This window comes from Odontesthes bonariensis, chromosome 2 (assembly GCF_027942865.1).
Source record: "Odontesthes bonariensis isolate fOdoBon6 chromosome 2, fOdoBon6.hap1, whole genome shotgun sequence".
Lineage (NCBI taxonomy): Eukaryota > Metazoa > Chordata > Actinopteri > Atheriniformes > Atherinopsidae > Odontesthes > Odontesthes bonariensis.
Genome location: NC_134507.1, coordinates 32,033,937 through 32,157,060, shown reverse-complemented (window position 1 = coordinate 32,157,060; position 123,124 = coordinate 32,033,937). Strand labels below are relative to the sequence as shown.

General features: G+C 42.6%; 3 protein-coding genes and 1 pseudogene across 8 annotated transcripts; 3 read left to right on the top strand and 1 right to left on the bottom strand.

Annotated features, from left to right (window-relative positions):
* The first annotated feature begins 6,506 nt into the window (after positions 1-6,506).
* Positions 6,507-110,868, top strand: LOC142397757 (protein NLRC3-like). Of its 6 annotated transcripts, XM_075481462.1 has the most exons (13): positions 85,214-85,310; positions 90,937-91,056; positions 92,152-92,271; positions 93,664-93,783; positions 94,986-95,105; positions 96,313-96,432; positions 97,595-97,863; positions 99,044-100,323; positions 100,366-100,868; positions 103,349-103,522; positions 108,219-108,395; positions 109,545-109,718; positions 109,877-110,868. In XM_075481462.1, exons 2-13 carry the CDS (start codon positions 90,956-90,958, stop codon positions 109,899-109,901), a joined length of 3,183 nt encoding a protein of 1,060 aa, XP_075337577.1. In that variant the 5' UTR covers positions 85,214-85,310; positions 90,937-90,955; the 3' UTR covers positions 109,902-110,868. The 6 variants fall into 6 exon arrangements, with proteins under 6 accessions (XP_075337586.1, XP_075337559.1, XP_075337577.1 ...); XM_075481444.1 differs by lacking the exon at positions 85,214-85,310 and adding an exon at positions 83,280-83,432 and having other exon boundaries at positions 99,044-100,868; XM_075481452.1 differs by having other exon boundaries at positions 99,047-100,868.
* On the top strand, positions 10,363-12,981 carry LOC142387563 (zinc finger protein 862-like). The gene is made up of 2 exons (XM_075472647.1): positions 10,363-11,428; positions 12,539-12,981. The coding sequence occupies exons 1-2, from the start codon at positions 10,363-10,365 to the stop codon at positions 12,979-12,981; spliced, it is 1,509 nt and encodes a 502-aa protein (XP_075328762.1).
* LOC142387547 (uncharacterized) lies at positions 19,919-51,595 on the top strand. Its single transcript, XM_075472646.1, has 5 exons — positions 19,919-20,031; positions 39,935-41,097; positions 48,805-50,718; positions 51,110-51,175; positions 51,581-51,595. The coding sequence occupies exons 2-5, from the start codon at positions 39,958-39,960 to the stop codon at positions 51,593-51,595; spliced, it is 3,135 nt and encodes a 1,044-aa protein (XP_075328761.1). The 5' UTR covers positions 19,919-20,031; positions 39,935-39,957.
* Positions 78,433-78,541, bottom strand: LOC142401346 (5S ribosomal RNA; annotated as a pseudogene).
* Positions 110,869-123,124: the final 12,256 nt, after the last annotated feature.

Sequence of the window (123,124 nt, the reverse complement as noted above, 5' to 3'; positions counted from 1 at the left end):
TGCAATCCACAGAACAATCTATCTACGGGAGAAGTCCAGAGGCGTGAGTCTCGAACAGCCGGTTGAGAGACCAGTGGTGCCGGGCGACCAGGTGTACATCAAAGTGTTCCGAAGGAAGTGGCACGAGCCAAGACGAGAAGGACCGTACGCAGTGGTGCGAGCAACGCCAACAGCAGTTCAAGTGGAAGGTAGCAACACATGGTACCATTTGAATCACTGCACTAAGGTTCGGGTTAAAGGCACAGACGGAGTTCAGTCCGAGGGGGAGAATGAACGAAAGGAAGATGTTAAGATTTCTGACACTGATGAGCATCCAGGTGTGGGTGTGGGCCGACGGTATGGGCTCAGGGGAGCAAGGCCTGGAGGTGTGGGACGGGATCCCACATCCAAATGAGGGGGGAAGGGATCCAGTGAGGAAGACACCGAGCAGGGGAAGTAGCCAGCCTGGGTCGGATGAGTATGATGCAACAACAAACACCCACTCAGGCCATGCCACGCCACAAACTTTGCCAGCATTACACACCAGAGCTACTCATGAAAAGGCAGATGTTAAGCTTGAATTTAAGTATGTTGGAATAAAGGATGGTGAGGAAGTGTGGATCATGGGTCCGGTGGAGGAGACGACCAAATCACCGCCTCCGGACGCTACAACGAAGGGACAATCTGGGAAGAGCAGGGTGTCCTCCGGCCAGAGAGGAGTTGTTCACTATGGTGGTAAGAACAAAAAGATTTCACGGGAAAATCTAGGGGGACTTGATACCATTAGCACTACAGGACGGAAGAATCATGTTAATCCAAGAACATATGGAGGGTACATGCACAGGAAGAGACAGGAAAACAGTGTAAGTGTGGAAGATGGTTTGTGGGGGAAGGCAGCACAGAATATGTGGTATAGATGGGCATGGTACACTACAAGAGAACTAACGGCGACGGAGTGCCTCATATGCGCAGACGCTCCGGGAGCATTGCCTGTTGTTGTTCCAGAGCCACACACCTTCAGGGACTGTGCAGTGGTCCAGCAACGGGAATGCAGAGAAGGTAGGTTTACACCGCAGAAGGATAAATGGTTATTGTTTGAACTTCCTATGTGTGGGATTAAGTGCAGATTGATGTTTGGGGCAAATAAATTACAGGACTTTTTCAAAAAAGGTAGGGGCCACAAATTGGAGTCGTCCTGTGCTGAATTTAATCTTAGTACAACACAGGATGGGCCTCCGACTGATTATAGGGTAGATTACGATGGTGAGTTTGAATGCTTTACGAGTGGTGGATTTACTAATGACAGTGGAACTCACGTAGGTAACACTACCGTTAGATGCAACGTCACATGGGTTTTATCTTGGTTTCCACACGCAAATATGAAACCGATATTTATCAGGAAACCTGTGTGGTTTGAAAATCCAGTTCCTTTGGATCAAAAATGTGAGGATATAGAAATGACAATTCCGACTCTCTACCTGTTTGGGGATCAGACACACCCAATAGCGGATAGTTATTGGATGTGCGGAGAGGACGTTTTGTTAAACGTGTTACCCAACAGGTGGATAGGCCTGTGTGCACTTGTGAGGATGAAAACTTCGGTTGTGTTAGTGTACGACAAGGTAAACGAGTTACTGGGGTTGGATGTGGAAAATGGGAGAATTAAAAGATCTAGTGGTGACTACATCATGGATAAGCACGTTTACTTGGATGCAATAGGGCAGCCGAGAGGGATTCCGTTCGAGTTCAAAGCACGCAGTGAGGTTGCAGCTGGGTTTGAGTCTATTTTGCCGTGGATCACGATTAACAAAAATGTGGAGTGGATTAATTACATATACTACAACCAACAGAGAATTCTTAACTACACGAGTGAAGGGCTTGCAGCCTTTGGAGAACAACTACATGAGACGAGTAGGATGGCTTGGCAGAACAGACAGGCTTTGGATTGGATATTAGCGGAGAAAGGTGGCGTTTGCCAGATGGTTGGGGAAAAATGTTGTACATTTATACCCGGGAACACTGCAGCTGATGGTACGTTTACAACGGCCATGAAGAAGATCAGGGAGCTGAAAGAGGAGCTGAAGAGTAATGCTGGTGGTAGTGAAGGGTGGTGGACTGGTCTGGATGGGATTTTGGGAGAGTGGGGAGCGATGGCAGTTCATAATGGTTGCCCTATTGGTGTGTTGCATTATACCCATTCTGAGAAGGTGGTTGCTGCAAGTGATGTTCAAACGAAGTATGGAACAAACCAGGAGGCAGATGACCATGCGGGACCAGGTCTGAGGACCAGCGCATGGGAGAGCGGGCCAACGAATGAAGGTTATCAACGGACGGTTCACATGATTCTTTCCTCGAGGGTGGAACCACGGTTAGTAGGATAGGGAGAAGAGATGCTGAAGATCTCTTTGATTGGGAGTGATGTACTGGTGACCTCTCCTCCCAGAGTTAGCTTAGCAGTTCCAGACCCAGCCGGACGGATGTTCGGCCAGAAGCAGATGACACCAGAGCACAGGAGATGGGACGGGACTGAAAGAGCTGCATTACATTGCTTTTTATTACCGTTGTTGTGTGATAATCCATAATTTTATGTATTGTACTCTAGACGAAACTGTGATTAATCGGTTTGATGGTCGTGTATTCATTCTATGTTTATTATCAATCAAAACTGATCACTGATATGTCCATTGCCAACTGTGTCAGTCAACTGTTCGGAGTGCGACCTTGGTAAAGTGGTCGGTCGCCAGGTGGGGTGGGGCCGTAGGTGAGTTTTCCCAAGATAAGAACATGACTTACGGAAGTAGCAGTCGGTGGGTTTTTCGCACCTATGCACTGCGAACAGTGGACAATTATGTTGGCAATGTAAAACTTGTAGTGTTGTTGAATGCAATATCGTGTAAATTAATTTAATCATTTGATGTGATTAGAGTACGCATATATATATTCCTTTTCAGTTCTTCAAATTGGTCCCGTTGATTGATATTGTAGAATTATTAGAATAATTTAGTGTGATTATGTCAATTGATTCTTAATTAACTATGTGGGATGATTTTCTTTCATTTTAGATTATTTCTTTATTAAATCACTGATAAGTGATTTCAGGGGGGACTATGTGGGAGAAGGATGTCATGACATGTTCATGACTTCTGGCCTAGTTACATCCTGGGCCTTGTTGACTGGTTCATATGAATATTGTTGATAGTTAGAATGAGCGTGTTTATGATAAACTGCGAAAGCTAGGCGCCTCCAGAGAGGGCCACGTACACTTGTTATGATAAAACGGTATAAAAGGGTGTCCCAGAATGAAGACGGTGGACATTTTGTACATTCTGTATGCACGTTTTGCTGTGACAGTTTGTTCAATAAATTCCCCAATGGACTGCTAACCGACGGTGTACTCGGCCCTATTTTCTCCACAACATAAACAGTGTGCGCTTTTCTTGAGATTGAAAAGTGCTATAGACAGCCCCGTGGTGCTAGTAGTCATGGTATACTGCTAGCTGCCACATGAAATGGCTTCAAACAGAGTCAAAATTATGATTAATCCTATATTTGTCACGGCGGACATATGGTAAGGAATCCCATTTTTCCTACCTCTTTGTGGGCATGCTATCCTTTTTGCCTAATTGCTCCTTGCTATCCTTGCTTCTTGCTTGGTGGAGTCACACTTTCCATTTGCCTTCTTTTTACTTAGTTAAAGGATATTATTCCATTTGTGCTTTAAACACATGATAAGCCTTGTACTTTATTTTCTGACATCAAGTATGTTGGTTGGTGTATTCTGGATTAGAGCAGTCTGCCTCTGTCTTTGAACTGAGACTACTTGTGCATGTTGACTCGATGGAATTCCTCTGATGTAGTCCTAGGCTAACTTTTTTCTCATGGGAGAAAGGGAAGGGCGGTCACCTGTCTTGAGTGTTTGTAAGTTCAGTGCTTTAAAGTTGAAATAACATTGGTCTGATTTGTTAGTTTCATTTAACAAATCACGGGAAACCTCCACCTTGACAGCTTAAATCCACGCGCTCGCATCTCAAACATCATTTTAACGGGCATCAAAACCCTGCGTCTCAGTGCTGCCGATGTTTTGGACTATGCGCGAGCTGCCTGCGAACATGCGAAACGCCCGCTGGTGGTACAGTCCATTGAAGGGGTGTTCCAAAACGCATTTTATTTGGTTATTCATAGTACACATTGAAAAATACTAAGTAACAAGACATTTTCAACACCTGATTTTAATAATAGATCCATTTTTTCAGTACCCCCCAAAAGTGTAATTTAGTCCCATTTGGGGGGTATCAAGTCTCAATCGGGGGGGTCAGACCCCCCCGGTACCCCCCGTAATTCGAACACTGATTACAATACTTACCCTCCTCCAAAACAGGATCCTCGTCAAGCCCCTCCCCACCCCTACCCAAACCAGAATTCTTGGCATCAGGCCTCTGGCTCCCATCGAATGCTACAATAGGGCGTCCCAGGACATAATAAAATCTTGTGCTTACAGGTGTGTTAATACTTCATTGGTTAGAATTTACAGAGCTGTGATGTGCATTGTTGTCTATGAATAGATCCGATTGGGAGCATCTGGTTAGGGCAAAAGTTGGGGCAACACCTTTAGCTGGAGTCACATCAAAACAGGTTGAGCATTAACCTAGCTCTAAATTAACAATAAAATAGCATTTATGGTATTAGCAATAACACTAATATCAATCTAACTCCAAACTAACAATCACAAGAGCAACAAGCCAAATTAACCTAGGATCAAAGTAACATTTTTTTTACCCAAAGGTTCATTGACAGAAATTAATTTTTTTTCCAGCATCAACTTTGAAGTCACTAATAAGAGACCTAAATAAGAGAAAAAGAAAAAAAAAAATCAACAGGGTCGGAGGCTTGGCCTGAGGTTTCTAACTAAAGATAAGCTGTGCAGCAGCATCACAGTAAATAATGAATCACACAGATTAAAAGCTCCAAACACTTTTTCAGATAACTGATAACCTCCAAGCTGCTCCATAATGTTATTAGTTGTTCTCTTTGTCATAAAATACTATCACCCTAAGAGTGCCTCATCTCAATCCTGCTTCTTCTTCTCTCATTCAACCTGAGAGCGAGGACAGTCCAAACAATACGTTTATCTACAGACTCTAAGTGATCATTGGCCGGTACTTTAAGAGTACAAGAACTACATCTAGTTATTTTAACATGAATATGATTAGGAGAGATACCAAAGTACTTAGGTAAACTGAAAACAGCTTTTCAATGCAAGAATCACAGTGAAGAGATAAGAAGCAATAAAATGTCCAAAATAAATCCAGGAAAACCAGACATTCATACAAGTTGTTGCTGAAATAAGGTTTACACAAGCAGAGCGTTCAGAATATTTCCCCCTTTGATTGAAAAGCTTTTGGAACAAAAACAAAACGTTCTACAAAGTGAGACTTTATGATTTCCACCTGAAGCAGGACTGAGATCAGACAGTCAGACCATGTGACATAGGTTGAACAATCAGGATTTAACAGCAAGGCCAGACAGTCAGGTGTCAAACAGCCGGGTATCATCTTAAAGCAGTAAAGGTTAGCCGTTATTATTTTAGAGATCATATTAACATAACTCCAAAAATTTAGCTGATCTAAATAGGCCTCCTCTGCCTCTCTTCACCAATTCTGAGTGAATAGTGATCAATATCCATATACCATTTAACTATTTAACTGCAGCAGATCTATGAAACAATTAAAATGCTTTCTTAACAAAGCAGCAAAGTGCTTTATAAAGAGGTTTAAAATAGGTTCGATTATTAGGATATTAACAAAAACACAACAAAAGGCGCTACAGGAGTCAGATATCACCAATAGCTTTCTTAAAGAGGAACACTCTGAAAGACATTTAAAGACAGCTGCAGGGAGACTGATTCATAACAAGACAAGATAAGGTTTGTTTTTATGACGCATTCAAAAACAGCCACAGTGACCAGAGGGCCATACAAGAGAAACAATATATCAACACGATTAGCAGTTTCTAACCCTGCAGATAAATGATAATTGAATTAAACAGTATAGCATTGGATAGAATGGATGAAATAGAAATAAAATTCTGTTTGCAGTTAAAGAGATGCCACTCAACCATAGTAACAAACTGAGAATTTTAGAACATTTTAAATAATTAGAGGTCTGAACCGCTCTGATTGGAAAAGGAAGATTAATCCGTTTATAAGAAAAGTTTTTGTGAGCTCAGCCGGCGCCCTGTTAAACACCTACATCAACTCAAGAAGCAGCCGCTCCAACTGGAAGGCAAGACAATGAAAAAGAGAAATAAGTCATTAAATGGCTTACAAGAGAAATTATTCCAATATTTGGGTTACCAGAAGTGATAAGATCAGACAATGGTGCTCACTTCTCTTATGAAGAACTAAGAGAAGTGGAACAGATGTTTGGAACTGGACATAAGCTCGGTGAAGTCTATCACCCAGCTTCACAAGGACGAGTGGAAAGAGCAAATAAGAACCATCAAAAAGGCCCAACAAACTCTGTGCAGACACAAAGTTAAGCTGGGCTGAAGCTCTCTCTATGATGTTAATTAACTTAAGATTTACTCCAGAATCCACCATGAATGTTGTCAGGTTGTCCCACATGAGGCCTGGGCAGGGAGAAAAGACTCTGTCCATTTACTACTGCACCAACAGGCTCACCCCCTGTTCTACGACAGTATGAAAACTTGTGTGAATATGTGAAACAACTGCATAACACGGTGATGAGTATATCTCAACAGGTTACAGAAATGCTCACTAAGGAACAGGACCGCCATACTTCACCTGTTGAAGTAGGAAACTGGGTCCTAAAGAAAGTCAACAAACGTGACTGGTCCTCTCCTCTGTGGACGGGACCAAACAAGGTAGCTGCATACATCGGATTGTGTAAAGGTATTGTTGACAGGAGACAAATTGAGTAACTGGAGCCACAAGACTCACTGTACTCATGCTCCAGATCCCACCGAAAGAACACTGACTGAGGAACCTCACCTACTGACAAAGACTGCATCACTGGGACTAAAACTCTGAACAGACCACTGACGATGAAAACAGTAAGAAAACACTGCGTTGGAGATTAGACTGTAGTACCACAGTGGCAGTAACATCAATGGTTACAATCACTGCAATGCTCATTTTCATTCTCCGCCTGGGGAGGGAGAGTCGAACATGAAAAGCTCAATAGGCAAAGTTTCTGATTCAACTGGAGCCGGAAAAAACTTAATGCTAACCACAAACATTTCTGTCCTGCAGCAGAGAGCAACACAGGAGCAGAAACTGCAGTGGAGATGTTCGGCAATTAATTACTTCTCAAGTTTTCCCAACAAAATTCTGTGTGTGTTTTTGTCTTCTTTTGTCTTTGTTTTGTGTTGTTTTGTGTTGTGTCTCTGTGGTGATGTATTCTCTAAATGATTTGAAGTTTTTTTCTACAGCAAAAGGAAATTGATGGGACTGAATTCTGCAGTAATGCTGCACAGCATTGAGTCATATGAGCACACAAGGGTTATATAAACTGGCCAGTTGTTTTGTTTTGTTTTATTTTATTTTACTTTATTTTATTTTATTTGGTTGTTTTGGTTTTGGTTTGGGGGACATAAGAAAAATGATGAATTGGGCACTAGGACCGAACCTGTACCCACTAGTGAGGACAAGAAAGAAAAATGTCCTGAGTATAAGATACAGGGCAAATGAAAATTGCTCTGGTGTGCTGCATGATTTGTTCTCCGACTAATTATTAATCCACAGATTCAGAACCACTACAGGACTCACAGCCAAGCAACGGACAAGGAGTCCATCTGAAATTCAGGAAGGCCGTGCCCATCATGCCAAGATGATGGTTGAACAAGCACACAATCTTCAAGCACTGTCAACATAACGGAAATTCTCTCTTGAAATTGTCCTAAAAACAAGATTAGTCAGGGAAAAGGGATGCTGAAGATCCCTCAGGAAGTGACGTACTGGTGACCTCTCCTTCCAAGATTAGGTCCGGATCAGAATGCTGAACAGACGTTCAGCCATAAGGAGAACCGAGCCAAGGTTCACGTTAGCCGGCTGTGGCCGGACATTGGCCGTTTCGCAAGCTGAATGACCGGCATATTAAAATGTGACCGGACAAAATGTCCGATAAAAAAATTAACAATAATATTAGCTATTTGGAAATATTAAACTTTACAAAACAACACTGATATGAAACTGAATAAAGCTGAAAATAATAAGTTAAAAATAATTTATCCGATAGAACTAAGCGGCCCAGTTGAAATTCTACCGCGAAACAACTGTTTAGAGTCCCTAGCAACCAAATATTTTTGCCTGGTAACCAGACAGTAACAGCGGCTACAGTATAGCAATTACAGAACAGATAAGGCCAACAATGGCAAAGCAGATATCTCTCGGGAGGTTTCTCAAAAAAAGAAGCCAAGGCGTGCCCGACACAAATGACTTGACTGCAGCATCACCAATATCATCGGCTGAAAAAGAGGCTGATAAAGAGGACCCAGCCGGGGAGCCCGCAAAAAAAATAAAACGGAGCTTCAAAGGAGAATGGACAGAACAATTCCGGTGGCTCAGACACGAAAGAGTGGATGGAGGTACAGAGACAATGTTTTGTACAATTTGTGAGAGAGCAGGAAAAACCAATGGGTTCACCAAAGGCTCGATCAATTTTAAAAAATCTGCCTTGGTCGAGCACAGCGAGTCCTCTGACCATAGATCAGCCATGTCACTAACGCCTCAGCAAAGTGCTATTAAGCATCACTGTGACATAGCCACGAAGTCTAGAAGAGATTCGCTCGTGTCACAGACAGTGGCGGTTCTAGGATTTTTCTGAAACAGGGGCCACCATGGGGCCAAATGTAACCTTCAGGGGCCAACAGTGTCACCACCATCTGATATCCAGTGATGACGCTGCTTAAATAAACATCAATTGGCGACAAGGCAATACACACATTATCCAGCAGGCGGTGAGAAAACATAATAGTCTTACTAAATTAATTTACCAATCATAGCCTCATGGTAAATAGGCTACCAACCTGATTTGGATATTTTGTTTAGTGTATTGCATACTGTAATACATCATACCTACATATTGCATTTTTTTTTTAACTTACTCTTCTACAGTATACTGACAGTAAAGAACATCTACTTCTAGTCTACTATCCAAAAACAAAAAGGAATAATTCAGTATCCCTTTTGAAACTGAAATAAAAAAATCATGAATCAGTAACGTTTGTAATAATAATTTTTTTTAATTCAGTGTGCATTAAGGGCACATAAAACACACAAAACATAAAACATAACAGCTTTTAACTGTATATACAACAACATATTCAATCTCATTCTCCCTCCCTCCCTCCCTCCCTCCCTCCCACACACACACACACACACACACACACACACACACACACACACACACACCTTACTATATTTGTGAGCACCTTCCATTGACTCCAATGCATTTTACTAGCATTCAAAATTAGTGAATGCTGAACTGTGCCCTGACCAAAACAATCCCTAACCCTAACCTGTCAGTAAACAAATGTTTTTGCACTTTTAGTACTTTCATCAACAACAAAACATATTTATAGCAGCTTTTCCTTCTTAGGTTTGTTTATAGTCGCTAGTCCTAACAAGGTAGCAAAAACCATGTATACAACTGCTCAATTCCCTTTCTTTTCATGCTGTCTGCTGCTATCTCTGCCAAAATCTTAATATTACACAAAACACAAAATCACATATCTTAATGTTAAGCGTTGAACAAGCAGGTCAAAGCTATTGCTATCCTACCAACAAAATAGCAACTTATGACACAAGTGCAGTGGATAACAAGTTTAGAAGCCAACCGTTTTATGTAGTCACAGTTTAATTTAATATAAACCTAAACTTAACAACAAACAAGAAGATTTGACTCACCAAATAACAAAATCACCTTCTTAAGCTTCCAGCTCGAATTCAAGTAATTAATATGCCATGCACACTAAAACATGAACACTGAAGTAAAGTGCACCATTTGAGATTTAGTACTTTTCTTCTTCTATTCAGTTGTATTGACACAACCAGCGCACTGCCACCCACAGTTAGGGGGTGGAACTGCAGCAGTGATCATTTAATTCTCCACTTGTTTTTCTCGCCTGGTGATTGACAGGACAGGGGCACTTCAGGGGCCAATCAAATTAGAGGCGGGGCCGAGGCCCCTCTGGCCCCGCCTCTAGATCCGCCCGTGGTCACAGATGAAAGTGATCTACCACATGGCTAAAAGTGACATCCCAACTCATCAGTTTCGTGGACTGACAGAATTACTGCAGTCTTTGGAAGCCCCTGATTTTCAGTGCAGTGCGAACGTATACCAGCACAACGAGTCTCTAAACGACATGGAAGTTGCGATTGAGAGAACGCTAATAGAACAACTTGACGAGAAACTGAAACAGAGTGAATTCCTTGGGTTGATAATTGATGAAACTGTTAACATCACAGTGAACAAGAAGCTGATCGTCTACCTGAAGTTTGAGAACAGGGGCAAGGCAGAGACAGTTTTCCTGGGGAACTACACAATTCAATCAGGAATGGCCCGGAGCATCTATAGCAATGTGGTGGATGCGCTGAAGGAGAGGGGTTTGGACATTCGCAGAGTCATAGGTCTGGGGTCTGACGGGGCCAGTGTCATGATGGGTTGCCATTCTGGTGTTGGTGCTCTGTTAAAACAAGAGAGTGCGTTTGCTGTTCAGGTGCACTGCATTGCTCATCGTGTAGCATTGGCGGCGTCAGATGCATCCAAGGCTGTCCAAATGGTTGCACATTACAAACGCACGGTCAATTCGGTATATTCATTTTACAAACATTCTGCAACCAGAACGAATCGGCTACGAGAGCTCAGTGCTACCCTCACTGACGAAGACATGACCAGCTTGAAACAGCAGTGCGCCGTGCGCTGGCTCTCCCTCGGCAAAGCTGTGAGTGCTGTCAAAAAGAATTGGCCTGCGCTGATAATGGAGCTCAGCGAAGAAGCAGCCAATGGCAATGCCCAAAGCCAAGGGCTTCTTAACCAAATTCGATCATACAAATTCATTGCCCTGACGCACACCCTCTCTGATGTCCTGCCCGTGATGGATAAGCTCAACCTGTGTTTCCAGAGGGAGGACGTCAATTTGGGCTGTATCTCACCCATGGTACAAGCTTCATTGGCTGCACTAGCCCAATTGAAAGACACCCCGGGCCCAGAAGAACAGGGCTTTCACTGTGCTTTCGTGGACTGCAAGTTCAAGGACTTAACAGTGACGGAGAGCACCGAGAAACATGTGCGCACGTTTGACAACAGGAGAAGGCAGTACATCGAAGAGCTCATCGAATCGCTGGAGAGGAGATTCCCCCGTGATGACGTGGATATCCTGAAAGGCTTTGACCTGGTCTTCAATCCTGACAGATACCCTGTATCCTGTGGTGAGTTTCAAAGTATTAATTTAAAGACGGCATCACTCGTTATTATTTATTGCCAAATAAAATGTTATTAGTGGTGGTCTAATTATTTAATATTTTATTATTATTATTATTATTTTATAGCCTGGCTGACGCGTCCACAATCTCGATGAGATGGTGGTCTGGGAACTAGGTGTGCATTTTCTCGTATTTGAGGCGTGGTTTACGAATGCCTGGAGCCGTTTATTGGGCGCTACGAATGTCTATCAAATGACGTCAGGTTCTTCCCATGCTGCTTTGTGCGCGATTAATAGCCAATTGTATCACTTATACCAGATGACGACAGAAATTCGACGAGGAAGAAGAAAAAAAAGTAAAATAAAAGTAAACCTGCGCTCTAAGCTACTTAAATTAACAACAAAGTAGGCCTATATGCTATATTCTACATGAATTTTTATGTTGTAGAGTTGTGAATTTATTTTATCAATGGAGAAATTGAGCAGCCTTGCTTTGTTGTCTACAGTAGTAGATCAACCCTCATCTTACTTTGAAGCTCCCAGCTCTCTGAAGTGACGTCGACGCAGCTTTAGCTGCAGAGAAGCTATCAGGCTTGTGTTGATGATAATAATAAACTCCTGGACTATTTTCAAACTTCCAAATGCATCCTTTTGTGAGTACAGACCATATTTGTACTACTGTAGAAGTTTGGTGTCATGACATGTGATTTTAGTGTGGTAATTTTGGAGATACTGCCAGGGTCCGTTAGCGCTTGTACGAAGCTATTCGGGATAACTCAGTAACTCGGCTGATGTTCAGCCAATATCGGAAAAACTTCGGGTGGGCTACTTGGCTGGATGTCACGGTTCAAATGACCCCAGGGTGAATCTACTCCGAAACACTTTCTAAGGCTGCATTGAACAGTAACGTTGTGTCCGCTGTCATGTTGGATTAACACTCTACAAGCTTCGGTGTAGCCATAGACGTCGTCATCGTCTTGCTGCGCGCCCCCCCTGTTCTGTGATTGGTTCCCAAACTCTGGCAAAAATAAGGGCGGTGGTTTCCAGGCTGACTTTGCAGTGAGAATGAAATCGAGCGCAAAGCAGCATGGGATTTCCCAGGCTAATTATTTTACAGAAATGCAACAATATGCTCAGCATGCAGTCAAGCCTTTGATAGAGCACTATGAGACACCAAAGGAGACGGAGACTGGCGCAGTGGAACCCTTAATTTCCCCTGAGAATGCCCAGCGAGACGTGGTGCCATTGATGACGGCTCTTCGTGGATACGGCGGTCTAAACTTCCTCACTGCGTGTGAGACGGTTGTTCGAGAATTGGGTGACATCTTTCCCGAGTGGGCCAAGCTTGCCAAGATAGCGTGTACAATCCCGGTGTCCAGTGTGCCAGCGGAAAGGGGCTTTTCGCTCCAAAACCGCATAAAAACCTCAATCAGAAACCGCATATCTGAGGAAAAGGTGACGAGGCTGATGCGGATATCTTGCAGCGGGCCGGGGTTGAAAGACTTTGATTTCCCTCGAGCAGCGGAGAACTTTCATGCAATGAAGTTGCGCAGGAAATGAATGTTATTTGTGATGTGTTTGTATTTAATTCCTGTTCTGTTTTTGTTCTCCAATGTTCGTCATGCCCATTTTTTTATGGGCGATGCCTAAGATAACGCGACATGTGCAGATGCCAATTATTTGTTCTTGTTATTTGTTAAATCAGTTAGACATGTCAGTGACTGTTACTGTTCTTTGCTATGGTTATTAGCCAGACCTAATTGTTTTTAAGGATTAGACCACTTGGCCTAAATAAATTAATTTTGTTGAAAAGACGTTATCGTTTCTGGACATTAGGTTATTGATGGGGTAGACTACGACCAGTGTTGGGTAAGGCCTACTTAAAAAAAAGATGAGAAGTCCCAGTGAAAGTAGACATTGCATGCACGGAGAGCAAAGGTAGCCAGCGCGCTCTCTTACACACACCAGAAAAGCTCGAACAGGGCAACAAAAGAAAAAAAAAAACCCCAGCCCAGCCAGCGCGCTGCGCGCATATCTACGCTAGCCTACTTAATTATCCATAACAGACAACTCATTTTGTTTTATCAGCAAACCCGAAGAAGATTTCCCTGCTCAAATTGGGTAAAGATGTGATGAATGTAATGGTACAGTAACTGTAACGACGTTACTGAAACTTAAACTGTAGCCTAATGCGTAATTCCTGCCAAAAGTAATGAAACTACAGTAACACATTCCGTACGACGCATCTATGTGGGCTTGTGAGTTAGCGAAAAGGGGGAGGTCCGTTAGATATTCCAAATGTCCGGTATTCTACAACACAGCCGGCCACTTGTCCGGCCAGTAAAAAATCTAGCGAGAACCCTGAACCGAGCACCAAGCAGTGACAGGATTGGACCAGAAGAGACTACACGACTCGCCACGTGGACATTAAAAAAAAAAAAAAAAAAAATTGTATTTGTTCATCTGTTGTATTTCATGTAATTATTAAGCTGATTAATCATTTTTTGGGTATAAGTCAACCAATCATTAGTATAACCATTGCCAGTGGGGTGACTCGGCTGTTTGGAGCGGGACCTTAGACTTTGAAAGGTAATGAGGTGGTCGGTCACAAAGTGGAACTGGGGCCATAGGAGAATTTTTCCCAGTTCAGCCATCGGGTTTTCGCTCCTATTCGCTGCAAACGGTGGACGAGCCTGCTGGTAATGTTAATTGCCTCATGCACTGTTTGAGTTCCAAGATGTTAGAAATTTTTTGTAGCTTCGTCATTTATTATTATGTGTTATGATGGTGCTTATGGGTGAGCAGGGCCTTGACACTGCTCAAACCACATATAGTTTTCCACACAGAAGATGGGTTCGGGGCCACATACACACAGAATAATATAAATATTTATCCTTGCATACACATAGAGGCGTGACACTTATAGTTTTTAAGAAATGTGCTCATTTGCAGAGTTATAATCAGTGAGTTATGAAGGTCTTAACCCTCTCGGAAAGAGGTTCTGTTCCGAGCAAAATGATGGAATACTCCTGATAGAAAAGTTTTTGCTAACGCATTAGAATTGTTTATTATTTTCCACATGCCTGTGCAATGAAGACTTGCTTGCTGCTGATAACGCAATGAAGAACAGCTTACACATTGATGCTTACATAATGATGACAAAAAATCTCCTCTGGTTGTGCTGCACCTTAAAGTGGCCGCGGACTTGCAGTTTGGGGCCCTGCCAGGTTGGCTGCCGCTAACAGGGGTGACAAAATACAGAATATGACACTCCAACCTCATTTTAAGGTTGACATGATGAAATCATGCCAAGAGGGGGAATGTTATAAATTGGCTTTATTCTTAGACTTTATGTATAAATATTCTGTAGTTCTCTAGATAATCTATGTTCCTAGTTTGTACGGTACACTCTGCTCATACAACGCAAATGTATGTCCAACACTTTAAGATGACGTAGTGGGATAAAATAACTGGGTCAGATAAAGCGTCTCTTAGGACAGATAGGTCTGGTGCAGTAGATGCACGCCTGAAACAACACTCACACACACACATCGCTTATCACATCCAAAGAACATGACAAAGACGGTGGATGGCCTGCTCACAGCATGAGTAAGTATTCAATGATGCGTCGTCAAATGTAGGTACAACCTCTGAGATAAGGGTGAACATAAATATGAAATGTTTCCAGATCTCGGGACTTGGTCGGACGGATTTCATGCGAGAACTCTGTCTCTCCGAGTCCAGCGCTGATACTTGACCTGTGACCTCCAATAAATACTTTGTTTAACTTAAAGTGATACTCCGGAGTAGATTCAACCTGGGGTCATTTGAACCGTGATATACAGCCAAGTAGCCCACCCGCAGTTTTTTCGATATTGGCTGAACATAAGCTGAGTTACTGAGTTATCCCGAATAGCTTCGTACAAGGGTTAATGGATCCTGGTCCGTATCTCCAAAATTACCACACTAAAATCACATGCCATGACACCAAACTTCTACAGTAGTACAAATATGGTCTGTACTCACAAAACAATGCATTTGGAAGTTTGAAAATAGTCCAGGAGTTTATTATTATCAACACAAGCCTGATAGCTTCTCTGCAGCTAAAGCTGCGTCGACGTCACTTCTGGGAGCTGGGAGCTTCAAAGTAAGATGAGGGTTGATCTACTACTGTAGACAACAAAGCAAGGCTGCTCAGTTTCTCCATTGATAAAATAACTTCACAACTCTACAACATAAAAATTCATAAAAAAACATGTAGAATATAGCATATACTTTGTTGTCTACAGTAGTAGATCAACCCTCATCTTACTTTGAAGCTCCCAGCTCCCCGAAGTGACGCCGAAGCGTCCGTGTCAAACGGGGAAAAAAGAAAAAAGATGGTTGTTGTGACATAAAAGACTCATACACAGAATAACATGTTGATTATGCGGTTCATTATGCGGTTGCTTTGCGCCGACCTTATCGGCAGCAAGTCTGTGTAGCTCTCAATTTTTCTCATCGTTTATATGATTATTGGTCATTTTTCATTTTTTGTTTCTATCTAAACATTTTTAGTTAGTTTTTATTGATCTGCTTTTTTGTTTTAATTAATTTTTTTGACAATGTGCACTACTACTAAAGCAGTGTACACAAGAACTGTTGGCACTGTCAAGGATTGGACGCGGAATTAAACATCCAATTCCGACCGAGCTTAAAAAGCTGTACCGTGGATGCAGAGCTGGAGCGAAACTAAAGACAAAGAGGCACAACAGGAGGTGGAGGTACAAAACTTTTCTGCCCTCTGTGATTATGGGAAACGCTAACTCGCTACCAAACAAGTGTGATGAGTTAGAGGCGCTTGTGGGGAACCAACGGCTGTATAAGGAGAGCAGTTTGATCTGTCTGTCTGAGTCCTGGCTGAACAACAACACACCGGACTCATGTGTGGACATACCCGGCTTCACAGCCGTACGAGCGGATCATGACCCGAGTACGAGCGGCGGTAAGCGGAAAGGCGGGGGTGTTATACTGTTCTTTAATCAGAGATGGGTAAACCCCCGCAATGTGACCGTTAAGGAGAGGGTTTGTTGTCCAGACATCGAACTGCTGTCAGTTGGTTTCCGTGCATTCTATGGGCCCAGAGAGTTCCCATACACAGTCGTCATCATTGTTTACATTCCACCGAGGGCGGCACCTACAACAGAGTGTGACGTCATCCATGCTAGGATACAGACCCAACATCCTGAGGCATTCATTGCAATCACAGGAGATTTCAACCACGTCTCTCTATCCTCCTGCCTGACTGGCTTTGTACAGTATGTGGACTGTCCAACACGTGGAGAAAAGACATTAGATCTGTTCTATGCTAACGTGAAGGAGGCTTACAGGGCAGTGTCTCTTCCACCACTGGGTAGATCTGATCACAGCATGGTCTATCTACAACCCACATACAGACCGTGTGTACAAAGACTTCCTGTTACTACCAGATCTTTCAGGAAGTGGTCACCAGAGGCGAGTGATGCATTGAGAGACTGCTTTGATGTCACAGACTGGGCTGTACTGCTGGAGGAAGATGAAATGGACATTGACATGGACAGGAGGGTCAGCACCATCACAGACTACATTAACTTCTGTAGGGACACCGTGATTCCAGTCAGGACTGTAAGGTGCTATCCAAAAAACAAACCATGGATCACCAGTGACATCAAAGACCTCCTGAACCAGAAAAAGAGGGCGTTCCAGAATGGGGATAGAAAAAGGCGGAGGAGTGTAAAACAGGAGCTTAAAAAGACATTACGTCGAGCTAAGGTGGAGTACAAGAAAAAGGTGGAGAGACAGCTGGAGAACAATAACACCAAGGAGGTGTGGAGGGGCATGAGGACCATCACTGGATACAGACTGAAGAACTCTGTCTGTAGAAGGTGATGTGGACAGAGCCAACACTTTCAACCATTATTACAACAGGTTTGACAGTGTGGCTTTTCCTTCCTCTGCTGCTGCTCCCTCCACCCCCACCACTACAGCTGCTTCCTCTATACTGCTTCCACTGCCCTGCTGTACTTCCACCTCAATGGCAACCTGCATCGCCAAGCCTCCGCCTGACTGCACCTCTACCTCTGCTGTCACCAACAAGCTTCTTCTGTCCAGCTGTACCTCCACCTCTGCAGCAACTTCCACCGCCTGGTCTCCTGAGCCAAGCTACACCTCCACCTCTGCGGCAGCTTCCACCACCAGGCATCCTGCGCCCAGCTGCACCTCCACCTCTACGGCAGCTTCCACTGCCAGGCCTTCTGAACCCAGCCACACCTCCATCTGTGCGGCAGCTCCCACCGCCTGGCCTCCTCGGTCCAGCTGCACCTCCACCTCTGCGGCAGCTTCCACCACCAGGCATCCAGAGTCCAGCTGCACATCCACATCTGTGGCTGCTCCCACCGCCTGGCCTCCTCGGTCCAGCTGCTCCTCCACCTCTGCAGCAACTCCCACCACTAGCCCTCCTCTGTCCAGCTGCACCCCCACCCCCATCTCTATGGTTGATAGCAACATCACTCCTGTCGCCATCCCTCCGCTACAACCTCTGTGTCTAACTATAGAGGAGGTTGGAGCTGAGCTCAGGAGACTTAAGCCAGGGAGGGCTTCAGGCCCAGATGGAGTCTGTCCAAGGGTTCTGAGGGACTGTGCTGGTCAACTAGCAGTCCCTCTTCAGAGGCTCTTCAATATGAGCATTCAGATGGAAAAAGTCCCAGTACCGTGGAAAACTTCTTGTCTCATACCGGTGCCCAAATTAGGGCAACCGGTGGAGCTGAATGACTACAGACCGGTGGCTCTGACATCTCATATCATGAAGACTTTGGAGAGACTTCTTGTTCATCGCATGAGATTGCAGGTTGCTGAGGCTCTTGATCCCCTCCAGTTTGCCTACCAGAAACACATAGGAGTGGAAGACGCGATTCTGTACATGTTGCATCGGGCATATGCTTATCTGGATGTGCCTGGTTCATATGTGAAAGTCATGTTCTTTGACTTCTCCAGTACCTTCAACACCATACGGCCTCCCATACTGAAAGACAAGCTGCTCAGTATGGGTGGCCCCCTCCCTGACATCATGGATTATAGACTATTTGTCTGCCAGACCACAGTATGTCAGGATGGGGAAATGTGTTTCTGGAACACTGGAATGCAGTACTGGAGCTCCGCAGGGTACTGTTTTGGCTCCTTTTCTTTTCACCCTGTACACATCAGACTTCAGGTACAACTCAGAGTTATGCCACATTCAGAAGTATTCTGATGATACGGCTGTTGTGGCATGTGTGCGCGGTGGACAGGAGAAGGAGTACAGGGACCTTGTGGAGGCCTTTACTGACTGGAGCAAAAATAACTGTTTGCTCCTGAACACCACCAAGACCAAAGAGCTGGTGGTGGACTTCAGGAGATCTAAAACCCCATACCAGTCAGTCTGCATTGATGGAGGGGAGATAGAGACTGTTCAGACCTGCAAATACCTGGGGGTGGTGCTGGATAATAAACTGGAGTGGTCTGCCAACATAGACGCAGTGTACAGGAGGGGCCAGAGCCGTCTCTTTTTCCTGAGACGGCTCAGGTCCTTCAATGTCTGCAGTGATATGATGTGCATGTTTTATCACACTATCATTGAGAGTGCACTGTTCTATGCTGCTGTCTACTGGGGGAGTTGCACTACAGACAGAAACTGTAGGCGCCTGGACAAACTGGTGAAAAAGGCTGGTTCTGTTGTAGGCAGAAGGCTGGACCCTCTCGGTGCTGTGGTGGAGACACGGATGAGGAGGAAGTTAGATTCTGTGATGGAGAATAATAAACATCCTCTCCACAGCATCCTGACAGGACAGAGGAGCAGCTGCAGTGAGAGGCTCATCTCTCTGTGCTGCAGGACTGAGAGGTTCAGAAGGTCCTTTGTTCCCACAGCCATAAGGCTTTATAACAGTGACTGCTGAGTTCTTCTCAAATTGATTGATTGATTTTTATTTATTTGTTTATTTTTGCTATTTAGTCATTTATTATTATTATTTAGTTCGTAGTAGATTTATTATTGTTGTTTTATTGTTGTTAATTCAATCATTGTAAATACTTTAAAAAATGTTGAGCTACTTGACGAATTTGAATTTCCCCCATTAGATAGATAGATAGATAAATACTTTATTAATCCCAATTTGGGAAATTGTTTTGTTGCAGCAGCATACAGTAGATATATAGAATAGAATAAAATAAATATAAAATAAAATACAATAAATAAATAAAAATAGTGAATAAACATAAACATTGGGGGATAAATAAAGTATTATTCTATTCTATTCTATTTCTTCTATTATGTTGATATTTCTACAGTCAGCTCAACACTACAAATATCTGTACAATGTTTTGTATGCCATGCTTTTTGTACATTTACATAGAACAATAAAGTTTATTGAGAAAAAAACACTTCCTAAACCGGTCACATGGTACGGCCGGTTGGAAAGGCCTCTGACGTCATCGACACGCGCCTGTACAAGATTCACAAAATACATCCGAAGTTACCGCACACACACTACGAAGCCTGGGCTCATCTCGGTACATCTTGGAACATCTGGTAACATAGCAACAGAAAGCTGCATGCAGGTGAGTCCAGAAAAGAATGAATTTAGCGGTCAGACGTTAGCAGAAATGTCTTCAAAGTGCTCTGTGTCATTGGTTTGATTCCTGCGCCTGCACACAGGCAGAACCATAGACATATTAGCCGCTTTCGGACAGAGTAGTTATAGGAACGATTAACCCTAACCCCGAGTTCTGTATGTCCGAACACGGGAGAAAACGGCCCCGCGGATTAAAAGGTTATTAGAACTGCCAAAGGTTCCTCCAGTCCGAAAGCGGCTAGACGCCCCATTGACTGCTTCAGCCCGTTGCCGTGACGTAAAACGTCGCCGCCATTTTGCTAGCGGAGTCGTTTGGACCAGAGGTCTGTCAAACAAGGGCAAGTTGCCGGGAGCATCGGTTTTTCTGGATAAAAATCACGATTGTCTTACATTTTGCAACCGATTTCACTGAGTCGTTTTTACATTCAACGGCGTATGATCTACGTGAAGTACCCCCCAAAAGATTTGTCTCAATGTTTGAATGTTTGAATCTCGCTAATTAGGCTCTAATCTCCATAGTAGACACTTGTGCATATGTCTATGATAATCGCTGATAGACGCTCACTTTTCTTGTACTCACACAGCTCGTGCACAAATCTAAACTATCGAAATGGTGCTTCTTTAGCTACTACGTATTGACCATCATTAAGACTATTTCTCTTAATGATTTGTATTTCCCTCCAAATCAAATAGTGAGACACTTGCAGTCAGTCTGTTTTTTATAGCTGCGTTTCAAATATGTGCATTGAGAAACCACCTTGAACAGTGCAATTGACAATAAACAGTAATTTGACAAGGGCAAGGCATCTTTATTTATATAGCGCTGTTCATACCACAGGCAACTCAATGTGCTTTGTGTAATGTGTACAAATCAACATTACAAAAAAGACAATGGTGAACAAACATCAAAACAGCTGCAGCTTTCTATATTTCTATAGCAGTAAAGTATACATATCTCAAAATATTTAAATAGTCTAATATAAATACCATAATATAATATAATGACTCAGTATTATGTGTGATGGAATAACATATATATATATATATATATATATACAATCATGCTTATAAGATTTTCACATCTAAGCAACAGTGCAATTGACAATAAAAAGTCATTTCACAAACAAAAACTTCTGATACAGAAGACAAATGTAAACAAACATCAAAACACCTGCTGCTATTATAAATACCATGATATTTCAATAGTTTAATTCTAATACACATATAGTAATATAAAATATAATATAATAATTTAATATTTAAATATGTATGTATATATAAGCTTGTGTCTAGGCTTGTATCTTGGAGCTAGGACCCTTTAAAAAGTATAGTTTTGCTAAGCCTTTTTCGGCTGTTGCCACTCTGTAATTTCAGTGTACTGAGTTTGGCGATGTGGTGCAGCCTGAGTTTGTGAAATGTGGACACAACCAATGACAACAGTGAAAAGTGGTGGTTGTCTATACCAAACTGTTTGTCCTGAATGTGCTCCTTGAGCAGAAACACATCATCCGAGCCAATTTCAGCCCGGACAAACTGCTCTCTAACCGACACCCTGACAGCTTGCCCCGATACAGACCGGCGAATGAACCTCTCTGCTGACCTCACCACCTTCACTGTTCCTTCTGAAGGAATCATCAGCCCTCCTCTGTTTTTCAAAGTCAGCAAGTGGTAGCTCTGGTCAAATGATGCCCGCGCAGCATCTGTCACCAGGCTAGCACGGCACACACCACAGGACAGCTTTCTTACAATCTGCCGCACCACAAACCCTGTGATGTAAACCAGTGCGTTTTCCACCAGGCCACCAAAGCGGGCTGGGAGGTAGCTGTGGTCACATATCAGAGCAGATACATTCACGAAAGGCGATTGAAGCTCTTCCGTCTCAGAGGCAGAGGACATCTCAACCGCCGACAGGGACACGGTCTCATCCTGAGGTGCCACGTTCCCTGAAGCGTTCGGAGAGACACCGCATCGGACCATGAGGCGGCGGAAGGTGCCCTGCAATTGGCCTGCGGTGGGATTGTTGTTCCAGCCCCCTAAAAAACAAACGCACACGACACTTAATACAGATATTTGCTCTTTTCAGACATCACAGACTTTTTTGGAAAGGCAATTTAATCTAGAAACTTCTGAGATCCTTACCTGATGCCCTGATGGAATTGAAAAGGAGCTCCAAGTGATCCTGGCTGAACCGGTACGTGCAGATGTATTGCTGACATTGCAGCAGCTCCGGACACATCAACATTAGGGTGTCAATGTTAATGACGAACCCCATGACAGACAGGTACCTTCAAAAGAAAATGTTTTGTTAGTATGATCATGGCAAACCAAGATACCTCCCAGGGCTCCAGACTAACTTTTGCACTGGTTGCACTGGTGCGCCTAACTTTCTTTCTTAGGTGCACCAGCACAAAAGTCAGGTGCACCCAAATTTTCAAACGCATTGCATTTAACACTGCAGTTTTACAGGTTCACTTTATTTATTTTACAATCGCTGTCCATATATGTCTATTAACTAGCAATGTGGTCAAAATAAAGTTCTTTATTTGAAGTACAATTCTACAAACTTACTGAACTTAACTTACTAACTACTTACTGAAAAATTGTTGGTGCTTAAAGTGCTTCACTGACCTGAAATTTAAACTTAAAACATCTCAAGATAAATTAAATAAAAAGAAAATCTAAATTAAAATAGCAAGTGTTTTAAGGGCTTCAAACTGAACATCTCATGGCTCAATGTCTTATGGACTATCCTCCATTGCAGTCACATCCCCCTCGGATGGCCAACTCCTGTAGTTGGGTTAAATATATATATCAGTCTTCCTCTCCTCAAGATACGGCCGCACACAATGACGCATTCCTGAACGATCAGGTGCTTTCAGCTGCTGCCTGCCGCTGAAAGGCAGCGGGGAGAGGGGACACTGAGCAGGTAATGTGTTTCATAGATGCGTTGTGCTTTTTCAGCGTTTCAATTCGAAATGTATTAGAACCAGTCACAAATGCACTATTGCCACACTTTACAGTAAATGCAGTGCATTATATTGTCGGCTTTACTGCATCTTCGCCAGGTAAACTGGTCAAGCCACTCTCTTAGAAATTTTATCCCTTTTAATTTCAGTTGGTTCTGGCTCTGAGTCGATCGTATGTGGCTCATTATCTGATGTTAGCTCCGGATGCTAGCTCATTATCTGATGCTAGCTCCGGAGCAGGGCATGACATAACGTGGGAGGTTGATGCCTCCGTGTCAGAGCATTAGTTGTGGTTATTTTCGGATGAATCAGGCCTTAACTTAACCTAAAAGTTGTCAATCGTTCTTTTCATCTTATTACCCGCGGCTACATCCACTGTTTATCTGACGAGCCGAGGTTCATCACCTCTCTGTCTGACTACAGCAAGCACGTGTTCAAACGTACACGGGCCAATCAGAGCGGGGTCCTGCCCTTCACTATCTCTGATTGGTTTAGACCACGATATGGGTCTAACGTGTGTCTGTTGTTGAACCACAGGGAGACTTTCAGAGTCGCGTAGACTTTTTTTTTTTTTTTTTCCTCGAACGGGTGGTTGCACCGGTGCACCCAGAGATTTTTTTTTTTTAGGCGCACCATTGAGAAAATTGGTCGCACTCTGGAGCCCTGCCTCCAAAGAGCACCCGGTAATTTTGCTCATTGAAGGTTGTAAATGGACATTTCAAGTTCCTTTTCCACTTTCATCTGTATGAACTGAAAAACACTGAACATAAAGGATTTTCAACAGCAGACAGCAAAAAGATTAAACAAGAGAACAAAGCATCATATGCATGCATATGCAGAGCATGCACACGTGGAAGAGTCACTATTTAAGGGCGTATTCACACCTACCTCGTTTGGTCCGGACCAAACGACCAAACGGACCAGATTTTCGTTGGTTCGGACCTTTTGGGATGGTCTGAATACAAACCACCGAACTCTGGTCCGGACCAAACAAGCGGACCGAGACCGAGCTGAAAGGTCGGACTTGGTCCGGATCAAACGAACCCTGGTGCGGATCTTTTGGAGGTGTGAAAGCAGACCGGACCTAATCCCAGACTTTTTGCTTTTTTTGTACCTCGGGAGCATCCGTCGTTTGTCTGCTGCTAGGTAACAGAACAGAGTGTCGTTCTTCTAATTACTAGACCGGCTGTGGTAAAGCTAAGAGCCCGAATTATCTCAGCTTGATGAGCACACATCAGCGTTATCCTCCGTAGCCGCCTTGCCCTTTGTCGTCGTTGTTGATAAATTACTTGTACAGCAGCATAGTAATTACACAGTTGTGAAAATAGCAAAACGTTGAAAAAACATATAGTTTTGATTATATTAAAAGCAATAACGGCACGGAAAGCGTCCATGAATACATTCACTTTTGAACTTAGCACTTTGTGTTGCGCGTGTCGATTCTGACCAATAGCCAAACGACTTCAGGGCGCGTGGCTTTGTTGACATATTTTGGTCCGTTTACTGAAATGTACAGTCTGAAAGCGAACCGCACCAAAATGGAAAAAAAAAAGGTTCGGACCAAAGCAAGTGAACTATCGGACTTTCCTGGTCTGAATACGCCCTAAAAGACCTCTTTGATCGATGAAGGGGTGTTCCATCCTTCATCACCAAACTGATTAAGTACTCCCGGCCTCTGGACAACAGTTCTACACTCTTGGTCCAATTCAAAACTCTGGCTGAAAGTGTTGACTACAGAGCATGGACCTTTCAGTGGCGGAAAAGTTTTCCCTTTTCACAGCAACTTCCCACTGCCTCCTCATCAGCTTCTCTTTGGGAAACCTTAAAAGGGTGAGAAAGGGTAGCTAGCCAGTCAGTCAGATTCATAATACAGGTGCATCTAAAAAACGCAAATACTTGCTTTTCTGCCGAGTGACTGACATGCAGGTGCATCTCAAAAGAGATGCATTTTTTTCGTAGTTTCATTCATTAAGTGACACCTTCAGATATAGTAGAACCATTACACAAACAGTGGCATGTTTCAAGCCTTTTTTGTTTTAATCTGGTCACTTTTTGAGACAAATAACAGAACAAATTAACCTGACTAGGATACTCTATTCTGAGATGCACTTGTCGCTCAGCCTAAACACGTTTTTCCATCGCAACCATAAATGCTATATAAATACATTATATACATTGTAATTACTGACAAACAAGCAACGGTAGATTAAACATATACCCTATATTTCTCGCCAATATTATCCTCTGTTGACGAACGATATAATAACGTTAGGCTTTGCTCTCTATGTCCATTTCACGTTTCACGTTAGTCTGATTCTAGTGGCACCTAACTGTTATTAGCTCTCAACATAATACATACTTTATGAAACATAACATACTTCTATAATGGCAAAATAGGAATACAAACAATTTTTCAGTCTTACTTGTGAAAGGTAATTCCTCGCGATCTTGATTCTAGCGTTCTGATGGTAGAGCATCCCCATGCTGAGCAGGAAGTAGGCATCTTGATGCAAATGACCGCAAATGACTCCGCTAGCAAGATGGCGGCGACATTTAACGCGACCCAGAGGCGAAAGGGGCGTCAACCTATAGCCTATTATGTCTATGGCGTCTACCTATATTATGTCTATGGCTGCGCTTGCCACGGTGGGGGGCTCGCTTCCGTCGGAAAGGTAGAGTCCAGAAAAATAATGAATAGGAGGGTTTCAAACTTGACGTCACTTCCGTATTTTCTAAGTGCGCGAACCTAAGTGGTGGGCAACCTGAGCTGGAGCCCATTGAAAACGCTGTGTTTTGTCTGCCACTTTTTTGCCCAAAATGCTTCAATTTTGTGGATGTAGCAATCGGTCTAACCGAGAGAAGGGAAAGGGTTACTATCGAGTACCTAAGGTAATCGCCCATAGAGGTGAGAAATGGAAAAAAACTCACAGAACAACGCCACAAAAAGTGGATAGCTAAGCTACGTTTACAGACTGGAGGGGCTGAATCTGCAAATGCTCGTGTCTGCGGTGACCACTTCGTCAAAGATATGTGCGAAATGTAATACGGGCTACGTTTGGGCTTTGTTTTGAAGGCTGTCCCAGCGCGGTGTTAGCTACTGAGTCAGTGGACTGGGCTCCGACGGTCAAGCTGGTTTACCAAAACACAGAGCTAAGACACCGCCATCGCTGTTTCATGCGATCTCTGAGAGTGGTTGATCTAAACCAGGGGTGTCAAACATACGGCCCGCGGGCCGGAGAGGGTTTCATCCGGCCCAGACGTAGAGAGAAAAAAATTATGAGTGTCTGGGAAAAAAAATCAAATCTCTAGCCCATTCCTGTGGCGAGCTATGCTCTTTAGAAGAAATAACCGAAATGCTCAATTCCGCCACTGGGGGCAGCAAAGCAAAAGCAAGACCTGGCATGACAAGAGATCAAGAAATAAACAGCATGTTTTTGCGAGCGCTCCCAGCCCTGGCAAAGATGCTGCTTTCCCACGAGCATCGCCGCTGTTAAAGTTGCTTGCTATCGAAATTGTCAGGGGTGACACAGCAAAATGTCGCTATCTAAAAGAAGAAAGGTTGATGTAGAGTGCCGAGCTTTCCAGGAGAAGTGGACAGAGTATTATTTATTCACAGAGGTGAATGCAAAGCCAGTGTGCCTGGTATATCAACAGGTTGCAGTGCTCAAAGAATATAACATTCGGCGCCACTATGAGACTCAACACAAGGAAAAGTTTCATCATTTGCAGGGACAATTAAGAAAAGAGAAGATAAACAAATTATTAGCAGGACTGAAAAAACAGCAGTCTGCATTTACTCGCAGCCGTGATATCAGTGAAGGAGCAGTGAAAGCTAGCTACCTTATTGCAAACGAGTTGGTGCAAGCATCCAAACCATTTTCGGATGGTGAACTGGTGAAAAAATGCATACTGCATGCTGCAGAAGTCGTATGCCCCGAAAAGAAATCTGCCTTTGCCAACATTAGTCTGTCCAGGAATACAGTTGCAGATAGGGTTGAAGATCTCTCACGAGACTTAGGCAGTCAAATGGCGGACAAAATACGGTCCTTTATTGCATTTTCGGTCGCAATTGATGAGAGCACCGATATCACAGATGTTGCACAACTTTGCATTTTTATTCGAGGTGTTGATGCGACTTTGACCGTCACCGAGGAGTTTCTTCAGTTAGTGCCTATGACGGACACAACAACAGCTGATGACATATTCAGCTCTGTCGTTGCAGCACTGGATAAAGTCGGGGTGGACTGGTCCCGTGCTGTCAGTCTGGCCACTGATGGCGCCCCTTCAATGGTCGGGAGAAAGGCAGGTGTTGCCACAAAATTCAGGGAGAAGGTGCAGGCAGCCAACGGAGGGCGGGACTTTTGGACATTTCATTGTATTTTGCACCAAGAAGCACTGTGTTGTAAAACACTAAAAATGGATCATGTCATGAGTGTGGTTGTCAAAACTGTGAATTTCATCCGAGCGCGAGGTCTAAATCACCGTCAGTTTGACTGTTTTCTCAGTGATAATGTTATTACAGCTGGTTTACCATACCACACTGAAGTGTGGTGGTTAAGCCGAGGTGCCGTACTCAAACGTTTCTTTGAATTACGGGGGGAAATTGGGCAGTTCATGGAGAAGAAGGGCAGGCCAGTAGGAGAATTGAAATGTCCAGAATGGGTGAGGGCTCTGGCGTTCATGGTTGATATTACACAGCACCTGAGTAATCTTAACAAAACGTTGCAGGGTCGCCATAGAGTCGTCACACAGTTTTGCGATAGCATATGTGCCTTCAAGTTGAAGCTGTCACTGTGGGAGACGCAGCTCTCCAAAGGTGACGTCTCTCATTTCCCACTTCTCGCAGCAATGCGCGCAAGCCAACCTGATTTGGGTGAATACAAAAATAAAATCACAGAACTGCTGCAGGAGTTCGAGCGCAGATTTCAGGTCTTCGGGGAGCTGGAGAAGGAATTTGCGTTTTTTCGCTCGCCATTTACAGTCAGCGCATCTGATATGCCCGCTGACATTCAACTTGAGTTATTTGATTTGCAATGTGATTCCGATTTAAAGCAGAAATTTGCGTCGGTGGGCTTAGGTACGTTTTACCAATATCTCTTGCCAGGGTACCCAAGATTAACAACCTTGGCTGCAAAGGTTTTGTCCATGTTTGGAACTACCTATGTGTGTGAACAAGCGTTCTCTATTATGAACGTCAACAAAACAAAGCACAGGTCAAGATTATCAAACGCACACTTGAATGACATCGTGAAATGTGTTGCTACACAGGATTTGAAACCTGATATTGATGCTCTGGTGAAGGCCAAAAAATGCCAAGTGTCAGGAGCCAGCAGTGGGGGAGCGCGGGGCGCAACCTAAGTGGGTGCACTGAGTTATTATCCAGTTTTTCTTTAAACGCAGTTTTACGCACGACTCAATTTATCTTCAAACCCCACCTACTGCACCGTTTGAATAAGATGACGTGTTTGGAGTATTTTCAGATGTTATTACAGTTATTGAGAAGATATTACAAGAATTGTGTTTTGGCACCATAAGTAAACGTTCCCATGTTGTTACAAGTTTAAAAAGGAAAAATGGGCCATTAGTGTTCATATGATTATATTCTTCTCTCTTTTTCTTTCTGTCATCTGCCTGTTGATGTTTTAGTGGGCGACAAACACGTAGTGAGCCAAAGACAGTTCAGAACAAAAAAAACTCTTGTTTAAATTAAGTGGTACTGAATACATTGTGTAACAAATCTTTGCAGCATGCATTACAACTCCCCAGCATTTAACATCCTTCAATTCTGGTGTAAATTAAGGTTTAAGTTTTTTTTGTGATGTTACTAGTGCGGCCCACTTGCGATCACATGGGTTGTATGCGGCCCCTGAACCAAAATGAGTTTGACACCCCTGATCTAAACAAATCAAATTTATCACGTCGTCACAATCTTCACGTTTCAGTAGTATCCACAAAGTGCTTAAGTGCTAACAGGGCACATTAGCTCCCAAGTTCTTAACAACAGAATCGCTCGCTCTCTCTCTGCCTTTGTTGTGGAGAAAATGAGTCGAATCACGCGTTGGTCAGCCGTCCATTGGGGAGTTTATTGAACAAACTGTCACAGCAAATATGCCTACAGGATGTTACAAAATGTCCGCTGTCTTCCTTCTGTGATACCTCTTTATGCTTGTCTTTATCAAAACAACCGTACGTGGCACTCTCTGGAGGCGCCTAATGTTAAACAACTCATTCTAACTATCAACAATATTCATCTGAACCAGTCAGCAAGGCACACGATGTAACTAGGCCAGATGTCATGAGAATGTCATGACATCCTTCTCCCACATAGTCCCCCCTGAAATCACTTATCAGTGATTTAATAAAGAAATAATCTAAAATGAAAGAAAATCATCCCGCATAGTTAATTAAGAATTAATTAACATAATCAACACTAAATTATCCTAATAATTCTACAATATCAATCAACGGGACCATTTTGAATAAATGAAAAGGAATATATATATGTGTACCCGAATCACATTAAATGATTAAATTAAATTAAACGATATCGAATTCAACAACACTACAAGTTTTACATTGCCATCTCACTCGTCCACTGTTCGCAGTGCATAGGTGCGAAAAACCCACCGGCTGCTACTTTCGTAACTCATGTTCTTATCTTGGGAAAACTCACCTACGGCCCCACTTCACTTGGCGACCGACCACTTTACCAAGGTCGCACTCCGAACAGTTGACTTACACAACTGGCAATGCACATATTAGTGATCAATTTTGATTGATAATACACATAGAATGAATATATCACCTTAAAATCAATTAATCACAGTTTTGTACCAAGTACAATACATAAAATTATGGATTATCACACAACAAATAGTAATAAAATGCAATGTAATGCAGCTCTTCCAGTCCCGTCCCATCTCCCGTACTCTGGTGTCGTCTGCTTCTGGCCGAACATCCGTCCGGCTGGGTCTGGAACTGCTAAGCTAACTCTGGGAGGAGAGGTCACCAGTACGTCACTCCCAATCAAAGAGATCTTCAGCATCTCTTCTCCCTGTCAGACTATACTTGGTTCCACGCTCAAGGAAAGAATCTTGTGAACCGTCCGTTGATAACCTTCATTCGTTGACCCGCTCTCCCATGCGTTGGTCCTCAGACCTGGTCTCGCATGGTCATCTGCTTCCAGATTCCTTCCACTGTTTGTTTGAACATCACTTGCAGCAAACACCTTCTCAGCATGGGTATGATGCAACACACCAATAGGGAAACCATTCTCACTATCAACAATATTGCTATTCCAGCTTTAACCGTAATCGCTCCCCCTTCTCCCAAAATCCCAAACAGACCAGTCCACCACCGTTCACCTCCACCAGCATCACACGTCGGCTCCTCTCTCCATTCTCTGAACTTCTTCACGGCCGTTGTAAACGTTCCACCAGCTGCAGTGTTCCCGGGTATAAATGTACAACATTTTACCCAACCATTCGGCGAACACCAATCTTCCCTTTTAATATCCATTCTAAAACTTGTCTGTTCTACCAAGCCATCATACTCGTCTCATGTAGTTGTTCTCCAAAGCCTGCAAACCCTTCACTCGTGTAGTTAAGAATTCTCTGTTGATTGTAGTATATGTAATTAATCCACTCCACATTTTGTTAATTATGATCCACGGCAAAATAGACTCAAATCCAGCTGCAATCTCCCTGCGTGCTTTGAGCTCAAAAGGAACCCCTCTCGGCTGCTCTATTGCATCCAAGTAAACGTGCTTATCCCTGATGTAGCCATCACTAGATCTTTTAACTCTCCCTTTTTCCACATCCAAACCTCGCATCTCGTTTACCTTGTCATACATTAACACAACCGATGTCTTCCTCCTCACCAGTGCCCAAAGACCTATCCACCTGTTGGGTAACACATTTAACAAAACATCATCTCCACACATCCAGTAACTCTCAGCTACCGGGTGTGTCTGATCCCCAAAAAGATATAGAGTTAAAATGATCATTTCTATATTTTCGCATTACTGGTCCAAATAAATAAATCCTAATAAATATTGGTTTCATTCAACAGTAGTATTACCTACGTGAGTTCCAAAAGCATTCAAACTCACCATCGTAATCTACTCTATAATCAGTCGGAGGCCCATCCTGTGATGTATTATGATTAAATTCAGCACAAGAAGACTCCAATTAGTGGCCCTCCCTTATTTTGAAAACAACTCCGTAATTTATTTGGCCCAAACATCAATCTGCACTTAATACCACACATAGGAAACAATAACCATTTATCCTCTGCCGATGTGAACCTACCTTTCCTGCATTCCCGTTGCTGGACCACTGCACCGTCCCTGAAGGTGTGTGGCTCTGGAACAACAACAGGCAATGCTCCTGGAGCGTCTGCACATATGAGACACTCCGTCGCTGTCAGTTCTCTCGTAGTGTACCATGCCCATCTATACCACATATCCTTAACCCATCTTCCACAGTTACACTGTTTCCCTGACTCTACCTGTGCATGTACACACCGTCTGTTCTTGGATTAACATGATTATTCTGTCCTGTAGTGCTAATGGTATCAAGTCCCCCTAGACTTTCACGAGAAATCTTTCTATTCTTACAACCATTGCGAACAACTATTTCTGACCCGATCTGACATGATCTTACCAGATTGCCCCTTTCTTGTGGCGTATGGAGGCGGTGATCTGGTCGTCTCCTCCTCCAGACCCATGATCCACACCTCCTCACCATCCTTTATTCCCATGTACTTAAATTCAAGCTTAACATCTGCCTTTTCACAACTAGCTCTTGTGTGTATTGCTGGCAAAGTTTGTGGCGTGGCATGGTCTGAGTGGGTGTGTATTGTTGCATCATACTCATCCGACCCAGGCTGGCTACTTCCCTGCGGGGTGGCTTCATCACGGGACCCTTCCAGCCTCTCCTGGATGCGGGATCCCGTCCCACATCTCCAGGCTTCGTTCTCCTGAGCCCATGCTGTCGGCCAGCATCCACACCTGGATGCTCATAAGTGTCAGAAATCTTAACCTCTTCCTTTTGTTCATCCTTTCCCTCGGACTCAACTCCGTCTGTGTCTTTAGTCCGAACCTTAGTGCAGTGATTCAAATGGTACCATGTGTTGCTACCTTCCACTTGAACTGCTGTTGACGTTACTCGCACCATTGTGTACGGTCCTTCTCGTCTTGGCTCAAGCCACTCCCCTCGGAACACTTTGATGTGCACCTGGTCGCCTGGCACCACTGGCCTCTCAACCAGCTGTTCGAGACCTGAGTCTCTGGACTCCTCCTGTAGATAGATTGTTCTGTGGATTGCAGTTAGTTGCTTCATGTAAGCTGTCCACTCTGTTCGCAACTACTCAAGTGGGGCCCTTTAAAGGGACCTCTCCCTGAGGTGCCGGCATGGGTCGACCCGTTAGCATTTTATGCGGTGTTAGTGCGTGACTCTATGAGTCTGCATACGATAGCTCATTAGTGCAAGCAGCAAAGCATCTAGTTAGTTTAGTTGACGCACAGATTCAATTCAATTTCACTTTCCAGGTTCCATTGATCCTCTCAACCATCCCTTGACTTTGTGGATGATAAACGGCCCCACAGCGCTGCTTGATTCGCAGCTGCTGCAGAATACCTCTTGCACTTTTCTATACAAACACTTAACCATTATTTGAGCTAATCTCTGATGGAATGACAGACAGATGAATCAATTCTCTTACCCAAAACATTTTTTGTACGACTATTTATCCAATATGTATGACCAATATCCATGTGGTGGTGTGACATCTGGCTCCAGTGACACCATTGGTGCCAAAACAGCAAGCTGGCACTTTGATACTACTTCCGCTGCTTCATCAGCCGCGTTATTACCTTTACCGACCGTTTCGTTACCTTTACGATTCTTTGACACTTTATCACTGCCAATTTTCAATTTTCATGACTGCAATCCGCTCCTTCATTTGGACATCATGTCGCACTGGACTTCCGTCTGACCTCCTGAACCCTCTCTGCTTCAAAACTGCTTCAAACAAATAGCAAATATCATGAGCATATGCAGAATCTGTGTACACATTCGTAACCTTACCTTTCACCAGTCAACATGCTTCCGTTAGTGCCTTCAGTTCAGCCAACTCTGCCGAACATGGCTGTTCACACTTCTGAGCTTTCACCGTCACAAAGTTCTCCGCCTTCCTGTTTCACAACTGCAAAAACTGCATGATTACCCAAATGATCTCACAACATGAACCATACACAACATAAGTGACATCAGCCTGCACAAGTGAAGTTGCTTCTAAGTCAGGTCTCAGTTTAATGCATCTCACAGCTTCTGACACACGCTCATGTGGTTCTCCTTCAAACTCACATGGAATGACATGTGCAGGATCCGATGTAGTACACTTCTGTATTCACATCTGGACGTGTCAAAAGATGCACAACCTGCAAACATCCTGTCCGAGTCACAACACACCTACTCTGATTTATTAGTTCTGAAATCTTATGGTGTCTATTGGAGACATATAAGAAAAATGGCTTCTCATAGACTAGTGTTGGCGGTTTTGGATGACTTTTGCTAATTTTGTTTCAAACTTTCAAAGGCTAACTTAGCCTCGGTTGTCCTCTCCAGTTGTGCTTTCAACCTTTGATCTTTGGATTTTTCATGATTCCTTCCAGAGGAAGCAAATTTTATTGCATAATCTTCCCCAAAAGAAGATCATACTTGTGTCCATTTCTGCAATTGTTGTGCAATGTACACAGCCGGACTCTCTGTTCCTGACAGTGGCTCCCCCTTAAATGCTTCGAGGTCCACTCTTAAAGGAAACTCAGCTCGTAATGCTCTCCAGAGTGCAGCTCGATATGCATTAAAGTCAGTTCCATCAGCTCGGTGGCTTAACATCCAGTCATTCTCACTGTGTCTCAAAATGCCCTCCATGGTAGAAGTTCCAAAACACAGTGCCCACACTGCCTTAATGTGTCCCACAGTCAACAGTTTATGCACAGTCTCTTGTTCAAAAGCTCTTATCCATCTACTTGCACCTGTGTGAATGTCCGGCAGTCTGGCAACCAGCCTCGCTAGGACGAGCGTCTGCCACGGCACATACTGTCTCTGCGTCATTTCTATCGAACTCGGTGCTGACGCTGTTGGACTCTTATGTTCTTCAGAAGATGCCTTTTGAACTGGTGGTGCCAGTTCTGGTGATTTTTGGTATTGTGGGAGCTGTCCCCTTGCCTGATCTGAATTACAGACGGCGTCTGGCTCAGGAGCTCCATGACTGCTTGATGTCGCTATTTGTAGTTCTGGACGTTCATGAGATATTTTGTGATCTTTTATTTCAGAATCTCCTTGTATGTTTATTGCTCCTGGCAGTGTTGGATATAGCTCTGCATTTTCAAAGAAATGTAAAACTGTTAATTCAAGCTCTCTTTTTTCCTGTCTCTTTTTGCTTTTGTCCTTTGGTTTGTAAGCTTTAATCCTTTGTTCCCTAATCTTACAGGTAGTTACATTGAAAGTGCCACCTTTTGGCCAGGGTGAGATGTTATTTTTTGTTAGTTTTTCCCATTTTAGAGATATCTTTTTAATATCTTTGGAATGTTCAGGATGTTTGGCGCTGATGGTTATTGTTGGTGTTACACCCATTGTTTCACCTAGTTAGTTCCCTTCTTTTGACTTTTTCTTTTTTATTTACTTATTTATTGTCCCTAATTTTCCTATTATTATTATTATTATTATTATTCTTCCCCTTTTTTTTTTTGAAAGTCAATTTAAATTAAACTAACTCTAATCAATGCTAATTTAATGCTCGGCTAAATTTAGCTTAGATGCAGCTAATTATTGGATTGGATATTGTCAATGCTAATGTTAAGGTTAGCCTATGTTAGCTTTGAAAGCTTATGCTCTAGGTTGTTTTTTTGGTTAAATTAAACCAATGTTAATTCAATGTTAGGCTAATTTATTTTTTGACTTCTAGTTTCGGAGTTAGGTTACTATTATTGCTAATGTTGATGTTTGCTAACCAATGCCAATTGCTGTTAGCTTCCTAGCTGTTGCTAATAAATGCTAACCTAATGCTAATTAAGATTTAAACCAATATTTGCCTTATTGCTATTGCTAATCAATGCTAATTGTGTTCCTGATCAATGCTAATTATGGCTAACGAAATGCTAACAATGCTAACCAATGCTAACTATTGCCAATCAATGCTACTTATTGCTAATCAATACTAGCTTCCTTGTTGACCAATGCTAATCGAATGCTAATTATGCTAATTGAATGCTATTCAATGCTAATTATTGCTAATCAATGCTAGTTATTGCTAATCAATACTAGCTTCCTTGTTGACCAATGCTAATCTAATGCTAATTATCGCTAATCAATGCTAGTTATTGCTAATCAATACTAGCTGTATTACTAATGCTACCCAATGTTAATTTATTGCTAATTGAAAGCTCAGTTAATGCTTACTCTGTTTGAAGTGACTCAGGCTAAAGGCGTTGCCCCCCCCTTTTGCTCACATAACTCCCGAGCCACAAATTTATCCATGTTGCTCACAGTTACGCTACCTGCTACCTTGCTGTCCAGCCGCAATTAAAACCCGACGTCAATCATTGTTTTTGCACTTTAGTTCCAGGTTACGTTTTTCTCCCAATGCTCTCTCATAATTTTAGCTATTCATTATTACTTTGTTTGTGTGTGGGTGTTTTGTTTAGTGAATTATCTTTATTGTCAATAAAGAAAAGCATTTAAGATAGGCATAAAATTGAAAATTTCCTGCCGTTTGTCGCGCCCCATTTGCCATGTCTCCGTTCCCCACCAGTGGGGCGCGCCCCACACTTTGAGAAGCACTGGTTCAGTCCAATCTCCCGTCCTGAGCGTGCCTGAGGCGACTGTGGAGAGGAACAACTCCCTTTGAACAGGAAGAAAGCTCTGGCAGAACCAGAACCAGAGCCAGGAAGGGTGGCCATCAGAACCAGAACCAGGAAGGGTGGCCATCAGAACCAGAACCAGGAAGGGTGGCCATCAGAACCAGAGCCAGGAAGGGTGGCCTTCAGAACCAGAGCCAGGAAGGGTGGCCATCAGAACCAGAGCCAGGAAGGGTGGCCATCAGAACCAGAACCAGGAAGGGTGGCCATCAGAACCAGAGCCAGGAAGGGTGGCCATCAGAACCAGAACCAGGAAGGGTGGCCATCAGAACCAGAGCCAGGAAGGGTAGCCATCAGAACCAGAACCAGGAAGGGTGGCCATCAGAACCAGAACCAGGAAGGGTGGCCATCAGAACCTGAACCAGGAAGGGTGGCCATCAGAACCTGAACCAGGAAGGGTGGCCATCCGCCTCCACCAGCTGGGGGTTGAGAAGAAAGAAAGGGGGGGGTTACTGTAACACCATTCAAAGGATACTTGTTTGAACAGTGAAACACGAGTTAATGACCACAATAATGTCACATGTACATAATATCATTTGAGAAATTAAACAGGGGAAAAAGAGAGTAAAGTGAGGAAAGGTGTGACAGATGAGGCCCCCCAGCAGTCTGGGCCTATAGCAGCTTAACTATGGGATGTTTCAGGATCACCTGAGCCATCCGTAACTATAAGCTTTATCAGAAAGGAAAGTTTTAAGCCTGGTCTTAAAAGTGGAAAGGGTGTCTGCTTCCCGGACATTTACTGGCAGCTGATTCCACACAGAGGGGCCTGATAACTGACACAATTATCAAGAATTGTGATACAATCGAATCGTGACCAAAGCATATCGTCCCACCCCAATTTGTGTCAAATTGTACTCATCCATCAGTTAACTTGATCACAAATCTGAACTCATTCACTAACTGAGACTTGGAAAGGAGAGATCTGATATTCAGCAAAGCACATTTAATAGTTTGTTTTTGTTCAGTTAAAGTTTTTGTTTTAATTTTTTTTGGCACAAGAGGATTTGCTCCTTTTGTGTTAATTGATTGGGTGGGTAGCAGCAGGTGGGAAGCTGCAGAGAAGTGTGTAAGACTACAACTCTGCATCCTGGTCTGAACCCTGGGTTGTCATGTTTTAGGGTGACAAATAAATTTGTCCATATTTCTAGAAATGAGAGCTGTTCCTTCCAAAGTGGGATGGATGCCGTCTCTCCAGGTTTTCTCTAGAAAGATTGCCAATTATCTATGTAGCCCACGTTGTTTGCTGGACACCATCTGGACAACCAACGATTGAAGGAGGACATACGACTAAACATGTCATCACTGGTCAGATTTGGCAGGGGTCCAGAGAAAACTACGGAGTCCCACATTGTTTGGGCAAAATCACACACCGATGCAACATTCATTTTAGTGACCTCCGATTGGCGTAACCGGTTGTCATTAATGCCGATGTGAATAACTATTTTACCGTATTTACGTTTATCCTTAGCCAGCAGTTTTAAATAGGATTCTATGTCGCCTGCTCTGGCCCCTGGAATGCATTTGACTATGGCTGCTGGTGTCTCTAATACCACGTTTCTGACTATAGAGCTGCCAGTTACCAGGGTTTTGTCCTCAGCGGGTGTGTCGCTGAGTGGGGAAAATCTATTTGAAGCGTGGACAGGTCAATGGTGAACAACGGGCTTGACTTTAGAGCTATGCCTCTTCCTGACAGTCACCCAGCCACGTTGTAATCCCGGCTGCTCAGGTTCTGCTAGGGGGAGGCTAATTGAGCTAGCTACGCTAGGTGGCTCCACACTGGCTAAAGGGACCTGGCTCGCTATCGGTTGATTTTCAACAGTGCAGAGCCGAGCTTCCAATTCAGATAACCTCGCCTCCAAAACTACAAAAAGACTATATTTGTTACATGTAGCATTATCGCTAAAGGAGGCAGAGGAGTAACTAAACATCTGACACACGGAGCAGGTGAAAGCAGGAGATGGAGGGAGAGAACTGGTAGCCATGCTACGCTAGAGAACCAGACACACCGCTAAAAAGTGAGATTAAAGATTAAAGATCTGTAGGAGTGTGTTAGAAAAGAATGGTAAGCTATAGAGTTAACTATGCAAAATTGTGTAAGTTATAGGTAGAAATAAAGTGATTATCAGTAGTCCAAGAGGAGCAAGAAATTCCACAGTACACAAGCAAGGTAACAGGAAGTGATGCAATACGTCTTACCGCAAAGCCTTACACTGACTCAGATGAGATTTACGGGATATTGCACATAGTAGGTGTTGGTCTACAGAGTATATTATTACATTTTTTTCTGAATTTGATAAAAAAGCTACAAATATTTTGAACCTTGACCTTAGTGGGCCTTTAAAGAAGCATTTTAAAGTTCACAGGGATTTAAATAAGAACCAAAACTAGAAAGCTGCAAGCAGCTGTGAGCGGGACCGAGGTGTGCGTACGTTGGATGTGCGCACGTTGTGGCATGCGCTGGACTCCGTAGTCGCGCAGCTCTGCCCACACACACGATACCCTCTGCGTACGTACGAGCACATAATAACCCCAATGCGGAGGGGTTTTTGGAAATTTTTAGGGGGCGCCACTGAGCCATTTTTCTCCGCCCACACACGATACCCTTTACATACGTACAAGGTTGTCAAGATGGACGTGTGTGCCAAGTTTCATGACCTTGAGATGATGATAAGGCTTTCAAATCACAAACGCCATCACACGATATTCACCGCCTGGCCACGCCCACATTGTTCAGGGTTTGAAAAAGTTTCTCCATGATTTTTTTCCCCCCATGTCGTAAGAGTAACCTGGCCAAGTTTGAAGCTTGTAGTATTAAATCTGTAGGAGGAGTTTGATAAAATGTGAGGTGTGGAAAAAAAAGACGTTTCCGACCACCAGCAGGTGGCGCTGTAGGTGGATATCACTATTTTATATGTGCGCATTCAGGCTGGGTCCAGATATCACCGTATGAAGTTTGTGACAGATTGGATAATGTATGTGGAAGTTATAAACGACTTAATTTTTCATGGCGAGTCATAAATTTGAGGCGTCACCACGGCCACGCCCTTTGAGGTTTGAAAAAGTTTCTCCATGATTTTTTTCCCCAATGTCTTAAGAGTAACCTGGCCAAGTTTGAAGGTTTCTGCATTAAATATGTAGGAGAAGTTCGATCAAATGCGAGGTGTGGAAATGAAAATATGTTTCCAACCACCAGCTGGTGGCGCTATAGGTGGATATCACTATGATAATATGTGCGCGTTCAGGCTGGGTCCAGCATTCACCGTATGGAGTTTGGGACAGATTGGATAATGTATGTGGGAGTTATAAGCAACTTAATTTTTTGAGGCAAGTGATGGCGAGTCATCAAACTTTGAGGCGTCGCCACGGCCACGCCCTTTAAGTTTTGAAAAAGTTTCCCCATGAATTTTACCCCCCATGTCTTAAGAGTAACCTGGCCAAGTTTGAAGTCTGTAGCATTAAATCTGTAGGACGAGTTCGATCTTATGCAAGGCGTGGAATCGGTCAAAAATGGCACGAAAACGCACTTTCCATCCAAAATGGCCGCCTTCCTGTGGACGTGGGACCATGGCGACCTGAGAGTTTTTTGTGCGTCTGAGCATGATGAATTAGTGAATTTCGTTGTCCCACGCGAAACTAATCCTATTGCGGGGACCATTTTTAAGCACCGTAGGGGGCGCTACAGAGTCAATGAGCGACTCCCAAAAATATAATGTTTAGATTCTTTCATGTCGTCGACTGGCAGGTGGTGCTCGCAAAATTTCATGAGTTTTCGAGCACCTTTTGCAAAGAATAAGAAGAATAACGGAGAAAAATAATAAACCTTACAGATACAATAGGGTCCTTGCAGTTTCACTGCTCGGTCCCTAATAATGAGTTTAATGGAATATGACTGGATGGTTAAAAACTGTGCAGAAAGGTTATCAAGAGAAGAAGAAAAGTGGGTGTGGTTTAACACGCTGCACGCCACAGCTGGATCTTATCATATGTGCTGACTGTTGCAGAGTCCATCAGTCGGAGAACCAGAATGGAGCAGCAGGAGCAGAAGCAGGAGCTGAAGCAGGAGCTGAAGCAGGAGCTGGAGCAGAACCAGGAGCAGAACCAGGAGCAGAACCAGGAGCAGAACCAGGAGCTGAAGCAGGAGCTGAAGCAGGAGCTGGAGCAGGAGCTGGAACTGAACCAGGAGCTGAACCAGGAGCTGAACCAGGAGCTGAAGCAGAACCAGGAGCAGGAGCTGAAGCAGGAGCAGTACCAGGAACTGAACCGGGAACTGAAGCAGGAGCAGAACCAGGAATTGAACCAGGAATTGAACCAGGAATTGAACCAGGAGCAGAGCCAGGAGCAGAGCCAGGAGCAGAGCCAGGAGCAGAGCCAGGAGCAGAGCCAGGAGCAGAGCCAGGAGCAGAACCAGGAGCAGAACCAGGAGCAGGAGCTGAAGCAGGAGCAGTACCAGGAACTGAACCGGGAACTGAAGCAGGAGCAGAACCAGGAATTGAACCAGGAATTGAACCAGGAGCAGAGCCAGGAGCAGAGCCAGGAGCAGAGCCAGGAGCAGAGCCAGGAGCAGAGCCAGGAGCAGAACCAGGAGCAGAACCAGGAGCAGGAGCTGAAGCAGGAGCAGTACCAGGAACTGAAGCAGGAGCAGAGCCAGGAGCAGAGCCAGGAGCAGAGCCAGGAGCAGAGCCAGGAGCAGAGCCAGGAGCAGGAGCAGTACCAGGAACTGAACCGGGAACTGAAGCAGGAGCAGAACCAGGAATTGAACCAGGAGCAGAGCCAGGAGCAGAGCCAGGAGCAGAACCAGGAGCAGAACCAGGAGCAGGAGCTGAAGCAGGAGCTGAACCAGGAGCAGAACCAGGAGCAGAACCAGGAGCAGGAGCTGAAGCAGGAGCTGAACCAGGAGCAGAACCAGGAGCAGAACCAGGAGCAGAACCAGGGGCTGAACCAGGAGCTGAAGCAGGAGCTGAAGCAAGAGCAGAACCAGGAGCAGAACCAGGAGCAGAACCAGGAGCAGAACCAGGAGCAGAACCAGGAGCAGGAGCTGAACCAGGAGCTGAACCAGGAGCTGAACCAGGAGCTGAACCAGGAGCTGAACCAGGAGCTGAACCAGGAGCAGAACCCCTCCACCAGGAAACGAGCCCGCTCATCCTCTGGGTCCCCCGGGCCACAGGTCAGTGTGGAGGACGTTTTTATTTTATTTCTTATTTATTTGGTTAGGACACTGCACATTAATCAACATATCAGCAAAGCATCCATGTAAATATGCTGGAGTTGGCACAGTTGCTAAATTTCATCCGTTGTCCTCAGGCAGGTATCATAAAAACATATAGACAATACACCATGACAAAAACTAAAAAACAAACAAACAGAAAATATTTAGAAAGATTCACATCAAAGTTAAGAGTCCGTACACAAAAGGGAAAAGACGCAGAGGTGACCCATGAGAGCAGCTCTGGCTGTTTTCAACCACTGTTTAAGGGTCTTTTTAAAGGTGGTGGAATTGTCTCAGTTTCTAACACGAGTTGGCAGTGTGTTCCAAAACTGTTCCTCTGATGGACTCCACCATTTGGCCAAACTTAGTCCTGCATCATTGCACATCAGTCTCCTCTAGTGCTCTGGTGTTTACTCTAGAGGATTCTGTCTTTATGAAATCCTGTAATAGTGGAGGGGCTAATCCTTTGGAAACCTTAAAGATGAGACAGACATCCAAAAACAGCTGATGGCTATCAAAGTCCAAGATTTTGCAGTCTGATGTATTTGACCATGTTAAATAACAGTAGGAAATACGAGGAAGTATCACTGCATGCGTAGAAGTCTTCGCTGACTCCATAGTCAGGAAGGGTCTCGCATGTTTGAAATTTGATAAGTTCAATTTAATTGTATTTGTGACTTTTTTTAACGTGTTGCTTAAGATTGAGATTAGAATCAAAGATTACCCCGAGGTACTTAAAGTGTTGAACCACATCAAGTGTCTCTGCATCCACCATGACTGATGGTTGCTGTCCCTCTGTTGGCTGCCGGGAGTAAAACATACAGGCTGTTTATTTTTTTTATTCAAATGTTAACAACAGTTTTGGAGCCAATGAGACACTGGCACCGTGGCTCCTGAGAGAATTGCAGCAGCTTCTTGAATTGAATTGGCATGACAGTATAATGCAATGTCGTCAGCATATGGTTGCATCTTTATATTTCTACTAGAGGTGCACCGAATATTCGGCAACCGAAAATATTCGGCCGAAAATGCAAAAAAAACCACATTCGGCTTTCGGCCGAAAGCCAAATGAGTGGCCGAATTGGAGGCCGAATAGTGGTTACGCAAAATTATCCACTTCCAGACGGCGGAGTCGACAGAACCAAAGTGATCTGTAAACTCTGCCAATATGCCGCCCATTGATTCAATGAGAGACTCCGGTTCTTTTCACAGATGTTTATTAACGCCACATCAACACCGTATAACTAAATGTTCAAGTAAACAAGTAAACAAAATAAAATACAACATTAGTTGTTGTAATCATTAAAGAAATAGCATTCTTAGCATTGTCGCTGGTACCAATAAAGAATCAAAGTAATACTGGCCACTTTAGTCTGCTTCTCAACCAACGGCAGAGTCATTCCCCAGGGGCAATCTTCACGGTCAGAACTAGGATTCTTTAACTTACACTTCTCCTCTGAATCACATTCACACAGTTACAGCAAACACCATGAAGCATGGAGTAATAAAATAAAAATAAACTAGCAGGTAACATCACGCTACAGGTGCTCCTCGGTGTCTGTGTGAAGCTCACGGAGCTAACCGGCGCTACTTCCTGTTTTACTTGTTTCAACGTAAAAGCATGTATTTCAAAATAAATTTAAAAAAAAACTCCTGCATTTACAGCCAAGTTGAATGGTCTTCTCACCGTAGTAGTTTCAGTCTAAAATATCACTTAAAGGCAAAACACACAAACTACAAAAAATGCTGCCACTGTTCCTGAAGGAGCAGGCTACCTAGACTCTATGCCAAAAAGGACACTCAGATAATTTGTTATATTGCATGTTTTTATATTTTTGTGTTGGAACGCTTTTATAATATGTTGTATTTTTTGTTGTATGAAATGAATGAAAAAAACCCCAAAATGAATTGAAAATGGGAATTAATGAAACTTATCTCTAGTTATTAGTTATAGTTATTAGTAATAACTTTTGAAGATTTCAAATAAACATTTATTTTCTTTGAAAAACATGTCTAAACATTTATTGTAAGGTGTAGATTTAAGCAATATTTAAAAATGGTGAAAAATCTAACTTTTGATAACTGAACTGTAATATTCGGTTTCGGCCACAAATTTTCATTTCGGTGCACCTCTAATTTCTACAGACATGTGGTAAGTTATGGACATTTAGGCTGAATAAAACAGGACCCAATATTGAGCCCTGTGGTACTCCAGCCGAAGAAGTGAGGTATGAAGATTGCAAATCACCAATTTGAACTGCCTGTTTCCTGTGCGAGAGGTATGATTTCATCCAGCAGAGGGCACTATTTGAAAAGTTGAAATAGGAGCAGAACCAGAGAGGGCAGGGACACGAATAAACATGTTGTTATTTACAATTTGTTATACAAGATATACATCACGTTACAAAATATGTAAAACTACATTAGGTACACCTGAGAAGAGCAGGAATAGCAGAGGCAGCTGTGAAAAAGAAACTAAATTCAAAATAAAATCCAAAATAAAACTTAATTGCAGTGAGAAAGGTATGCGTGGGGTTACTACACTATTGTATTGAAGCACTTGACACGGCAATTGCAACAGTCTCAGGATTAAACGACTATTGTTTGGATAGGAACCAAAGTTTACACGTCTGTTTCCGCGAACCCCGCATATTGTCGGACCCCTACAATCTGTGGATTGTCATTGGTTTTCGCCGAACCGCGTCATAGCTCATTACCATAATATTAGCTTGAGTTTAATCGCTGGAATCCGCTCTGGTCGCTCAGTTCTCTTCGCCCCTGGCGAATCCACTCTGGTCGCCCAGTTCGCTGACCCTCCATAGAGAAATAATGATTTCCGGCGCTCAGGTAGCGTAGGTCACTCTTGGTATACATGCAGCATGTGGCAACACGTACAGTGCTGGGAAGGGGGCGGAGCCTAGTAGACCAGAAGGAGCGAATGTTTGTATTGCTGTTGTGTTGAGTGTAGTGAAAGTTCCGTCCAGAGCCTCGGTGGATGTATCTTGGTCGTTTGAGAATGTAGTGATGGGATACAAGCTGGGGTGGGGGGGTCGGAGATGCGCTCGCCAGAGCCAAACACAGCGCAATCCAGAGGAACAGATTAAAAATCCACATGGTGTGAGATCGGCAGCAACGTAATCCAATGGTGGATGGTGAAGCCACAGAGCCAGCGCAGCGGAGGCAGAGGAGTGGGGCGTGCTGGTTGTAGCTTCGCTGGAAACGGGGGGCGGCGTTGGGGATTAGCAGCAGGCTAGGCGGCCGGCAGGTGGACACTGTCGGTGTTACAGGGAGGCGGCGTCCCCCGCACTGACAGCAATCCACAGGAGCAGGCGGGCTCCCAGGAGAGCCGGCTGGCAACGGACCGGCCCAAACCGGTGTGCTTCGAGGGGCGCACCAGTACAGACTTATCCAGCCACAGGAGTCCCGTACAGGTGAGCCCTGTACGGGACTAGCTAGCTGCTGGCTAACGAGTGGCGAGGCAGTGGCAGCAAACGGGTAGAGACTGTTGGCTACTGATTCGGTGTCGCAGAGTGCTGGGTCCCACATTCTGGACCTTCTCAAGCAAGCCGATTCTAGCAGATGGGTTTAAAATCCAACGTTAAAACTAGACTTAAAATAAAGCAGCAGCTTGCCAGCGGTCCCTCCCACGTCTACCAATAAGTACATCATGATCAATGGTGTCAAAAGCACGCTTTAAATGAAGAAATACAGCAGCTACAAAGCCACCCTGATCCAACAAGCTCTTTAAGTTTTCTAGGAAATAACAGGGAGCTGTCTCTGATTAATGAAATTTCAGTCAGTTCTGTGGTAACCCATTTCTCCGCTACTTTGGAAATTCTAGGTAAAATACTTATGGGTCGATAGATTTTGTCAGCCTTAAAGACGGGGCTGACCCGAGCAATCTTCCATGTCGATGGTACCGTTCCTTGTTTTATGAATAGATTTACAAGATGTGCAACTGGGCCAGCAAGAGCCTGTTTATTGGTCTTTAAAAGGTCACTAGTAAGTCCATATTAGCTTTTAATTACCATTTGCCCCATTCATGGCCTCAATATAGAATCTGCTTTCACCTTACGGGTCATCCTTAAGACTTTATCTCTATTTTTCATTTATTTTATAATTTCATTGTTCAACCAGAACAGATTATTTCTATGTTGCTTGGATTTACCTTTTTTTTTTTTTTTGTGAAGTGCGTTATAATATCATTGACTTTTTTAATAAAGTTATCTGAGCTAGCCTCAATGTCGTTATTTTCCAGAATATTAGACCTTCTAGATTTTGGATATCCTTATTCAGGAAGTGTTGCTGGCTTTTGGGTATGAACCAGATGCCTTTGGAACAAAGAAAAAACAAAACAAAATTCCCACCCCTACTGATTATATCGAATCGCAATACTTGTAGAATCACAATTATCAAGAATCGTGATACAATCGAATCGTGACCAAAGCATATCGTCCCACCCCAATTAGTCAAATTGTACTCATCCATCAGCTGTTTAAGTTTTTTTTCCTGACTTGATGTTCCAGTTGATGTTAAAATCAGCGAGTAGGATGATTTCCTTATTCGAGTTGCAGTGATTTAAGATTGTCTGAAGATGATCATAAAACACATCCTTTGCTGAGGTGGATCCACACAAATCACAGTAAAAGACATTGCAGAGCAGAGTGATGCATTTAGACCAATACACTCAGCATTAATGTCTTTAGGCCACCTTATTAGTTCATGTTGAAACTTCTCTCTGACAATAGCCGCTTTCGGACTGTAGGAACCTTTGGCAGTTCTAATAACCTTTTAATCCGCGGGGCCGTTTTCTCCCGTGTTCGGACATACAGGAACTCGGGGCTATCTCCCTTAGTTCCTATAACTATTTAGCTCCTTCTCCGAGGTCGGGTCTTTTCATAGTTCTTATAGAACTAATCTAACGGAGGTGTGTGGGGGTCGGTAGCTACGCCCCATGTCATGCTATCACGGCTGAAATGTTTCCTCATAGACACAGACACAACAAGTTAAACTTACACTGGTCTCATTTGTCTGCAGCGCTCTGCTCTCCTTTCTTCCTTCATGAAATGAAAAAGTATCGTCTCCTGACTCTCTCTGTGAGCTTTTCCAGCCTCGATATTAGACGCCTGATGTGATTGTCCATGATTAATATCACCATCATGCAGACCATAAACACAGTGGCCTCCCCGCTCTCCATATTAGCTTCTTGGTGGTGTTTTTTCTACTCTCCTTACTTTTACCGTTTTGTTTTGTGTTTGAATGTAGCGCTAAACGGCTAACGGCTAACACGTCACTGAAGCAGACGGCTGCGCGCGGCGCATCAGTCCCTATCAGGTCCCGACTCATGTGCGAATGCAGACTGAAACAGTTCCGCTGGGGAAGGATAGTTATCAGAACGAAAATCGAGGAGGGTAGTTCTGATAACTACTTTCTTAGAACGGTCTGTCCGAAAGCGGCTATAGATTAATACTCCCCCACCTCGCCCTGCTTCTCGAGCCTTTCTAAATACATTATATCCTGGAATGCTGGTAGCTGCTGTAGATGATGATGAATGTGTCAACCAACTTTCAGATATTCCAAGTATATCAATATTAGAGTCACTTAATAAATGTTCCATCAGCTCAGTTTGTGTTTTTCCTGGTTTAAAAACAGCAAAGTGTTTCCTGGTTTCATCTCCTCTCTCTGAGCTGCAGATCCAGATGTGCTCAGACTCAACATGTGCTGCAGGCTGAATGATCTGCTGGAAGAAAATCAGCGGGTAGATTGTTGTGGTGGGACGTTTTCTGGCTCTCAGTCTGCAGATTTGAGAAGTTCAGGAGCTAATCTTCATTATTTGTCTTTTAAAGTCTCTGGGTTACATGAATTGAACGTGGTGGTGGTAATATTCTGGGTCTTTAAAGGGGATATGAAGCAGTGGCACATGGCAGCATTTTCAGAGGCTTATTTGTTTTAAAAAATGAGAGGCCATTCAGTAAATCACAAATTCATATAGTTTCGCTAGAAAAATTATATTTTAATACTGACTTTGGCCACAAGGGCGCAGCCATGTTCTTTGCTTACGTCACGAGCATGGTTTAGCTCACAGCTTGCTATTAGCTTACCGTTAGCTTGTATTGTGTATCGCGGCAACCAACAAATAAATATGACAGGTGTTTCTCGTAAGGTGGGGGGGTCTTTTTGTATCGCCCCCGGATGCTCCAATGAATATTACAGGGCTAAAGCCAGTGGGAATGAAATTCATTTTCACGTCATTCCTAAGAAATCTGAGGTGATGAAGAGATGGCTGGCAGCACTGAAACGCCTGCACCCACCTAAAGGAACTGTACAGCGGGTCTGCAGTGAGCATTTCTTAGAAAGTGATTACATAAAAGAGGGATCCTTTACGGATGATGGGCAGTTTGTTTGGCGTCCCACCAGTCGTCTAAAACCAGATGCTGTGCCATCAGTTTTCGACTTCAGTGGATACAGTGTTGGAGAGACGGACATACCCACAACATCTGAGCTGTCAGACTCTGCCCTTGGGCGCAGAGACCGAGCACAGAAACGCGCTGGCCAGGCAGAGGAAAGAGAGGTAAGCTATTCTACCGACTTGAAAAACGATATGAAACAATACACATTTGTTATTCGGCCAAGTTTCCGAGTCAAACCAAACGCGTTTCACTGTCGCGCATCTGAGAGATGGGTGAATTCGGGGAATTGTGTTGTTTACGTCATACAGTTAGCTATAAGGGATAAAGGCTATACATGAGTTGATTGTTTGGATTGCAAATATTTACCTTAGAATCGGCCCGTCATCATAGTGCATTCAGAAGAAAGAGATGGAGAAGAGCTCTTCATTTAGCCATGTAGCGGCTTAGTTATTGAGATAACAAACAAGTGTAGATGCTCATCACAACCGCTGGGCTCGCACTGGTGATGAATAGTTACGCACGCACCAAGATAACACTCCAATATCCAAACTCCCGTACTTGACTTTCGCTTACGCACTCGTGCACCCCGCCTCCGTGGAGAAAACAATTAAGTTTCCACGTTGTCAGCCTAGCCACAATAACTGTTGGGGTGTATTTTTTCATTCAACACCGCGATTGCAAATAAGAAATTGACCTTTGAATCGTACTTGTGTGAGATATTGAATTAAACTTATATCGTCAATGGCGTCATCACAAGGGCACAAGCACAAGGGAAGACAGGAGTTTGGATAATGGACTGGAGCCCAAATACCAGGCTACGGCAAGTCAAATCGATCAAAAGGCAATATACCTGTCATTCTGTGTGCTCTTGTGCCCTCTTGTGACATGAACAGAAATCTAGAAAAATAAAAAACATTGCCAACTCAGGACACACACTATTTCATAGAAGCCTGGTGGTACAACCACAGCTATTGCCACACCTGTGTTAATGAAGTGATCACCAACAATGGAAAATTAATGTACAAGCAAGGCTTTTTAAATGTATAATCCAGAAAAACAAAGTCATTTAATTTATACAATAGTTGCAAGAGTTTTATTACCATTGTCATAGAAGGCAACACAATTGTGTGTATAGTATTATATATAATGTAGTGTGTGTATATATGTATATGTATATTACCTTTACCTGGTTCAAATCTATTCTGTTTGTGTGTGTGTGTGTGTGTGTGTGTGTGTGTTTTTTTTTTTTTTTAAGATGATGGCAACATTGGTGGAGGGACCAAGAAGTCAGGGCAACGGCGGCAGCAGCAGCATCAGCAGAAAAGTGGACGCCAGCACCCAGACTGATCTAGTGCTAGTGGAATACAGAAGTGAGGGAACCATGACGGATGACATTTACAACATGCAAAGTGTCATTAATGACCACTCCTACAGCACATTCCTGGAAGATTTCAGCCTGGAGAAGATCGCAACGCCAAGGGCGTCATCTCCACAACAAAGTGCAGCATCATTCTTGTCTTCAATGAGTGAGGAGTCAGTCCATGAAGATAGTGCTGAAGACATGAGTGTAGATGACTTTGAGTTTCCACTGAGTGAAGAAGAGACAGAAGTGAGTTTTGTCGATGAAGAGGATGAGGAGGTCAATGTTTCCAGTGGCCGAAAGAGCATCGTTTCAACTGAACATCTTTTGAAGCTGTTTAATGTGTGCCACTGGGAGAATTGTGGGAAGTGTTTAGTGCAACCACCAGTAGTTCGCAAAAGTGGGTTTGGAATGCGAATAGAAACAGAGTGCATTGATGGCCACACATACAACTGGACTTCCCAACCACTTGTGAGAGGTGGTATGCAATGCAATGTCGCCATCCCCACAGCTGTATTTGTCACTGGGAACGAATGCACTCCATTCACGGAGGTCTGCGAGGCACTTGAGTTGGATAGCCTCTCAAAGAGGCAGTGGTTTAATATCCAAAAAGCCTATGTCATCCCAGTTGTCAATGATGCATGGTGCTTACACAACGAGGCAGTGATGAGCACAGTGAGTGAGGAGCCCTTGGTGGTGTCAGGAGATTCGCGCTACGACAGCCCAGGTCATAATGCATCGTATGGCACATACTCCCTCATTGACACAAAGTCTGGGGTAGTCGTGGCTCAGGAGACTGTAAATGTCACTGAAGTAAAAAACAGTTACTGGCTTGAGGTGGAGGGACTACACCGATGCCTTACCAAGCTCATGGAGCATGGCATTTCGATCTCAGTCTTGGCAACAGATTGCCATCCATCAGTCCAAAAAGTGATGCGGGAGGAGTATGGTGGCATCAAACACCAATTCGACTTGTGGCACATTGCAAAAAACTTGAAAAAGAGACTGCTTAAGTGCCAGGACGAGCAGCTTCTCCAGTGGGCGAAGATGATTACGAATCACTTGTGGTACTGTGCCATGACATGCAACGGAAGTGCCACCAATCTCAAGGAAAAGTGGATGTCTGTGCTGCACCACATCACCAATGTCCACTGCTGGACATCAGGGGAGACAATGAGGAGATGTGACCACCCACCGTACACTGCAGAAGATGAGAGGAAACGGCCATGGCTCAACCCCCGCTCTGCTGCATTTGAACGCCTCCAGAGTGTAGTGCTGGACAAATATCTGCTGAAAAAGCTCGAGCACGTCACAGAGGGCATCCATACAGGAAGACTCGAGTGCCTACACTCCGTCTACACGAAGTACGCAACAAAGCGGAAAAAGTTTTTGAAAGATAGCTTTCAGGCCCGACTCCGTGTGGCTGCACTGGACCATAACAACAACGTGGTCCGGGAGAATGCTACTAAAAGTGATGGAGAAAAGCAAATGAAGCACTACTTCTCAAAGGCTGCAAATCGGCATGTGGTGGCTCCTGTGAAGGTGGTGAAAGACCACAGCTTTCGAATGGACATCGTGGCAGGAGATCTGAGAAGATGTGAGGCTGTCTCTATCCGTCAAGCACTGAGGGAATGTCCAAAAGGGAAAATGAAGACCATTGCTGAACACAGAGGGATTGACAGACCAGAAAAGGAAGTGTCTGTGTCAGCACACCAGATTTCCCAAAAACCTAAATCCAGAGGTGTAGGAGAGGCTTGTAAGAAAGAGTCATGTAGAGTGTATTATTGTAATAGTGTATGGCCATTTAGGGTGATTTTTTTTTTTTTTTTTTTTTTTTTTTTTTTTTTTTTTTTTTTAAAGAATTGTTCATAGTATCTTGTGCTGATAAAAAGAAATTACAAATATGAGACAGATAAATACTGTATATATACAAATATATAAATATGAATTACTAATACATGTAAACTGTTAAAACAATGAATTGATTGGTTGGCAATTAATAAAATACTTGTTGTTATTCACAGCATTACATTTGTATGCATATTTTTATTTATTTGTTTATTGTAGTTTTTAATTTGTAATGGACATGTGTTTTCTACAAGTTGCAATACTCAAATCCACAGTATTGAGGAGATGGGTAGACAGTCCTGATGGAATTCACGACACAGGCTGGTAATGGAACCCTGTTCCTCCGTCCCAGGTAACCCCTGGACCAAAGGCTGAATTGTCTGTATGCTGTAAGCCTGTAAAGACTGGGGGGAAGAAGGTACAATTAGTATATTGTCGCTGTACAGCAGAAACCTTGTATCTCCACTATTTTTTTAATTATTTTATATTCATTCTCTATTTATCATAAAATATTTATCAGTACTACTGGTCAGTCTCCATGAGTATATGTATGATACATTCTTTAATAGCCTAACTAACTTTAATGTTGACATTATTATGTATTTAGAAAATAGTGATTTATAAATGAATATGTAAAAAACAATGACAAGTGGAGATACCAGATTGCTGTTGGACAGCGACGATATCAGCATAAGGTAGGCTATGTGGAAATACACATAATAGAAGATGCCATCGTGGTTATTATTATTGTTGCGGGGGCTACAATGCAGACTGTTAGAGGAGTGGGTGTGTCAAGCACTTGCGTTGCGCCACATCTTTTCAGCGCTTCGCTATATGAGGTGACGGCTTCTGCAGTTCCTATATGCCAAGAATGGATGAGGAAATGTATATCTCGGGCATTCCCATCCAAATGCAACGCTATCAGCAAATGATTGATTCTCAACTCAACATACTACGTGAAAATGCATTGTTGACAGGTATGTTTGCCCGAAAGATTAGCCGATTATTGCAGTTACCGGTATGCGCAAAGTGTTAGCAGAGGGTAGTAACTAGCTGCTTTGAGATGTCCGACTGCTAAGCTGGCTTATTGGTTGAGGGGAACTTCGTGTAGGTTGTTTTTGTAGCTGTAGTGTAGACGATGTGTCGGTATGCTGATCAGTTGTGAAAAATGGATTATAAGGCCTACCTGCTGTTTATTGGTCGCTCCAGCGTGTCAGCTCTGATGTCTTTGAGTAATAGGATCGAGACATCCAACACCTCTCTCTCCAGACACAACATCTTGAAGTGTTGGTTTTGGGAGATGCACTGGCCTTGGGTTAAATGATTAAGCCTCAACTCCTGGCAGCAGACACTTTCTGCATTCGTGTCCATTGGTATGCAAGCCCCACACATAGGCTGACACCACGCTATGTTTCCAACCCGATCTTGGTGGTCCCACGGTTCGTCTTCCTCATCATCATACTCCTCTGACTCGGCGTAGGTTGCCACCACAGCTCCCTCTTCTCTCACAGGCTCGAAAGCATAGGCTATAGGATGTTTATCGCCATTTGTTGGCCTGTCGCATTCATCACACTCCCATTCTCCATTCATTTTGGCGGTATATTATGGTTCCTTCCTATGTGTATTTAATGTTGACAGTATTAGAATGTTTTCGCAACCATTCTCGTGACGTCATAGCAACAATGGTGGCGCACAGGTTGAAAGCACATACAGTACTAAAAATTGTTAGTGCTTTATTCTGAATAACGGCTTTTATTTCGGAGTTTTTGTAATTCGTTAATTTGACGTTTTAGTTCACTGATTATTTTGTCATCTGTGTTATGTCACTGCTTCATTTCCACTTTAATGGTTAGATGACAGGTTTGTAGAGTTGTTTTAACAAAGAGAAACAAAGGTTGAGTTAAAACGGACTGTGTTTCCCTGATGGCTGTTGAGCTGAATGGCTGCAGACCTCTGAGTTGTAAGCTGGAACAGAAGGTTAGTGTAAAGAATGTCATGTATTACCACCGCTATCACTTTTATTCCTTTAAACCAGTAGTCATCAACCTTTTTCAGCCCAACCTCAACATGGTGTTTAAGTGAACAACTTGGACAAGACTCTGGTTCCTTCCATCATTTAGAAATATTGTAGCTCAAGTTCTTTTTCAGAGTTTCATTATGACAAAAAGAATTAGTAAAAGAGCAAAAAGCTGAATGTGTGCAGAACACATCAGAGCACAGTGCTGATAGCTGAGGGCACTTATAAACGCACCCTCAGCGTTCACATTTGATCTGAGATATTGAGACCTGTGTGGCTCGGTCTGTCCAGGTCCAGTTAGAATATGTTGGTTAGCGTAGGTTAGCTTAGATAAATCTTTTGTGTGAACTTCAAAAGGATCTAAGTCTTCTTCCTCTCTGTCATTGCAGAAACATGGAGCCCAAGAGGGATCCAGATGGCACTGCTGTAAGGACTGTGGGAAAGTTATCAAACGATCAAATCTGAGGTATCATCAGAAGCTTCATACTGGAGAGAAGCCATACAGCTGTGACCAGTGTGGGGCAGCTTTCACTGCATTAGCTAATCTAAAGACACACCAACGTAGTCACACAGGAGAGAAGCCGTTCAGCTGTGGTCAGTGTGGGGCAGCTTTCACTACATTAGGTAGTCTAAAGACGCACCAACATATTCATACAGGAGAGAAGCCATACAGCTGTGACCAGTGTGGGGCAGCTTTCACTGCATTAGCTAATCTAAAGACACACCAACTTAGTCACACAGGAGAGAAGCCGTTCAGCTGTGGTCAGTGTGAGGCAGCTTTCACTACATTAGGTAGTCTAAAGACACACCAACGTATTCACTCAGGAGAGAAACCTTTCAGCTGTGGTCAGTGTGGGGCAGCTTTTACTAGATTAGGTAGTCTAAAGAGACACCAACGTAGTCACACAGGAGAGAAACCTTTCATCTGTGGTCAGTGTGGGGCAGCTTTCACTCAATTAGATAGTCTAAAGACGCACCAACGTATTCACACAGGAGAGAAGCCTTTCAGCTGTGGTCAGTGTGGGGCCGCTTTCACTCAATTAGGTAGTCTAAAGACGCACCAACGTAGTCACACAGGAGAGAAACCTTTCAGCTGTGGTCAGTGTGGGGCAGCTTTCACTACATTATCTTATCTAAAGACACACCAACGTATTCACTCAGGAGAGAAACCTTTCAGCTGTGGTGAGTGTGGGGCAGCTTTCACTACATTAGGTAGTCTAAAGACGCACCAACGTATTCACACAGGAGAGAAGCCTTATAGCTGTGGCCAGTGTGGGGCAGCTTTCACTACATTATCTTATCGAAAGACACACCAACGTATTCACACAGGAGAGAAGCCTTACAGCTGTGGTCAGTGTGGGGCAGCTTTCACTACATTAAGTAGTCTAAAGAAACACCAACGTAGTCACACAGGAGATAAATGATTGGCTTAAATCAACAACAATTTTTACGGCAGATAAGCAAACATTCACCTGAGAGCAGCAACAGGAATCAGAATCACCAATCAGAAGCCTTGCATTTGTTCAGATTAAAAATCTTCTTTGTGGATTACCACCTTCTCTTTTTAGGACTTTAGTACTGAATGTTCTGTGGGGAGCACATGTTTGAAGAACCATTGAAAGTGCTTTATAATTTGTTGGGATTGCTTTAACTGGCGACGGATCTCCCGACGTTCAAGACAAACATGGCATCAATTGTGATTTGATGGACAGAACAAAATGCAGTCTGTTTGAAAGTAGAAACGTGTTTATTCTGTTATACTGAACATATTTGTTTTGTTTAAAGTTAAGATCCACAAAGTAGCTTTGCACCAGCTGTGGGTATTTATGTAAACATCTGAAGAAGCAATATTTCATTTCAGTTTGATGTGAAGTCGAGCTTTACACTCGTCTGTATTTCATTGTTCTGCATTTCATTAAAGGTCAGATGTTAACTTTTCTCATGCTTTTCCTGTTCTTGCTACACTGATATTTTTGAAGAAAATGTGTGTTTGGTTACGAGGGAAAGTTGACTCTTATCATCTTCCCCAAAGACCCGGAAATCTTTTAACGCAGTCTGAAAAAGGTTTGGAGTTGTTCCCTGTACTTCCCAGACAGTTGTATGATGCTCATGACTGAAGCTGAAAGTTAAGGCTGTTCCAACACTAAAAGGGCACGAGGCTCAACTTCAAGCTGTGAAACTCTTTCAAATGTCTGTTGTGTTGGAATCAGATGTGTGAATGGATTTTAGTCCAAACGTCATGGCTGCACTGAGGGAAAAATGTACCTTTTTTTTCTACATGCTGGGGTACAATAGACAGTCTGTGTTAAGCTACTTCAGTATAAGGGTACAAAACTATACCTTCTGAGGGTACTGCCCCAGTGACAAGCCATCATACCCCTAAATGTACAATTCTGTATTTTATTTTCTGAGAGTGTATTTTTAAACTGTTTTTTTTTAAGTCTTAGATTGTTTTTAAAGTGTTTAGAATTGTGTAAACATTTGTATTGCTTTATTATGTCTTGCTACTGGATGCTTGAATTTCCTTCGGGATCAATAAAGTATCCATCCATCCATCTATCCATCCATGCAGCCATTGCGCTCATATGCTCGATACAAGATGGCGGATCTTCAACTAATGTAGTGGGTAGGGACTCGACAGGTAAATGCAAATTCCCCTGTTGTGACGTCACAATAGGGGAACCATCCAAATGGCTCACAGCAGCATTTTTTTCTTGACACAAGTCTTTCTACTGACCTACAGAAAATGGATGGATGGGTTTTTTCAAATATGAACACAAACACTTAGCCTGGGAATTCCCATGCTGCTTTGCGCTCGATTTCATTCTCACTGCAAAGTCAGCCTGGAAACCACCGCCCTTATTTTTGTCAGAGTTTGGGAACCAATCACAGAACGGGGAGGGGCAGCAAGACGATGACGACGTTTATGCGCTACACCGAAACTTGTAGAGTGTTAATCCAACATGACAGTGGACACAACGTTACCGTTCGATGCAGCCTTAGAAAGTGTTTCGGAGTAGATTCACCCTAGGGTCATTTGAACCGTGACATCCAGCCAAGTAGCCCACCCGAAGTTTTTCCGATATTGGCTGAACATCAGCCGAGTTACTGAGTTATCCCGAATAGCTTAGTACAAGGTATCTCTGGCAGTATCTCCAAAATTACCACACTAAAATCACATGCCATGACACCAAACTTCTACAGTAAGACAAATATGGTCTGTACTCACAAAACGATGCATTTGGAAGTTTGTACATAGTCCAGGAGTTTATTATTATCAACACAAGCCTGATAGCTTCTCTGCTGCTAAAGCTGCGTCAACGTCACTTCCTTGATCTGGGAGCTTCAATGTAAGATGAGGGTTGATCTACTACTGTAGACAACAAAACAAGGCTGCTCAATTTCTCCATTATTAAAATAAATTCACAACTCTACAACATAAAAATTAATGCAGAATATAGCATATAGGCCTACTTTGTTGTCAATTTAAGTAGCTTAGAGCGCAAGTTTACTTTTATTTTACTTTTTTTTTTCTTCTTCCTCGTCGAATTTCTGTCGTCATCTGGTATAAGTGATACAATTGGCTATGAATCGCGCGCAAAGCAGCATGGGAAGAACCAGACGTCATTTGATAGACATTCGTAGCGCCCAATAAACGGCTCTAGGCATTCGTAAACCACGCCTCAAATTCGAGAAAATGTACACCTATTTCCCAGACCACCATCTCATCGAGATTGTGGACGCGTCAGCCAGGCGAACAAACACCCGCTAAAAGTGAGTTTTGCATAATATGTCCCCTTTAAGGCTTGTTTTACATTTTCCATGATGATATTTTATAATGAAATGTTTGGTTTAAATCTGGTTTTTTTTGCACAACTGACACATTTATTTTGTAATTTACTTTGGTTTTAACCAGAAAAAAAGTGATCAAATTCATATTTTAATCAATTTATTCATATTTTACAATAGTTTTCTTGCTGGAAGCCCAATAAACAGGGTTACAGATGTTTGTTTCACATGTATTCAGTTCACATAAGATATACAGAATAATTAGGTCTTCTACAGAAAAGAAGAATTGATCCTGGCTCATCAGTCAAAGCATCTACAGCCACATATTTCCCTCCAAGTCATTTAAAGCTTCTTTAAAATAATTTATTCAGCCCAGCTTTGCCATTCAGCTCATTTTCCATCTGACACCAGAGAGAACAGACAGACTGAAGGACATCTTCTACAGATGGAGTGTTTGGGACAACAGGAGGAACAGACAGTGACATCATGCTCTGTTGGAGGATGTAGATCTGAAGTAAACTGGACCACTGGCATGATTCAGTATGAAGGAGGACGAGGTAAGGGCACCCTCTACCATTTAAAACGCTGATAAATGTGTCTCTGCCGCTCCAAAAAAGAAAAAGGTTGATAAAACACATCCTCAGTGAAGTGATCAATGCACATTATTGGTCAATATTTACCGAAAATTGCATGGTAAAAGTTAAAGTTGTAGTTTTTGTGCTCCGTCCCGCTGAGACCCGTTCAAACTGACTGACAGCGCTGTGACATTTGGAACTACGGAGGCTCACATGGACCACCTGACAGCCCTTGCGGCGACATCAAACCGTGTCGCAACTCTGTATTACTCTATAGGCAATTTTACGCGACAAACCCTGGGCGGCGCCATTACCCTCCACAAATGCACTTCATTTCCGCCGGAAGTAGTTTGCGCAGCGTTTGCCAATGTAAACAGATGATGCTAGCTTTGACAGCCCACTCGCAGATCATATAGCTAATAATGTCCTTACAATGGGAACAGAGTTTAAATACGTTAACTGGAGATGGAGTTACTATCCCCCACCCGAATTTGGTGCAGGATGGGGAGGATAACGTGACGACGTGGCCCAACATAACATACAAAACTGAGCACCTAGAAATAGAAGTACCCTACGACCAAGGCTTTGTTCAGGAGCATATCACAAGGCTGCGTACATTTTACTTTTCCCACATGCTCCCGAAAATCGTTGATGATTTTGTTGAGGGAAGGTTACAGTTCTGCAGTAAATATCTCAGCATTTTAAAACCAAAATAAACTGCCCTTTGTAGGTGCCCAAGGGTGCCAACAGATGTCTGTTGTTTACATAATGTAATATAATGTTGAATATATTGTTGTACAAAATTGAAAATAAAGGTTGATGTGATTTCATTTCATTATTGCACTGAACTACGATCATGAGTGCCCTATCTTCCTTAGAGTGTTACAATTTCTTTTAACACAGTTCATTCACAGTAAACTCATACTTTACATTAATAACACTGGATTAATTCATTGTTTTGAGGAAATGAAACAAATGGCTTCAACTAGAAAGATCATGTATTTAATCCTAACAGGTATTAAAAAGTGAAATACAAAACAACCCCACACAATTACTTCACTATAATAATAATTTACAATATTAACTGTTAAACATATACTAACAGGGACACAAGGCAAGATTCTAAACCTCATGAGGCATTCTGATCAGTGGACTTCTCAGGTTAAGCTAGCAAAACGAACCGGAGCCCGCCAGAACGGAAGTGGAAAGCATCGACGGGAGGAGTTTAGGAAGTAGAGCGGAAACCGGTCAAAAATTTGCCTATAGCTACATCAATTATTCTGATATATTTGCTCTCTGGATCTTCTAACAAAGCAAACTTTGAATATTTGGCACTGAAAATGCTCCTATCTGTGTATTTAAACAGCGTGTTTCAATGTGATAAAGATTATTCCCATAAGAAGAGAACTGCTTTTCTACATGACTGAGAACAGGCTAATGTGTCTTTAACATCTGAAATAAAACTGTAGAAAAAGGAGACACCTGATAGAGGACATTTAGAGGCATTCCTTTTTAAATGTTTGGTGAGCTTGTTAGATATGGTTCTTTTAGTTGAAAGCTCAAGAACGGACCGGAGTAATTCAAATGAAAATTAAGTCTTTATTGGTATGGCAACAAGTGCAGTATTTCAGCGCTGGTTTCAGTATGACAAAACTCTCACAGGAATCTGTCAGACAGAGCTCCTTATTTCCAGTTACAATTTGTATATATGTCTCCTAGTTTCACACGGTGGATCCCTTGTTGATCAAATGTGATTGGATATGCATACTAACCCAAATAATGTCTCTGAGTAATCCAAATAATGTGTGTGTGTGAATCTGCCCTTGCTTTCCCAGGCTTTCCTAATTGTTTTGTCTTTCTACTCCTACTCCTGGATCACTTTAGGTCATAATGGAATAGTACTGAGCATAATGTCTAAGTACAAAGCCAATTTTAACAAGCTGATCTGTCAGTGTTAAAGAAGCAGAAATGAGAAACTCCTCTGAAGTTGATCAGAAATTGAGGTTTTACGGAGCACCAAAGAAAAATGTTTCATCGATATCAAACGTCAAACTTAAAGGTTGGGTAGGGGTTCTTTTTCTGGAGCATTTTTTTACATATTGCTTGAAATACTCTTCACACCCCCATTGCAACCAATTAATTAAAAGTTTTGACACAAAAATGAAAAGTTTTAGTGGCCTCTAGAACGAACAATCTAGGAAAAACACTATCCAATCATACTGAACGGACCGTTAACAATGATTGGATTCTGATGCCGTCTATCAAACTGCAATCTGCTCCTCCCTCCCCCTCCCCCTCCTTCCCCCTGTGCGCGTACCCTGCTCCGTGAACGAATTACGCGCCCAGAAGCTTGGCAGGAAGCTAAACTAAAGCCGGCTTGGCTAGCACCTAGCATTATTAAACGTATAGTTAGCATATACTAAATACTAAATACGGCAACGAGTGAACGCTCGTGAACAAGCATTGCGCGTTCATGTACTCTAGAGCCGTGGCTTCGGGGGAAAGTCTGAAGAAAGGGGTTGGGACTTTTGACCTGTGTATTTTCAAAATGCCTTTAACAAGTCAGTCACATTTGGTCAAAATGTTTCATCACTGATCAGCCTTTAACATTTAAAAGATGCTTTATTTGGTTCTTCAAATTAGCTCGCTGATGACGTCAGGATCAAAAAGCCCAAAACCTGCTTGAATGAGAGCACCTGTCACCGGGAGCGGTGGCGCGCGCCTGTAATCCAAGCTACCGGGAGACTGAGGCTGCTGGATCGCTTGAACTCAGGAGTTCTGAGATGCAGAGGACTATGTCGATCTGGTGTCCGCACTAAGTTGGGTATAGATATGGTGCGCCTGGGGTAGCCCGGGAACACCAGGTTGTCTAAGGAGGGGTGCAACGGCCCAGGTGGGAAACGGAGCAGGGCAAAGCCCCCGTGCTGCTCAGTACTGGGATCGCACCTGTGAATAGATGCTGTAGTGCAGCCTGAGTAATACAGCAGGACTCAGTCTTTTTACACTCTTTCTGCTCTTCCACACACACAACACACTGCACGCGCGCTACAACGACACGCTTTGACACCTTTTAGCAGCTTCCTCGCTGCTTCTCTGGCTTCTCTTTCCCTTACAAAGCACAGCTGTTTCTTGCTCCTGCAGCGCCTCCACCTGGACAACACGACCAATGACCATCACTCACTGCAGCTTCACAGACTCATTCTAAGAAGCTGCTCCAGAGGACACGTGCCAATGAGTTTAATGGGGTGCCATGTTTTTCCACATGGCCAAACATATTTAAGGGAAAGTAAAGGAATTGATTGTCCCACTCCATCAGCAGCTCCATCATCAATGAAGATAAGTGAGCCGGTACCTGTGGCAGCCATACATGCCCACACCATAACAACCCCACCACTGTGTTTAACAGTGAAGCTGCTATGCTTTGGATCTTGGGCTCTTCCTGTTGGTCTCCACGCTTTCTTCCTGCCATCACTCTGGTACAGGTTCATCTGGGTCTGGTCTTTCCAGAACACCTTTTTCCAGAACTCTGCAGCTCCTTTAAGGACTTTTTGGCAAACTGTAATGTGTCCATCCTGTTTCTGTGGCTAACTAGCGGTTAGCATGTAGTAGCGTAGCCTCTGTGTTTGTGTTCATGAAGTCTTCTGTGGATAGTCTTCTCTTACAAAGACACACCTGCCTCCTAAAGATGGTTCTGATCTGTTGGACGGGGTTTGGCTCAGCTTCTGTCCTCATGTTGAACAGCTACAGAAACAAGCCGAGGTATCTTCTCCCTGCACTGATTGACCCCCCACTCTCCCAATCACCACCTCACTGTTTTATCAGTCTGAGCTATCTGCCCTTTAATATTACATGACCTCAGTCTTGGATCTGAAGCTGCATATTTCTGACCAAACAAAGTATCATCTTACAAGTGAGCTAGTAATTATTTCTCTCAGATTAACAGAGCTGCTGCAGTCAGAGCAGGAAGGAAAACTGGTAAAAAGAAAATTGTGTAAATCAATAAGAGGATCGATATCAGTGATAGATCATTAAAACACGAGGAGATCTGATCAGTTCGGACTGGGTTTTATTCATGTGCTGCTGCTGGTTTATTCTGCTGAGAAAGTTCCATTCTGCTCGGTTCCATGGATGGAAGAACAAGGATCTGACAAAGAGGGAAACAGAAGCTGAAACACTGTGGAGCCCTGATGAGAGATGGGTGACAGCTGAGACAATTAGAGATGATGAGCGTGTTGGCTCATCTCCAGATGCCTTCTGTGACCACCTGTTTCAGTCTCCAATCAGATTGCAGCTTTCAGTCTTCCTGCTTTTTATACATGACAGTACAAACAGAAGATTCACATGTTCAAGGCAAGGCAAGGCAAGGCATCTTTATTTATACAGCGCATTTCATACCACAGGCAACTCAATGTGCTTTACATAAAGACAAGGCATTTAAAAGAACAGCATAAAGCAGCAATTTAAAGAGGAAAAAAAATAGAATAAAAATTAAAAACACAGTTAAAAGCAATCAAAGAAGAGGGGAAAAAGAAAGATATAAACTCAACCATAAGCACACTGAAAGAGAAATGTTTTTAACCTGGATTTAAAAGTGCTTACAGTTGTGGCTGATTTCAGTTCTGCTGGTAGTTTGTTCCAGTTGTGTGCAGCATAACAGCTAAAAGCTGCTTCACCGTGTCTAGTTTGAACTCTGGGCTCCACTATCTGACCTGAGTCAGTAGATCTCAGAGCTCTACTGGGTTTATACTCAGCTAGCATGTCATTCATGTATTCTGGACCTAAACCATACTGCAGACATCCCAAGTTCCAAAAACTCATTTCAGGGAGATGCTTATCGACCCCCCCCACCGCGCCCCGTACAGACACACTTAAGGCCAGCAACTTTTCACCAACTGTTTATTCACTAACGGTAATTAATATAATATAATAATTAGGCCTATCATTTCTACATATTTTCTTTAATTAATTTACGCTTAATTTATTTTGCATATTTATCTATCCTTTTTATTATCAACATATTAAATTGGGGATTTTTTAAAAGGCTTAGACAGGCTGGATATAGATAGTTAGATACTGTAGTTGACTAGTTAGCTATAGAACTACACAATTTAGTAACTAAATGTGCATTGATACTTCAAATAAGTCTTTGATACGTTTTGCTTTATTTTATAACAGCATTTAACCTACAGAAATAAAATGCAGATGATGGTGCGTTCAACTTAGCCTACCTCCACATGTCTTTTACAGTCATTAAGTCCGCCGTGGTCAATACTGAAGTCACTGCTGCATACAGTGCACCTCGCACGGTGTCATCATTCTTCACCTTCACTAGACATGGATACACTTTAGTATATTCTGCTGTAAAATGAGTCTTATATTTTCGTTTTTTACTCGAGGATTCACCCTCTGCTATTTGGCAGGATGCACAGTTTTGAGTGGTAACTTAGGTGACTGTCAGAGAGTAAATCGAAGCCCTCCCACACCGAACGTTATTGGCTTATTTTGCTGATTAAACCAATCAGCGCCCTCTGACAAGCAGTCGCCTTGAACGCTCGTTGAACAGAGCATCGCTTTGGACAGATACGCACAGGTTTCACAAGCAACCTCTCACACCCCTCTCTCTCTCTCTCTCTCTCGTGCCTGCGCAGTCCAAACTCGCGGGCATCCGTGATTAACTATCAATATCAGGGAGACTCCCGGAACTTCCGGGAGACTTGGGATGTCTGATACTGTGATTTGTAGACGAGTAGCAGGACTTTAAAATCTATTCTGTATCTGACCGGGAGCCAATGTAAAGACTTGAGAACTGGGGTGATGTGATCTGATCTCTTTGTTCTGGTTAAAACTCGGGCTGCAGCGTTCTGAATGAGCTGCAGCTGTTTGAGACTCTTTTGGGGGAGTCCAGTCAGAAGACCGTTACAGTAGTCAAGTCTGCTGGAGATGAAAGCATGAATCGGCTTCTCCTGATTTGTTTGGGACATGAAACCCTTAATTCTGGATATATTCTTAAGTTGATAAAAGGCTGATTTGGTGACTGATTTGATATGATAGTTGAAGGTCAGATCTGAGTCTATCAGCACGCCGAGGTTCCGGACTTGGTCTTTGGTTTCTAGAGACAGTGACTCAAGATGTTTACTGACAGCAAACCTCTTCTCTTTGTTGCCAAACACAATGACCTCAGTTTTTTCTTGATTTAACTGAAGGAAATTTTGGTTCATCCACTTTTTGACTTGCTCTAAGCAGTCGCACAATGACTCTATAGGACTGCAGTCATCTGGAGACAGTGCGAGATATATCTGTGTGTCATCTGCATAGCTGTGGTAGTTGACTTTAGAGTTCTTCAGAATTTGACCCAGAGGCAGCATGTATAGAGTGAACAGAAGGGGTCCAAGAACTGACCCCTGAGGAACTCCACATGTCATAGCCACTCGATCAGATTGATTACTTCCAACAGTCACAAAATAACTCCGATCCTCCAAGTAGGACCTGAACCATTCTAGGACTGTCCCGCTGAGTCCTGCCCAGGTTTCCAACCTGTTCAGCAGTATACTGTGATCCACAGTGTCAAATGCAGCACTGAGATCCAACAATACCAGAACTGACACCTTGCCTGAGTCAGTGTTCAACCTTATGTCATTTAACAAGTTAATAAGAGCCGTTTCTGTACTGTGGTGAGGTCGGAAGCCTGACTGAAATTTGTCAAGGAGTCCACTGGAGTTCAAGAAGTTACTGAGTTGATTAAAAACCACTTTGTCAACAATCTTGGCTATAAAAGGAAGATTTGAGATGGGTCTGTAGTTGGTTAAAATGGAACCATCCAATGTTCTCTTTTTTAGGAGTGGCTTGATGGCAGCTACTTTTAAGGGTTTAGGAAACGTGCCTGATTGAAGTCAGCAGTTTATTATTTGCTGCAAATCTGTTTGGACAGAGCTTACAATAGTTTTAAAGAAGTCAGATGGCATTGTGTCAAGACAGGATGTCGATGGTTTAAGATGCTGGACTGTTCCTTCTATGGTTTTTTGGTCAACTGTATTGAATTCTGACATCATAGTTGATTGATTCCTAGGTGGTTTTAAGGATTGCGTCATTTTATTATTTTGCTGATTTATGTTGATATTTAGCCTTATGGATTTGATTTTTTCATTGAAAAAACAAGCAAATTCATTGCATTTTTCTGTGGAACAGAGTTCTGAAACTATCTGTTTTGGGGGGGTTGTCAGCTTATTAACCATAGCAAACAGAGCACGAGTGTTGTTGATGTTCTTATTAATCATTTCAGATAAGTGTTGCTGTCTAGCCCGGAGTAACCCGTGGTTAAAATTACAAAGACTTTGTTTGTAGAGGTCATGGTGAATTTGAAGTTTAGTTTTTCTCCATTTACGCTCTGCTTTCCTGCATTCTGTTTTCAAGGCCTTTACCATCATAGTGTTCCTCCACGGTGTTCGCTTTCTGCTCAAGATCATCTTATTTTTAACAGGTGCAACACTATCCATGACATTTGAGATTTTCAAGTTAAAGTTATCTAAGAGTTCATCAACTGTCTCTGCACTCGCAGTTGATGACATAGCTATAACTTCCATAAACTTAGCACTGGTATTCTCATTTATGTACCTTTTTCTAACAGACACACGGGTTAACTGACTGTTTGGAGTTAACTGTAAGTCAGAGAACTCACAGAAATTATCAGAGAGCGCCAAGTCCTTGATATCAACAGAAGAAATGTCAACACCTTTAGAGATAACCAGATCCAGTGTGTGGCCTCGAGTATGTGTGGGCCCATTCACATGTTGAAGGAGGCCAAAAGTGTCAAGTAGAGAGCAGAGTTCTTTGGCATTAGTGTCCATGTTATTGTCCATGTGAATGTTAAAATCCCCAGTTATGATAAAAAAGTTATAGTCAGTGCAGATAACTGACAGCAGTTCAGCAAACTCATCAAAGAAAGTTCCTGGGTATCTTGGTGGTCTATAAATGATTAGGAAGATAACTTTTGGATCCCCCTTTACTAAAAAGCAGAGATATTCAAAAGAGCTGAAATCACCAAGTAAAATTTCTCTGCACTGAAAGACTGATTTAAAAATGGCGGCAACTCCCCCGCCCTTCTTACCACTTCAACACTTATTGATAAAACTGAAATTTGTTGGTGCTGCCTCATTGAGAATGGTATCACAGCTACATTCAGTCAGCCATGTTTCACTAAGAAATAAAAAGTCTAGATTATAGGTCATGATCATGTCATTTACTAAGAGGGATTTGTTGGCTAGTGATCTGATATTGAGTAGGGCTAATCTCGTGGAGACAACAGGTGATACTGGTGTGTTTCGGGGTTGACACACTATATTCAATAGATTGGTAGATTTAACCGAACCTTTTTTATTTCTCACCAGTTTGACCACTTTTCTGTTACCTGTCATCACAGGGATTGAAAAGGCTGTCTGAACTCCATAGGACCCTGACTTTATCTGGGGAAGAGCATTCTTGATATCAGTATTACAGCCTGGACCCGGCACATATCAGTCAGACTCACAGATATGATGATTCAGAGGAGGTGGGGGGGCTTGGTGACTTTTGTTTGAGGGTTGTTTCCAACGTGATGGACGTGGTGGAATGGGAGGGGCTGGATGAGGTGGGATGTTAGGGGGGAAGAATATGGGATTTTGGCGTGGTGTCAATTGTATTCCAATATTGAGAAAGCTCTTCATCCTGTCTGGGAAATCCAGAAGTGAGGAGTCCAGACTGAGTGGAGAGAGCTGGGGGCTGGGTGGGGTCCGGGGGGGCGAAGGCTGGGGGTTTCCTACTGGGGCTGGGAGAGACTCCGCCTGTTGGACTGCCGGGGCTTGTGAAGACTCCACTTGTTGGGCTGTTGGGGCTGGTGATTACTCACCACGTCACGTCACGTGAGTCCGTAGTTGATTGCCGAGTGTGGAGTAACTCGCTCTGGAAAGTCACAATTTCGTTGCCGTTCTTTTTACAAACATAGTCCAGTATTTCTTTCGAAAGTGAAATGAAGTTGTATGCAACAGCAAAGCCTAGCTTACTAACAGGTTGGAATTTTGAAATGTCACGTGACGTGATGTCTCGCGTGAGATAGCCTCCTGTTGACGGAAGAGGCTCTGATTGAGAGCAGGTACTGGCTTGATTAAATTCATTCTGGACTCTATATCCGACCACATGAAGACCTCAGGACACTTCGGTTTGGCTTTAGGGACCCTCTACTCACTACCACGTAAGTGTTATGTTGTTTGGAGCTGTAGAAGAGGTATAAAAATAGCATTTAAAACACAATATAAATCCATGCCCCCATGGCTATGTTGTCAGTCTGAAATCTTCGTGCAAGCAACACTGTCAGGGTCGGATGACATTTTTTTGCGTCTTTGCTATGGCTAAATCATGGGTAGATTGGGCAATACAGCTGGATGTTGTAAACGACCGAAATGGTCCTTTAACTTTGCGTGTTTACCTCTATAACTGGCGTTATATGTAAAACAGAGCACATGGTCAATTAGCTTTTTAAAAATCTTTATTTTAAAGAAAACGATCAAAACAAGAGTTTTTCTGGAAGAGATTTAAATAAGTTCTGAATATGCATAGAAGAGAGGTTACATTTGAGTCTATTTTCTTTGTTCAAAACTTAAAACAAAAAGCTGAAGTCTGCACACTGAGAAAAACTGGTTTTGAGGACATTTCTGAAATTTCCTCCTAATAACCAACTTGGGTGGGTCACCCCAGTGGAACATTTTATTTGTAGGATGCAGGTTTCATGTTTTCAGCTGGAGATGTATGCTTTTTGTTCTGTATGTTACATATTTTTATCTTGATCAGGACATTCAGAACGCTTGCATGCACAGGTAAGTCCAGCTTCAGTTCCAGGTGTACTCGTCCATTTAACTGGACCACCATGTTGTCCCAGCGTACATGCACGGGATAGACTGCAGAAAACCTTCCTGACATTCTGCTGCCTCTAACTTTCTCTGTGGGACATCACGCTGCATGTAAGTGCAGCTGAAATCGCTGCCAACATGTTGTCTTTAAGTCACCTGAAGGGTGATTTTCTCACATGAGGCTGCGGTTACAAAATCAGGATTTTATTAGAGCAGAGCGACAGTCTGGACATGCTTTAAGTGACCACGAGTTGACACGTAGTCTTAATGTGCTGATTTTCAGTTTAGCCGTCTGACAAAAGAAACAGAAAAATATGTGGATGAGAGCAGCTTTATTGGGAATTTGGCTGGAAATATACACTCATTCTTTACTGTTTTTACTAAAAGATGCAGAAATATTAAACTCTGTAACATGTGTTTAGTGCACCAACCCATGCCAACTCAGTTAGCATATATACAGCTATAGGAACAGTTTACTGAATGTCCCATCTTGTAGACAGCCTCAGTGTTGCATTTCCAGTCCAGTCTGCTGTCCAGGTGAACCCTCAGGTATCTGTAATCCTCAACCACCTCTTCACCGAGGATGGAGACGGTGTTCAGCTGACTGCTGCTCCTCCTAAAATCCACAATCATCTCTTTTGTTTGTATTCCAGATGAGGCCATAGTTTATTTTCCTATAGATGTGATAGTTTCATGTAGATGTGCTGAGGTGTGACAGGGAAGCTGTTGGTACATGGAGGATGTGAGGTCTGTAGCAGGAGGCAGCAGCATGCTGAGTTTGTCTGAACTCTTCCATCTGTCTGATCCCACATTATCCCAAAGCCTGTGAGCTTTTCCATTCCTGACCACACATCCCTCACACTGTTCTGCTGCAGATAGTTTCCCACCGACTTGCTCTCTTCCTTTTTTCTTCACACTCCTCCTTAACTCCCTGTTTCCCTCTATGCCTGCACTCTGTTTCTACACTGTCACCTCTGACAGAGCCTGGCTGATGCTTTTCCTTCTATGCAGCTTATTGTTAGCTTTGCTGTTAGCTGCATCGTTATATCCTCATTTGTAAGTTATATAAATATATAAATAATATATAAGTTATATAAAATATATTGTTGCTCAGTTTTCCTCTGAGCCACAGAGATGGTCAGCTCTCATTGTGTCCAATAACTGCAGCTTCTAAAGTGGATTTCATAGCACTGCTGCATCTCTGACAGTTATCAGATCATTTGGGTGGAAAAACATACATCACAACCCTGTGAATCTGCTTTCAGTCCCACTTGAACAGTCTCTCACAGTTTCACACACAAAATGTGTCTTTTAGTTTGAATCTCAGCTGATATCTACAACAACTGTAGAGGGACTCATATCATTTCACCAGCTGGTGTGATAAACTCACAGAAACACCTCAGGAGCAGCACCTGGGATCTTTTGGGAGAAAAGGGGATTCTCTCCATGCTGATAGAGCTGGTAATAAATGAGTTTATGGATCCTACATATTACACAGTAAAACAATGATAAAGGTGCTTTCTGAGCCTTGACATCTTTTTCTTTTATTAGAAAAATGTTCCAAATTTGAATCCCATGGAGGGAGCCAATGAAGTAAAGATTGATGCATAAAAGCATTAAAAAGCTCTCCTGTAAGTTCTGTGTTCAAGTTTTATTTAGGTTCAGCTGCATGTTTCACTTTGTTGAATCTTGAAGCCCTCATAGATCAGTCTGATCCCAACAGAAGTCTCGCAGGTTTACTTGGTTGCTGTAGTTCACTAAAGCAGGAGTCTGAGCAGGGCCCTCCGCTAACAGGCTCCTCTCCTTTAGAGCCAGTGACAGGGTTGGCTTTGGGAGGTGACGTTGCTCTTGTGCTTTGAACAGCAGGCTTTAATCCACCAAACTTCAGTTGGATTTCTCCAGCTTGGCTTCCAATGAAAGAATTCAGCTAACACAGTTTATTTCTGACAGTCAGGTTTTCATAGCACATGATGACTGTGTGTAAAATATGTGCAACAATGTAAACCACCAAGATATTATGAATAATAATTGTATTTATTTTCACTGAGGCTTGTGTAAACCACAGACTGTATATAGTGTAAACTGTGTTTTCATCACTGAGCTGATCTCATTCACCTGATGACACTCCTTAACTGTCACTGCTGAGAATGAGATTAAAGTCCCTCCAATTATTTACAGTTTAGATGGAAATTGTTAGAAATGTTTGTTTTTAATGTCCCTCGTGAGGATGTAGAGTCATTGTTGTGCTGAAGGAGTTTGTCCAAGTTTTGGGTTGAGTTAATGTCTGAAAACATGGGGGATGGATGGTAACATTCCCGTCCTTTTGTCTTTCAGATCAGTGCAACTGATTCAGGTCTTTGGCTGCATGGATGTGATTATCATGCAGGAGTCTTTAGGTCAGTTTGGGATCTGTCTGAAGCCTCAGTTGAAAGAAACAGTCGTTAGCAGAGATGTTTCTCAGAGTACAGCTGTTTATCTTCTATCACCACCTGGAGCCTCCATTCTTTGTCTTCTACACCTTTGTCTGTCCCCACACAGGTTACATTTCAGACCTCAACCATCTGAGCTGTGAAACATCTTCTGCTTCAGATACTCATCACAGACATAAGTTCTGACAGGATCTCCCACTCCTCCATTATAAATATACTGAAATCCCTGCAGTGGTTTAGAGTTCAGGGTTTTGGGGGCATCAGATGGACCGTGATATTGTCAGAGCACAGTCACCTTATTTGAGGTTCATATATTAAAGCCACTTTTTCTCTCACGTTCATCCCTCTGTCCAGATAAAAATGATGCTTTTCTCCGCCTAATAACTAAGCTCATCAGAGGCACTCATCAGAGATAAAAGTGATCCTGCCTCCTCCGTTTAAATACCCTCACTGACCAGGATGCATATAGACTTAGCTGCATAACAGCATGATGATAGAATAAAGACTTTATCAGCACCTCAGACTGCAGCCGAACATGAAATGTTATCTGAGCCACACAGAAATCACTGATCACACTGATCTGCTCAGCTGGGTTTTCTCTCTTCTGAACGGATGTTTGCTGTGAAGGTTTTTGTTGTTTCCTGCCAACTGAAAAAGGCTGGAAAAGAAGTCATTCTGCTGTTTATATTGTTTGTGTTTTCAGTGTGAACAAGAGTGGACAAAACACCACAGGAACTCCATCTTAAGATGCAGCTTCTTTGATACACAGAGACTGTAAAAATTGGCTTTGTTCTTAGACATTATAAATGAAACAGTCTCAGTACTTTTCCATGATGACCTAATGTGATCCAGGAATGGGAAGACAAAACAATTGGGAAAGCCTGGGAAAGCAAGGCCAGATTCACACACACACATTGTTTTTGGCTGATCCAGAGAATATGACGAAGCATGTTGAACCTACTCATGTCCAATCATACTCGGTCGAGTGTGAGTCCAACCTATGAGGCTATCAATGCAAATGATACCCGGAAATCGAGGCTCAGTCTGACAGACTTCCTGCGGGAGCTCTGTTCCACTGAGCCCAGCGCTGATATGCTTTGACGTGTGACTACCAATAAACACTTTATTTAACTTGAGATTCCTCCGGCTTGTTCTTGAGCTGCCATTGAAAGAATCGATCTAACAGGAGGCAGATTTAGTTTTCAGACAGCTCAACTCTGCAGGTTTTTTACCTCTTCTGAAGTCCAACAGCTGTACGAGAGTTCATGTCTCATGTCATTCACTTACTCTGCTCTCAGAGGTCATTTGAGGGGAAACTGTGAGGCCAAGCACAATGACAGGTACATTGGGTGAAAGAGGACAAAAATACCTACATTTTGAAGTATAATTTGTCTAGGTGCAGCAGACATTTTGGATGTGAGAGAAGTTTGTTTGAATTGTTTAGGTATTAATTTTGAGCTTGTCAAAATAGTGTGAGACCCCAGGACAGCAGAGTGAGAGGAATCCTGATTTTTCCTAAAACTTAAACTGCCATTGTGTCAAAGCTATAAAATATATCAACAAACCCCTTAGTTCAATTAAAGTTTAGTCTTTCTTGGCCTGTTTAAACTGAATGATATCTCTATGATGAATTATGGCTGAGTTATGAGGCCTCCAAATAGGGCTACTTTTGTCGCATTATTTATTCATTTTAATGCATTTCCAATGGGCCAAAATTCACAGTATTTCTCAATTTTCCGGGAATCTGTTTGAGTAATGAGAGAGAAAAGTCATAGCACACTAGTCCCTATCGGTGGACACGTGGGGATATGCTTTTTATCCCGGTCGGACCGACCGCGCGGGACTAGTTCCATGCCAAACTCATGACGGAAACGGGAGAATAATAAGTTTGCACAATAGTAATATATGTGCCTTGATGACTTTGGCATTGGTAATAATCACAATAATAATTGTGATTATTTTCACTGAGGCTTGTGTAAACCATAGACTCTATATAGTTTAAACTGTGTTTTCATGACTGAGCTGATCTCATTCATCTGATGACACTCCTTAACTGTCACTGTTGAGAATGAGATTAAAGTCCCTCAAATTATTTATAGTTTAGATAGAAATTGTTAGATTGTTAGAAATGTTTGTTTTTAATGTTCCTCCTGAGGATGTAGAGTCATTGCTGTGGTGAAGGAGTTTGTCCAAGTTTGGGGTTGAGTTAAGGCTGAAAACATGGGGGATGGATGGTAACATTCCCGTCCTTTTGTCTTTCAAATCAGTGCAACTGATTCAGGTCTTTAGCTGCATGGATGTGATTATCATGCAGGAGTCTTTGGCTGCGGCTACACGGAAACGTTTTTCACTGTAAACGATACTTTTTCTTATCGTTTGGCTGTCGCGGCCACACGGAGCCGGCGTTCCCACTACCCCAAAACGATAGTTTTTGAAAACGGGTTCCAGAGTGGGAAAGTTTGAAAACGGCCTCGTTTCGTTTCCATTGTTACAGCTAAAACGTTTTTGCGTCAGTCACACGTTGACGCTGTGAGCCAATTTTAACACTTCTCTATTGTCTCACAGCGTGGCGTGACACAGTGGCGTGTGTACTGCATCGTTTCATCGTTTTCATCCGTTTTCGTCTGGACCTGAGTCTTTACAGCAGCGCGTTTCCGTGTGGTCGCAAGAATTTTCGTACCCGTTTTAAAAAAAAACCTTGTTTCGTTTTCGTGTAGCCGTAGCCTTAAGGTCAGTTTGTGATCTGTCTGAAGCCTCAGTTGAAAGAAACAGTCGTTAGCAGAGATGTTTCTCAGAGCACAGCTGTTTATCTTCTATCACCACCTGGAACCTCCACTTTGTCTTCTACACCTTTGTCTGTCCCCACACAGGTTACATTTCAAACCTTAACCATCTGAGCTGTGAAACATCTTCTGCTTCAGATACTGATCAAAGATAGAAGTTCTGAAATGATCTCCCACTCCTCCATTATAAATATACTGAAATCCCTGCAGTGGTTTGGAGTTCAGGTTTTTTTGGCATCAGATGGACCCTGATGTTGTCAGAGTACCGTCACATTATTCTGCTGTTTATGTTGTTTGTGTTTTCAGTGTGAACCAGAGTGGACAGAACACCAAAGGAACTCCATCTTAAGATGCAGCTTCTTTTATACACAGTGACAAAGAGACAAAGAGGGTTTCTATCAGGCTCAACCTGAAGACGCCAGTCAGTATACAGAGCTCGAAAGATAGATGATGATCAAACATGTCTGATGCAGTCTTAAGGAACCTTTAATCAGTAATATCTACATCTACATACGACAGTTCATGTTTCATGTCATGCACTTGAATGCATCAGTCAGAAGATTTAGGTGAGCATATCAGCACAAGATCATGATTTATAAATTTCAACCTCTGCAGAGCAGGGCTGATTATATAAATATAAATGAAAAGCATGAAAATACTAAGAAACATTTACATTTACATTTCCTGTACAGCTGCCTGCTAAACGTATCTAACAATGTTGGTCTGATAGACAAAGAGAAAACAGATTTTCTTCATGTTCAACTTTCAGTGGACGGTTAATGAATTAATCTTTCCCTTCAACAGAAAACAAATAAGAATAATGCAACAAACCCTTGAACAATCCTGACTTTACTGCAGGATTGAGGTGAAACCAGCACTGTCCCTTTCAGAGAAGGAAACTTCCTTGTTCCCTCCCCAAACTGATCTGAAGGTGGGAGGATGTGTGAAACCATTGTGTGACAGTAGAGCAGTGTTGTTTTCGTCAACGATGACGATGACGATGACGAAATCATTTCGTTGACGCCACTTTTTTTCATGACGATAACGAGACGGTGACGAGATAAACATAGCTCTCTGATGACGAAAACATGACGAGACGTGTGTGAGTTTTCGTTGACGAGACGAGAATGGATGAAAATGTTAGTGGGTGATCTGTCAGACGTTTAAAATGAGTGACATTTCTGCTTATTGTGTGTGTCAATTAAAACCTAAAAAGTATCTGCTGCGGCACCTTAAGGCTCGCCACAGGGATATTTTTTCGAAGGTAAGTTACAAATGCTGTTAACATAATCGATAAATTTCATAGTAAGCTAATACATTAGTACATTTTCCACATACTCCTGGCGCAAATGGGCTGCTAACTTCAGGCTAAAGTTAGCTTTTGTTACGCTAACGTCAATTCATTATGTGTGTGTTACTTTAGCAGCATGTTTAGCCATGTTTACATTCAGTGACGGTGTGGTTATCTCGTTGTGTGTACGTTCTGTCAGCACGTAACTTGATATGTTAAACAGGTCGAGTTACTGTTATACGTAGAGTCTGCTAGCTTTAGCCTAAAAGCCACAAGTGACGTTGTGCAGCCCTAACCAGGACCTGTGCGTTTAGTGCGCTTACAGTAAAGTTGGGACACACGCACAGTACAGAATGAAAAATCAGAAAGCTTTAGTACAGGGTCAGTTAATAAGCTATGTATTTTTGTTCTGCTTGTTTGATAGTTAAGACCATACTATTTTCTTAACACGGTAGACTATACTTATTTTTTCTTTTTTTTTTTACTTAAACTAGACTAAAACTCTTTTGAGTTTTCGTCGACTAAAACTGGACTAAAACTATCACATATAGAAGTGACTAAAATGTGACTAAAACTAATAAACATTTTAGTCCAAAAGACTAAGACTAAGACTAAATCTAAGATGGTTGTCAAAAACAACACTGCAGTAGAGGAGCTCTTAAGTGAAGATCAGCAGATCAGCTGCAATAAAAGGAGGTGGAATTTGTTTTGTAAGACAGCACAGACGGTGTTTCTGCTCTGAGAGTCACACACTGCTCTGCCAAATGGAGGAAATGATGTGAAGCAGCAGATCAGATCCCAGCAGGAAGCTGAAGTGAGTCGAGTCAAAGAGCTTCAGGAGAAGCTGGAGCAGGAGATCACTGAGCTGAAGAGGAAAGATGCTGAGCTGAAGCAGCTCTCACACACAGAGGATCACAGCCAGTTTCTACTCAACTACCCCTCAGTGTCAGCACTCAGTGAGTCTACACACTCACCCAGCATCCATATCCGTCCTCTGAGGCACTTTGAGGAAGTGACAGCAGCTGTGTCAGAGCTCAGAGATAAACTACAGGACATCCTGAGAGAGGAATGGAAAAACAGCTCACTGACAGTCACTGTTGTGGATGTTTTACTGTCAGAACCAGAACCAGAACCAAAGAGCAGAGCTGACTTCTTATAATATTCATGTGAAATCACACTGGATCCAAATACAGCAAACACATATCTGTTACTGTCAGAGGGGAACAGAAAAGTGACATTAATGTCACAACCTCAGTCTTACTCTGATCATCCAGACAGATTCAGAGATCGGTTTCAGGTCCTGAGCAGAGAGAGTCTGACTGGACGTTGTTACTGGGAGGTGGAGATGAGAGGGGGAGGAGCTGATGTAGCAGTCGCATACAAGAACATCAGCAGAGCAGAGCAGGGGATGGAGGTGGATTTGGATTTAATCACAAATCTTGGGCATTAGATTGTTATCAAAACAGTTGTGAATTTTGGTACAACAACATGAAAACCTCCATCTCAGGTCCTCAGTCCTCCAGAGTAGGAGTGTACCTGGATCACAGAGCAGGTGTTCTGTGCTTCTACAGCGTCTCTGAAACCATGACTCTCCTCCACAGAGTCCAGACCACATTCACTCAGCCGCTCTATGCTGGAGTTTATGTTTATGATACTGGAGACACAGCTGAGTTTTGTGAAGTGAATTAAAGGTATTTTGTTGCTGGGAGTTCATTGCTGTGATGTGTCTGCACTGCTGTTCTGTTGTTTATTTGATGTTGTTTATTTGCTGCTTTTTCCTGTGTCTGTGCAGCCATGGAGGATATCACTGCTATTGATAAGTTTGATTCACAGAAATATTTCTCTATTCTCTAAATAGAGATAGATTCTCTAAAATCTAAACTTATCTGAGCTATAAATATCAGTTGGATCCTTGTGTTGATGTATTTTTTTGTTGTTGTTTCTCTTCCACATCATGGAGCAGAACATAGAAATCAACAGACCTTCCTTTATTACAGATTCTTTTCAATTCATCACTTTGCAAATGTAAAAATAATTCTGGACTTACAATTTGATTTGTTTCAGAGATCAAATGTTTTTGTTGTTTTCTAAATCAACCAAGAAATGATAAAGTTTGTTATGAGGTGTTCAGAAATTCATTTCTAGGATCAGGAGATCAGTTATCATGTTTATTCTGAGAGCAAATTAAAGTTTTTATAAGAAATACCATTTTATTGTTCTGACATTTATTCTTTAAAAGTGAGGAACTATTTGTATATGACTCATTAGAAAAAACAGCAGGGACATTATGAACAAGAAAATTTCTGAAGAAATTTATAAACCAAATATATAAACGTAAACAAACATACCTGCAGATGGTCACAAACTGGGTAGTGACAGAAAGAACTAGAAAATTTCTGAAAAATTTTGATGGATGCCAATGAAGCTACTGCCGGCTGAGAGACAGAGGCTGTCATGTTATGGTCATATTGTATTGGGAGCAGACATAACACAGTGGCTGGCATAAACCTGTTATAACAGGTCAGCCATCTTGGCTGTGCCCTCAGAAGGAGTATAAGCTGTGTGATCAGTATTTTTGCAGACAGCTTCGTGGGTAAGAGGAGAGGAGCGCACACAATATGGCTCCAACTGACAGGGAGACCTTGGTGTTCAATACTGATATGTGTGCCTCAAAGAAACATTTGCTGTTCAAAAACTGTGAGTCATATCATAAAAATGTTTGAACCGTGAGTGCCAGAAGGGACGGCAGAAGCCACTGGTGTAAGTTTTATTCTGCTCCTATGTACGGTATTTTTTATTGCCAGTTTTAAAAACAGCCTTCACATTGATTTGATAAGGAGATGAGGTTACCTGGCTATAAAGGCCGTCAATGGCAGCCCGAGTGGTCGTTCTCTCCGCTCAGAGGTCATTTGAGAGAAAACCATGAGACAAAGCACAATGACAGGTACATTGGGTGAAAGAAGATAAAAATACCTACATTTTGAAGTATAATTTGTTTAGGTGCAGCAGACATTTTGGATGTGAGATAAGTTTATTTAAGTTATTTAGGTATTAATTTTCGGTATTATTAAGCTTGTCAAGATAGAGTGTGAGACCCCAGGACAGCAGAGTGAGAGAAGTCCTGATTTTTCCTAAATATTAAACTGCCATTATGTCAAAGCTATAAAATATATCAACAAACCATTTAGTTCAGTTAAAGCCGGGCCTTTCCTGTCCTGTTTAAACTTTGAATGATGTCTCTATGATTAACTACGGCTGAGTTGTGAGGCCTCCAAATAGGGCTACTGAGGTGTATGAGGCTCCGTAGATAAAATGGAGGAGAAGGCCTCCGGTCAGGTGATGGAGTGCATAACTACTGTGCGCGTCTCCGCGCCCGGCACGGGCACATAGGTTTAGAAATAAACACTTAACACAACCTAATAAGGAAAGATTTGAAGAAAAGGCATTCTTAAGTTATGTCGTATGTATACAGTATCTCTTGGCTAAATGCCTAGACCAGACAGTAGCCTTGAGAAGGCTCCCTTTAAAAAGCAGGTGCCTCCCTTGAGAGGGAGGGAGGGCTTTTCATCGGCTAATTGATACGCACCCTTCTCCAGATCAGATGCATCTTTTCTGTAAATTTGAGACGAACCTGACGACAGAAATAAAGATTTCTTTGTTCGACTAAGTCCGTGTCAGCAGAGTTCTTCATCACTCATCTCCACATCAGCTCGTCAACCTTCCCTCATATTTTACTACACTACCTTTGTCCCATCCATCCATCCATCCATCCATCCATCCATCCATCCATCCATCCATCCATTATCTTCCGCTTCTCCGGGGGTCGGGTCGCGGGGGCAGCAGCCTAAGCAGAGAAACCCAGGCGTCCCTGTCCCCGGCCACTTCCTCCAGCTCTTCTGGGGGGACCCCGAGGCGTTCCCAGGCCAGCCGAGAAACATAGTCTCTCCAACGTGTCCTGGGTCTTCCCCGGGGCCTCCTCCCAGTGGGACGGGCCCGGAACACCTCACCAGGGAGGCGTCCAGGAGGCATTCTCACCAGATGCCCGAGCCCCCTCATCTGACTCTTCTGGATGCGGAGGAGCAGCGGTTCTACTCCGAGCCCCTCTCCTACCTTTGTCCCATTATATATGAATTCTAATGCATTTCCAATGGGGCAAAATTCACAGTATTTCCCAATTTTTCGAGAATCTGTTTGAGTAATGAGAGAGAAAAGTCAGAGCACTCCAGTCCCTATCGGTGGACATGTGGGGATATGCTTTTTATCCCGGTCGGATCAACTTTGAGGGACTAGTTACTTGCCGAAATTCGTGATGGAAACGGGAGAACAATAAGTATGCACAATAGTAATATGTGTGCCTTGATGCCTTTGGCATTGGCACCCATAATAATTGTCTTTATTTTCACTGAGGCTTGTGTAAACCACAGACTGTATATAGTTTAAACTGTGTTTTCATGACTGAGCTGATCTCATTCATCTGATGACACTCCTTAACTGTCACTGTTGAGAATGAGATTAAAATCCCTCAAAGTATTTATAGTTTAGATAGAAATTGTTAGATTATTAGAAATGGTTGTTTTTAATGTTTTTAATGTAGCACTGATCTTGTCCATCTCAGAAGCTAAGCAGAGCCGGGCCTGGTTAGTACTTGGATGGGGAGACTGCCTGGGAATACCAGGTGCTGTAAGCCTTTTGGCTTCTCCAGGCGCATGCAGTTTGACTGCGTCACATGCAAAGGCAGTCCCTGTTTGACTTTTTGGAACTGCTCCTTTGTCAGGACAAAGTTAAATGTATGAGGATCAAAGGCAACAATGACCTGGGACACCTTAGCAGATCCAGGATCAGCAAGATGGATCACAGGGTGATCAACAGATGTTTCAACAAAAGACATGCAGAGAGAAGAGAAGAGAGAAAAATGCTTACAGCACCTGGTATTCCCAAGCAGTCTCCCATCCAAGTACTAACCAGGCCTGACCCTGCTTGGCTTCCGAGATCGGGCGTGTTCAGGGCGGTGTGGCTGTAAGCCACAGTCCCTGTGACAAATATGTGTTACATAGGTGCTGGAACCATACGTTGCCCCTATTTTACCAGAGAGTTGGCTTGAGAGGCTGATGTTGAGCCTGCACGTCGACTTCCCTGATGTGATTGTTCTCTGCAGCTGAAAATGGGACTCTCAGATAACTTAGTGTGTGTCTGTCAAGCTCCTCTGTTCTCTGTGTGTAGTTTGGTGTTCATGGTCATACAGAGAAACCAGGGAAGCTCAATCCCACGACGTGCTCATAAACTGCGTCTTTTCTAAAGATTATAGTTCTATTTTAGAAGTCAGAATACAATGTTTCTCCATCTATAAAAAGTTTGTTTGGGATCACTTCCCTCGCGTAAGGCCATACACGCCTGATCTCTGAAGCTAAAGTCAATTTTTGACATTTATTTAGCTTTTGATACATAATTCTTGTTCTGACAATCAACATACTTCCTTAAAAGCAACACATGTGCAACCCTTTTACCAAAACCAATTCAACCTAGCATTGGAAAATAAACCACGAGTGACATGACCAACAGGAAATGACATCATCAAGCCATGCGCTAACTAACACAATGAAGGAACCAAAACTAAGTCCACTTAGTGCACAGAAATTAAACATCTGCACACAAGATCTCGGTTATCAGATTTCTATGATACATTTTACTGATCTGAACTGCATGTAATTCTGTCTTCTCCCAGCTGTCTATGTTGGACTGATGAAAGGAGAAAAGTGCTGATATATTGGAATCCCACTAGCCATTGTTCTGATGTAAACAGAAAGTTTTAAGCCTAATAGAGAGGGCGTCTGCTTCCTGGACCCAAACTGGCAGCTGGTTTCACAGAGAGGGGCCTGATAACTGAAGGCTCTGCCTCCCAAACTGGCAGCTGGTTCCACAGAGAGGGGCCTGATAACTGAAGGCTCTGCCTCCCATTCTACTTTTAGAAACTCTGGGAACCATAAGTAAACCTGCAGTCTGAGAGCAAAGTGCTCTGTTGGGAAAATATCCAACTAGAAGATATGATGGAGCTCGGTCATTAAGAGCTTTATATGTGAGGAGAAGAATCTTAAATTCTATTCTGAATTTAACAGGGAGCCAATGAAGAGAAGCTAAAACTGGAGAAATATGATCTCTGCTGTTAGTTCTCATCAGAACTCTGGCTGCAGCATTTTGGATCAACTGAAGGCTTTTCAGAGAATATGTGGGACAGCCCAATAATAAAGAATTACAGTAGTCCAATCTTGAAGTAACAAATGCATGGAGCAGTTTTACTGCATCACTGAGACAGGACGTTCCTGATTTTAACAATATTACGAAGGTGAAAAAAGGCAGTCCTAGAAACCTGTTTTATATGTGCGTTGAATGATAAATTCTGGTCAGAAATAACTCCAAGGTTCCTCACTGTAGAACTATCTTACCATCCATTTACTTTACTCAATGTATCCAGTTTAGGGTAGTGGAAGCCTTTAGCCTATCCCTGCTGCCAATTGAAAGAGAGTCAGGGTACACCCTGGGCAGCTCTCCAGTCCATGACTCAGCAAAAGGTCTAATACAGCATTTCCACACTTCCATTCAGAGACTCTAGAACTGTTTTGAGACCTTCTCTGGAAAACCTACTGTGGGAGAGTACTTTGAAAGTTTCATCATTTGGAAAAGATTGGAAACTTTATTTCTGAGCCCACATCAGTGGGTTATGGTTGTTAACAAAGAGAAAAGTTGAGTGAATGAAGATAACAGCAAAGGAGTACCTGGGACATCTCCACGGTCAGCACCTTGAACATCAGCAGCGATCTTTAGGAAAGAAGAAAATCAGATGAATCTGGAGACTGCAGGAAGATCTGCTGACAGTCTGCAAACTGATGTGAGAGAATAATATTTGTGTGTGTTTGTTATCCAGAAGAATTCAGACAGATGAAGTCATTGTGAGCTGAGCTCTGCTGGAAAGGGATATAACAGAGTGACCAAAATGAGGTTCTCATTCACAGTCTTTGGAGAAAACTGGGAAAGTTATTGAATTCATTTCCAAGTTAATGTGAAGTTTGATGGGACAGCAGCTTCCTCTTTGGTTTTTGTAGAGAAGAGAAAAAGCTTACAGCACCTGGTATTCCCCGGCGGTCTCTACGGTGGTCCTGAGGTGTCAGAAAATACAAAAGCAACACAACAAGCAACAACGCAAATGGGCAGTTTTCAGGTCTGAATCTTTAATCTCAACACTCACGGCTCATGTATTTGTGAATATATTAATATTTCCCTCACGTTGTGAAGCAGCTTCAACAATATTTGTTCAGTTTTTCTATGTGTTCTAATCCCCATTTCTTATTGACAAGATCTAGAGTCAGACATCAAAGTTCAGGATCAGTTTGGACTCCATTCATTGGTTTGTGTGTCATTTCTTGTTCTTTTTGGGGATCAGCTTGTGCTGTTCCTCCTCAGAGTGTCTCTCCTCCTCCTCCTGAGCTTGTTTCTGTCTTCTCCTGAATTGTTCTCATTCCTTATCACAGATTCAGTAGCCGTGATGAGATCCACCACTGGCAGCTGTGGTGGAGAAATGGCAAACTGAGTGCTTTGCTGAAAACATCCTTTTCTGGTTGGGTGAGGTCCCCATCTTCTAAGTTCTTCTCCCTGTGGTCCTGAATGTCTATGTCAAATATTCAGAAAGTCAAGTTGCCCGTTATTACAATTATATGAATTACTAAAGTATTCAATCGTTCAAAAACACTCCCAAACTGACATGATGCTGTTTGTCTTTTCACCAACAGAGGGCGACAAATCCCCATCAATTTCATCATCATCATATTTTCGTCATACAGACACAGACGCCAGTTTGGAGGCTCAGCAGTTCACCTTCATCTTAAGGTGAAGGGACACTCTTTTGAGGACAGTAATGTCCACATTATGGACAAAGAAAAACAGATGTTTAGACTGAGGTGTGTCAGTGTGACCATAAAGACCTGCCAAGTGTGAATAGTCTTTAAGCTACTGATAAGCCGACAGTCCCCACCAACTAGTTAAAGATGAATACAGCTTTCAGATGAGAAGTGAAATATCTAGAAAGTCCAGTCGCCCATTTTTACAATTATAAGAACTCTCCTAAAGTATTCAATCGTTCGAAAACACTGTCAAACTGACATGCTATTTATCTTTTCGCCACCAGAGGGCGACACATTCCCATCAATAAAGAGTCCACTTAGGCCGTAAGGTGAACCTCGAAAACTCCTTCAGAACACCAGGCTTGTTCCACGCTCTCCGTACCAAACACGCTTCAGCTCATAAAAAGATTGAGTTATGTTGAGGTTTAAAAGAAAGTTTCGCCGCTCAGAACACAGTACGTTTTTAATTCGTAACGTTTAAAGGAAGAACTAGTGCCTGGCAAGGCGTATGTACATATTCGGCAGGCGTAATAAAATTTTGGCTCGCGAGAGGTGCCACGGTTGAGACGTCATCAGAATGGACGAATCGGATAGCTGGTATGTCAGCTGAGCTGGTAAACAGAAGCAGCATGGCAGCCACCAGCGCGATCATCCAGCAGTACCGAAGAAGACGAAATTTCGACCGAAAATGTTATAAAAAAGAAGTCTTCGAAACATGAGATTTGTTACATGCACATATCTTCTGTTAAGCATGAGGAAACACAGAATTTCACCTGCACAAGGTGGAATAGCTATCGAAACAGTTTTCGGCAGTGGCTAGAGTTGAGGGGTGAGTGCAGAGACGTATCAGAACATTTCAAACACTGTCTTGAATTGGACTTTGAGGAAATTCCTGAAGATGCGGCTTTCCATCCTACATACTACCGGAGATTTATTGACAAGCGCAAAATCGAGAGAGCCAAACGGCGTCTCGTGCGAGAGACGGAGAGGGATGATCAACAAGACCCCCAAACTAGCGAGGCTATCCCTGCTCCATCGACAGGGACTACTCCGACCAGAAAACTTCGGTCCAGGTCAAACCTGCCCATCTCGAGCTCTGGCCCCGTTCTTCCTGCCATCTGTATCATTTGCAAGAGGGCCTGCAAATGTGTCGTCGCGGGTGGCAGACGTCAAAAAGAAGCTTTGACAAAAACACAGACTTTAACTGCAGATAACCACACAGTAGGTAGTCTATGCAAATGCATCCCATCCCCCAACACACATACACACACACACACACACACACACACACACACACACACACACACACACACACACACACACACACACACAGATGTTGGGAGAAGTTGAATGACTATCTAGCCTACACTGCTACACAATCCTTGTATTTGTCCAATTCTAATATGAATGTATGTGTGAATTGCCATAATGTGTTGTGTGTGGGTGTGAAATTACATTCCAATACATGACATCCCCATGCCCCCCCCCCCCCAGTGTTTTATATTTTTGATATAGAATGAAGCACACTTTGACTTTAATAGGGTAGTGTGTATGTTTGTATGGATGTCATAGCATGCCTGATGTTAATATGCCACTGAATACCTGTTCAGAATTGTGGCTCCTCAGCCGGATCCCTCTCTGGTCAACACACTGCTTCTCAGCAGCCAGCCCATCCCCCGGGCCATCCCCCCACCCCCCACTGCCCCTCTATCACACTTGTACACTTGGGATTTTTCCGCTTCGGTCCCTGTGTGTTGCACAGTGTTCCTAGCACTATTTTTACAACACCACTCCACCAGGAAAAATGAAGTCTTATCGTTTGCCTGCCTATTTATTCATCCTTTTTTCTTTTCTTTTGTACAAGGCAAGTTGCAGGAAGCTGCTGAAGTAAAGGATGACCAGAGCATCCTCATTCACATCAAGGACAGAGACTGTGTGGCCCTGGAGGTGCAGTACCACAAAAGTTGCTACCGACAGTACACAAGATTTTTGAGGGATCCTGCCAGAGCAGAGAATGAACAGTAAGTCATATATTAATTTTATATAAAAACACATACAGTACAATGTGTGTCCTATGAATGAGACAGTTTGTTCTCACGACACATATCTTCTTCTATATTTTTTTCTAAGGATCGAGCCAACGTTTGTTCTGAGCTATGAGTTATTCTGCGAGAGGGTAATCCGTCAAAGGCTGCTGAATACCTGAATACCTGAATGGTCCTTATCATTGATAATTAGAATTATTTCCATTCATTAATAAAAAATGACAACATGAAAAGGTAACCTTATCATCCACTTGCACAATAGTTGTTGGTACTATAAATAAAGCACTGTTTGGAATTAATTTAGCCCACGTTACAAACACGTGGATGGTTATCAATAATTATCGGAATTCCATTAATTGATCAAAATGACAACATGAAAGGTCACTTGCATAATTGTGCTTTGTGTTGTAAATAAAGCATGATTTAGAATTTATTTGGCTCAATTCAGAAATACATGAATGAGCATTATCGTTGATAATTATTATTTTATGTTCACTTTAAAATGATATTTTGCGAGATTCCTTTCTGTGGGTTAGATTTGACAGCACCAGGCAGGTTGTCATTTTTCCAGTTTGATGTCGTAAATCGGCAACGTGATTGGTCCAGCGCGGTCACGTGACGTCAAAATCGTCATTCAGCCCTGCGGAAAATATTTCTTCAGAAAACGTCTCGGTTTCAAAAAAGTACAGGACTCTGTGACGCGAGTGCAAAATAACTTGGTCATTTTTATCAGCTAACGGGCATGTAGTTCGGAGAGCACAGCGAGCCTAAACGAAAACGGGGTTCACCTTACGGCCTAACTTCCTTCACAGTGAAAGGAGATTTTATTGACATTAAAGACTGAACATTAATCAATAATCAATAATTACCCAAGGTCGGGTTGCTTAGGCAACAGGTCCAGGAGTGAAGACTCCAAAGAGTCTCCTTTGAATTGGCTATGTCAGTGCATTATAACTGCTCCTACTAAATATAAAAAATGAAGCCATTTTAAAAGATACAGCACAGTCCACACCCAGTTCAAAATATACAACAGATTGCTGTATGTGTGTATTGAATATCATGTGCGATTACAAAGCAAACCTGTTCATCTGCACCTGTATTTGATCCGTTACAGCATTAACGTTTCCCAGAAATATTCCTTCTCTGTTCATAATGTCCCATGTGTGAGCGTGCTGTGTGTGTGTTCCTGAGAGGAAGTCACACACCACAGAAACCAAGAGAAACAGCTTCAACGGTCTGCTGGAGAGACTTTGTCAGTGTGTTTAAGTACAACTTAAGTTTAACTATATTCTCCAAGTAGTATTTCTAAAAGAAGTAAACTAATATTAAGTAACAAGTTATGTGCTTGTAAATGTATAATCTCATTCTGGGGACTAAACTGTATGGGGTCCATCATTTAATCTATTCAAATATTTCTTAAAGCCACCTTCTGTGTGTGAGCAGTAAACTTTAAAGACACAGCAAGTGAATCTATAATGACTTTAAATTGACTGTATCTCAACCTCTTTTTAGTTTATGAAAGTAAACTTTGAATATAATATTAGACTTTATGCAGTAACTTCAGTACAAGACATGTTGACCAATCTGTTTGAGGGAAGTTAATATCACTAAAGTTTCCTGAACTTATCAGGAAAAGCTCCGTTTTCTTGGTATGATTTTGATAGAATAATTTTGATAAATTCATATAAAGCTGGAAGTAAACACTTGTTTTTAATACTAACTGTGCTCTTGAACTTTCTGTTGTATGGATTCGCAACGCCTCTGGGTGTGTCTTTCAGAGATAAGGGGAAAACGAAACTAAACTTCACTTTTTGTGACGCAGATTCTTTGCTCCGTGAAATTCTCCGTCTGAAGGTAATGGAAGCTCTTCTTAATGTTTGATAATAATATCTGCTGTCGGCAGCTTAGTTCCAGCAGAAACAGCCATAATATACCGCGTCCTCCTTTCTGATGATTCCCTGCTGTAACTGTAAAACTGTAAAACTGTAGGTTACTGTGTAGTTCTAATGTCCGCCATGTTGTGTTACTGTGTGAGTACAATATGTGGAATAAGAGCAGCAAACACGGAGTCGTTGTTACTGCATAGCTCCCATTTGTGCCGGCGTTTTTTCCTGCCTGAATCAGCGTGTTCCTGAGGCGGAGATGAGTCGCTGCTCTCCCGCTGTCTGAGGCTATGTACACACGTAGCCGGGTATTTTTAAAACCGAATGTTTCCCCCCCTCCGTTTATTGTCGGGAAGCAGTGTTCTGTCGGGAAGCAGTGTTCGCCGTTATTAATTATTATTAATATTATTATTATTATAATGTTCTGTCGGGAAGCTCGCCGTTATTAATTATTATTAATATTATTATTATTATAATGTTCTGTCGGGAAGCAGTGTTCGCCGTTATTAATTATTATTAATATTATTATTATTATTATAATGTTCTGTCGGGAAGCAGTGTTCGCCGTTATTATTACGCTATATGCAGTTATGCACACTGGCTTGCCGTTGCAATCTTTTGTTGTGCTAATTACAGCAAATCCGCGCAATATGCATTCTGTCTGGCTTTGGCTCTGTTTGGCTTTGCCACCTTGAGGTCGCGCCACCTTGTGGAGGTCGCGCCACCTTGTGGAGGTCGAGCCACCTTGTGGAGGTCGCGCCACCTTGTGGAGGTCGCGCCACCTTGTGGAGGTCGCGCCACCTTGTGGCAGGTCGCAAGATTGCAGCACGAACAGACGAACGAACATCCAGACAAAGCAACAGACAAACTCGGGCGATCACATAACCTCCTTGGCGGAGGTAATAATAAAAATGTAAGATAGACCATGTAACACACATATGTCAAACGCGAATTAATTATCTATGGCCCCCTGGATAATATCTAATTACTATTAGAACCGGCCCGCAGGCCACAGCCGCCCGCAGGCCACAGCCGCCCGCTGGTGTTTTGCACGCACCAACACTACATTCCCCACAATGCAACGGTAGCCTGCAAAGTCACTGCAGCGCGCACAAGCGGCTTCATTATTATCTGCGATTATTCATCAGCAGTCAGAGCAGAGATCAACTTTCAGCTACCCCCCTCCTCAAAAATGGCTAAACGTCAGGTGGACACTGAGAACAGGGGGTTTCAAGCCAGGTGGGAGGCAGAGTACATGTTCACGGAGGTAAAAGGCAAACCTGTGTGTCTTCTGTGTGGAGAAAGTTTGGCTGTAATGAAAGAATATAATCTAAGAAGGCACTATCAAACGTCTCAGAAACACACGGACAAAGACAAGAATATGGACACGGAACAAACTACAGAAGGTGGAAGAATTAAAACAAGGCCTCAAAGATCCTATGGCATGAAAATAAATGGAGGCTTTTATATATTTTTAAAGGCTTTAGTGGTCCCCTAATACTGTATCTGAGTTTTTTTCCCCAAAATTCTGCCTTGGTGCAGAATTACAGCCAGTCCCAAAAATGAGCTTTCCTTAGAATAAGCTGTTTAGTGGGGGTGTGGCCTTACTTACGCCTGTGGTACCATGTCCAGGCAGGCTATGTTCACATCAGTTTTGTGCCAGTTCACAGCTTTTCTGAACTAGTTCAAGTTCAGTTCATACATGCTCAAAGTGAACAGTTCATGTTCAAAGCTCACAATTTTAATTCTGAACTAGTTCAAAGTTCAGTTCATTTTACTTTTTTCGTGAGATATTCAAATAAATACTTTGTTTTCACACTACGAGCTAGAAATCACTATATGTTCTTTGAAACTTCTCATTGTAGACATTGCTCATGACACTGCAATTGTGGGTTTCTTACCAGGTGATGAAACTTGCAGCAGTACAGACAAGGTAGACCAGTTCTATACTTAGTGCAATGAAATCTACCAGCATTTAATTAAAAAAAGAATCTATAATATGTATATATTATTTGATATATATCAGGGGTTTTCAAATTCATTGAATGTGAGCCTCCCCTTGGAATAGGTAGAGATAACCAAGCCCCCCCCCCCCCCCCCCTCCCTTATTCATAAAATGTCCATCCAAATATTTCAATACATGCCCAGTAATATTGTTGTAATGTTTTAAATACTTGAACGCAGTTTTTCTAGAGAAGATAATTGTTTTGTTTATGAGATTATCGTCCATCGACTCTTTTGGGCTTTAACATGCGCGCGCCTACCGACAAGAGGTAAGTGACATGCTGTTTATAAAGTTGTTTTGTAACGTCCCCATGCCAGTAATGTGAGAACCATGCATATGGTTTTGATGGTAAGGCTTGTGACTTTATTGTCGGATGGTTTATAAAGTGGTGTGACGTTTCTGCAGTGTGCAAGTTGTTGTTTTACGTGGAAGGGTTAGCGCTTGCCCCTAGCCACCACGTATTTGGCTGGCATGACATGCTGCGCAAACAGCGCAATCGCCACACAGGGAGCGCTGATTTGCACCTCTCTGTGTCCTGCTATCAGTATTTGACAACCTCTAGCAATGGAAATGCGCTTCAAGTGCCCCGGAGTTCCCCTTTAACAAAATTTGAGGCATTGTCTGTCACTGTGCACACAATTTTGTTCTGAATTTTAAATTCCTTGTACACCTCTGCCAGTACTTTTGCCAGTACATCATATGTGTGTGACCCTCTGACACGACGGCATGCAAGTGCAGCTGATTTCCTGAGTGATGGATCATGTTTGTCAAGCCAATGAACTGTAATGCCCATGAATCCCTTGTTGACAGCTGACCAGCAATAAGCTGTTGTGCAAACAAAATCAAGCTCGGCAAGTTCACTTTTTAATTTATAGATAAGCTCCTTGAATTCTCTATTCAGTAGTCCCTGCACTTGCTTTCTTGAAGGCACGTCTGGTTGGTTGCAAACCTGTCACTAGTCTGATGAACGAGGGTTTCTCAACTTTGCTTAGAGGTTGTAAATCTTCCACAATGTAGTCGATAATCAGTTTATCTACCTGCTCCTGTGAGACCACCACGGATCTCTTGAAGGCTGCTGGCAGTGTCATTTGCGTTTGGGGTTGGCAGGGGGTCTTTTTTCCCTTTCCTCCCTTATGACTCTCGAGGGCGTGCATATATGCATTCACACTGGATGGATGTTTTAACTCAATGTGCCGTTTTAAATTCGAGAAGCACGTTGTTGATGTCCTAACTTGTTTTTGCTGCGCAGGTGGACATATCTTACACAGAAAGGTAAGATTTTTGCCGTCGGGGTCTTGGTTTGCGAGAATGTAAAATTGTTTGAAATGTTCATAAGGAGAATCGGTGTCTGTCTCCGTGCCATCACTTCCACTAGCCTTTTTTTTTTTTTGCTATGCCTACCCCGCTCTGCTGCAATTCATCACGGGTAACGTAGTGCGGAAGCCAGTATGTTATTCAACTATTCTCAGCCGGACTCTACGTTGCCCACAATGCATTGCACACGCCGCACACAATGTCAAAACCATTTCTGTCTGGTGATACATGATTTAAGCGGCACCAGCGAGAATACAGGAGGGAGGAACTTTCTCTCGTTGCGTTTCAAAAGAGAAAACAGATGTCACTCAGTTTTCAATGGAAAACAAATTCCAACGTTCATTTACAGCGATGTCTGCCGTTCATGACACATAATGTGAACTAATTCACGTTCAAGTTCTTTATTAAAAAACGTGTTGCGTTCAGTTCAACGTTCACGAAAAAATGAGCGTGTTCAATGAACGCGTTCTTTTGAACTCGTTCACGCACAACACTGGTTCACATATACCAAATCACAAAGAGAGGCTGCTTTCAAGGCTAGCTTATTATTATTATTATTATTATTAGCTTTTATTCATTTTATGTACAGGACATTGGATGGATGGATGGATGGATGGATGGATGGATGGATGGATGGATGGATGGATGGATGGATGGATGGATGTACAGGACATGCAATTTTTCTTTGAAGGAAGTTCGTTTTTGTCTGTTTGCCTGTTGAAAATCTTTTCACTTGAAGTTACTGACAGAGCCATAACAAAATATTGCTTTATTCATTTAATCATTAAATAATATACAGTGTGTTAGGTCTTGGTTCAATAGGCTATGTGCAATCATTTCAATATGTTTTAATAAACATTGAAACAGTCCGGACCTCGGCTTGTAACAAATTTGTTTTTTTGGCCCTCTGTGTATTTGACTTTGACATCCCTTATGTAACATATTAGTGATAATGGTGTAATTAAACCAAATGTTACAATAAAAATGTTTTTATTAACAATGTTTCAATGTATTAAAAACAGGCATGAAATCATAAATATGATCATTTATAGATTATCTGACAGATTCTACAAAACAAGGGACTGTTACATGCATGCATTTCATTCATAATGAAAAGCATTAGACAATAAATCATATTTCTTTCACAAGTTCTTTCACAATATTGCCATTAAAGGGATAGTTCGCCTCTTTTGACATGAAGCTGTATGACATCCCATACTAGCAACATCATTTCTGAACATTTTCTCTGCTTTGACTCTCTGGTGACAACAGGACGGTTGCCTGGAACCTGCGAGCTGTTTGTTTCTGCTCTGTAATGTTTGGGGAACATGTTCACTTCTTATTTCAGAACAAACTTTGATCACTTTTGAGTTTTAAGACAAATCTGCATGATTATCAGATTATTGATGAACTGGAATCAAACAACACGATGATCAGCTGATGATGTTTGTTTTCTACATGAAGAACTGATCTTCATAGAATTAAAGCGTCAGCTCCTCCATTACAGTCAGACACAGCAGCTTCCTGCTGCTTCCTGTGTCCCCTTTCAGAATAAAATAACAGTTAAAATGTGTCTGACTGTAGTCAGTCATGAAGCTGTGTGCAGCTCTGATGGAACATATAATCCACTAATATTGTCTCATGATGAAATGAAGTAGATTCAGGTGTTCTGTCTACTTTATGGATCAGTTTGTGATGTTTTATTCAGCTTTTTCCTTCCCTTTATATGTGAGTAATAATCCTTCATCTTTGTTTCTTTTTTTTGTTGAATTCAACTAAAAGTTAAAACGTTTCATTCAAGTTTTTAAATCAGGAAAATTTTATTTGTACTTTTCAACATAAGATGGACCCTACAGACAAAGATGGAACCTTCCCAGGGTAGAAGGTTCTTTTATTAACAGCATATCAGTCAGTTTCTGGTTCAGACGTTAAATCAGTTGATCTCCGTCCTGCCATTGCTTCCTTTTCATCAGGAGATAATGAAGGAAGCATTGAGAGGTCTTCTGTGATGTTGGAGGACTTCAGAGCAGCTTTGGCAGCAGTAACTCATCTGTAAATGCAAACTCCACTCAAAGCTGCAGACTGACAGCTGATCAGCTGATCCAGCTGTGTCAGCACAAACTGAGTCTGACGGCTCGGAGGAAAGAAATGACGTCTCATTTCTCTAAAAGTTCCTTCTGACATAGAACAGAAAGAAAAGCAGGAGGTAAAAAGCTTGTTTCAGTTTGGCTGTGAGACTTGAACAGACGTGTTTGTCTTCATTCTTTTCTTCTCTCAGACTGACTGAAGTCCAGAAGATGGACAGAGCAGAGTCTGCAGCATGCAGCGGTCGCTCTATGAACAGGAACCCATCCAGACCTCCAGAACTCAGTGATGGACCTGGACCATCAGACACAAAGTAAGAGAACTGCTCCTGAGGGGGGTCAGCTTCTTATCTGGGACATCACCATGGCAACGTATACTGGTAACCCAAACAGGGTGTGAGGCAGGTTGAACATATTCAGGGTATATCTTGGTTATTTAGATTAACTACCAATCAGATCAGTCTGAGAAGCGTCAGGATGCAGGTCATCAACTCGGTTATTCTGAGACATGCTTCATGGTACAGACTCCTGATCAGGTGACAACAGTCAACAAAACACACAGAGGTGGTGATCAGAGGCTGTAACACTCACTGCTGCAGACTGAATAAATGTTGTTTTAATCTTGTCTGAGTTTGGTGAACCAGGCTAAAAGTGTGTTAAAATGTTTTTAAAAACTGATTCTTCTGAGCTACATTTACAGCAACAATCTCCTGCAGGTACAGAACATGATATTAAACAGGAAGTAACAAACATTTTAGCCCTCATTTAAAAAGGAAATACTTTCTCTATTGAGATTTAAAATGTCTCGACCAAGATGGGCAGCAGCTCAGGGTACTATGAAGCAGGATCAATATATCCAGGTTATCTGTCTAAGTGATCTGGTTAACTAACCCAAACAATGGATATCTGACCAAGTGGTACTACAATGCTAGTTATCAACTTTATAAGTCTATCCAAGTTTTCTGATTCTGTTTTACATGTGCTCCTTCGTGTAAAACAGGTGGAGTTGGTCAGTTGGACAGATCAGCTGACCGATCAGAATCTATAAATCAATCACATTGAAAAGCAGAAGCTGACAGTATGTGGTGTGGAAATGATATGGATTAACTCTCACAGATGAAGAATATTTCCTGATATCTGTATTAGTTCCTGGGCACTGCAGAGGAAACTCAGAGGGTCAAAACCCTCCAGAGGTTCCTGCTCTCTGTGGAAGGTTCCTGCAGAGGAAACGTGGCCTCTGATGTCAGTCAGATAGAGAAGCTGTAATGTGATCTCAGAGGACTGTTCCACAGAGGAAAGCTTCTGATTCTCTGCAGCAGTTTGTGTGTTCAGAGCTTCTTTGATGGGTTTCATGAGAGAATTTCTCAGTGATTGATGTGATATGATTAACAGCATGTTTGTGTTTGCAGAGGTCAGCACCACAGACAGAGAGCAGAGTCTCCAGGATCTGACTGTCTGTCTATGAAGAGTGACCGGTCCAAAGGAAGACCTCCAAACCTGAGTGATGAAGCTGGACCCTCAGACACAAAGTAAGACAACTGAAACAGAGGTTTCAGGATCTTCTTGCTGAAAAAAGAGGACAAATGAATTCAGGGATAAAAGCATGAATATATGAATAAAGGATTAAATCAGTAAAACAAATAAAAAAATTAAACACAATAAAACACAGGTTTTAAATCAAAGTTAATTGAATACAGTTGGAAATGAAGGCAGAAATATCAATTTATTTCACATTCGGTACATTAATAACAGAGTAAAAAGATCTTTACCTGTATTTAGTAGCATTTATTGGTGTATTCATGTTCTATGTCAGGGGTCTCAAACTGAACCGTGAAAGGGCCGGTGTGGCTGCAGGTTTTTGTTCCAACCCGGCAGCAGCACAGCTGACTTGTTTTATTCAAACAACCGAACTGGTTAAGACCTTCAGTGCAGACGGGGTTGGAACAAAAACCTGCAGCCACACCGGCCCTTTCACGGATCAGTTTGAGACCCCTGTTCTATGTTATCATAAACATATATATTTATATTATTTTGAAATGAGGCAGCTTCAGTTCTCCATATTAGAGAATATCAGGAGAAGAAACAGTGAAACAGCTGAGTGTATTACCAGAGTGGTAAATGTTGCCTGAAGGGAAATGATGTCACTGCAGCATCAATCATTAGCCAAGATATGCTATTCTTATAGATAACATAATAAAAACTAAATGATCTGACAAACATGTAGAAAGTTGAAGTGTAGCAGAGAGGAAGGTGTGGTAGAAACCTTCAGAGGACTCCATCAGTGGGTTGGGATGTTGTTTCTGTAGCTTAGCAACCACTTAGCTGATGATGTGACACACAGCGTCAGCAGGTAACTCAGGTGAAGTCTCTCAGTAGACAACATGGACAGAAACTCGCAGCCAACAGTTCAACATCTGGGGTGCAGAGTTGCTCCTTCTCAGTGACATGTCCAGGATTACAGCATCTGCTGTTAACCAGCTCTGTGATCCTCTTCCTTTACTGTTACCGCTCTGTCTGCAGTCTCTGTCTGATATGAGTCACAACATGTTTATTTTAGCAGAGAACACCCTGACCTCAGCCTCAGCAGACAATATGTGGTGTGGAAATGATATGGATTAACTCTCACAGATGAAGAATATTTCCTGATATCTGTATTAGTTCCTGGGCACTGCAGAGGAAACTCAAAGGGTCAGAACCCTCCAGAGGTGCCTGGTCTTTGTGGAAGGTTCCTGCAGAGGAAACGTGGCCTCTGATGTCAGTCAGATAGAAAAGCTGTAATGTGATCTCAGAGGACTGTTCCACAGAGGAAAGCTTCTGATTCTCTGCAGCAGTTTGTGTGTTCAGAGCTTCTTTAATGGGTTTCATGAGAGAATTTCTCAGTGATTGATGCGATATGATTAACAGCATGTTTGTGTTTGCAGAGGTCAGCACCACAGACAGAGAGCAGAGTCTCCAGGATCTGACTGTCTGTCTATGAAGAGTGACCGGTCCAAAGGAAGACCTCCAAACCTGAGTGATGAAGCTGGACCCTCAGGCACAAAGTAAGACAACTGAAACAGAGGTTTCAGGATCTTCTTGCTGAAAAAAGAGGACAAATGAATTCAGGGATAAAAGCATGACTATATGAATAAAGGATTAAATCAATAAAACAAATAGAAAAATTAAACACAATAAAACACAGGTTTTAACTCAAAGTTAAATTAATACAGTTGGAAATGAAGGCAGAAATATCAATTTATTTCACATTCAGTACATTAATAACAGAGTAAAAAGATCTTTACCTTTATTTAGTAGCATTTATTGGTATATTCATGTTCTATTATGTTATCATAAACATATATATTTATATTATTTTGAAATGAGGCAGCTTCAGTTCTCCATATTAGAGAATATCAGGAGAAGAAACAGTGAAACAGCTGAGTGTATTACCAGAGTGGTAAATGTTGCCTGAAGGGAAATGATGTCACTGCAGCATCAATCATTAGCCAAGATATGCTATTCTTATAGATAACATAATAAAAACTAAATGATCTGACAAACATGTAGAAAGTTGAAGTGTAGCAGAGAGGAAGGTGTGGTAGAAACCTTCAGAGGACTCCATCAGTGGGTTGGGATGTTGTTTCTGTAGCTTAGCAACAACTTAGCTGATGATGTGACACACAGCGTCAGCAGGTAACACAGGTGAAGTCTCTCAGTAGACAACATGGACAGAAACTCGCAGCCAACAGTTCAACATCTGGGGTGCAGAGTTGCTCCTTCTCAGTGACATGTCCAGGATTACAGCATCTGCTGTTAACCAGCTCTGTGATCCTCTTCCTTTACTGTTACCGCTCTGTCTGCAGTCTCTGTCTGATATGAGTCACAACATGTTTATTTTAGCAGAGAACACCCTGACCTCAGCCTCAGCAGACAATATGTGGTGTGGAAATGATATGGATTAACTCTCACAGATGAAGAATATTTCCTGATATCTGTATTAGTTCCTGGGCACTGCAGAGGAAACTCAGAGGGTCAAAACCCTCCAGAGGTGCCTGGTCTTTGTGGAAGGTTCCTGCAGAGGAAACGTGGCCTCTGATGTCAGTCAGATAGAAAAGCTGTAATGTGATCTCAGAGGACTGTTCCACAGAGGAAAGCTTCTGATTCTCTGCAGCAGTTTGTGTGTTCAGAGCTTCTTTAATGGGTTTCATGAGAGAATTTCTCAGTGATTGATGCGATATGATTAACAGCATGTTTGTGTTTGCAGAGGTCAGCACCACAGACAGAGAGCAGAGTCTCCAGGATCTGACTGTCTGTCTATGAAGAGTGACCGGTCCAAAGGAAGACCTCCAAACCTGAGTGATGAAGCTGGACCCTCAGGCACAAAGTAAGACAACTGAAACAGAGGTTTCAGGATCTTCTTGCTGAAAAAAGAGGACAAATGAATTCAGGGATAAAAGCATGAATATATGAATAAAGGATTAAATCAATAAAACAAATAGAAAAATTAAACACAATAAAACACAGGTTTTAACTCAAAGTTAAATTAATACAGTTGGAAATGAAGGCAGAAATATCAATTTATTTCACATTCAGTACATTAATAACAGAGTAAAAAGATCTTTACCTTTATTTAGTAGCATTTATTGGTATATTCATGTTCTATTATGTTATCATAAACATATATATTTATATTATTTTGAAATGAGGCAGCTTCAGTTCTCCATATTAGAGAATATCAGGAGAAGAAACAGTGAAACAGCTGAGTGTATTACCAGAGTGGTAAATGTTGCCTGAAGGGAAATGATGTCACTGCAGCATCAATCATTAGCCAAGATATGCTATTCTTATAGATAACATAATAAAAACTAAATGATCTGACAAACATGTAGAAAGTTGAAGTGTAGCAGAGAGGAGAGGAAGGTGTGGTAGAAACCTTCAGAGGACTCCATCAGTGGGTTGGGGTGTTGTTTCTGTAGCTTAGCAACAACTTAGCTGATGATGTGACACACAGCGTCAGCAGGTAACACAGGTGAAGTCTCTCAGTAGACAACATGGACAGAAACTCGCAGCCAACAGTTCAACATCTGGGGTGCAGAGTTGCTCCTTCTCAGTGACATGTCCAGGATTACAGCATCTGCTGTTAACCAGCTCTGTGATCCTCTTCCTTTACTGTTACCGCTCTGTCTGCAGTCTCTGTCTGATATGAGTCACAACATGTTTATTTTAGCAGAGAACACCCTGACCTCAGCCTCAGCAGACAATATGTGGTGTGGAAATGATATGGATTAACTCTCACAGATGAAGAATATTTCCTGATATCTGTATTAGTTCCTGGGCACTGCAGAGGAAACTCAGAGGGTCAGAACCCTCCAGAGGTGCCTGGTCTTTGTGGAAGGTTCCTGCAGAGGAAACGTGGCCTCTGATGTCAGTCAGATAGAAAAGCTGTAATGTGATCTCAGAGGACTGTTCCACAGAGGAAAGCTTCTGATTCTCTGCAGCAGTTTGTGTGTTCAGAGCTTCTTTAATGGGTTTCATGAGAGAATTTCTCAGTGATTGATGCGATATGATTAACAGCATGTTTGTGTTTGCAGAGGTCAGCACCACAGACAGAGAGCAGAGTCTCCAGGATCTGACTGTCTGTCTATGAAGAGTGACCGGTCCAAAGGAAGACCTCCAAACCTGAGTGATGAAGCTGGACCCTCAGACACAAAGTAAGACAACTGAAACAGAGGTTTCAGGATCTTCTTGCTGAAAAAAGAGGACAAATGAATTCAGGGATAAAAGCATGAATATATGAAAAAGGATTAAATCAGTAAAACAAATCGAAAAATTAAACACAATAAAACACAGGTTTTAACTCAAAGTTAAATGAATACATGTACAGTTGGAAATGAAGGCAGAAATATCAATTTATTTCACATTTGGTACATTAATAACAGAGTAAAAAGATCTTTACCTTTATTTAGTAGCATTTATTGGTATATTCATGGTCTATGTCAGGGGTCTCAAACTGAACCGTGAAAGGTGTGGCTGCAGGTTTTTGTTCCAACCCGGCAGCAGCACAGCTGACTTGTTTCATTCACACAACTGAACAGTCTGCACTGAAGGTCTTAACCAGTTCAGTTAAGAGTCAGTTAAATGCAGTGTTTTCCTTCATAATAACAAAAATGAGTAACTAATGTTGTGTAGTTTACAGCATCTACTTAACTCAGACTATTATAGAGTCCTACTATAATGACATATCCAGTAATCTCTTCTACACAAACCAAGAAGATGATCTGACGTGGCGAACCCAAAACTCTGACTACAGAGCTGAGTTTTTGTTGCCTGCTTAGTCCTTCTGTGGCTCTCACAATACTGGTTTTATTTAAATTCAGATCATTTCAAGTTTTTTTGAAAATATTTTAAACTCTACTTCCAGTTCAGGAGCAACATGGACTCTGAACAGAAGCACATGTCTGTCTGTGATGGTCTATTTTCTGCCTCTGACAGCTCAGGGGGTCACAGTGGATGGATGTGGGATGAAGTGTGATCATCTCAGAGTGAAGCTGCAGCCAGTGTTGTTAGAATCTATTTGATCAGCGCACACTATCAGCCAGTTCTTTATTGGTTATTTGTAATTACTACAGAGTTTTTTATTTCTTAATTCTAAAAGAGCAAATGTAGAATAGTATTAGGATTGATATGAAATGTTTTCTGTAGAGCAGCAGCAGTGATATTCACACAGTGAAGTCACCACATAATCTGAAGATTGAACCAAATGTGAAATGTTGCTGCAGGAAGGGTTGAGTTTGTATTCACATCAAACAGCAGAGTTAAGGCCAAACAGAGTTATTTTAAAGTGATTTTAGTGATGAAGACATGTGTTGACAGTCGGAGGAAGAGGAGCGGTGTTTGTGAGGAGGAGCAGCTGTCCTGCTGTGCTCTGTGTCAGGACGTCTTGAAGGATCCGGTCTCTGCCAGCTGTGGACACTGGTTCTGCAGACAGTGCATCACCTCATACTGGGACCAGTCTGCTTCCTCAGGAGGCTCATACTGGGACCAGTCTGCTTCCTCAGGAGGCTCCTCCTGTCCTCAGTGTGGAGAAAGATCCAGAACCAGAGCTGGACCACAGACAGCCAGTCAGAGCAGAACGGCACCAGGTCAGATATTCCTGTTAACCCGTTTAGATGCACACATCACATCAATGAGTACAAGAAGCACCCTGGAGAGGTCGGCAGTCCATCACAGGGCCACACAGAGACAAACGAGACACACAACCATGCACACTCACCTCTAGGGACAATTTAGAGTCCAGAAGAAAAATCCAAACCTAAATTAATTTATGTACTTTTCATATTTGATGGTTTCATGATGGCACCAGCTGTTCCTGTATTCATGAACCAATCAGAATCCTGTTTGTTCACACAGTTTGGAGGCACTTGTCAGGTGTGGGTTGAGGGTGAAGGGACTGTAGGACACGGATGCGGACTTTCAAAGCAAAAAACTGGATTTATTTCCCAAAAACAAAGTGACAACAAAAGGCTAAGCCGGATTCAAAAAAACAAACTGTGACAAAATACGAAACTAAACATGGCATGAATGGAAAAATAAATAAATACTTAGCTTGCAAAAACGTGGACCATGGGGAAACAAGGCAGGCAGGGTCAGGTATCATGGGTAAGGGTAAGAATCTCACAATGAACAAAAAGGACTGAGAACATAAATAGGGAGTGAACGTGATTGGGGATAAGGTGCAGCTAGAGGGAAATAAACAGGTGCAGTGAGCGAACTAATTAACAGGGTGCAGGGAAAACTAAGACATGAACCGAAAAACTAAACATGGATTCAAACTCAAAAACGTGACCTAAAACATGAAACTAAAAACAAGTCCATGGGCGTGACAGCACTGGGTCTAAATTCAGACACTGAACACAACACAAACAAAGTGGAACATGATCTAAAACTGTTTGGCTGTCCTCAAGTCAGCAGCATGTGAGTCAGCTCCCTCTGATTATACTGATGCTGACTAACTGATAGGAATACTAAGTTGGAGGAGCTCCACCAACAACAGTGACTCCATCGTTATTTAAAGTCTCTGTGTGTTCTGCTCTCAGGACTTTTGGAACTTCTAACTGAGTCTCAGTGGTTTAAACTTTAGTTTCTCTCTGTTTTGCTTTAAAACTTTATTGATCATTTTACTGTGAGGTTGAAGGAAAAGAAAAGTTTTCTGTGTGAAGCCAGAAACATGTTCAACTGAGATCAGAAAGATGAAGAAGAAAAAATCCTGATTAATTTAATCTACTCTGTGTTTCTGTTTTGTCTCATTTGTTCTTTGGGCAGCAGATGTTGGTCTGCAGGAGGTTTTAGATGAACATAAGATCAGCCTGAGGAGGAGATGTGAACATGTGACTGAAGGAAGTGATGGAGCAGGAGGTGGAACCCTCCTCAGCAGGATCTACACTGAGCTCTACATCACAGAGGGACAGAGTGAAGAGGTTAATACCCAGCATGAGGTGAGGCAGCTGGAGACGGCTTCCAGGACCCTCCATGACACTCCAATCAGGTGCCACGACATCTTTAAAGCCTTACCTGAGCAGCAGGGGGCCATCAGAGTGGTTCTGACCAACGGCGTCGCTGGTGTTGGAAAAACCTTCTCAGTGCTGAAGTTCACTCTGGACTGGGCAGAGGGCCTGGAGAACCAAGATGTCAGTGTGGTGATTCTGCTTTCATTCAGGGAGCTGAACCTGATCAGAGAGGAGCGGCACAATCTTCTCACGCTGCTCCATGTTTTCCATCCAACATTACAGAAGCTCCCAGCAGAGCAGCTGGCTGGCTGCACACTTCTGTTCATCCTGGACGGCCTGGATGAAAGCAGACTGTCTCTGGAGTTCAGCTGTCAGGTTGTGTCTGAGGTCACACAGAAGTCATCAGTCAGCGTGCTGCTGACAAACCTCATCAGGGGGAACCTGCTTCCCTCGGCTCGCGTCTGGATAACTTCCCGACCTGCAGCAGCCAATCGGATCCCTCCTACATGTGTCGGCAGAGTAACAGAAATACGAGGCTTCACCGATTCCCAGAAGGAGGAGTACTTCAGGAGGAGATTCAGAGATGAAGAGCGGTCCAGCAGGATCAGCTCCCACATCAAGGCATCCAGGAGCCTCCACATCATGTGTGGATTCCCAGTCTTCTGCTGGATCACTGCTACAGTTCTGGAGCACATGTTGACCACAGAGCAGAGAGGAGAGCTGCCCAAGACCACCACTGACATGTACTCCCACTTCCTGCTGGTTCAGACACAGAGGAAGAAGAACAAGTACCACCAGGGACATGAGACGAGTCCACAGGGGCTGACGGAGGCTGACAGGGAAGTTCTTCTGAAGCTGGGGAGGCTGGCGTTTGAACATCTGGAGGAAGGAAACATCATGTTCTACCAAGAAGACCTGGAGCAGTGTGGCCTGGATGTCACAGAGGCATCGCTGTATTCAGGAGTTTGTACAGAGATCTTCAAAAGAGAGTGTGTGATCTTCCAGAAACCAGTTTACTGCTTTGTTCATCTGAGTGTTCAGGAGTTTCTGGCTGCAGTCTACATGATGCACTGTTACACCAACAGCAAGAAAAAGGTGCCGAAGAGCTTCCTGGGATTCACCAACAGGAACACTGAGGTGCTGAAGAGCTTCCTGGGAGAAGACTACAGTGACTTATCTCTGGATGTCTTCCTGAACACAGTCATGGAGAAATCCTTTCACAGTAAAAATGGCCACCTGGACTTGTTTGTCCGCTTCCTTCATGGCCTCTCTGTGGAGTCCAACCAGAGACTCTTAGCAGGCCTGCTGGGTCAGACACAGAACAGAACACAAATGATAAAAAGAGCCATCAACAACCTGAAGGAGATGAACATGTCCAACATTTCTCCTGACAGAAGCATCAACATCTTCCACTGTCTGATGGAGATGAAAGACCTCTCAGTTTATCAGGAGATCCAAAGGTTCCTGAAGTCAGAGAACAGAGCAAAGAAGAGACTCTCTCAGATCCACTGCTCAGCTCTGGCCTACATGCTGCAGATGTCAGAGGAGGTTCTGGAGGAGTTGGACCTGAAGGAGTACAACACAACAGATGAAGGACGAAGGAGACTGATTCCAGCTGTGAGGAACTGCAGACTGGCTCGGTGAGTTGATGTGTTCATTGACTTCATGAGTCAGTGTAGATTAGTAGTTTAGTTCCCTAAAAGCCGTTTCTGCACATGAACACCAGAGATGTTCTGGAGAATCTGCAGACAGGTTCATCTGGACCTTTCCCACAGTTGCTGGTCACATGTGCTTCACAGCAGCAGGCCTACTGTTGGAGACAGTAAGCCAGCATTAACCTGCTGTTTCCATTGTTTCCCATGTGGGCCGGCTTTATGCCCACATGGCCGGTCCCCAACACAACCAGAAGCTAAGAAATCTGGCCAGTTTCTGAAATCACCACATAAAGAATGTTTCCATGCCAACCTGACTTACAGGAGAGAATATTTGACAGATTGGGCCCAGTTCCCAGCTCACTGGAAATGATGCAACAGAAATCTGTGGGAATATGTTGAAAAAAGTATTTTGGGGGTTTAAAGTTTTACTGAACTGGATCATTAAAATAAAGGTAAAAAGTTTGTTGGTAAAATTCTGATCATTGGATCAGCAGAAGGTTTTATAGGTGAGCTGCACTCTGGTACTATGAAGCCACGCTGCTGGAACACCTGCAGAATGTGGCCTGGCATCGTCTTGCTGAAATAAGCAGCGACGTCCCTGAAAAAGACGTTGCTTGGATGGCAGCATATGTTGCTCCTGTTTGGAGCTTTCAGCATTAATAGCGCCTTCACAGATGTGCAGGTTACCCACGCCATGGGCACAGCCCCACACTATCACAGATGCTAGCTTTGGAACTTCGCTCTGATAACAGTCTGGATGCTCCTTTTCCTCTTTAGCCCGGAGGACACGACGCCCATGATTTCCAGAAACAGTTTGAAATGTGGACTCAGACCACGGCACAGTACTGAATGCTAACAGCTTTTATACATACAGATTAGATATATTAAGACATCGATCTGCAGTGAAATGTAGACGCCATCATTTGAGAAGACGACGTGAACTGTGGCCTTTGCACAGAATTTAAAAATACGAGTTGGAAGTTCAAAGCGTACAGCAAACAGTGTTGGAACTGATATCTATGGAGACATAATGATGTTGCTCTGTGGCAGCTTTCAGACCCACGGAGAAGCTAACTGGTGCTTAGAAGCTTCTGCTGTTTACACATACCCGGGTATTTTGATAAACGCATATTTTCTAACCTTCGTTTGCAAAAATAACTAGGTGCACACAGCCCCGTTTTTAAAAAAAAACACGTCTACATTGATCAGCATAAAAACGCTATCAAGAGCTGTTAAATTACGCCAAGCCTGACGGTGGCAGTGTTAGAACAATGAGAATTCCACACAAGCCAATCAGAAGCCTAATAGAGAACCGCTGACAGGAAGAACTTCGAAAAAATGTATTTCGTTGTTCCTATGTTTCCCAAACGTATTATGTGAGGTACTGGAACAGTTCTTCACACAGCAGTGATTTCCAGGCATGTTCTTGCAATTCCGCACTGTTTAAACTTACTGATTTAAAAACACTGTAAACGAACGGAGAGAATGGCGTTTTCACGCTAGCATCCTGCCAACATGGCGGATAGGGGCGGGGCTCTGTACTATGACGACAACTCCTCATTCTCAATTGCCCAAAACTCCGTTTTTGTCTCTTTCAACCAGTTTACACACAAACGCTAAATGGAGTTTTTATAAAATCTCCACTTTTGCCGGAGTTTTTTTTATGCTTCGTTTTCGGAGGAAAAAACTCCGTTTGTGTATAAACGAAAGGCACAAACGAAGGGAAAGGTCTTTGTTTATCAAAATACCCGGGAAATGTTTAAACAGCACCTTAGAGTGGCTTTTTCCTGTATATGGGTGTGAACAGTCCCACCTGACAGTGGTTAGCAAAGAGGTTGTGGTGAGCGTGAGGTGGGGAGGGGATAATGCCCCAATAGTTTATATTTTAATTAAAGAAAAAGGAAACCGAAAACCGACAACGCCACCCCAGGGTGTAACCCAGGGAAAGAAATGGAAATCTATGAATAAAGTAAATTACTAAATCTAAACAAAGGACAACACAAGTTTGTTACACTGAGCAGGCAAGAGACGCGTTTCCAAAGAGGATACAAAAGTTTATTTTGAATCACGTTCCGACACAAAGATGGACAAAAAAAGGATAATGACATCAAAGTAATATTATACAAACTTAACTCAAGAAACTAATCCATTAAATGATCTAAATAACAAAAAAATAATTAAAGAAAATGTAATTAAAGACACCACATTTCCTTCTTTATCTGCAGATTAGAGAAAATAATGAAGAAAAGTCCTTTAAAGGTGCTCAGGTCTGAGAAGAATTTAATGGTGTTGTGTCAAACACAGGAAGATGAGATGAGATTAATCACAGATGTGAAGAACAGATGTTCATCAGAGGACATTACATTCACACCACTGTGTTTAGTCAGAGTATGAGTTCAGTTAGTGTTTATAGTGCAGATTGTCTGACTTTATTAGAACTGACTTTACGTTTTCTCTCATCACAGACTTGCTGCTTGTGATCTCTCAGAGTCTGACTGTGAAGTTGTGGCCTCTGCTTTAAAGTCCAACCCCTCCCATCTGAAACAACTGGACCTGAGTAACAACAACCTGTCTGATCCAGCAGTGAAACATCTGTCTGCTGGACTGGAAAGTCCAAACTGCAGACTGGAGGCTCTGAGGTCAGTTCACCGCAGCTCTTTTAGTTCTTCTGTTTTAGTTGAAATGATTTAGTAATGTGTGGAAATATTCAAATATTCAGTGTTTCCACATGTCTGAATTAATCTTCCCTTACATCTTTTTCACCTGCCAAAGCAATTATTTTCTCACTTTCACACACTGAAGAAGAGCTGTTTCTTAGAAAAATCATCCTGGTAAAAAACATTTTTCTTAAGTCATAAAAGGAGAGAAAACACTTTAGATCAGAAGTAAAAATGGAGCAGCTGGAATGTAGCTTTGACTCACCTTTCTGGTTCATCTGAGAGATCTTTGATCAGTAAAGTTTGGAAAGCTGGATGAAGATTAAACTGCAGCACAAACTGACAGATCTGCTGGTTCTGCTGCTCATTTGAACACGACAAATGTGCAGAGTTCAGTCACTTTAACTCCAATGACTCTGCTTTGGGTTTAGCCTTCACCCAGTAATTAGTGACAGACTGGAGGAAATGGCCAAGCACTGACTCAGCACTTTATTTTAAACATGAAGGATGAAAAATCACCAAAGTTGAGACGATCACATGCTAAAAGAATCCATAAAAAAGTGTGCAGAAACCAGAGTGGAACTCAGAATTACACCACAGAAGAAGAAGCTGTTTGATTTGTGTTTAAAAATGTAAAAATCCAGAAGTAACAGATGTGCAGCAGACCCCTGCCAGCACAGAGAGATGCTGCCACCTCTTCAGAGGGCTGTGCTACAAGGACAGATTGATGGCTTTTTTCAGTGTCAGATCACCGTGGTAACAGGTGGTGACCACATGACCTGCTGTGAAGCTGTTTCTTTTTTTTTGGGGGGGGGGCTTTTTTATGCCTTTAATGATAGGACAGTTGGAGAAAGACAGGAATGCAAGGGGCAGAGAGTGGGGGGAGACACACAGCAAAGGGCCGCTCGGTGTGGGACTCGAACCGGGGCCAGCTGCAGCGAGGACTGTAGCCTCTGTACATGGGGCGGCTGCTTAACCCACTACGCCACCGACCGCCCCCTGTGAAGCCGTTTCTGTTCAACATTTCATCTGAAGTTCCTAACAGAAAGGCTCCACCCATTCACTGATGAATTTCCAGATGTCCCAGATTAAAAAGATAAACACAGTAAATCATTTAAATGTGGTCAGGCAGAAGTGTTGCATTGTTGTTTATTTCTGACATTAAAACCAAACTCAAAGATTGTTCTGATCAATGTTAAAAATGTCAGATTGTCAGCCATAAGTGACAGAAAATCCATGATTCAGCTGCACAATAACAGGTCAGAGTGCAGCAAGTTGAGTCAGTACTGAGGAAGTTTGACCTTTTTAATTATCCCATTTAACCAGAATGGAATAATGTTTTCATTAGATTTCATTTTCCAGAAAAGTTTGGATTGTTTTTCTCTAAAATGTGACAGAAATAATTTGACAGTGTTTCACCGACCAACTTCAAATGTTGACTTTAATGTAGAAAGAGTCAGAAAAGGGAGAGAGGCATGTTCACCATTAGCCATGGTTACACTATCAGGCCACTGGAAGCTCGTCCAACTTTCAAACCAGTGCTTTATTGTTGCCCAGGGACTAAAGCTCCGAGTTAAAGACCTCTTTGCATTTTAACTGTGTGGCAACTAGTTCTGAAGTAAACCCACCCACCCAGTTAGCTGACGACACCACCGCTGTAGGACAAACGATGACGAGCCGGCCAACAGGGAGGAGGTCCAGCACCTGACCCACCGGTGTCTCCACAACAATCTGGGCCTAAACACATCCAAGAATAAGGAACTTATCGTGGATTTTAGGAGATCCAAGAAGTCCATGCTCCCCTCCCTCCATCAGGGGAGAGGAAGTCAAGAGGGTGGAGAGCTTTAAGTTCCTCGGAGTCCACATCTGGGCTAACCTGACCTGGTCCACCAACATCTCCTGGCAGGTGGAAAACAGGGCAGCGCCTTTACTTCCTAAGGAAGTTAAATCAGCCCACCTCCTTCATCACCTGCTGGTTAACAGATAGATAGATAGATAGATAGATAGATAGATGGATAGATGGATAGATAGATAGATACTTTATTGATCCCAAAGGAAATTCAAGCATCCAGTAGCAAGACATTTATAAACACAATATTATACAATTAATTACATACAATTATAAACACTTTAAAACAATCTAAGAATTTAAAAAACTATTTAAAAAACAGTTTAAAAATATAAAGTGACCAGTGAAATACAGAAGTGCCATCACTGAGAGCTGTTGTTCAGCCTGATGGCCAGAGGGAGGTGAGTCTGTTTTTGAGTGTGTTGGTGGAGCAGGATTGAGACGGCAGTCTGCCACTGACCACACTCCTCTGCCTGATGAAGGTGTTGTGCAGAGGGTGGTGGGCGTTGTCCAGTATGGACAGCAGTTTATCCAGGGTCCTTCTCTCTGCCACTGTCACCAGAGTCCAGCTCTGTGCCCACCACTGAGCCAGCTCTCCTCAGCAGTCTGTCCAGTCGGGCAGAGTCCCTCTTCCTGCTGCTACCTCCCCAGCAAACCACAGCGTAGAAGAGGAAGCTGGCCAACCTCTACAGGACCACCATAGAGAGCATCCTGATGTCCTGCTGCACAGTGTGGTTCCCCAGCTGCACAGCAGAGGACAGCAGGGACCTGCAGCGGGTGGTGAGGGCAGCAGAGAAGTTCAGTGGAGCCACTCTGCCCCCCCTCACAGACATTTACACTGACCACTGAACGATGTTCATTGTTGCTCTACGAGTGGTTTATCTTTATTTAGTCATTGCCTTTTTGTGTTTCACTGACGAATGGAGAAGAGTTGCCAACAGCATCTCTGTTAAATGTTGCAAAATGTTCTTCAGTGACAGTAAAAGGATTCTAATCTAATATACTGAGTCATTGTATATTAGTCAGCCAGCTTGCTCTGAAATGGTCCCAATTTCCACACAGCAGCAGTAAATAATTGAATAATTTCCAAAGATGAGCACCAGTGACAGAGCAGGATTCAAATATGATTTTTCGAAAGACACATGTAGCTGATTAAATCGGTTTGATCACAGTGTTAGAGGGTGTGAAGTATTTTCCGGGTTATTGAGCAGCCTCAGCAACATTCTTCTTTCCATACTCTGCTCCTGGGGCTCCAGAGCAGTTAGTTTGTCTCTCTGGCTCTGATGCTGCCCCAACAGATGCTGCGAGGCACATCACACTTTCCACCACAGACCTGTAGGAGATATGGGGATGTGCAACACCCTGATGCAAATGTTGTACGACATTAGCTTCCTCCATGTTAATGATTTTGAAGAAAAAGAAGCCAAACGTCTGTTTGGTTTGTCTTTCTTTTACTTTTGTAAAGTTGTTGTTTTGTGTTGACTCAGTTTTTGCTCCACTTCCAAGTTCTGTATTCCAGTCATGTTTCTAATGAAATCAGCTCCTCTTCTGTATCTTGTTAGCTTTACTTCCCATTTTATTTGGGAGAACTTGCTTCTCGTTTATATCCGGTTCAGCTGTGCTTCTCCCTCATGTTTTCCTCCAACTCCTTATCCCATTTCTCAGTTTCCACAGAGGCTGAATGAAGGAGAAGGGTTTAAAGTCCAAACTGATCAATCAGTCCACCTCTGGATGGTTCCAACACTTTTCTAAGGCTCTGTAATGTTTGGACTGAAATATTCAAACACCACAAGTCACAGTAACAAGTTCTTGTCATGATTTTGTTCAAGCTTCTGACCCACATACAGAGAAAACACTCAGAAGATACAGGATTTGGTAAAGCGAGTTTATTGTAAGCGTTAGGAGGGGGATGTCCGGAACGGTGAGGCGGCTCAGGGCTAGATCCACTGCAACACAGGACACAGGGTTAGATAAGCGGGAAGAGGAGGAATTTAACGTGGCTTGCAGTCGACTTACTCAGGGGCGTGTTTCCTCCGCCAGGGAGAGGTGGATGAGGTTCAGAGATGCTGTTTGGGAGTGGGCTTGTAGATTCCTTCCAGATGGTGGTAGAAAGTGAAGAGGGCGGCTGCTTCAGGGCGGACAGGTATATGCAAAGAGTGGTTCCAGCTAGGTGAGTTTTCCAAAGAGGTCCTCTCTCGGAGGGAAGTCTTCTGGCTCGGAAAAAGGGTCTTGAAGCTTCACGGGTGGAACTACCGTATCGGAGTAACAATCCGGCGGCGTGTTGCTGGCGTCCGGCTCCTTATATACCTCCCGGTGATGAGGCTGACGATCTACAGGTGCGGGAGTGGAGCACCTGCTGCAGACGGCCAGCCTAAGCAGCCCATCCTAAAACGCCCTCTGGAGGAAGGAAAAGGCTAAAAACCCACTCAAGTCCTATTCCCTGACAGTTCTGCTGCTGTCGACTCTTTAAAGAAGTTTGATTCCATGATTCCATTAAACATCACTGCACCATATTTTTGTGCCTTTAACCTTCAATAAAACAGTGAACCTGATCTCCATTTCTATCAGTTTGTTCCCATTTGCTCCAAAGTTCCTCCTGACATGTTTGTTTTCTTTGAAACTTGAATCATTTGGCTGCACAACATGAGTTTGTATGGATGGAGCCACTGGTGGAGCTGGCAGAGTTTAAGAGCTGAAGTCACTCCGTCTTTATTGAAGCAGCAGCATGTTGTCATTAATATTAATGAGAGCTCTTTTTCACTTGTTCTGTTGGACTGTTTTAACCTGCATCCTGTTGGCTTCAGCTCACATGTTTTATTCTTTATTCAGATTGTTGGGCTGCAGTATGTCAGAGATCAGCTGTGCTTCTCTGGTCTCTGCTCTGAAGTCCAATCCCTCCCATCTGACAGAACTGGACCTGAGCGGGAACGACAACATCGGTGACTCTGCATTGAAGGATCTGTGCAGCTTTCTGCAGAGTCCTCACTGTGGACTGCAGACTCTGAGGTCAGACACCATGTTTTAGTTGTTTGTTCACATTAATATGATGTGAAAGTTGTGCTGGTCTTCATGGTAAAGTCTGTTTTCTTCTTCAGAGGTTTAGTTGATGAAATGATGATTCATTAAATAATGAGAAAACACAGTGAATCTGTCAGACAGAAACAAATCTAGAATCACTGGCTGATGCTTCTAGAGCTCCAGAGTTGGTGAATATTTCTGGCTGAAACAAGAACAACAGTTTGGAGCAGCAAAACTCCAAAAGCCCGTTAATCAGCTGATACTAACAAACTCCCCTCCAACACTGTTGGAAATGAACAATCTTTGACTTGGTTAGAAAACAGCTTTCATCACAGCAGCAGTTATCTTCAGTCAGATTCATTCATGATGACAAAATCCAGCCAAAAAGCTTCTCCCACTAATAACTGAAAGGAAATCACTTTCAGTTGAGCTTTATTTCATGAATTCTATCAATAATTCCCTCTGTTACACAATGTCAAGTCCAACTGAAAGTGATGCTGACATTTAGTGACTGTGAGGAAAACACAAAGAAGAGTTTATCAGAAGAAGAATAACATGCTTGGACGATGGATGGAAGAAAAGCTGTGAGCTAACTTGTTGCTAGGTAACAGCAGATGGAAGGAGGCTGTGAGTGTGTGTGTGAGCAGCTTTCCATCAGGTGAGAAATGTGTGAAAACATGCAGCAGAGTCAGTGTGTGATAGCTGTGCAGCCAAAGAGAAGCTGAACAGGTGAAGTGCTGCGACCCTGTGCAGGTGAGCCCAACACAGACACAAAGGATGATCACTGAGCTGCCATGAAGGAGGGAGGCAGGGACTGCTGCATCACTGCAGATACATGCTGTTCTGTTCCCCTGCTGGCTGTGTGGGAGCTGTTCCCACCAGTTTTATTCAGTAAGAGCTCAGAGTTGCTGTGAGCAGCATGTGAGTGAATGCAGGCTGAGAAACAGCCGATAAGAAACATGAAGCTTCATCAGTTTCTCTGAGGAACAAAAAACCGGATTCAAAGTGAGAAAAAGTGCAGCAGACGTTTATTTCAGTTTGAATGTAAAGTTCATTCTTCTTTCATAGTGTTTTATTTCCACTTTAGTCTCATTTCTTCATATTTGAAGAAGCTCACATGTTTTATTCTTTATTCAGATTGCTGTACTGCAGGTTGTCAGAGATCAGCTGTGCTTCTCTGGCTTCTGCTCTGAAGTCCAACCCCTCCCATCTGACAGAACTGGACCTGCGCTGGAACAACCTGAAGGAATCAGATCTGAAGGAGCTGTCTGATCTTGTGGAGAGTCCACACAACAAACTGCAGACTCTGAGGTCAGTAGAGGGTTGGAGGTCCCTGCAGCTCTCAGCTGTATTTTATTAGACTTTATTTATTATTTATTATATTTATTAAAGCTGATGGCAGCTGGCAGCTGAGGAAGAGATGCTCTGAAACACTCCTTTATCTCCTCTCTTCTTTCTTCTCTCTACAGGTGGGAGATGAACAGGACGATGTGAGCTGAGAGGAGGAAGCAGCAGCAGCTTGTGTGCAGAGAGACTGACTGATGATGATGATGATGATGATGATGATGATGTGTTTTTCTTCCTTTGCTATAATATTGTTAAAGTTGGGTTAGAAATGATCAGTAATGGAAACGATCCATAAACCTTCAGTTCCATCTGAATGTAAAGAACAGCCACAGTCTAAAGTTTGACACCTGTTTTATTCTCTCGGTTTCGTTTTATGCTTTTAAAAACTGCTTTTTAATTTGTAAATCTTTCATCTTTTAATCTTTAAATTCATCAGTGGAAATGAAAAGCTGTCGGTGTGATTCAGTCAGAGACGAGCAGCTTTAGAGACGACTGACCTGATGGAAATGTGGGAACCTGAAAGGAACATTTCATTATTATTATTATTGTTGGCATTATTACTATCTCCCAAACAGTTGGAAAAGATGAAAAAACAGTGATATGGCAACACTTTTCTTTCCCGGCAGTCAGGAGGATATGCCAGCTACTTGTGTGCCGAGTGAAAAGCTGGAGCGGTCGTAACAAAGAAGAGGAACAGACTGAAGCCCAACCCAGCTGAAATCATCTTGTTGTTAAATAAACATCTTTCAACCTTTCTATAAATCTTACTAAATCATATCTCTGTTAAATTTTACATTATAGCACAAGTATATTATTAATGTCTCTGTTGAGTTGTAAATACATGTTATGTTAGTTATCCCATATATACTCTGTTTTTGTATTGATTAAGAGTTTTAAGCAAAGTTGTGCTTTGCTCAGTTGTGTGAAGGTCGTAGATTTCACTGTTATGTGGCCTGGTCCAGGCTGAAACTGGATACCCTTCTTTTGTTTGCTTTTTGTATACACCCATTTTCCTAATAAAATGGAGGAGGCGTGCAGAGATGCTCCAGATCGAGTTTGGAGATTGTAATGAAGTGTCTCCTTAACGCTCTCCTCATGAGTTAAAAATCCTAAACGTCTCTCTATCTCTTCTTTATGAATTTGTAGGTATTTGAACCTGACATTTAATTGGTCCTTCCAATAGCTCTGAGGATTCCAGTGGGCGAGGTAGAATCCAGAAAGACCGTGCACGGCTAAAAGACTAGTGAGTTTTTTTAAATCCTTTTCCAGCACTGGAGATCGGCCTGCCCACTGGAATCTGAGGTTTGACGGAACTGTGAAAGGGGAGAGACAACGTTGTAGGTGAGTTTGTTTAAACTTAAAAAGAGAAGCGTGAACGAGGGTTCAGCGCGTAAAGAAAACCCTGTAATCCTATGGCACTGGCAGGTAATTAAAAAAATGTATTATTAATAGGTACCTCCTGTTAAGGGAACGGGGAACACCCGTGAGGACAGCGGGGTCCTGCGAAAACAGGCGCGGAAAAAAAAGTCCGTACGGTGTGAATGTGTGTAAGGAGAGTAAAAAATATCATTTAGATATTTTTTCCCCTCATATAATACAGCAGGACTGTAAGCAGAGAGCCTCTTGTGGATGCAAAGGCAAGAATCTTCCACTCGAAAGAGTCGAAGTGAAGGTTACCACAAGAGGAGATTTTTCTCTGCCCTGCTGAATAAATAACCAGTTATTAGAACACCCTAGGTGTTGAAAAGCTGGACTAAATTTTCAAAATGGGAAACGGGGGAAGTAAACAGTAAAAAAGGAAGCGTCTATAAAGAAGATAAAGAAGCAAAAAAGATAAATTGTGCAGAGAACAGATATTATGCAAAGATTGAAAATTCATAGAAAAGTAGGATCCTGATAAAATTGAATTCCTTCCAAAAAGAGTCAAATATGTATTTAATGGAAGCTTAAAGGCCTACAGAAAGGTGATTTTTTTTTTGCACAAAACTGAAATAGCAGATCGATTCCTTTTATACCATGGAATTTTTTTATGATTTTAAAATAATTTTAGGTCCCTGAATAGTCCTGATTAGGCCCAATAAACTATCACCACATTTGACTCGAATAGCCCGACATTTGGCAAACCGAAAGTAGCAGACGACAGGCGCGTGACGTCACGAGTGCCAGCTGCTGGAACAACCCCCAACAATCAACATGTCTGATACTAGTAGTTCTAGTAGGGAAGCCAGCAGTTTGCCAGACCTGGACAGCTTCTTCACGGCAAATTTCGATCCGAATATTGTTGATGACAATGAAGAGCCTGAAACCGAGGAGGGATTGGGGCTAGAACCATACAGGTTCGAGCCAGCCATTGCCAGTGACAGTGGGTCGGAGTCCGAGTCCGAGAGCAGTGGGGACGATGATGGTGATCATGGTGATTTTGGTCGTCTTCAGAATGCCGATTGGTGAGCATACACTGTGTTTGGTCTAGGCCACGAGTCACAAAAGCAACGTGTAATTGTGCAGCTATTTCCACAGCTGTATACACAGCTGGACTGTTTGGCACCAAAGCAGGAGGAACAAAAAAAGGTCACCGGTAATAAAACATAACAGTCCATTAGGCTGCAACAAAGAGACAGAATCCCATAACGCCCTCCTCTCCATCTCTGATAGATAACACCACTGTTGCTACATTTGCGGCACTGAAACCTTGTCCAAACACAAGTATACTCCCACTCACTTTCGTGCTTGGAAGTTCCCCATGTGTGCCGCGGGACGCCGGGGCTCTTGATGATCGCTCTGCCGGCTGAGTTCAGGGCAACCATCCCGCGGTGTGTCCGCTCTCCGCCAGGTGGATTCCCCCTGAGCGTCCGCACCGCAGGGAGCTGAACACGGCGGGATGGCTCCGGCTGATTTCACCGGAGAGGAGGCAGGCGGACAGGGAGGCACAGACACAAGACCGCGGGTCTCTCTGCTTCCTCTGTCCCCGGTGGTGTGAGCTGCTGGTGCTGAGGGCAACACACGCACCCACAGAAACTTTGTACATCTACTCGCAATAAAAACTGCACTGAACCCAACGTTTTAATGCCTTCACCACTCAACAAGCATACTACAATAGCGGCAGCCAGGAAAAACCATGGCACATGTGACGTCGCACGGAAGCCCCGCCCGCAGTCTGGAATTCCAGGAAGGATTTCCAAGCGGCAAATTCAAAATCGCAAATTTCATGCGTTTCTGAAATATTTTGGTGTAGAGTCCAATGATCATTATTGTTCCTCTGTGTGTGTATTATCATTATGTATTGGGTGTAGTGTCAGCTTTCTGTAGGCCTTTAAAATACACAAAAATTAGTTGTGCTGCAGGATGAAATTATAACAAAGACAAAAGGTTGCCCAAATGATAAGCAAAAAAAAAAAAAACTGGCAAGTCAGAGTGGGTTGGTGCATGTTACTGACTGACTAAATGAATTCAGAAATAATACTGAACTGACTAGAGACTCAACAGAGAAACTTCGAACTGACTTCTCCACTGAATGATATCTGACTGACGTTGACGGCAATGATAACTTTTTAAGACTGGACAGACTCCGACGGACAACTTCTTTAAAGAAATTCTGCTTTGGGAAGGAGATTTTGGACTGTTTTAGTGATTCCTAGAGTATTTACATTGAGATTGGTTATGTAAACTTTTGTGGGAGCTCTAATAAAATAAATTAAAATACTAATTAAATTAAATTAGCAAAGTGAACTATTGATTTAAAATTTAAATTATCAGGGATATAACGAGGAAGAGAAGGAAGGAAAGAATGTAGTTTCCAGATTACAAGACTATATGTTAGCAGGAGCCTTGCATGTTACTTTTTGGTATAAAAATACCCCAGGGCCCGATGAAAATAATGAAAAACCATTAAAAAGAGTAACCCAGTAAAAATAACTCTGACTTATCTGTATGGAGATGCAGAAAGTGCAGCTCCAGTAGCAGTGCAAGCTTCAGACAAATAAATAAATTAAAAAGAGAGTGGAGATCATTGCATGTCTCATTAAGCAAAGCAAAAAAAAATCAGAAATAGAAGGATCTGGGTACAGGGAGAAATAGAACAGACTAAATAAAAAAATAAAAATAAAAAACATCAGTTAACTCATGGTACAGTGCTGAGACAGGACACACTAGAAAAGCTTTGTTCTGGACTGTTCAGGTCCATGCAGGAGTCCATTTGGACTCACAATCCACATGGGATGTTAAGAACACGGACTTTAGTGACTCAGAAGAAGCATGCCTGAGCAGGGTCCCTCATAAATTATCCACTGTTTGGACAGATAACAGGAACTTTGCCTGTTCAGATAAGCGCTAAAACAGAGCACCGACCCTGTATTAGACAGTACCCATTTGTAAAAATTGGCTTTGTTCTTAGACATTAGGAATGAAATAGTCTCAGTACTTTTCCATGATGATCCATGATGATCCTAAAGTGATCCAGGAATAGGAAGACAAAACAATTGGGAAAACCTGGGAAAGCAAGGGCAGATTCACACACACACATTGGGCCTCATGCAAGAACATTTTCGTATTTTTATTCTAAATTTCTCTTACTTTTTTAGTAAGAAGGTCTCGTACGAACACGCCACGTCAGATTCAACAAGCGCTCTTAACTTCGGAAAAAGTGTGTATACGACCTGCTTAAATGATGAATCCCACTCGTGCGTATCTAAGTTCACGTGCACGAGGATAGTAGATTTGCATACTCCACGCCCAAAATAATACCATATAAGGCTGTGCTTCCTCTCTCCTGTGCCAGGAAGTGTTGAGTGTTGAGTCATGAAAATGGCATCAAAGCGCAAAAAGAACAACTTTACGGGCTCTGAGATTGAAGTTCTGCTTTCAGAGATCCAAAAAGGAAAATCTGTCATTTTTAGCAGTGTCAGCAGTGGAATTACGGGACCTGCTAACGCGAAGAAATGGGAAGCAATTACGAGTGCTGTTAATTCTGTCACCTGTAGTTCGCAATGTCACCGGAATAAAAAAATAAATGGTTTGATATGAAAATGGCTTAAAAAGAACGTCTCGCCATGGGCAGGCGCTCGATGACTGCAACTAAAGCCGTGCAATCAGTTGTTGCCTCATCATGATGGCACTTTGATGGGGTGGTCCATGAGGGGGGTCTTCTGGCACCGTGCCTTCTGGTCTGCCTGGGCTGGTTCAGGTAGTAGGAGACCGTTCATGGCAATATTGCGCAAATCTGGCATGCCTTCTCTGGGCTATTTGCCCCCCACTGTATCGAGACACACCCACCTGGCCTTCAGCTCAGTGCGCTCCACGACAGCACGGGTGCTTTGATGCGTATATGTGTCTCGTGCTCCAATTATGATTGGCAGTCCAGCCACGGGATGAAAGTCCCTCTTAATTTGTACTTGTTGGACAGCGGTGTATGGGAATCTGATGTACCATGGGTGATAAACTGATGAGAGTTTTGATGACTAAGGGGAGCGCACGACTCACAGAGGACTGGGACACCCCCGATCTGTCTCCAGTCTCCCTCTGAAAGCTTCCAGTGGCCAAAAATCCAAGGGTAGTGAGGACCTGGGCGTGTGGTGGAATTGGGTTTGATCGGCGTGTTTCTCTCTGGAGTTGTGGCTCTAGCAAGCTGCATATTTGTAGCAGCACAGTCCTTGGGAATCTTAATCGTGATGTCAGCCATTCGTCCACACGGTCTCTTCCAAGAGCCTGACGCACTAAGGCATCCAAAAGTAGCAAGACAGCCGCTGGTTACGCTTCCCGTTATATACAGATTCAAATTAACCTTCAATTAGTGCATATTTTAAGTCAAACAGAATAATGTCAGCATAATTATGGGGTATAATGTATATTTATTTATGTTTGCTTCAAAGTAATTAAATATAAAATTCATTAGTCAAGCAAACTTGATTGGAATAACAGCGGACTATTTCACGAAACTCCTACGACAGGTCTGGATCACTCGTAAATTCTGTTCGTACCTGAAAGAAAACGTAAAATACGAAAAGATTGGTGAATGCGCAAATTCTCTTAAATCACTCGTACGCACGGTTTAAGAACAAATCTGTGCGTACGAACGCTTCTTGCATGAGGCCCATTGTTTTGGCTGATCCAGAGAATATGACGAAGCATGTTGAACCTACTCATGTCCAATCATACTCGGTCGAGTGTGAGTCAAACCTATGAGGCTATAAATACAAATGATAACCGGAAGTCTGGGTTCAGTCTGACAGACTTCCTGCGGGGATTCTTTCCCACTGAGCCCAGCGCTGATATGCTTTGACGTGTGACTACAAATAAAGACTTTATTTAACTTGAATTACTCTGGTCCGTTCGTGAGCTCCCAACTAAAAGAACCGAATCTAACAAATGGTGCCGTGACACGAGGTTGGAAAGCTCAGAGACCACCGTGCCGTGCGACCCCCGTGCGAGGGAGGACGGCTGGAGGTGATCGTTGGGACGACTTTTTTCAGACAATTTGAGGCGCCAAAATTAAGGTGAGCAGAAAACCTCTTAATGACTAAATGTGAAATTTCTGCATATTGGGTAACCTAAATGAAGTTGTCTGAATGAAGTTGTCCTCTGATCATGGTAAATCCAGGTGTGAATGTACTGTCTGATGTTTGCATTGAATGGTAACACGTCAAGTATAAACACAGCCTCACACAGGGAAAGTGAATAAGTGTCCTGACAAGTGAATTTGAACAAATAAAAGACAAAATAAATTCATTTTATCAATGAAGTCTTCAAAATTGAGAGGTTTTCGTGCACAAATAGCTACGTGGACGAAGTAGTTTATAAAATCCCAAACTGAGTGGGTCGACTAGGTAAATAAAATTAGGGGAATTCCGGGACGGAAGGGCTTCTCCCCTGACGGGAGTTGGGACGAAGGATTGAGGAATTCCGGGCTGCGAAGCGGTCTATAATTACCGAAACTGAGTCAGGTTGACTGGACAAATTTAAACTGTAGGACACAGGGACAGAATTTGGTTTATTTTCATGCAAATGTGGGTAGGGGTTCCTGCTTGATTGATATTTTACTGCACATATCATGCAGATCTCAAGTGGTTCTGTTTCAAAATATTGGGGTTTGGTATAGATAAAAAGGGGGGAGAAAACAGTATTTTTATGGTGGTGCTGCATGTCACACCGCGGTGAGGTGGTTTTATTTTGGGGTTGTTTTTTGTCTTGTGATTTCCTGTTTTATTTTGAAGGATAACTCTCCTCTCGTTTCTGGTCACTTGCCCTTCCTCATGTGTCACTTGTTGGAGTGTCTTCCCTGATTCCTGATTGTGTCCATCTGTTTCCCATTACCCTCATGTGTCTTATAGTCTGCGTCTCCCTTTGTCTTGTTGCCAGTGTGTTTCGATCTTTCGTTCATGCCAGGCCTTTTCTCATAGCTGACAGTCAAAGAAATCAACCGCGATTATTGAAGCTCATTGTTATAGCCTCCAACCTTTTTAGGAGTGTTTTTTGTTCATCGCGCCTTAGCCATAGAATATAGCCTCCAGTTTTAAGGAGTGATTTTCAGTTTAGCCTTTCTTACAGTTCTTCTTCTTCCTCCGTGTGGAGCGATTTTTGTTATAACTTTTAGTAGTCAGTTTTTGTTTCCCTTTTTGTTCAGGAGTAATTTTCATAGCCCCTTTGTTTATTTCTAAATAAAACCTGTTTGAATTACGCGACCCTCTGCATCTGAGTCCTCCCATTCTTTGGTCCTTGTCACCGCAAAGTGATGGAATAAAACGAATGCTTTGATAAGTGGGATTAAACCCCGAGAGGTGGAGCGCGCAGAACGCACAGTTTCTGCGTAGAAGCTTCTTCACCTGCTTTCAGCATTTGGGCAAATACGTCTTCCATCTACTTTGAATAACACGTGTATAACTTTTGAATATGTCACAAAAATTGAATGAAAGATGGAATAAAATGGTCCCGAGGTGAGAAGAAAAACGAGGGACAGATACATTTGTAAATTGGACTGGAGAAATGCAGAAAAAGAGTGTGCGAGTTTGCTCCACTGAGGCTGAGTGTGTGTGTTCAAAATGTTTTGAAAACAAACGAGAGAGTAAGAATCAAGCACATGCATAATACAGAAGGAAAAAGTTTATGATATATTTGATCCCAAAATTCATTGACAAAAGTTAATAATTTTTGTTTTCAGCATCAATGCACTAACAAGAGACCTATAAGAGAAAAAGAAAAATCAACAGAATTGGAGGCTTGGCCTGAGGTTTCTAACTAAAGATCAGCTGTGCAGCAGCATCATAGGAAATAATGAATAATGAAAAGCTTCAAACGCTTTTTGAGCCATAATATTCCCAATTTAAGGTTATAGTTGTTCTCTTTATCATAAATGCACACACCCTAAGATTGTCTTTTCTCAACCCTGTTTTTTTCTCTCATTCAGCCCTGAGAGTGAGAACAATCCAAACAGACTCTGAGTGATCATTGGCCTGAATTTATAACGATATAATGATTATAATGGGGGTTTAGTTTTGTACTAGCGCAATTAGTATTGATTCATCCATCTATTTTAACATGCATATGATTGGAAGAGACACCAAAGTATGTAGATAAACTGGAAACAGCTTTACAATGCAAAAATCGCAGTGATGAGATAATAAACAATAAAAATCCAGGAACAACACAGTGTTTGGCTGAAATAAGATTTAACAGCTCTCTTAAAGGGGAACTCCGGGGCATTTGAAGCGCATTTCCATTGCTAGAGGTTGTCAAATACTGACAGTAGGACACAGACAGGTGCAAATCGGCACTCCCTGTGCGGAGATCGCGCTGTTCGCTCAGCCTGTCATGCGAGGCTAATACGTGGTGGCTAAGGGGCAAGCGCTAACCCTTCCACGTAAAACAACAACTTGCACACTGCAGAAACGTCACACCACTTTATAAACCATCCGACAATAAAGTCACAAGCCTTACCATCAAAACCATATGCATGGTTCTCACATTACTGGCCAAAAGAGTCAATGGAGGATACTCCCAAATACAAAGCAATTATCTTCTCTAGAAAAACTGCGTTCAAGTATTTAAAACATTACAACAATATTACTGGGCATGTATTGTTGTAATGTTTTAAATACTTGAACGCAGTTTTTCTAGAGAAGATAATTGTTTTGTATATGGGAGTATCGTCCATTGACTGTTTTGGGCTTTAACATGCGCAAGCATACCGACAAGAGGTAAGTGACATGCTGTTTATAAAGTTGTTTTGTAACGTCCCCATGCCAGTAATGTGAGAACCATGCATATGGTTTTGATGGTAAGGCTTGTGACTTTATTGTCGGATGGTTTATAAAGTGGTGTGACGTTTCTGCAGTGTGCAAGTTGTTGTTTTACGTGGAAGGTTTAGCTCTTGCCCCTTAGCCACCACGTATTAGCCTCGCATGACAGGCTGCACAAACAGCACAATCTCCGCACAGGGAGCGCCGATTTGCACCGGTCTGTGTCCTACTGTCAGTATTTGACAACCTCTAGCAATGGAAACGCGCTTCAAATGCCCCGGAGTTCCCCTTTAAAGAGCTAAAGTCAGATACACAAGCAGAGTGTTTAGTAGATGTACTCCTATAATTCAAAAACCATCTGAGAAAAAATGTTCTACAAATTGAAACTTTATGATTCCACCTGAAGCAGGACTGAGATCAGACAGTCAGACCATATGACATAGATTAAACAACCAGGATTTAGGATTTAATATCACGGCCAGACAGCCAGATGTCAAACAATTTGATATCATCTTAAAGTTATTAAAGGTTAGCCTTTATTGTTATTAGGAGATATTAACGTGACTTTAAAATTTTGGCTGCTCTAAATAGTTTTCCTCTTTTCACCAATTCAATAGTCAATAGTTATCACCAATATTTAGATTCAAACTAAATCATTTAACTACTTAACTGCAACAGATCTATGAAACAATTAATATGCTCTTTTAACAAAGAAGCAAATAGGTTTAAATAAATTAGGGCATTGGGAGAATAACAGAAGGACAGCTGCAGCAAAGACTGAGCCGTAACAAGACAAGTCAAGGTTTGTTTTTCATGGCGCATTTAAAAACATTGAGCAGAGAGCAGCTTAGTGAGCCAAAACAAAATCTATGCAGACACAGACTTAACTTTGGCTGAAACCATATCCCTATTATGCATTATATTATGCATTATTTAACCTAATAGTTTATATGATATATAATATATGAGCTATATAAGAATGTTTTCAGGTTGTCCCACATGAGGCCTGGACGGGGAGAAAATACCCTGTCCATAGCCTTTTTTGGGACAGTATGAGGACTTGTGTGAAAGTGAGAAATAACTGAATGAATTCAAAGTGTGGAACCATTGGACTGGAGAGCGCGCGTGCAGGCTTCTCTTGGCTCATCACGAGCTGTGGTTCAGTCCACAGAGCAGCTCACAGACCGGCCCACAGAGCAGCTACGGCAAACAGAAAATACTGAATCTCAGTTCCGGGCACACGCGCACGCATTCCAGACTTCGGCTTTTTATGTTACCTTGATAGCAACCGGAAGTCTTGGCTGTCTGTCCCATTTTCCTCCGCGGTGGTTCGGTTACCAAGCGATGGCCATGGTGAGTGGGGGCTGGGGAGATCCCAAAGGGGGAGATCCCAAAGGGGGCACTAACGGCTTGGGGGACAAGGGCTACCTGAGGGGGGAGGAGGAGGACGCCAATAGGGGGCATGATGGAAATTCGAACTGTGCTGAGTCAGTGCCTGTGGTTGAAAGAAAAAGGATATGAATGGGATGAATGAAATGTTCTGTAATTAGGTGTTTTGGTTCATCAGAAGACGTTCCATTAGAGATGACCACAAAGTTTTTAATCTAGTGCACTAAATCGATCAATCAATCAGACGTTATTTATATAGCACTTCTCATCCAAGAAAATGTGGAACAAAGAGCTTTCAGATAAAACAAAGCAGTGAAACCCAAGGCCACATACAGACACATGCACACTCACATATAAAGCCACGCACACACACACACACACACACACGCCACACATACTGGAAGGAAAATCAGGAACAGGGACCACAACGTGATCCTCAAAGAAAAATAAAGGATTAACTAGGATAAATAAAGAAATAAAATGAACCTATGTTTTCAATATCTGTATGGAAACATGTTATGGTATCATGTGATGTTAGAAACAGCTCTGATGTCACACCGTTGGTACCACATGAGGTGTTTCTGATTCAATTAGAACTGGAAAAAACTAAATGCTGATCCTGAACTGTCTGTGTACGGCTCAGCATCAAAAAACACAGCCACTGGTAAGAATTAAACAACATTATTACTAACTAACAAGTAAGAATAAAGCAGGTTATGCTGAAATTTTATTTTTAACGCTCTGACCTGAATTAAGAGAGGACAGACAATATTTATCCTAAACGAGTTAATCAGTTAGGCATTGAAAAGAAATGTCTGCTTTCTTGATGCTGTGCTGCTCCCAAGATGAGATCTAACCACAAACATTTCTGTCCTGCAGCAAACAACAACACAGGAGGAGAAACTGCAGTGCAGCAGTTCTGCGATTAATGAACAATTAATCATGGTTTACTAAAACTTCTATAAGTTTCCCAAAAATTCTGTGTGTGTTTGTGTCTTCTTTTGCATTAAGACTTCCTGGACCTGGAAGAGGAAGACATGGAATCAAACTCAGAATATGAAGACCACTGTTTGTATACTTAGGCCCCAATGAAGACATGAGGGTTGCTTGGGCAAACCCAGAAATGCGATATATGTTTGTCATCTGTTGTCATCTGTTGTCCTAACCTGGGGGGTATTCCTAGAAAGTAGCTAAAGAAAGCCAGGCTATAGCCGGAAAGCGTCGCTTGAACTAGCGCCATCTCCCATTTAAGCCTCAAGTCGTTCCTCAAAGATATTTTAGCTGCATCTCGGTGAGGCTACTCCAAGCGAGGCTTACATAGCCTAGCTTAGTGCGAGTGCACGAGGAACGTAAGAAGCCCTGACGAGTGGATGGTGGAAAAACGGAGATCTGTGTGAAACAAGAGCTGTTATCTTTTCGGCAACTGAACAAATAATGCTGATGGAGCTGTATGAGGATTTTAAAAGTGTCATCACCAGAAATGGTAATACAGCTGCGGTCAATAAAGCGAAGAAACGGCATGGCAAACAACTGCAGACAGACTAAATGCGTAAGTTATGAAAGTTTCATACCATTGACATTCATTTTACTGTCCTCATGTATTTATGCTCTCCTCTTGGTGTTATAATGTGTTTACATAAAGCATGCTGAATTGTCTCTGTATGAGATGTACAGCACACATATACTGGCCCTGCTCACTTTATTAATAACCCAATAATCGACACGCATCATCATACTTTGTGACTATAATATCGTGAGTGTGAGACCCACATATTAATTTTTCACTGTTACATCTCAACAGGAGCAATCTTAGCAGCCAAAAGCGTACCTGGCAGCAGGTGAAGGTAAAGTACAGAAACATATTTCAGAGTGGTAAGTAGCCTTTGAAGAAATGTGTTTGTCCAATAAAGAGAGCGCCAAACTAGATACAAGAAACTGAAAATAAAAAAGATCAAGCTAGAGATTATGAAACTGGAGAGGGATGTTAGTATAAATTCAGATAAAGGAGAATTTCGTGTTGTGAACTGTATTTAATTCTGTTTTCTCTCCACAGCTTGAGAAACATGTAATAATAATTAAACAATTCAACACAACTCAAACTTGTCATTATTGTACGCTTCATGCAACGTGTTAGAAATGTGTTTATACATTTATATTCACAGTGGGGTGCCATGACCTAAACGTGTGGAAAGTTATAAATCATCTCTCTCCATTTAGCCTTCTTACACTTGCTCTGACTTAAACTGCTACTGTGTCAATGCTAAATTATGAAAAGAAGTTCTAACTCAAAGGTCACAACAATAAGGATCAAAGGAAATATGTGTCCCTGTACAGGTCCCTCACTGTGTCAGGAGAAACTGAGTCCTTTCAGGCACTGGAACTCAACGAAGAAAAGACTTGAGCCTGAAAAGTTGTCCACAAGACAAAATGTATAAAATATGAAGTATACTATTAATTTAAGATGGCTCTGTCAGAAGTCAGCCATGGTGCCTGAGAAGTTTAAGCAATGAAACTGTATTTAATTTGGCCAAAGGTCATTTCTATCCGTGCCCTTGTTTTAGTATGTGCATGTGCATGTGCATGTGCATGTGCATGTGCATGTGCATGTGCATGTGCATGTGCATGTGCATGTGCATGTGCATGTGCATGTGCATGTGCATGCCCTTGTTCCTGGATCAGGATATGGAGTGAGGAGGTACGGCCAGCATGCATAGCCTCTGTCCCCAAGCAGGACACCATTGAACTCTCCTGCAG

Excerpts from the sequence above, each read along its gene's own strand:
- LOC142387563 (XM_075472647.1), top strand. The coding sequence starts at position 10,363 with ATGGAAGTTGCGATTGAGAGAACGCTAATAGAACAACTTGACGAGAAA. Across the intron at positions 11,429-12,538 it reads CAGATACCCTGTATCCTGTG|AAATGCAACAATATGCTCAG; the intron begins GTGAGTTTCAAA and ends ATTATTTTACAG.
- LOC142387547 (XM_075472646.1), top strand. The coding sequence starts at position 39,958 with ATGGAGCAGCAGGAGCAGAAGCAGGAGCTGAAGCAGGAGCTGAAGCAG. Across the intron at positions 41,098-48,804 it reads CTGGGTCCCCCGGGCCACAG|ATGATGGCAACATTGGTGGA; the intron begins GTCAGTGTGGAG and ends TTTTTTTTTAAG. Across the intron at positions 50,719-51,109 it reads ATAGTGTATGGCCATTTAGG|GTAACCCCTGGACCAAAGGC; the intron begins GTGATTTTTTTT and ends CCTCCGTCCCAG.
- LOC142397757 (XM_075481444.1), top strand. The coding sequence starts at position 90,956 with ATGGACAGAGCAGAGTCTGCAGCATGCAGCGGTCGCTCTATGAACAGG. Across the intron at positions 103,523-108,218 it reads TGCAGACTGGAGGCTCTGAG|ATTGTTGGGCTGCAGTATGT; the intron begins GTCAGTTCACCG and ends TTCTTTATTCAG. Across the intron at positions 108,396-109,544 it reads TGTGGACTGCAGACTCTGAG|ATTGCTGTACTGCAGGTTGT; the intron begins GTCAGACACCAT and ends TTCTTTATTCAG.